Below are 144,179 nucleotides of genomic sequence, written 5' to 3'. Positions count from 1 at the left end.
TGGGTTGCGGGTACAGATGTGAAAATTACCAGCATAGGGATAGATGGTGGCTGAGAAGCAGCAGGTAGAGAGAGAGGAAGAAGCCTTGATGCCAGGGCCATGGGCTGTTGGGAAGTAAGGGCAACTAAAATCGGAGATACGCCCTATTATAGTTCAGTAACCAGAGCTGACTGGTGACCTCCAAGGCGGCAATTTCAGAGAGGTGGTGGGAGCAAAGGCTAGATATACAACAGAGCCTGCTGGATACTCAGCAAACCCAGTTCCTCCTCCTCTGAGCACTTGGCTAAATCTCATTTCCTAACTTCCCTTATAGCTGGGTGAAGCCACATGACTGTGTTCTGGCCAATGGCCTGTGGGGGAAATGATGCACTGTCACCTCCAGAACACGGCTTCTCACCCCAAGCCCCTGGACCCTCTCCTCCCCAGCCTCCCAGCCAGAGTTGAAGGCCTAGGGGACTGCAAGGCCTTGAGGGCACAGAGCAAATGGGAGCCAGGGGACTAACTGAGGACAATGATGTGGAGCCAGGGGACTATATGCTGTCAAGCTGGACAAGGCTCAAGGAAAATCAGCCATGGGCCCTAAGGTTAGCAGCAGGACAGGGGAACAGCTAATATAACAGCAGTGACTGCAAGGGTCAGAACAAGTCATCAGAAAGTCAAGGCAACTAGAAGTACCCACAAGCCTGGAGAACATGGAAGTCCTGCAGGATCAAGTTGAGACCCATCACTCCCTCTAAGGCCAGAAAGCGCTGGAGTTGAAAGTCAGCAGCAGCAAAATGTCTGCTTGTATAAGGCATCGCTCCCAAGGCATCGTGAGAGGCCCTGGAACCCTGGCTCTGAGTCCCCCGGCAGACACTAGCTGCTCACCTGGACTGTGCAGTCGTAGCCAGCCTTTTGAGCTGCTCACAGAAGGACACGCCACACTAGACACCAGCAAGCAGGACCCAACTTATCTCTTTGTTGCCTGGCTTCAGCCTCAGAGGATCAGGATGAGCCCATTTGAGGTGTCAGTCTGGTTCTCCTGCTCACCCCTGGGTAACCTTGAGCAAGTCCTCCCCGCTACACCTGAGCCCCTCATTTGCAAAGAAGAGGGGTCAGAATGGATGATTCCAATGTCTCTTAAAAATCTTAAGATTAAAACTTGCTTCATTTCCCTGAAAGAACAACATTCAGGCAGCTTTTTGCCCCTGAGCTCCCAGCAGGCAGGAGCCCCATTCTCTAACAATAGCCTCGCAATGCCTCTGACCAGAAAAATTTTGCAGCCTGTTGCCTGTGAGTGGAGGCCTGCCTGAGAGGACCAAGCAGACCTCCAATAGGAAGGGAAATTCTTCTCAGGAAAGGGCAGGCTTTCAGGGAGTAGCTGGTATTAATATTTGTATGGAGTCAGCAAGTCCTTCACCCTTGGAGGGGCCGCATCTATTATATTTTTCTTCTTTCTTTTCTAACCATCTACATTTACAAAACACTTTCCTTTCTGTTCTCACTTCTTGTTCCCTTTACCATGGGATGGCTCCACCCTCCGGAACCACCTCTCTTCCAGGGAAAAAGAGAATTGGAGGAGAATGTCTCCCCAATTTGCTTTCCTTGGTAGGACCAACTTCAACTTGGCTTGGTCCTGTTTTTCTTGAAAGAATTGAATTAGACAGATAGGACTTTTAAAGGGAAATTCCTCCTCTTCTCACCTACCCAAATATTTGTTTGTTTAAATTAAGTAAGGGTCAGATCTTCCCCACTCGATTGATTCAGCTTAATATGTAAAGTTTTTCTCCGATGTGCCTACTTATGGATGGGGAGGTGACCTGGGAGTGTACAGATCGGTTGAGAAAACCAAGCATGGGTGTGAAAGCTGATTGAGATGGAGGGCTATGTAAAGCATTAAACAAACACAAGTCACACCCAGCATGAACCTCAGTGACTTCTGAAAGCCTAAGAGTTGCAGGAAGTCACATTGGCCAGTGCTCTGCCACATCGCCTATCAGTATCTCTCTCATCTGCAATAGATGAAGCTGTGAGTGAGGCACCAGGCCAGGAGGCAAGACCCATGAGTCACAACACAAGGACGGACAGGAGATGACCTTTCCAGGAAGAGGAAATACATTATGCCTCTAAATTCCAAGAACTTGGAGAAAGGGGATAAAATAATCATCTTTATTATCTAAATTCTAGAGGACATGATTCTGCACGACAGCAGAACCTACTAGCAGACAGAGGGGATGAAAAGTCACTCCTGAGGGAAGCTTTCCTGTACAAGCGCTCTGAGAGTTGGGCACTGTGGGTGTCGTGCTGTGTCCAGTCTGCAGGAACACAGCTGGCCCCAGCGCTCCCAGGAGGAGGCCCAGCCTCAGGTCCCCTGTACACAACAGAATTAGATCAGCCATGGCTCCTTGCTGGACAGAGGAGTATCCTTGGGCTTCATCGGGGCAGGCAGCTCGCCACGGGGTCCGGCCGAGGAGGTACAGGCACAAAGTTCATGGGACAGAGCAGCAGCGGGCATATCTTCTCATGCTCCCTCAGTGCCTCGGTCAGGTACTTCAGCTCCTCCGTCAGCTTCCCAATCTCTCTCCGCAGCACGGTGTTTTCTTGCTCCAGGCACTCATACTCCTGGGGCAGACAGAGAATGGGCAAAATCGGTTCTGAAATTGTATCCCTCTCTCGGTCCTCCCGGAAGCTCCAACCTGCCCTGCGATGTTCCGCTCTTGCTTAGTAAGCCGTGTCATTAGGCATGTCCCCTCCACTACTTGGACTTGTTTATTTGCTTAATGTCTCTCTCCTCTCACTAGGATAAAAGAATCATCAGGGCAGGGCCTTGTTTTATGAATCAATTTTATTGAGGTAGAATTTACATAAAATAAAATGCATCAATTTTAAGTGCGTAATTCAATGAGTTTTGACAGACGTGGACCTATGCTGATCAATATACAGAACATTTCCATCACTGCAAAAGTTCCCTCATGCCCCTTTTCAGTCAGTCCCCTCAACTGCTAATCTGCTTCCTGAAGGTGTTGACTGGGTTCACAGCTATATCCCCAGCACCTAGGACTGTACTTGGAATGCAACAAATGTTTGTCGCTTGCACAAATAAATGAATGAAAATATCCCTTGCGTTGGTTTTGCTCCAGTACTCATCTGTTAAATTTCCACTATATCAGTGTTTACAGCAGCTTAGAATTGGGGGGAGGAGGGGTCAGAGAGACCCAAACCACACAATGTAGAAACCTTCCCCATATAATTCTAACTCAGATGTCCGACTTGTGCTGGGCACTCCCTCTTTTTAAGGACAGTCCTTGTCATTTCTGAGCTACTGTTAGAAAACTCCTCTTTGGCTCAGTGCCATAGCTCAGCGGCTAGGGCACCAGCCACATACACCAGAGCTGGAGGGTTAAAACCTGGTCCAGGGCCTGCCAGACAACAATGACAACTACAAGAAAAAAATAGCCATTCATAGGAGGCGGGCGCCTGTAGTCCCAGCTACGGGGAGGCTGAAGCAAGAGGATCGTTTAAGCCTAAGAGTTTGAAGTTGCTGTGAGCTGTGACACCATGGCACTCTACCGAGGAGGACATAATGAGATTCTGTGAAAGAAAGAAAGAAAGAGAGGGAGAGGGAGAGGGAGAGGGGGAGGGGGAGAGAGAGAGAGAGAGAGAAAGAGAGGAAGGAAGGAAGGAAGGAAGGAAGGAAGGAAGGAAGGAAGGAAGGAAGGAAGGAAGGAAAGAAGGAAAGAAGGAAGGAAGGAAGAAAGAAAAGAAAGAAAGAAAGAAAGAAAGAAAGAAAGAAAGAGAGAGAGAGAGAGAGAGAGAGAGAGAGAGAGAGAGAAAGAAAGAAAGAAAGAAAGAAAGAAAGAAAGAAAGAAAGAAAGAAAGAAAGAAAGAAAGAAAGAAAGAAAGAAAGAAAGAAAGAAAGAAGAAAGAGAAAGAAAGAAAGAAAGAAAGAAAGAAAGAAAGCTCCTCGTTGTACTAATCTAAAATCTCCCTATCCTTCAAACCTACCTATGGGCTTGGTTGTATCTACTGGAACCACAAAGAGTAAATCCAATACTTTTTGCAACACCACAGTTCTTGAAATGTTAGGAGACAGCCCTGTACCACTTCCCCTTAGGTGTTCTCTAAGCCCAGTTCTCTCAGGTCTTCTGAGTTCCCTACGTCAGAATTTGCAGCCCCTCTGCCCTCCTGGAGGTCATCCCTGACACAATCTAATTTTCCATAATCTCTGAGAAAATGCCACTCCCCAAATGCAATGCATGATTCTGGGGACCTTGCAGAGGGGAAACGCAGGGCGGTGGTCTCCCATGTGGCCTCCCACTGAATTTCACTCTGTTCATCTGGACATCTTTGAGCCTAGCAAAATGTTTCTGAATCTTGATTGTGTCACCTCATGGATGTGTGGTCCCACACAATTTCAAGCCACCTACTAACTTGATGGACTTCCTTTTCTTCATCCAAGTTATAAATAAGTTATACAAAACACAGCCAATAGCAGACCCTCTGTAGAATGACCATCTTATTTAAATCTTGCTGAAATGTTGTTTTCCTTCATTTCTAGCTTCCCAGATAGGCCCATGCACACCATGCATTTTCTGAGCTAGGGATATAATCTTAATACCCATCACACTTTCTCTCTTATTAGTAATTTTTAAGAAATATCCCTAAAGAAGTCCATCTTTTTATAGCCCCTGCAGACACATGCAAATTCTCAACCCTGCTTCTTTGCTCATGCCGTTCTCAACTGGACTGCCTTCTTTCTTTTCTGTGTGGGCCCAATGCAAGCCCCACTCAGGAAGGTTTCCCTGATCACAGCACCTATAGGAAGCACATGTTTTACTACGTGTTCTGTTCGTCTTGTATCATGATCAATCTCACTCACATTAAATAATGTCTCTCTCCAATGATCATAAATGTATAGCACCCAGCAGCTTCTGCTACCCTCTGTGGTCCCCTTGTCTGATGGCCTAGAACCATCCTCTATCTGCTCAGTGGCACCTCTGCCTTCATCCTTTGATTTCCTTTTCTACCTTTTCTTCCCCTCCCTCCTCCTCCGGCACCTTCCTGCCTGTCAGAACTGAGGGATCCAGAGGGCTACAACATGCAGAGTCCATGTGAGCCACTCCTCAGGCAGGTCTGGAACACTCCCCAGGGCAGAAGGCCTGTTCACACCTTCTCCCTGCAGGCTGCCCTGGGTCTGTCTGGCTTCACTGGGGCATGGGCCCCATTCTGCCTTCAGACCTCCTCCCTGCCTCCTCAGGCTCTCCTCTGGCCTCTGACAAATTCTAGTCCTGGAGTTGGAATTCGGTGTACAAACCCAGCAACAAGCTCTCCATGGGCAAGGTGTGGGTCTGAATGGGAGGATGGGGAAGGAGGCTGAGGTATCGAGGAAGCCTGCAGGCCGCAGAAGGGAGGGGCCCCAGTGCACACACAGGTGCACAGGACATATACACTCCACCCTGCTACTGGAAAGGTCCTTTGCTTTCAAATGAAATAGAGTGGATTTGAATGCTTCCGGCAAGCTAAACTTGTAACTAGATTCCAAGGAATAGAAAGCTCCCTTCCTTTGGGAGAATAGGCCAAACTGCCTTTCCACAATTACTGACACTGTGAGCTTCTGAGCTTTGTGTCTGGAAGCTGCCATGAAGAGCCCTGAGGCCTGATGCCTTCCTGATACCACTGCTTTCTCTATACCCCAGCTCAAGGCGTCTTCAGAGCTGCCATCACAGGCCACCAAGCAGGACAGGGACTTGATTCCTTGGATTTAAGTTTTGCTCAGAAATCTGCTGAGGGACTTTGAGCTGAGAGAATAAAAAGAAGAGGCAAAGTTAAATCTTCTGGTAAGACCAGCACTCTAAAACTAAAAAGAAGAGTAGAGAGAAAGAAAACGAGGCCAGAGAGCACAAATGGGAACAAAGGGGAAAGAAGGAAACCCACTCGACGCTGAGAAGAAATCACTGGATTTAACACAAACAATAAATAAGAACAGACTGTTAAACCCTTTGTTCTTTCCAGAGAGATGATTAGTCTAGTTCAAAACCTGCTAAGTTTCGACTCCCTTGCTGCAGGTTACTACTCTGCCTTCTGTGGGTATTTAAAAGTAGAAATTTTAAACAAGACTTGCACGGTGGTTACTGCGCTGCCTTCTGTGGGTATTGTGCGGGACAGTTTTAGAGCAGAGATCTAAAAATTGGAGGTGGTGAAATCACTGCAAATCCCAGTTCTGCCTCAGAAATTACACTGCCTGAGGCAGTGGTTCTCAACTAGGGCAGTTTTGACAGTTTCCAGGGGACATTTGTCAGCATCTGGAGATGATTTTGGTTGTCACGTTTGGAGGTGGACGGGGTGCTACTGCATCCAGTGGGTAGAGACAGGGAGCTGCTCAATGTCCTGCAGAGCACAGGACAGCCCCACCCCCAGCCTCCAAATGTTAACAGTGCTGAGGCTGAGAAACCCTGTTTTGGGCATCTGAGAGTGATGCCCATCGATCTGTCCAGGGATCGATTAAGAGGCTGTCTTGGGAGGTACTCGGGATCCTGGGTGGCTCTGAGGTAGCAGACAGGGTCAAGGACTGGTAAAGAAGTTGATGTGGGTACCCCAGACCAGAGATGGCAAATCAGGAGGGAAGGAAAGACGGGGTAGGCAAAGACATCACAACAGTACACAGCCACTCCCAGACCCCAGTTAACCAGTTAGAAAACTGAAGCTCTGAAAGGTACAGAGACTTTTCCAAGGTCACACAGCCTTTGGATGTGATCCCTGACTGCAAGGTCAATTGCCATTCTCATGCAACATCAACAATTCTGCTTTCGGATGGTTGTGCCTAAGCCCAAATTTCCCCATGGTGATTACCAGAAGAGGCCATACGAGCTTAGGATTTTACACTATTCCCAAGCCTTAGCTAATACACTTCCCAGCAGAAAACTTTTGTTACCAACAAGGGCAGGACACAGCAGTGTCATAATCAGTCTCTAAATCAAGTGCGTACTGACATAAAGCATTGTCTTGGAACAAACAATACCTGAAAAAAAGTGGCAACACATACTACCACCATATTTCCCAAGTCACTTGTCAGTTTGTGACATTTGGGGCACTTGAGGATGGCATTGCTGCTTTCCTTTTCTGACTCAAAATTCTTTCTCAGTCTTACACCTTTGGGTGCCTGGTCAAACCAGTCTGACCCACTTCCGAGCCACTTTTCAGCTTCTCTTATAGACCTTGACTGTTCACTTGGGCTCTGATTCATAAATGTGGACCCAGGCACGCACCTAACGTTCAGAGACGAATGGAGGTCGAAATCCCCATGAAAGGTGTAAGCAGGCTAAAGAGATGACTTGCCACCCAAAGTGAACACGGAGGTGCACAGACATATCACTGCAGTCTCACGGCTAGCTACATGCCCTGAGCGAGGGGGAGCTCTTCCCTGAAAGGTACCCTCCTTCCCTCCTGGAGGTCCTGCCTTCATGGGCAGTCCTCCAGAGGGGAGAGAGGTGTCACAGAGACTCATAAGAGCTGGAGCTGGAGGAGGTTTTTCAGTGTTGTGGGTGACAGAGGCTCAGGAAGAAGTGGGATGTCTCAGTGAGGTGGAGGGATTGAAAAGTAGAAATTTTAAACAAGACTTGCTCTGAGTCTAAATAGTCCCCCTGATGGTATTCAACAAAGGCAAGTAAAGAGCTTGAGTCACGTGGAGATATTTAGGAATTCTACCCCATGGTGGAGAGCAGAGGAACAAATGAGTAAAGCCCTTTGATGGGCTACTCTCTCCGCAGAGGTGACTGTTTTCTAGGCCCCTTGGTGCCTCCCAGAGAGCTGGCCTCACTCCAGCTTTGCAGACGTTTTCATGAATGGTATGTCGTGGCCTGCGAGCCCCAAGGGTCCCAAGTGTCTATCTGCTGTGTACTTTGTTACCAACAAGGGCAGGACCCACAGCAGTGTGCTAGGCGTTCTGCATGCAACTCACCAGAGCACATTAAATGTGATCTTTACCCATTTTTTTTTTTTTTTGGAGACTCACTGCATCATCCGGGTTAGAGTACAGTGGCATCACAGCTCACAGCAACCTCAAACTCTTGGGCTCAAGCAGTCCTCTTGCCTCAGCCTCCCAAGTAGCTGGGACTACAGGCACCTGACACAATGCCTAGCTGGTTTTTCTTTTTTTTTTTTTTTGAGACAGAGTCTCGAGTTGTCACCCTGGGTAGAGTGCTGCAGCATCACAGCTCACAGCAACCTCAAACTCTTAGGCATAAGCCTCCCAAGTAGCTGGGACTACAGGCGCCCATCACAACATCCAGGTATTTTTTTTGTTGCAATTGTCATTGTTGTTTTAGCTGGCCAGGGCCAGGTTCCAACCCGCCAGCCTCAGTGTATGTGGCCGGCGCCCTACCCATTTAGCTACGTACCAGGGCCGCCTGATTGTTCTATTTTTAGTAAAGATGGGGTCTTGCTCTTGCTCAGGCTGGTCTCAAACTCCCGACCTCAAGTAATCCACACACTTCAGTCTCCCAGAGTGCTAGGATTACAGGCTTGAGCCACTTTGCCAAGCACTTTACCCCATTTTTTAACCAGATACTCCACCTCCAGTATGTAGGGTTAGCCATTCAACGTCTTACCACTAAACTGGGGGTCAACATAGGTCTCCATACCTACGATGTCCTCCTGAAAGGAGGCTGGAAATTAACAGGGAAGAGATTCATGTTGTGCCCTTTGGTTCAGAGATGACATTCCTCTTGTTCTGCAGAAGGCTTGAAATGTACTTCTATTTTCCCAAACTAGTCGCCCGCTCCTTCACACACACTTGTGACCAGTGACACCTGTGTGTGGCTAGTGAGGGTAAGGTGAGAGTTACAGTTTGAAGTCTGCATACAGATGGAGCCACTGTCCTAACCCTGTTTTTCTCAACAAAGCTGGCCTGGCTGCAGAGATCCGCCAGTAGTGAGTAATCCCCATCCATTGCCTTCATCCCACTGAGAGGAGAAGGGTGTGTTCCTCCATGGAGGGAACTGACTTCAGATCGACCCACCCCATTTCTTGAAAGGGCAGCTGGCATCACTATCACGTAGCACAGTCCCTGGGCAGGAAAGTAGGCCAGGAACACTACAGAAGCATTCTCTACCCTATGTGTCTAAGAGGAAGCACACAGGAATAAGTGTGGTACTACCCCTAAGTTCCCAAGCACCTGCTTCACTTGGTTATTAAACCCACAAATGACAGAAGTTGAAAGAGATCTGATACTTCATCCATGTGGCATTTTTGACACTACAGCAAAGTTACACGAGTATTTATGTTATCTTCCGTGGTAGGCAGAATAATGGCCCCTTAAAGATGTCCACATTCTGATCTCTGGAACCTGTGAATATGTTTCCTTACATAGAAAAAGGAACTTTTCCAAGTGTAATTAGGAAGTGTGAAATGGGGAGATCACCCAGGCAGGTCCAAGGTCATCACAAGCATCTTCTAAGTGAAAGATGGGATGGAGTCCGGACAGTACACAGCATGAGAATGACTCCACCAGCCATTTCTGGCTTTGAAGATGGAAGATAACCACAAGCTCAGGAGCATGGAAGCCTCTAGAAACTAGAAAAAGCAAGAAAACACATCTTCTCTGGAGTCTCTAGAAGGAAAACAGCCCTTCCGACATCTCAATTTTAGCCTAGTAAGACCCCATTTCAGATATCTGGCCACCAAAACTATAAGAGAGTAAATCTGTGTTGCTTTAAGCCACCAAATTTGTGAGAAATTGTTGTAGCAGCAGCAGTGGGAAACTAACATACTTGACTTTGAGAATCCCATGCATCTAAGGACAGGAATGAGATCTTCTCCTCTCTCTCTGACCCAATGGTAATGCCATTGTATTTGTGGAATGGACCTACTCCACCTTGCTCCATGAAAAATCCTGTCCAAGACACTTAGTCTAGAAGCTTCTTGAGGGAGAGGGCCCTGGCCATCCATCTGGCACCTGCGGTCTGAATACAGAGCCCCGCACTGTGAGCCACAGGTCTCCTCCAGGGGTTATTTGCTAACATGAAGTTAGAACCACAATTGCTTTGGGAGCAAGGGAGGAAGGCAGAAAGGAGTCAAAGGGCACAGTTCTTCTGTGGACATTTTATAGAACTAATAAAGGCAGGAAGCACCTTCTCTGACCCTAGTCTGGACGCTCCAGTCTCTTTCTAGGGCTCAGCCATCCTATCTCCAGGAAAGAATCTGATAAGCATAATTTATGCCACACTGTGTGAATTTGTATCAGCAGGTCACCTCTGCCTGGGGTATTTACATTCTGAGTTTATCCCCTGTTGTTTATTAAAGAGTTTTCAGAGCTTGGCCTATTTGCCCCCCCATAATACTCAATATAGTCTCTGGGCTGTACTGACACACACTGTACTTCCCAAGACAATGTACGGCAAGAAAGCATGGAGAAAGCAAGAGAGAGCTAAACTTAAATCTTTAGCTATGCACACCAACCCCATGCAAAGAACATGGAACTATCACCAATTTCCTGCATGGATTCTTGGATGCTTCTGAGGCCAGTTCCTGGTGCAGAGCAGTTCCATGTCCTGGCTGTGGAATTATGTGGGTTTATGCATTAAGAGTCAAGGAAAATGGGATGGTTTAGAATAAATCCTAGACTCCTGATTGGACTGACAAGAAAGACGGTTCGCTCCATTAACTACAATTCAAAGACAGTGAGAAGAGAAAGTCTCAGGGTGAACAGATATAATGCTCTGTTACCTGCACTAAACCTATCTGGAGACCTCTAAGCAGGTATTAAAGTTATAGGGTCTGGGATCCAGGACGGGGGGGCCTGCCCACAGTAGGCAGTATTGGGAGCTGGAGCAAGGAGAACAGATTAATAGATTAAGTCTTCTAGAATGAGAAGAGATGAGTGCAGAATCTGAAACCCCAGTCAACAATAACATTTAAGGAAATAGTGGTGGAAAAGCTCACAAAGAAACTGAGGGAAAAAAAAGTAGCGAAGTGTCAGGAAAACTAGGAAATGTGGTCTTCCAGAAGCAAAAGACAGGGAGGTTTCAAGAAGGGATAGGTCAAAGATGCCAGATGTTTCGGCCAGATCAAGGATGATGAGACCAGAAAGAGAGGCCCCAACAGGGCAGGGCCAAGGAACTGCAGCCACCAGGGGCAGCTTTTGCACACACGCTGGCTGTGTGTGCGCATGCGTGCGTTGTGTCTGTGTGCACAGGCACATCACTGGGCGGGGAGGGGGAGCAGAAATGAAATCACAAAGGATTGGAGAATGAGCGGGAACTGAGGTCACAGAGACAGCGGGTGCACGCCATTCTTTTCAAGAAGCAGAGAAGTGAAGGCAGGAAAGGAATGGAGCAAGAACCTAAAACGGAATCAAGATCACGACAAGGCTTTGTTTTGTTTTAGAACAGAAAAAACTTGACTATGAGCAAAGAATCAGAACACTGGGTTGAAATGACCTGGCAGAATTAGATATGAGTGTTGCTGAATTTGTGATAACGAGGACAGTGATGTCATCTCCCCCACACTCCTATAGAGCAGAGGATGGGCCTTCCCGGCAGCTCTGAGGTGGTCTGCCCTAACCACAGCCTCACCTCATGGAGTTTGTCAGCCTTCTGGGTCTGCTTCTTCCGACTTCTCTGAGCAGCAACTCGGTTTTTTTCTCTCCTCCGGACCTTCCTGTCATCGTCCTCGGGGCTCTGGGGGAACACATTTGGGGAGGTATGATGTCGAGGCCCCTTCTCTCTTCACGCAGCGCGGCTCGCTGAGCGGCACCACGTTATGTGCCATTTGCAGCAGTGCTTGCGGCTACCCCAGCCGGCTGACGACAGCCCCTGGTCAAGAAATACTTGCTGCAGCTCTGCTTAGCTGTTCATCCCCGTGACCTCCATTTAAAAGATGAGGAATAAGAAACTCAGGTTAAGGAACTTGCTCCAGGTACCACGGCCAGTAGGAAGTGGAACTCAGGTCTGTTGGTCTCCAAACCAACGTTCCTAAACCTCTACCCCACAGGGCGTATGCCTGGAGGAGTCGTGGTGTCATCACAGTTGTCACATTACATCGCACACACACAGTTGTGGTGTTCATCAGGGACTGGGAAAACCAGGGGACATCTGCTCCATGGAACAGCCCTTACACCATCACGCAAAACAGGTACTTTTGATACTGCGTGCAAATCATGATTACACTTATAACTGCAACCACATAACCACCCACACACAAAATGACCTCCACCCCCCACTGACATTGTAGGTATTTGAACAATGCTAAACTGGCATTTTGTTTCAGAGATCAGAGTGAATCAGAAAGCAAAATTATGATGTATCTTGAAAGTTCTTAGCTACCTATGAGATATTAGCCACATTTAGTCAAATCCTTTAAGAGTGATCACAAAATAGGCTGGCAGAAAAACACATCGCCCAAGGTAAAAACTCTTCATTCAGTTATAGAAAACATAGAAAGGTAGAGAAGTATTTGCTTTCCAGGACCTGGAAGCAAAGACACCAAGGATGAAAAAATACTACCCTTAAAAAGTTTAAGAGCCAACAGGTCAGTGAGGTACAAACCCAGGAAAGCTACACAGTTATTAAGAGTAGCGGAAAGCAAATATTGATAACAAAAAGAGTGAGTATTTTCACTTCTCATTTGATCCGGTCTTGCATCCCAAAACAGAAAGACACAGATCATCTCCCCAAGTTACTGCAGGTAAGAATTTTCAACATGTGCAAGAATTACAAGGGTTTAATTTTTTGTTGTTGTTGTTGTTGCAGTTTTTGGCCGGGGCCAGGTTTGAACCTGCCACCTCCAGTATAGGGGGCCGGCACCCTACCCCTTGAGCCACAGGCACAGCCCAACAAGGGTTTAAAAGGAAAAGAATAACATAAATAACAAACACAAGTGGCCTGGAGACAAAGCTTAAGGGAACAGAGACAGGTGTAAAAATGCAGTCTTCCAGAGGTAGAGAAGTCTTGATAAATATAACCAGAACATGGCGGGAGAAATATGTGATAGCAATGACAGAGCTTTAGCTTTAGACCTAGTTCTGTCTCAAGTGTCAATATGTTCTTGGGTAAATGATTTAAAGTCTCTGAATTTTCAATTCCCTCATTTATTTTAAGTGTGATTCATTCATTCTTTCAGTGTATATTAACTCGGTACCTACCATTTGCCAGTCACAGGGTATACAAGCCCTATACAAAGGGTCAGTGATCTCTGCAGCCTTCATGCTAACAGCCTGATGCTTAGGGTTGGCACAGATTTTGGGAGATTTGTCCCAAAGCTCCCAGCCCACAGTATGCCCTTAAGAAGTTACCTGCCTTTGTTGAGGTTGCTATTTTTTTAATTGAATCCCCATAGTGCTTTTCACCACATCATGCCTCTTTGTTCGCCATAATCAAAAAGGCACAGGGCACAAGAAAGTAGTCTGGACACTGACCTCTGGGAGCTGTTAAGTCCATCTACACTATCCTTATCACCTATCAGGGATGGCCACATCTACCAACCTAGCAGAAACATTTAATCAAGACAAAGAAACAGGCTTGATGCCTGTGGCTCAAATAGCTAAGGTGCCAGCCACATGCACCTGAGCTGGCGGGTTGAATCCAGCCCAGGCCTGCCAAACAACAATGACGGCTGCAACCAAAAAATAGCCGGGCGTTGTGGCAGGTGCCTGTAGTCCCAGCTACTTGGGAGGCGGAGGCAGGAGACTCACTTGAGCCCAGGAGTTGGAGGTTGCCCACGGTGACGGCTTGAGGCTCTGTCTCAAAAAAAAAAAAAAAAAAAAAAAGACAAGAGAAGCACAGATTTTAGGTATTCGTATATTATTAACCATATGTCGTGTAGTCCTCAAAAATCCTGAGAGGTTGATGTTATTATATTCATTTTACAGACAGGGAAACTGAGGCTCTGAGAGGTGTGTGGTAAAGCTGAGGCCCAAATTCAGTTGTGTGTGACACTCCAGCGGTACCCAATGACACTGTGCGCTGGGACCTAACTGGGAAGGGGCGGGGAGGAGAAGGAGCGTAGGGATGGAAAGACTCTGTCTTCTTCCCCAGGCAGCTAGGTGCGAAGTTTCTGAACGGCTGTCCCTGCCAGCGACATGGACGCAATTCTGAGAGCGCAGTTGTAAATGTTGCCAAAGCCAGAGCAGAGGACTGCCCGGACCAGGGCGAGGGGTTTCCACCAGTGCGGGGGGTGGAGCCTGCTCACAGTAGGCCCCCACCTCACACCCACGGGCTGCCCGGACCTCCGTTCCCCAGTCCATCGGCAGCCAGAGGAGGGTGGATGTTGGCAGTGGCTGAGGGCGAGCCGCCCCTTCAGGCTGAATTGTCCCTCTCTGCGCTCTGGTCCCCTCCTGGAGCGGCTGGGAAGGGCCACTGCGCAGGGATGCCGCGGCCCCCGGGGCAGAGCGGTGCCCACGTGCCGGGGAGCCTGGGCCGTGCGCCGGTGCCCTCGGGTTTCTCCGCCCGCAGGAGCGTAGGAGCCACCGCAGGCGCCGCGGACACTGCGCGCGCCGGGGTCCCTGGACCGCCCCGACTCCCACGCCCGCCATCTCGGCTCCCGCAGCGCGCTCCACCCCCGCACCTCCGCGGTCCCTGCCGCGGAACACCAGCGCCCACCTCCTCGTGCCACCCCCCGCCTCGCGGTCCCTTAGCCTGCTACCTGTGGCGTCGCGGCGCTCCTCTGAAGGACGCTGCAGGCGGCCGGGAGCCCTTGCGACATGCCGGGCGCTCCTCCGCCGGCCCGCCCCGCCGCAGCCTCGCCGAGGAGCGGCCGCCGGCCCTCCGCGCCCCGCACGCGGGCTCTGCCTAGCGGCGCTGTCCCAGCACCCGCATCCCCGCGCCCGCACCTGCCGCCGCCGGCCCCGGCCCCGCCCCGCGGCTTCCCGCTCCCCTTCCAGCAGCTCCCGGAGCCGCGTGTTCTCGGGTGTCCCCACCCCCGTCCCAGCCCGCCGTCCTTCCCGTCCCCGGTCCGCCCCGCCCCCTCCCTCTCCCACCCCCGCCTCGTTTCCTCCTTTCCCGCCCTCTTGTCACTCCTGGGGTCCCGAATCCCACCTCTGTCGCGGCTTTCTGCTGGGGCCCGGCGCTTCCTGGAAGTCACGTGGTGGCCCCGAAACTCTCCGGGGTGCGCAAAGCCCACCCACAAGAGGCAGCGCCGGGGCGGGTGGGGGTCAGGGAGCAGCCACGCAGCCTGGGGTCTCGGGAACTCAGGTGGGTGGTGAGGGGCTGGTGGGTTTTTTACCGGTCCCATCACGGCGTCTTGGGGCGCATCAGCCACGCCTTACCACCAGCCCCCTCGCCCCCGGCGCGGGAGTCACAGCCCATGGGGACTTTCTCCGGCTGGGTCAGTCATCGGGGCGCCACTCTCACTCCGGCGCCCTGGAGGCCAGGCCAGGGCCGAGGACAGCTGACTGGGGCACCCGGGAGCCACGGGCGCCTCAGGGCTTTTTGCGGGGAGCACCTACCCTTGGATTTCCCGGTCCCGCCGGCCTGTGGGAGGAAGCGAGGCTGGGCCGCCCCAAGGGTGAATTCCCTGCGTGGAGGGTGGACAGCGGGAGGCTGTCCCTGACAGGAACAGTGACAGGCTTCCCTGAAAGCGAACCTGCCACGCTGGACGTCCCTAATGACAAGTTCAGGGATCTGGTCCAGCCTCGCTAGGTAGGGTTAAATGGACCAGATCCTTTTTCAAGAATAAAGTAGCAGGTGCTCTTCCCAGGGGTTAAGATGTGGGGCGCCTGCCACCCTCACGCTGAACTGGGGAGCGAGTGAAGGTACGGCGTGTTCCTCTACACCTGCCTGTCAGCGAAAAGATGGGAAGTCAAGAGAATTGTAAATGGTCCCAGCAAAGAAAAAGGCCAGTGGTTACAGGTTGTGGTCTGCACGCTGTGAACATCAGCAAAGTAAGACAACCGCAAATCCGGGTGGGCGGGAGGCAACCAGGGCAGAAGGGCAGAGGTGCCATCCGAAAAGTATGGTCACCGAAGGCTTCAGGTTCGCCCCGCAGCGGTGGCATGGGGGACGGGCACTTCTCTCTCAGGACTTAAGACCTATTCTGTCAAAGCTTTGAGGGCAGCTTGAGCGAACTTGGGGGGCTGGCTGGCGACAGAAAAGTAAGTGGAGGTTCTTGCCTGTGTGAGCAGGAGCTTTGGCCAACTGAGAGGAGGGGAGGATGGCAGATGGTGGGCACAGCCCTTTCTCTCAACAAGTCATCTCTCCGCTGCGTTATCTGCGGGGAATGCTCAACTCGGCCCCCTTTTATTTCATCATTCAGCAGATTTCGTGGTTGCCCAGGAGGCTATTACTTTCGCATCCCAACCCACGTACACACAGAACATCTAGCACAGTGCTCCATACACAAGTGCTCAGTAAATGTATTTCAGTAGGTCAGGTGAGAGCCCTCATTCTTGAGAAAGGACTCATCTCTGGGGCAAGTGGTCATAATTTTCAGAAGTGATTCCATGCCCCATTACTGTTTGTGCATGGAAAGGTCAAGGTAAAAATCACCGTGGGGACATGTAGGTGCACTCCCATGCTTCAGTCTGGTTATGTCCACTTTTCTGCTTTCACTGAGCCAAACCACATTCTAAGCCCTTTAGGGCTGCACCTTCCCAGTATCTTCACACGGAGCCTGGAACTGTGTCCCAAGACATAAGAACTCTTCACATGGGCGTATGTTATGCAAGGGTTTCTTTAAAGGAGGAGGCTTGGTTAGCTAATTAGCATTTAGGGAAGAGAACAATTTGACCTATGTATCATAGGTAACTTTCAAGAACCATCAAAGTGAATGGATTAAATAGTCAGATCCAGAAATAAAAACTGGGGATAAAGCATAATTGAATCCTTATTAAGGTCCTGGGGATAAGACAAGGAGAGGATTTTCTAAGACTACATGTGATAGGAAAAATGACATTGGTTAGCTCTGAACTTTATAAAAGTGCCAAATTGTTTTAAATGACAGTATAACCAGAAACTTAAAACAAACAGATTAGGAAAATACAGTACATATGAGAAAGGGTTAAAATCTCTATTATACATGCAGTCATGGAAAAGAAAAGAAAAACTATTGAGACAACCCCTCAAAGGTAAATTGCACAAGTGACATGAACCAGCATTTCCCAACAGAGAAAATAAGGAAAAATAGATATAGGAAAATACGTATTAAAATGAGAATCTTTTAAAAATATTATTAAACAAATTAGCAAAATAAAAGGTAATATCAAATGCTGACAAAAATGTGGTGAAATTAGTACTTGCATATTTCACTGGCTTTATTGTAAATTGGAAAGCAATTTTTTTTTCTTTTTTTTAGAGACAGAGTCTCACTTTGTCACTCTCAGTTGAGTCCTGTAGTGTCACAGCTCACAGCAACCTCCAGCTCTTGGGCTTAGGCATTTCTCTTGCCTCAGCCTCCGGAGTAGCTGGGACTACAGGTGCCTGCCACAACACCCGGGTATTTTTTTGTTGTTGCAGTTTGGCCAGGGCTGGGTTCAAACCTGCCACCCTCAGTATATAGGGCGGGCGTCCTACTCCCTGAGCCACAGAAGCCACCCTGGAAAGCAATTTTATTGTAACTCTCAAGAACCATAAAATAGCCATCAGTTTTGACTCCATTTTCTCACTTCTAGGAATTTATCCTAAGAAGATCGTTAAATATTAGGGAGAAAAATACTATATGCACTAAAAGTTCATCATAACATTTTAAGAGTAAAAACTTGTAAGCAACATAAATACCCTATTATAGATAAATGGCTAAACAAAATAGTTTGTTGCCCCAGGATAGAATATCGTGCATCTTGAAAATTATATGCATGAAGACAAATTTGCCGCACAGATTTATTTGATATGAGATAAAATGAGAAGAAAATCAGGAGATACATATATGGTATGTAAAAATGTATGCATCTGAGAAAAAATTGGAAGAGAACACACCAAGATGGTAGCTTTTCTCTGATGGTGGCACAATTAAAATTTTCTTTTAGGTTCGATGCCTGTAGTTCAGCAGCTAGGGCGCCAGCCACATACACTGGAGCTGGTAGGTTCTAACCCAGCCCGGGCCTGCCAAACAACAATGACAACCACAACCAAAAAGAAAAAAAATAGCCGGGCATTGTGGCAGGCGCCTGTAGTCCCAGCTACTTGGGAGGCTGAGGCAAGAGAATCGCTTAAGCCCAAGAGTTGGAGGTTGCTGTGAGCTGTGACATCACGGCTCTCTACCAAGGACAACATAGTGAGACTCTGTCTCCAAAAAAAAAAAGGAAAAAATTTTTCTTTTAATTGTCTTTTTAAACTTTTTTTTTTTTTTTGGAGAGACAGAGTATCACCGTACTGCCCTCGGGTAGAGTGCCATGACATCACACATATATTGTCATTTTAAAACATTTCATATTTATAAGCAATATAAATGTTTACATTATTTCCTTCCCGCCACTAAGCTCATTTGCCACACCAGAATACCAACACTTCTCTAAGTGGGGTACTCTAATAGCAGCCAGTTTTCTTATTTTTCTGTAGTATTAATATTTTCTGATTCATTTTATTCTCAGGTCAAAGGAAAAAGAAAAAGGAGACGAAGAAAAGATAAATAAAAACAAACGCTTCAAATGTCTTCCTCTTCTTCTTTGTCCTTTTCTTTGTATTTTTTTCCCTTGAATTAGGAAGAGAAATTATATATGATTTGGCAATTTCCTATTAATACCACAATGTCCCTGGATTACATCTTTTGGGACTGGAAGAGGAGGTGCGGGAGGTTTATAGCTCAGTGATCAAGTTTCCCCGGTGATTCACTTTACAAGAAGACTGCTTTTTTATAAAAACAAGTCACTCAAATGCTAGAAAATTCTGTCACTGGTTCACCTTTGCTCTTCTCTTTTGGGGAAATTGGCTTTTCATAGTTGCATTGTCACTGCTGTTTCTCAGAAGGTCATGCTGGAGTCTGATGGTGGAGCTACAGAAAGTTGAAGGCAGAGACCATGGTATAGACAAGAATAAAGCCACTTTGTATCCAGCACTATTGAAGCATTGAGACACAGCAGTGAAAAAAAAAAAATTCACACCTCATGGAGCTTACATTCTAGAGGAGGGATACAGATGATAAACAAAATTTAGTAGTTTTAGGTGGCGGTACATTTTCTGGATAAATATAACACCGTGGGGTGGGCACTGTGGTTCATACCTGTAATCCTAGCACTCTGGGAGGCTGAGACAGGAGAAGGGCTTGAGCTCAGGATTTTGAGAGCAGCCTGAACAAGAGGGGGAGACCCCATCTTTACTAAAAATAGAAAAAAATAGCCAGGCATCATGGAAGGAACCTGTAGTCCCAGCTATTCTGGGGGCTGAGGCAGGAGGATTGCTTGAACCCAGAAGCAATAGTTTATTCAACGAAAAAGATAAATGTCAAATGGAAGCAATGAAGAGGCTTTTGGATTGTTTGATGATCCAAAAATGAGGAACCATAGATGATGTAAACACTTCAGAAAAATACTTAAAATTCTTGCTGCTCTCAGCTGAAATATTGACATCATGCCACTGCAGCAATGACATGGATAACAAATTGGTTAATGAGTGTCATCAATTCTAAGAATATTTAAGATGCATCGCTGGAACATGAAATTTCCTGAAATATCACAACTCATATATAAAAGGATTTTATAGACATTTTTCCAAATCTGACAATTCAAAAAAATTACCTGACATTTCCAGTACATAATGTGTTGTGGAGCTGATTAAAAAAATCATATGAGTGTTTTTCAAAACAAAATTTTCAGCCATTACATGTAAAGACTGAATTCTCTTTCTAGTCTCTCTATAGAAAATGGCATTATGGAATCATTATTTTGTGAACAGGTGAATGAAGAGCATTCAGCTATAAAGTATAGTGTAAGAAAGAAGTATTTGGGAGATATGTCAGGATGTTAATTAGTAAAAATATAGGTTTGTTTGCTTTTTGTTTTTTGAGACAGAATCTCACTCTGTTGCTCTGGATAGAGTGCCATGGTTTCATTATAGCTCACAGAAACCTCAAACTCTTGGGCTCAAGAGATCCTCTTGCTTCAGTCTCCTAAGGAACTGGGACTACAGGTGCCTGCCACAATGCCCACCTAGTTATTCTATTTTTATTTATTTATTTATTTATTTACTTATTTTGCAGTTTTGGCTGGGGCCGGGCTTGAACTTGCCACCCCTGGTATATAGGGCTGGCACCCTACTCCTTGAGCCACAGGCGCCACCCATTTTTCTAATTTTAGTAGAGATGGGGTCTCTCTCTTGCTCAGGATGGTCTCAAACTCATTAGGTCAAGCCATCCACCTGCCTCAGCCTCCTAGAATACTAGGATTACAGGCATGACCCACTACTCCTGCCCTTGATTTTCCTATATTTTTGTTATTTGCCAGCTTTTAAAATTTGTAAATTGTTGTACCTTTTTTTAGAATGAAAAAATTTCTTTTCTAAGTCCAGCCCTATTGTGCAAAAGTCCATGACACTGTGATACAGATGTGCAAGTAGCTAGTACCTAATAATCAGCTAGCTAACTTTATAATCTTCAGTGTTTTATAATAATAATAAAATCTAGCATCAATCAAAAAGTATGTAGAAGAAAAATATTCCCATAATTCAACCATCTACACAGAGTAACTATTAATACTTTGGTATTTATTGCTTGCCCACCTTTTTCTGTGCAAGTGTGTGTATATATATATATATTTATCTGCATGAAATCATACCTGAACCTGCTTTTTCACTTGAGAACATTATAAATATCTTTCTGTGATCATAAATGTACATCCATGTAATTATTTTAAATATGCATTGTTTCCATTGTAGAGTTACACCATCTGATCTAAGTAAGTCCTTATTATTCTGTTGTTTTTAATTTTTCCATATGGTGAGGAAACATTGTTATAAATATCATTGTAGGCTCAGCATCCACAGCTCAGTGGGTAGGGCACTGGCCCCATACACTGGGGCTGGCGGGCTTGAACCCAGCCCAGGCTTGCTAAACAACAATGACAACTACAACAAAAAAATAGCCAGGCGTTGTGGCAGGCGCCTGTAGTCCCACCTACTTGGGAGGCTGAGGCAAGAGATTCACTTAAGCCCAAGAGTTTGAGGTTGCTGTGAACTGTGATGCCACGGCACTCTACCGAGGGCAACATAGTGAGTCTCTGTCTTGAAATAAAATAAAATATAAATAAATAAATATCATTGTTCCTACATGTGTTTGCGCTTGTCAGATTATGGTGTTAGATTTAATTCCTAGGAATAGAATTGCTGAAGATAAGGAATATGTGTATTTTCAAGGTATTTGGCACGCATTGCCAAATGGCCTTAGAATGAATAGTACTACCAACAGTGTGTGCAAATCCTACTAGCTAAGTAGGTAACATTTTTAGGGGGGCTACATTTCAGAGTCAGAAGAACGTCTCAACTTGTTGGATAGAACACAGGAACAGATAAATATAAGAAGGGGGCCTCTCCACCCCCAAAATCGGTTATTTTTAGCAACTTCCCTTCCAAGGACACTTCTCCATTTTCTCCCTAAAGCCCCATTCCTGGAGGTCAGGATTCCCTGAGGAGTGAGTGGGTGACACAGGTTGACTCTCTGGACTCTGTAACCTACTCCAAAATGCATCACCACAAATCCTCCAGCCAGTTCTCTTTGGGGGGACTGTCTTTTGGTTCTCAGATAGGATAGATTAGGAAGAATCAAGTCAGACCCAAGTGTTCATCTCACCTCTACTAAAGGTGCTTGTATTTTAAAAGGAAAAAATACAGACAATACAGAAAAAGAACATACTTTGCTTTTCATCAATAGTCAACACACTCTACATGCTTTTACTTTCTATATTTTGGGCTGCCTATTCTTTGACCACCTCTTCACATACAATGTTTTGGAAAGTTATTTTTATAGAGAGAATAGAAAGATGAGTCAATCTTCTTTTGTGATTGAAATCTTTTTATTTCTTTTTTGTCTTTTCTTTCTTTTTTTTTTTTTTAAACAGAGCTGGTACCCTAACCACTGAGCTATGAGTGCTGAGTCTGAAACATTCTTTTTTTTGTTTTTTTTTTTGGAGATAGAGTCTCACTATGTGACCCTTGGTAGAGTGCGGTGGCATCACAGCTCACAGCAATCTCAAACTCCTGGGCTTTAGCAATTCTCTTGCTTCAGCCTCCCAAGTAGCTGGGACTACAGGCACCTGCCACAATGCCGCCTATTTTTTTTGATGTTGTTGTTACAGTTGTCATTGTTGTTTACCTGGCCTGGGCTGGATTTGAACCCACCAGCCTCAGTGCATGTGGCCGGTGCCGTAACTACTGTGCTACAGGTGCCACAATCCTCCATTTTTATGTGGCCAATCCCAATTATATGGCTAAATAAAAATTAGCCACATAATTGGGATTGGGAAGTTCTGCTACTGACTAGCTCTGACTGTTTATGTTTTAAACCTCCCCTGCCCAGTTATTTCCAGTGCTGGCACTGTAGGACTTATTCATATCCAGTCCTCTCTGGCCCTGTGTTTTTACATCTCCATGCCAGGTGACTTGGCCTTGGTACTGGAAGCTGCGGCTACCCCAGAATCCTAGAAATAACATCGCTACTCTCAAGTGAAACCCAAGCTCAACATATATCAACTTATCTCCCCTTTGCTCTTTCTCAAAAACACCCAGGCCCACCCCCACCCCACCCTCGTACCACCTGACCTGAGAGGAAATACCAGAGGAAAAATCAGAGTGGAAAGGGATAACACTCTTAACTAATTTCGGTTAAAATATCTTTCTTTTGCAAATTTTATTAAAAATATTGACCAAGTGAACATGGTGCTATGACCTCTCCAAGGCCCTTGGAACAAGGAGTTTAAGTGATGGGATAGGCTGAAGCTTAAACTTGGCTATTTTCACAATAACTCCATGTTGACTCCGTCACAGCACCACTGGGATCCCTTCCCCTTTTATCTCCCCTTGACTACTGCGCCCTCTTCCACCTGGACCATAGCAACAGCCCAGTGATCCATTTTCCTTCTCCTATTTCCAAGGGTCTCCAGCCCATCTGACATGTAATTTGTCACGTGATTTGTACAATGCTATTTTCTAGTGCAGCCCTAGATTGTGGCATACCATAGGAATTGCACTGGCGTAGTATTTGAAGGGATTGCTCATCCTTCTCTTTTAAACAATGAGTAAGACATGTCATTTGTGACTTGCTTTTAAAAATAATTTTACTCATTTCCTATAGAATCTACTACCACTTACTACTAACTTGTACTTCCTTAGAGGCATCTCCAACTTCTTGTGCCTGGCATGGAGCTTGGCTCACAATCCTGCTCACCCTTCTGCTAAATGAACGAACTATATACATGACTTCTACTGGCAACAGAGCAGATTTCGTTAGGACTCTAACAACTTTGGAATTCCTCTTAACACTAAAGTTGGGTGCCTGAAATCTCTCTCTCTCTCTTAAGGATAGCTTGTGTTCTTTGCTAGCTTGGAGCAGGTTTTTGTAAGAAAGCAGCCCAAAGTCTGGTTTTGAAAAAGAGCTGAGCCAGTTTATTGTTTTCCTCTAACAGACCTCAAGTGCACAAAGTTGGTTTAATCTTTATCCTTTGTTCCTGATACTCTCTCATTCTTGTTTAATGAATGGACTTCTTTTGTTTATTACTTATTTACTTGTTAATAATCTAACAAATGTCTCTACATCCACCACCCCACCCAAGAACCCGAACACTGTCCCTTTCATTTGCCTCTGTCTTCTTCCCTAGACTCCCCCACTTCTTCCTCACTGCACAGCTCTAAATTTATCATTTTGTTGTTTCTTTTCAATTAAACTCTTTTTATTTTGAATATTTTTAGATTCTGTTGAGGTGAGATCCATTTATTCAGTTTCCCCCGACAGTAAAATCTTGCAAATCTATATTCCGTACAACATGCATGACATCACAACCAGGAAGCACAGTGACATTGATGCAAAGTGTAGAACATTTTCATCACCACGGGAATCTCTCCTGTCACCCTTTAGCATGTCATCACAGCCACTTCTCAACTGTACTTGGGCCATCTCCTCCTTAACCCTGGCAATCACCAATCTGTTCTCCATTTCTGTAATTTTTGTCATTTCAACATGTTATTTAAATGTAACTCAGACTGTCTATACTTATTTGAGTTGGCTTTTTTTCACTCAGCACAATTCTTTGGAAATTTCATCCAGGTCATTGTATCAATAATTAGTTCCTTTTGTTGCTGAGAAGTATCCCATGGCACAGATGTAACACAGTTTTCTTTTTTTTTTAACAATTGTTTTTTGTGGGTTTTTTTTTTGAGACAAGACCACTTTGTTAACTTTGGTAGACAGCCATGGCATCACAGCTCACAACAACCTCAAACACTCAGGCTCAGCTATTTTTTAGAGATGGGGTCTCCCTCTTGCTTAGACCGGCCTCTAACTAATGAGCTTAGGTAATCCACCTGCCTCAGCCTCCCAAAGTGCTGAGATCACAGGTGTGAGCCACCACTCCTGGCCTTGTTTAACCATTGTTAAAGTCATCTGGGCTGTTTCCTAGTTCTTGGCTATTACAAATATAAAATTGCTATAAACATTTGTGTACAGGATTTTTGTAAACGTAAGTCTCCATTTTTCAGGAGTGCAATTGCTGTGTCATGTGGTTGTTGAATATTTAGTTTTTGAAGAAACTGCCAAAGTGTTTTCCATAATGGCTATATATTTTTTATTTCCACCTGCAATATATAAGTGATACAACTTCTCTGCATGTTCTCCAACATTTGCTATTGTCGCTATTTTTTTATTTTAGCCATTCCGATGCACGTGGGATAACATCCCATCGTCCTATATGCATTTTCCGAATAATGATGTTGAATATCTTTTATTTGCCATCCAGATATGCTGTTCCATAAAATATTTCTTTGTGTCTTTTATGCATATTATAATTAGTTACTCTGCAGTTGAGTTTTGAGAGTTCTTGATATATTCAAGATTCTAATCCTTTGTAGGCTATGTGGTTTGTAAATATTTTTCCCACTACATAGCTTGTCTTTTCATCCTTTTAACATAGCAAAGTTTTTAATTTTTATTAAGTCCAATTTGTCGGGTTTTTTTCCTTTTTTTTAAAATTGAGACAGGGTCTTGCTCTGTTGCCCAAGCTGGAGTGTAATGGTGCAATCATTGCAGCCTTGACCTCCTGGGGTCAAGTGATCCTCTCGTCTCAGCCTCCCTAGCAGCTGGGATTGCAGGGGCAATTCACCACTTTCTCACTTTATAAATCATGCTTTTTATGTCAAGTCTAAAAACTCTTTGCTTAGCCCTAGAGCCTGAAGATTTTCTTCTTTTTTTTTTTCAAATACTTTGTAGTTTTCATTTGATATTTAAGTGTGTGATCTAGGTTCATTTCTCTATAAGGTGTGAGATTTAGGTGGATGTTCATTTCTTTCTTTCCCTTATGGATGTTGAGTTGCTCCAGTACTATTTGTTGGAAAGGCTGTTTCTTCCATTGAATGGCTTTGGTACCACTGGCAAAACTCAGTGGGGTATATTTGTGTGATTCTATTTCTGGGTTCACTTCTCTGTTCCACTGATCAGTGTGTCTGTCTCTGCAAATAACCCACAGTCTTCCTTATTATAGCTATATATTAAGTATTATTATTATTATTATTTTTTTTTTTTTGCAGTTTTTGGCTGGGGCCGAGTTTGAACCCACCACCTCCAGCATATGGGGCCAGCGCCCTACCCCTTTGAGCCACAGGCACTGCTCTATAATAAGTCTTAAAATTGGCTAGACTTATTCCTTCCACGTTTTTCTTTTTCAAGAATGTTTTAGCTATTCTAGTTCCTTTCCCTTTCCATATAAATTTTAAAATAATCTTGTTTATAGCTACCAAAAAAACCTTGCTGGAATTTTTATAGAACTTTCATTAAACATGTATATATATGTAGGGAGAAGTGATCAGGTAGAGTCTTCTGATTCATGAACATGGTATGTCTGTTCTTTATTTACATCTTTGGTTTCCTTCCTTGGTGTTTTGTACCTCTCAGCATACAAGTCCTGTACATGTTTTATTAGGTTTACACCTAATTTTTTTTTTGAGTGATTACAAATGATATTTAATTTTTCGTTTGTCCCTGTGTTCATGGCTAGTCTAGAGAGATATAACTGATTTTGGTAGGTTTATCTTATGATAAGATTTTGTGGCTCAGCGCCTGTGGCTCAAGCAGCTAAGGCGCCAGTCACATACACCTGACCTGGCAGGTTCGAATCCAGCCCGGGCCCACCAAACAACAACGGCTGCAACCAAAAAAAAAAAAAAAGCCGGCCGTTGTGGCAGGCACCTGTAATCCCAGCTACTTGGGAGATGGAGGCAAGAGAATCACTTGAGCCCAGGAGGTGGAGGTTGCTGTGAGCTGTGATGCCATAGTACTCTACCCAGGGTGACAGCTTGAGGCTCTGTCTCAAAAAAAAAAAAAAAAAAAAAAAAGATTTCGTAAGTTTATCTTGTGTTTATTTTGTAGGTTTGTCCTGTGAACTTGCTGAACTCATTTATTAGTTCTAGGAGATTTTTGTAGATTCCTTGGGATTTTCTACACAGATAATTGTATCTTCTAAAAATAAATAGTTTCATTTCTTTATTTCTAATCTGCTTACTTTTTCTTTTCTTTTCTTGTTTTGCTCCAATAACACTTGTGAGAGCAGACATTCTTGCCTTGTTTTAGATCTTAGAAGGGAAAACTTTGGTCTTTTACCATTAGGTATAACAATGATAGCTGGAAGTTCCCCTTTATTTCTACCTTTCTGGGAATTTTTTACATGAATCATTGTTGCATTTTGTCAAATGCTTTTTTCTGCATCCCTTGATATGATCATGTGATTTTTCTTAATGGCTGTTAGTGTATTAGATTGATTTTCAAATATTGAACCAGACTTGCATCCCCTGGAATAAGATCTACTTGGTCTTGGTGTATAATTCTTTTAATTTATTGCTGAATTCACTTTTCTAATATTTTGTTGTTTTATTGTCTATATTCATGAGGGATATTGGTCTATATTATTCTTTTTTTATTGATTTTGTCTAGTTTTGTTATTAGAGTATTATTAGATTCATAAAATGAATTGGGAAATGTGTTTCTTCTATTTTCTGGTACAGAGTCTATAAAGTTGGGGTCACTTTTTAAAACATTTGGTACAATTCTCCAATAAAACCATATTGGCCTGGAGATGACTTTTTGGGAGCTTTAAAATTATGCAGGAATTCCCTTTGTATTTATAGGGCTATTAGAATTATCTATTTCAAGGCTGAGTGTGGTGGCTTACACTTGTAATCCTAGCACCTCTGGGAGGCCAAGGCAGGTGAATTGCTTGAGCTCAGGAGTTCAAGACAAGCCTGAGCAATAGCAAGACCCCATCTCTAAAAATATCTAAGCATTGTGGCAGTGTCTATAGTCCCACCTACTCGGGAAGGTGAGGCAAGAGGCTCTCTTGAGCCCAAGAGTTTGAGGTTGCTGTTAGCTATGACGCCATGACACACTACCAAGGATGACAAAGTGAGACTACCACAAAAAAAAAAAAAAGAATCTATTTCATATTGGAAAAGTTGTGATAGTTTGTGTTTTTGTGAGAATTGGTCCATTTTGTTCAAGTCGTCACATCTATATGTGTATAATTATCTGTAGTATCTAGAAGTTCTCTAGTGATAGTCCCTGTTTCGTTAGTGTAATTCACTGTCTTTTTTTTCTTTGTCAGTCTTGCTAGAGGTTCATTAATTTTATTGATCTTTTTGAAGAATAAGCTCTTTGAGCGGTTTTCACTTTTTTTTTTTTTTTTTGAGATAGTCTCATTTTGTCACCCTTGGTAGAGTGGTCTGGCGTCATAGCTCACAGCAACCTCAAACTCTTGGGCTCAAGAGATCTTCTTGCCTCAGCCTCCCGAGTAGGTGGGACTACAGGCGCTGCCACAATGCTTAGATATTTTTAGTGATGGGGTCTTGCTTTTGCTCAGGCTGGTCTTGAACTCCTGAACTCAAGCAATTCACCTGCCTCGGTCTCCCAGAGTGCTGGGATTACAAGTGTGAGCCACCACAGTCAGCTTCTGTATCATTTTTGTTTCAACTTCATTAATTTCTGCTCTTTATTATTTTCTTTTTTTTTTTTTGCTTGTTTTAGACTTATTTTGCTTTTCTTTTGCTAGGTTCTTGAGATAAAAGTTTTGAGATGTTTGTTGCTATCAATTTCTCTGTTGGCACTGCTTTCGCTATGTCACACAAATTTTGATATATTGTGTTTTCATTTCTATTCAGTTCAAGTTTTTAAAACAATTTCCTTCATTTTTCAGGGAGGGGAAAGGAAGGAGGGAGGAGAGGGGAAAAGGGAGAGAGGAAGGGGACAATGGAGGGGGATTATTGTGCTCTCACCTAAAAGGCACAATGTAGAATTCTATGGCACACCTTCTGGGTGAAGGTCTCAACTACAACTTGGACTTGACTAACAAATGCAAACATTGTAACCTAATCATATGTACCCTTAAGTTAATCTGAGATAAAAAAAGTTTTCTTCAAACTTCCTATTTCCTATGGATTATTTAGAAAAGTATTTATTCCAAGTGTTCGGAGATATTCTTTTTACCTTTCTGTTATTGATTTCTAGTTTGATTCCATATGGTCAGAGAATACACTCAATGTGATTCTAATTCTTTTTAATTTCTTGAGGTTTGTTTTTTGGCCCAGGATACAGTCTGTCTTGCTATATTTTCCATGGCACCAGAAACAAATGTATATTGGATAAAGTGTTCTGCAAGTTTCAATTTGATCCTGTTTGTTAGTGGTGCTGTTGAGATCTATGTCCTTGCTGATTTTCTGTCTAGTTGCTCTACAAGTCATTGGGAGATATCTTCATTTTTGCCTATTAGGTGTAAATGTTATCTTCTTGTGGTCTTAATTTGCATTTCCCTGGGTTCTAATGAGATTTATCATAAAAGTAAATGTTTTTCTTCCTCCCTAATTACACTTTTTAAAGCATGTAGTTGACACTTAACAACTTATTCAAATCTGTTGGTTTCTTTTTGCTTATTTCTGTTTTTTCCCTATGTAGTCATGTAGTGACCTCTGTAAATGCATCTTAGGAGAAAAGTCAGGAATGTGTCTCTGGGTAATTCTCCTTGTGTAGCTCCACCTGGTACAGTGCCACAAATAATTAGATATATACTCAAGTCAAAACTCTCCAATTACTCCCCATTTCCTGACAAATATAATCCTAAACTTTAGCCTGTCATTTAAGGCCTATATAGTACACTGCTGATTTACCTAATCCTCCTATCTCAATGCCTCACTATTCTCCAGCTAAGTTGGTCAACCAACTAGCTTGAAACAAAGCTAGTTGGCAATGCCATTCCCTCTCCCTACAACGCCCTTTGTCAACCAAAATTCTATTTATGCTTTAAATGTGGCTCAAATGCTCCCTCTATGGAGACTTTCTTGCTCATTCCCACTGGAAGTGATTGCTTTTTCCTCTCAATTCCTGAAATGTCCACCATAAGGTGACTGCACGGCTTGGGATCATAATGTACACATCTGGGAAACTACAAAGCTTCTCACCTCAGTGATTCACGTCAGAGCTGTCTTGCTTCTGCACATCTATTTTTTGATTATGGGCAAAGTGCCTCTCCTTTATTAGTGTTATAGCTCACGTAATGAGTATTGTTAAAATTCCATCTCAAATGACACCAAAAGTGGGATATTAGGTAAATTACCAATTTGATGAGCAGAAAGAAATATTACCAATATAACAGACTGGAAGGATGAATTACTCTGAATAGTGATAAATTCATGCTATGAAGTGATTTCCATATACTTGTCAGTAACATGTGGGAAATGAACTATCCTCTCAATAGCAAAACAACTGAAAACGTGTACTGTATTTTAAAAATCTGACTTGTTTTATTGTGAAGTGGAAGTGAGCAGCACTCCACTGAGTTTGGACTTTTGTTTCAAGCTAGTTGGTTGACTACAGATTTGATCATTTTAGTAAACTGCAAAATAAAAGACTTGAAACATTAAGTCCGAATAACACCCTTTTGTCATTTTTAAAGTAAAATATTCCAGGCCAGGCACGGATGACTCACTCCTGTATTCCGTGCACTCTGGGAGGTCAAGGTGGGTGGACTGCTTCAGCTGAGAAGTTCATGACCAGCCTGAGCAGGAGGGACACTCATCTCTACTAAAAATAGAAAAACTAGCCAGGCATACTAGCCTATGCCTATAGTCTCAGCTACTTAGAAGTTGAGACAAGAGGATTTCTAAAGCCCAAGAGTTTGAGGTTGCTGTGAGTTATGATACTATGGCATTCTACCCAGGTGACAGAATGAGGCTCTGTGTTAAAAAAAAAAATAAGATATTTCAGCAAGCACTATACAACAAATGTATATAAAAGTAGCCATAATTTTTCAAATCTCACATGGGTGCAATCTCATATATCAATTTATTAAAAATTAAATTACAAATCTTTAAGTCTTAGAAAACTACAAAACATTTTTAAATAAAAATTCTTATGAAATGAAACAGTATAGAAAATTAAAAAATAGAGAAAATAGCAATGATGATAGTTATAGATCATTAGTGATAAAATATTAATAAATTACTAAATAGTTAAAATAATAAAATTGTTGTTACCACCCATTATCCTTTACCCAGAGACAACTGCTGATAACATAGGAGGACCTTGGAGAGATTAGTTTAGATTTTTTTGGTTTGTGTCTAGGCAAGATCATATTTGATAGTTTCTGGGTTTGCTTTTTTTTTTCTTATAGGAAGAGTGGGTGCTGCCTTCAGTGTTTCAGGACTTAACAACCCTAATGGTCAGCAGTTCTTCATGTTTATTTTTGCTTCCGCATCCTTTCCTTCTTTTCTTTCCTTTTTTTTTTTTGAGACAGAGCCTCAAGCTGTTGCCCTGGGTAGAGTGCTGTGACATCACAGCTCACAGCAATCTCCAACTCCTGGGCTCAAGCAATTCTCCTGCCTTAGCCTCCCAAGTAGCTGGGACTACAGGCACCCGCCACAACACCCAGCTATTTTTTGGTTGCAGCCGTCGTTGTCTGGCAGCCCGGGCTGGATTCGAACCCTCCAGCTCAGGCGTACGTGGCTGGCACCTTACCCGCTTGAGCCACAGGTGCCGAGCCGGCATCCTTTTCTTCAAACCCATTTTCTGTTATTCTTTCCTCAGTAGAGGCAGAGCGCTGGGCTCACACCTCTGCCTAACAATCTTTCACAGAACGGAACCGCACCTTAACCTGCTCTTCTTGAGGGTGACTCAGTTAAGTGTCTTTCTCCTTGGCATTTCAGTCCATGCAAGTGGGGTGGTGAATAACTGTTTGCAAAGAATGGAAGGCCAGGCTTGGCATCTATAGCACAGTGGTTACGCACTACTCACATACAATCCAGCCCGGGCCTCCTAAACAATGACATCTGCAACAAAAAAATAGCCAGGCATTGTGGCGAGTGCCTGTAGTCCCAGCTACTTGGGAGGCTGAGGCAAGAGAATCTCTTGAGCCCAAGAGTTTGAGGTTGCTGTGAGCTGTGATACCCAAGCACTCTACCAAGGGTAATATAGTGAGACTCTGTCTCAAAAAAAAAAAAAGAATGGAGGGCCAGTTCGGAAGGTGTTTGACAGAATAGTCCAGGCAACTTCCTGCAAAAGTTTTGGAATGCCTCTGCTCAGGTTGAGTATTGACAAGCCTGAGATTTCAAAAAGGAGATTACTTTGGCACCATCACTCCACTGCTAGTGATAGAAGGTTTCCCCCATTCAGAGCTAGACAAAAAAAAAAACACCCATTTTCCAGGCCTAAACAAACAGACTTTTTCTATCCAAATTGCACTCTCTGAATACAAGTAAAATAGGAAAAAAGCAGCTTTTCCAGCATTTCATGTAAGCTAGGCCCCTTCTGGAGTGCACCTCTAGTCCCTCCCTTCCCCCACCCCCCCAGCTGGAGAAATTGCTTTCGTTTGTTAATACCCTCCTTCAGTTGCTAATCAACATCAAAGTCTGCCAAGTCTTGGCCAAGTGTAATTCCCAAAACAGTATAAAGCCCCTAGACAAAGACTCAAGTGGGAATTTCCCACTTGGGTCTGCCCCGCCTCTGCCAGAGGCTCTGGTGCCTTTCCTTCCTTCTATCACTTTCTATCTAATAAATCTTATCTTATCACTGATCTCTCTGGTCCAAGGGTTCATTCTTCAAATCTCTGAAACCAAGGACCTCTCACAGAAAGAAATTCTGGCAACACTAGGGCTTCCTCCCCGCTGGAGAGGTTCTGTTTGAGGCACAGGGTGAGCCTGGCTGTATCTTATTGGTGCTGGGCACAGCGATGCCAGTTTCGATGCTGCCACATTTAAAAGTGGCTTCCCTGGGAAGAAACAGGTAAACAAGGAAGAACCAACATGGGTGAACTCCAGCTACCTAGAGCTGCCTTCCAAGCTGAGTAAAAAAGCATCTCTATAAAGCCATCTTGAAAGAGAAATCTTGAACTTCCCCTTTGTCATCACAGAACATAATGCTGCAGGAACCCTTGAAGAACGTAGTTGCCAGAACAAGTTCCCTGCCAGGAAACACATTGCCAGACCTCTCGTCTCACACCATTCTTTGTGTGTGACCACCAAATTGGTCCACTGCAATAATCTCAAAAAATTTTAACGGGCACTACCTGTCCAGTACCCTACACAGTGCTTGGCTCATAGTAGGCTCTCAGTAAACATTTGTTGAATGTATACTTTGGAAGCATCTGGCTAATGCTACACATATAAGCAGCACCACTGGAAATATAGATGTTCAGGTTTAAAGCCAAAGTCTGAGCAAACCCCTTGTGAAATAATACCTATAACAGCAGCCTTTTCCATTCAGAGGTATTGGGGTCATTTGCACGTCATGTTATACACTATTCTCCTCAGAAGGCATCACCTATAATTACATCCTTCCCAACAATCTATTCAAAACACACATTAAACTAATAAATAAATTGCAGCATTTATGTTCTGTGATGACAAAGGGGAAGTTCAAGATTTCTCTTTCAAGATGAATGTGGGAAGAAATGACTGGGAAATGGGTAAGAAGCCAGTATTATTTTCCCTGCTTCCTGCCTGATCTTCTACCCCTGAGTAACCATTAAATTCCTGGAACTGCCTTTGCTATTTCTTTGTGGCTCTTATTAGGAACCACATTCTTTAGTCATACAACCAGTAAGCCTCGCTATTTGTGAGATGCAGAATCCCAAGCCAGCACCCAATAGAGGGCACATAAAGTCAGAAAGGAAAAAGCCCCAAAAGTCTAATCCAGCTCCTCTGCTTTTTTTTTTTTTTAAAGACTGAATCTCTCTCTCTTCCCCAGGCTAGAGTGCTATGGCATCAGCCTAGCTCACACAACCTCAAACTCCTGGGTTCAAACGAAACTTCTGCCTCAACCTCCTGAGTAGCTGGGACTACAGGGTCATGCTACAATACTCAGCTAATTTTTCTATATTTAGTAGAGATGGCTTCAAGCTGTTTCCTTCTCTCAAGTACTAGGATTACAGGTGTGAGCCACCATGGCTGGCCTAAACTTCCTGCTTTCAGGAAGGTAAATACCAAATAAATAAGTAAACTAGTTGTTAGAAGAAATATGTTTTACCCTGACTCTTAGAAAGCTCAACGGATGCCTCAAAGTGATTAGGCTCATACCATTTGCCCAGAATACCCCCAATCAACCTCTATGATCTCTCATCCTTCAAAGGGTTCCTGAAACCACCTCTTCCGGGAAGTCTTCCCTGACTAACTAGACCAATGAAACCTCCTGAGCTTCTTCCACACTAATTACTCTCCTCAAAGAACTTCCCCTTTGTCATCACAGAACATAAATGCTGCAATTTATTTATTAGTTTAATGTGTTTTGAATAGATTGTTGAGAAGGATATAATTATAGGTGATGCCTTCTGAGGAGAATGGTGTATAACTTGATGTGCAAATGACCCCACAAGGGTCACAAGGAATTTGCTCAGACTTTGGCTTTAAACCTGAACATCTATATTTCCAGTGGTGCTGCTTATACGCGTAGCATTAGCCAGATGCTTCCAAAGTATACATTCAACAAATGTTTACTGAGAGCCTACTATGAGCCAAGCACTGTGTAGGGTACTGGACAGGTAGTGCCCATTAAAATTTTTTGAGATTATTGTAGTGAACCACTTTGGTGGCCCACTCTGAACTATTTCTTTGTATTCATGCCCTGTGCAGTGTCCTACCCAACTCCTTCTTAAATCTGTGCTGGCCTGTGATCTGCTTTAATTATCAGAATATAGTAGAAGTGATACTTTGCCCATTCCAGTCTTAAGTCCAAGGAGGCCTAGAAGTTTCTGCTTCTGTGGTTTTGAGAGTCCTAAGCTATCATATGTTAAGACTGGCTACTCTGCTAGAGAAATCATATGGAGAGTCCACCTCGAAAGGAACAGATTCTGAGACCACAGGAAAAGGGAGAGAAGCTCAACTGACCCAGTGTTCCAGGAGAGCCCAGCCTCCAGCCAACCCAATTGAATACAGCCACATGAATGACCACTGCCATGACCAGCAGAACAATCTAGCTGAGCCCAGCTCAGATTTCAGAACTATGAGCAAACAAACACTTCATTGTTTCTTCAAGCCATTATTTTTGTTTTGGTTTGTTATATAATGATTGATAATCAAAAATATTCATCATTCCTAAAGGTAGGAGAGGAATCCTCCAAAGCAACTTCGAGATACTTTGATAGACTAAGTGCTTAGAAATTTAAAATCTCAGTGCCTGTAGCACAGTGGTTAAGGTGCCAGCCACATACACCTAAGTTGGCAGGTTTGAACCCAGCCCAGGCCAGCTAATCAACAATGACAACTACAACAAAAAATAGCCGAGTATTGTGGCAGGAGCCTGTAGTCCCAGCTACTTGGGAGGCTGAGGCAAGAGAATCGCTTGAACCCAAGAGTTTGAGGTTGCTGTTAGCTGTGATGCCACAACACTCTACCAAGGGCAACATAGTGAGACTCTGTCTCTTAAAAAAAAAAAGAAATTTAAAATCAAGCAAAGTCATGGGAGCTATAGACTTACAAAAAACTATCTCATACCAAGTTTTTGGATAAGAACTAGCACATCTGGGCTCGGGTCCTATAGCACAGTGGTTACGGTGGCCAACTGCACCAGGCTGGTGGCTTCGAGCCCAGCCCGGACCAGCTAAACAACAATGACAAAGGCAAGTGGAAAATAGCCGGGCATTGTGGGGGGCGCCTATAGTCCCAGGTACTTGGGAGGCTGAGGCAAGAGAATCGCTTAAGCCCATGAGGTTGAGGTTGCTGTGAGTTGTGATGCCACAGCACATCGTCAACCAGGGGCAACATAGTGAGACTCTCTCTCTCTCTCAGAAAAAAAAAAAAGAATTAGCACATGTCTTCCCGGAAATAAACCATAAAGTTAATATAATCCCCTCAAATTACCAACAGGATAATGGCATTTCAGGCAAGCTAATGTTAAAGTTCATGTGGGGGAAATTGATAAGCAAAAGTAGCCAGGAACTTTATGGGAAAATAACAATAAGTGGAAGATTGTCATACTAGAAAATAAATATATGATGATGTCATAAAAATTAAAACAGTAAGATATGGGCATAAAGAAAGGACAGAATAGTAACAGACCCAAATATATATTAGACTTTATTAAATGAAAAATGTGCCTTTTCAAATTAATGGAGGAAAAGAGCTACTATTCAATAAACGGTGTCAGGACAGCTGGTTAGCTCTCTGGAAGAGAAAATGAAAAGATCAGATGTCCACCATAAAGGATTACTCTATTGGTTAGTAGGAGGAAAAAACCCCAAACACTAGCATTAGTCCAGTTCAGAAAATCCAGTTCCATCTAATTATTTAAACAGTTTTAGTGAGGTAACTCTGTTTCTGGTTTGGGGTGACAGTGACAGTATTTTTCAGATTTCCTTGTTCCTCACTAACACGGCAGGGTAGGGGGAAGAAAGAATACTGGAGCCATCTGTGCAGGTCTCATACCTTCGCTGGTCGCTGGTTTCTGTGTACCTGATCTCTGGGCACATGTGTTAATGAAGTCTGTGGCTGGTGTATTTGATATGGTCCAGGCTTGCAGCTGCCCTCCACACAGAGTAGCACTGCAGTACCGCCAAAGATTTCTGACTGTGAGTTCCCTTCGATGTCCAGACCAATGTCTGCAGCCTTCAAATGCAGTATAATTGGGTCACTCTTCCTGATGGCCCCTCCAGAGGTTGCCAACCACCTCAACTGTCAACCTCCTGCAGACTTCCACGTGGCATGTGGAAATCTCCAAATGCCTTCTGTGCCACCATAGAGCTGCAGCAGGTTCTGAGAGCCTCTTTCTGATGAAGGATTTTATCATCCTGTCTTACGTACTGTGGGCGAGGGGCATGGGAACAGTGTGCCTCCTGGCTGTGGCTTCTCAGAGACCCTCCCAGTCTACTACAGCTTCTGAGAGGGGAGATTCAGCTCTGGCTCCACTGGCTTCACCCTCTACTTCTCCTCATAGTTCACCAGGGACCAAGGTTTTCCTGTCCCCCTTCTCTCCTAGACTGTCCCTAGAGCTAATCTTAATCCGTTAAATAGGAGGGGGTGCTAATGGAATTTAGAAAATCCCTTTCTCTGTAAATAATATAAGGCTTTCTAGACTTACTGTGAGACTCAAAGCTGTTCTATAGCCCTTTGTTCCAGGCAGGGACCATGCTCTCATTCTGATCACTGAGGGGCAGTAAACCTCAGCACTCAGCATGTGGAAGGAAGGTTAGCTATGCAGAAATGAATATAAGTCACCTTAATGCTTTCAAAATGTTATCCTTGTGACGCACACTACCTAAATTTGGAAACCTGATACAATTTCAAGTATCACTCAACTAAAATGATTTCTTTTATAATTTAGGTTAATATCAATATGCCACCAGAGAGAAAGAACAATGAATTTTTTTGGAAAGGGGGGACAGAGTATCACTTTGTCACCCTTGGTAGCGTGCCATGGTGTCCTAGCTTACAGCAACCTCGAACTCTTCAGCTCAAGAGACCCTCTTGCGTCACCCTCACAAGTAGCTGGGACTCCAGGTACCTGCCACAATGCCTGGCTATTTTCTTTTTAGAGATGGGTTCTCACTCTAGGTCAAGCTGGGCTCAAACTCATGAGCTCAGGCAATCCACCCGCCTTGGCCTCCCAGAGTGCTGGGATTACAGGCGTGAGCCACCGCGCCCGGCACAAGGACAATGAATTAAAAGTATGGTACATCCTTGTCTTAAAAACTTGATGACTCAGTTGTCCGGATGTTGCTTTAAAACCTATTAATTCCCAGTTCACCAATTCAGAATTTCTGATAATTATAATCCTGAACAGTCTGGACTGTTAGCTTCCCACGATGGCAGAATGATTGGCTATGATGATTTATATTCCCTAAGCAATTAACAGCAAAAATACATATTTAACCTCAGTATGATAATCAATTACTTTAAACACCTCTGGGTACTTTTCTTAACTGCTGTTATTATAGGGAATATTAGCTATTTGTTAACTCCTGGGAAATTTGGAGACCTTCGTTGATACCATATGTTGCTATATGTCATTGAAAAAAAAGAAAAGAACTAACGAGGTAGCTGTGATGCCTCAGTGAAGGCATCTGAACCTCTGGCTGAGGCCTCCCTGGGAGCCCACAAACTCCTGGCCTTGCTCTGCTCTGTATACCTGGGGAGCTGGCCACGTTCTTACCCCCTCTCATCTCCATCTCTTCATCATGAGAACAGGAATAGCAATAGTCCCACCTTCCCTCAGATCTCTTGAGGATTAAGGGAGAGGATGCATGTGAAACTTTCAGGGGGTTCCTCAATAGGTGGAAGTTACTAGTTTTTTATTACTATTATCTTCAGCAAATAAATGGGTGAGATTATACTTAAATATTCACGAGAAAGTATTTTTATCCAATTCTGAATTCTTTATAGGCCTGTTTTAAAAATATACTGCTCTAAACAATTCTGTAACTCACACTATTGATAGCCTTTCACCTGATTTGGGGGCACTGTTAACAGTTGTGGCTTTATTTAATCTCTTCTTTGCTTAATCTTTTTTTTTTTTTTTTTTTTTTGTCGAGACAGAGTCTCACTTTATGGCCCTTGGTAGAGTGCCATGGCCTCACACAGCTCACAGCAACCTCCAACTCCTGGGCTTAAGCGATTCTCTTGCCTCAGCCTCCCCAGTAGCTGGGACTACAGGCGCCTGCCACAACGCCCGACTATTTTTTGGTTGCAGTTTGGTCTGGGCCAGGTTTGAACCCGCCACCTTCGGTATATGGGGCTGGCGCCCTACCGACTGAGCCACAGGCACCGCCCTGCTTAATCTTTTATCTAGAGCTACCAAGAGTCAATAAATTGTGGCCTGATATAACTACAAAAAAATCTGACATCGTGGGTTTATTTAAACAATTTTTTTTCAAATCAGATTTATAGGGAGATATGAAAAGAAAAGGAGTTTTTTGGTAGGAAAAAGAGAAATGGTTTCTGAGAATTCTGAGGTTTGGCTGATGTATTAGCTCAATAGTGAAAGGAACCACAGACTTATCTGTACATCACATATACCATTTGGTGAGCTCTCTGGAGAATGGAAGACTTTCCCAGACAGCATTGGGGTAAACCTGGCCTGGTGCCTTTGTTGCCACATGTCAGCTTGCCCCTTCTGTTTCCTCTCTGCTCAAATCACAGCTCAGCTCCCAGCCCCCATCCCAGGGCAGAGCTAACTCAATCCAGTGTTTCATGGAGGGCAAGCCTGGGAGTGCTGGGAGTAGGCCAAGAGCAGTGCATGTTTATGTGTTTATGAACTTCTGTTCTCTTCTAATATGTAAGACAAAAGAAATGAAGAGCAGGGCGGCACCTGTGGCTCAGTCGGTAAAGTGCCGGCCCCATATACCGAGGGTGGTGGGTTCAAGCACGGCCCCGGCCGAACTGCAACAACAACAAAAAAATACCCGGGCGTTGTGGCGGGCGCCTGTAGTCCCAGCTGCTTGGGAGGCTGAGGTAAGAGAATTGCTTAAGCCCAGGAGTTGGAGGTTGCTGTGAGCTATGTGATGCCACGGCACTCTACCCAGGGCCATAAAGTGAAACTCTGTCTCTACAAAAAAAAAAGAAATGAAGAGTAACGTATTTTTAAAGAAGCAATCATTTGTCAATCTGAAAATCTTTTTAAAAGGAAGATTCACGAGTTGGGGAGTTGGGCTTACAACAAAAAGAAATTGCAGTAAGTACTAAAATTTGCCAGTAAATTACAGGAATATCTCTGTGCCCCATCACAGTTCCTGAAGGCAAACAAAACCATTTCTGACAAGCAGCCAATTCCATAGAAATCTCTAAACCCATGAGTTTCACTCTCATGTTCCCTCTAGGAGCAGAAGCGCCAATTTGCTCAGATTCCTGAGCCTCCCCCTCAGCGACCTCTCTGACCCCTAATACGTCTCATCTGTCACTAACGTCTCTCATAGCTGGTGGCAAATGCCTTGTGGACTGGGTTCAGACCTTGGTTTACAGGTGTATATGCACATACCTGTGGGCACACTATTTAAAGTCACTGAGTATTTGTATAATAAAAGAAGATGTGATTATGAAAAATGGTTTTAAAATATTATTTGGTACCTCATTGGGAAAGCTCACACGCCCCGGTGCCAGGATGCATGAGATCTGGGGCACAGGGTCCTATAGGTTGACCAACTTCTATTCTGCCAGTGTCATCTGCTAATTTCTACACCCTCACAGGCTCAGAGGCAGGCAGACAGGGTATAGACAGAACATGACAAATCAGAGACAATTCACACCCACACGTTTGAACCTTTTCTCTGCCCAATTTTTATCAGGGAAAGAAATAGAGCAAGACACCAAGGTCTCTTCTTTTTCCTACCCCCTGCCAGGGTAGAGATGCTCAGCCATGAAATGGCTCAAAAGAAAAGGAGCTTCAAATGTAGGATCAAAGGAACAAGGGAGCCGTAATATGGAAAAAAGCACCTGAACCAGCTGGTGCTGCAAAGGGCAGAGAAGGGCAGAAACTAAGGGGTGGTTGGAGTGATCCAGGCAGCAAGGACCCTGAGGGGCCGGGCAAGCAGAGGCTGCCTTACGGAGGAACTAATCTTGCAGAAGAGACTGAAGAAACAAGAATGAAACGCTCAAGTCTCAGACATTAGATACTTAGGGACCTATGAGGAGACGCACGGAGGGGTTCTCACTTCTGCCAACGTGGCATCAGGGGCAGAAGTGAACAGAGCACCCCACTGTCATCGTGGCAGAAGGTGTGGCCCACTGGAGTGGGCAGTAAGGGAGGTCTTAAAATCTGCCACTAGGCATGAGCCCAAAGGCATTGGAGCCATTCTCTGAATGAGACTAGTCAAGGTGATGATATAGAAGCCTCATCTTTCCCAGAATCGGGAAGCAGCCGAAGCAGAGGACTCGGAGGGGAGAAGTCAGATTTTATTATCTGCTTATTTCAGGCCACTCAGAAGTCAAGGGAATGTAACAAAAGGAAAAGAGGATCAGGAGGCAAGGATAGCTGCTAATGCCATGAAGTCCATCTGAGGGTGGCCATGCTGTCCTCTGCTCTGATGTCCTGCAGGGATGTGGGGACTAGACGTTAGCTGTAGTAGCCAGGAGATTCTGGAGTCCTAATTCAGGTTAGTTTCCCAGTGATTTGCTCTCCTCAGTTCTTTAAATCTCCTTCCCCTAACTCCCACTCAGTAATAGGAAGCCCATCTTCTAAACTCAATTAATCATGAACATAAATGCCACAAGTCATTAATGGCTGGGACTGTGATCTAGGGAAACTGACAAATTAGAAATTGGCAATATGAAATCATTCATTCATGAACTATTAATATTATCAGTGGAGAACATGTAGAGTAGAAGTAATTTAGAGATACAGGAATGAATCACGGGAGGACTCTTCACCCTTAAAGCTTCAAATGAACTTAATATTAATTTCCCTGCATCCTTTCATATAAAATCCCCAAGAACACTTCAGAGGTTTTCTAGACATTTTCCTCCTCAGTTTTATACACAGAGGCTTGATAATACAACCTATTTGCAAAACAAATGATCAGAGAGGAGGGGGGAAAAAAAAACCCCAAAGTAACCAAAACTAAAACTTTCAGCCCCAAACAGAAAATGCAAGTCTCATCTCAAATATACCATGATAATGCAACTGAAACCCAAAATATCTTCTGGGGAATAATTTGTTACTTAATACTCAATGATACAAAGATTATTCATGTTAACTTGTATTGGTGATAGTTTTAAGATGATCTTAAAATCGAATTTATTTTTACTCACGTACTTTCTGTACACACATAATTTTAAAAAATCAAACCTAATCCTGCAATCCCATTACTGGGCATCTACCCAGAAGGAAAAAAAATCCTTTTATCATAAGGACACTTGTACTAGACTGTTTATTGCAGCTCAATTTACAATCGCCAAAATGTGGAAACAGCCTAAATGCCCACCAACCCAGGAATGGATTAACAAGCTGTGGTATATGTATACCATGGAATACTATTCAGCCATTAAAAAAAATGGAGACTTTACATCCTTCGTATTAACCTGGATGGAAGTGGAAGACATTATTCTTAGTAAAGCATCACAAAAATGGAGAAGCATGAATCCTATGTACTCAATCTTGATATGAGGACAATTAATGACAATTAAGTTTATGGGGGGGAAGCAGAAAGAGGGATGGAGGGAGGAGGGTGGGGCCTTAGTGTGTGTCACACTTTATGGGGGCAAGACATGATTGCAAGAGGGACTTTACCTAAAAAAAATAAATAAATAAATAAATTAAAAAAAAAAAATCAAACCTATAGGCACAGAAATGGAATCCCGCGAATCCTGGAAGTCGAGTTTCTTCAGTTCTTGGGAGGCTTTTTGGCGCGAGTTCTTGTGTACCTCTAAATTTGGGAGTTCAAAGCAGAATGATGCTGGCCCGGGTGAGGTTTGGCGCGGGGGCTTGGGTACCCCTAACTGAACCAGAACCAGATACTTACCTTTGCGGGTGAGGCTGAGGAAGGGGGCTGCGATCGGGGAATTTCTCCTTTGGCCGCCCCTTTGCGATGTCTTGATTTTCTTGGCTTCGCTGTCGAACCCTGGAATAAAGGTCAGTGCACTGACGCTTGCTTTCGAGCGTTCTCTCTTTTACTTCCAAGGACTCTCCTCCATCCCCGGGTAACTGATCCCCTTAGTGCAGCCTGCAGATTTCTAATACTACCTCCAGCTCCTCGAGGGTTGAAATTTATCATGTGTGTAGTTGCTGTATCCCAGTAGTTTACCACGTTGTTTTACATAGTAGGGCCCTCCACACTTCTGTCGAATGGATTAAATGAAACACTGCAAAGAAGTTTCAGAAGTAAATGAGAGTGACTTTTTTTTTTAATTAACTTTTTATGTAAAATAATTTTTAGGTTTACAGAAGAGTTAGAAAGATAGTAGAGTTTCTATTATGTATCTTTCACAGAGTTCTCTTAATATTAATATCTACAATAACTTTTAAAAATTAATTATGTTCCTTTTGGCACACTTTCCTTAGCACCACTAGATTGTACCTTAACTTTTGCTTCACAGTTAGCCAGTACTCATCTGGAGAAGCCCTCCTTTCTCATAATTATGCAGCATATCATAATACGTTTTTGTTACACGTAAGGCATTGTTTCCATTCAAGAAGTAATAATTATCGAAAAAAATTGTTTTATGGTTAAAAAAAGACTGTGCTAATTTTGAAGTTCAATAAATTTGTAATAATATAAAAAAAAAAAAACCCTATAGACACATACCGAAAAATACGGGTCCCTCATCCACTTCCCTTGCCTAAATTCATCTCCAGAGTCAACTCCTTCCACTCTTCCAGCTCTTTATTCTGGTATTTGCTGAACAATACCCATATTGTATGATCTTGGTTCAACTATTTTTCCTTTTCTTTATTATTATTTTGTTTTGTTTTTCTTCGGTTCATCTAATTTAGAGATTACTTGCTTGCAATCGTGGTGGATGAAGATTTCACCCCCCACATTCCATCTCAGGCTCCTCATCAGCAACACTAAGCAGTAAGTTCTTGAGAGCTGACCTTGCCCACCCCTGCAGTTCACCCCTAGCAAGTCTCTTCAGATAAGACCCACAGGCTGACCCGAAAGTCCTCCAGTGCACTACGTTCTCTCACAACAACCTGCCTTGGTAAAGTCTCCTCACACTGTGTCGTGTACCTGAGGTGCCCTAGTGGCAAAGTCGGTGCCACGTCTGCCCAGGCCCCCAAGATCGACCCCTGGGTTTGTCTCCAAAAAAGGTTGGTGATGACATCGCCAAGGCAACTGGTGACTGGAAGGGTCTGAGGATTACGGTGAAACTGACTATCCAGAACGGACAGGACCAGACTGAAGTGGCACCTTCAGCCTCTGCCCTCATCATCAAAGGCCTCAAGGAACCACCGAGAGGCAGAAACAGAGAAACATTAAACACAACAGAAATATCACTTTCTATGAGATTGTCAACATAGCCATGAGATTGTCAACATAGCCAGCCAGATGTGGCATCGATCTCTAGCCAGAGAACTCTCTGGAACCATTAAAGAGATCCTTGGGGACGGCCCAGTCGGTGGGCTGCAATGTTGATGGCCACCACCCTCACAACATCAAAGATGACATCAATAGTGGTGCCATGATGCCCAGCTAGTTAAAAAGTACAAAGGAAAATGTTTCAATAAAGGATCATTTAACACCCAGAAAAATAAAAACAAAAACAAGCAATAATATTAGGTTCACAGAATAACTCACTACATGCCAAGTATTAGTCTAAGGACTTTATATTGTGAACTCATTTACTTCCCATAAGAATCCCAAGGTACGGGGGGCGGGGAGGGAATGGTGCCTACGGCTCCGGCTCCATATACGGAGGGAGGTGAGTTCAAACACGGCCCCTGCCAAACTGCAACAACAAAAAATATAGCTGGGCATTGTGACAGGCGCTTGTAGTCCCAGCTTCTCAGGAGGCTGAGGCAAGAGAATCCACCTAAGCCTAGGAGCTGGAGGTTGCTATGAGCTGTGATGCCATGGCACTCTACCGAGGGCAACAAACTGAAACTCTGTCTCTAAATAAAAAAAAAAAAAAGAATCCCAAGGTCCCAAGGTAGGTATTATCATTATCACCACTTTGCAAGTGAGAAAACAGCAGCACAGAGCGTGAAGTAACTTGCCCAATGCCATTTAATGCCATTTCAACTAATAACAGTAGAGCTGAAATCTGAATCCAAATGATCTGGCTCAGAGGCTATGCTCTAACTCTTGATCTTAACTGATGCCCAACATATATTTGTTGAATAGATGAATAAATGAATGAAGGTGAACAGGGAAAAGCCAAGTCAAATAAACCTAGTCTTAGAACTAAGTACATTTTCTAAGATGAAATTGTACTTTTTAGAAGCAAATTATTGATTTTATTGACTTTGTTCTCTACCTAGCTCAAGCTGTAAAGGCCCAGGGAAAGAGGCCTAGGATAAGATTTCTGTGGGCTTGCGCTCTGGAGTAAATGTTTGCCCAAAGTTCATATATTGACTCTCTAAAATTCTCAGCTTATCCTTGTAAAAACTAAAGCAACTTGTTCTATGAGAACACTAGGGGTATGGCTGAACAACTATTCAAGAAGGAGACTACTATGGATATGAACCACAGATATAATGAGCCATCTTAGCAGAAGGCAGAAACAGATGGGATTATGCCAACAGAAACATGGTCAGCTGGAACCAAAGCAGTAGACACCACCGGTTTGGGCCAAAGGGTACAGGATGGGACCACAGAGCTATTTGGCTGTAAATATGCTTTATGCTTCAAAAAAGGGGAAGATGACCCTGAAGGCAACTCAGAGATTATCAGGGCTATCACTCCCACCACAGGTCCAGGGGGCAAGGCTGCTTTCTCCTCAGTTTCAGCCAGTCAGGCAGCCATAGCAGAGCTGCATGAGTGGGACGGCCCCTCACCCAAGCTGAAGGAACAAGGGCACCCCACAGAAATGTGGGATGGCCCTGCTGCCGCAATGGGCATGGAGGGCAAAGAACTGAACCAAAGAAATTATTCTTGAGCCTTATGATCTAATGGAATTTGCCTTGCTAGGTTTTAGACTTGCTTAGTGCCCATTACCTCTTTCTTAGTTCCAATTTTTACCTTTTGGAATGGGAATGGTGGTGGTGGGGAATCTGTGGCCCCAGGCCTGCATGTGCCCTCTCAGGGGTCCTCAAACTATGGCCTGCAGGCCACATGAGGCAGTGTGATTGTATTTGTTCCCGTTTTTTTTTTTTTTTTAAACTTCAAAGTAAGATATGTGCAGTGTGTATAGGAATTTGTTCATAGTTTTTTTTTTTTTTTTTTAAACTATAGTCTGGCCCTCCAATGGTCTGAGGGACAGTGAACTGGCCCCCTGTTTAAAAAGTTTGAGGACTTCTGACTTGAGTGCAGTCTTTTGACTGAATCAAAATTTTACAGAACAAATCCCTTTATTAAAAGGGGTGCGACTGCCAGGCGTGGTGGCTCATGTCTACAATTCTAGCACTCTGGGAGGCCGAGGCAGGTGGATCTCTTCAACTCAGGAGTTCAAGACCAGCCTGAGCCAAGGCAAGATCCTATCTCTAAAAATAGCTGGGTGTTGTGGTGGGCACCTGTACATCTAGCTACTCAGGAGTCTGAGGCAAGAGGATCGCTTTAACCCAAGAGTTTGAGGTTGCTAGGAGCTATGACACCATGGCCTTCTACAGAGGGCAACAAAATGAGACTATTTCAAAAAAAAAAAGGTGTGTGTATGTGACAAAGAAAGATGAAGCTTTTCTTGTCTCCTTTGGTGTTAAAAAAAGTACTGATCTTGAAATCAGAAGGCCACAGGTTCTCCACCCTTGCCAGATTTCATAGCTGGAGAGGTATTTGCCTTAGAATAACTCCTACCCCGAGTTTCACTCAGATCTCATTTAGATATTTTAGATGAGACTTTGCACTTTAGACATCAGAGTTGCTACTAAAATGAGTTAAGTTAGGGGCTGTCAGGATGAAATAAATGTATTTTGCATGGCAGAATGGCATGACTTTAGAGCCCAGGAGTAGAATGCAATGGCACTGAATGTTTGTGTCCCCTCTGAAATCATACATTTAAGCCCTAACCCCTAGTATAGCTATATTTGGAGATAAACCCTTTAAGGAGGTAATTAAGGTTAAATGAAGTCATGAGAGTATGTTGGAGAGGGGTCCTGATCTGCTAGGATTAGTGTCCTTATAAGAGAGGTCACTAATGAGAAATAAATGTCTGTTTATAAATAAAAATGTCTGTTTATAAAGAAACAAAGCCAACTAGTCTGTGATATTTTATTACAGCAGCCCAAGCTAAGACAGTTCTAATGGCTGAAGTTTGAAAGACACATTATTTTCTTGCACTAATTTCAGAAAACAGTTATCTGACAGTGTTTTCTTTCCTGATACTAGATTTGACCTTCTTGTTTTTTTCCAAAAGAGAATTTTAAGTACCTATCCAGCCTATACTTCTTTTTACCATAGAGATTTGATTTTCATTTTTTTCCTTCAACATTCCCTAAAACTACTCACTTTTAATCCTCTTTGTATACTAGTTCTTGGCTTAGGCAGAAATGCAACTTCTCCTCTTACAATGTATACTTATTCAATATTATTATTGATACCAGTCATGTATATCTTTGTTAATAATGCTAATATATTGTCTTTTCCCATGATATTTCTTTTAAACTCTGCTCTAACTGTAGAGTGAAACTTTGGGTTCTCAAGAGGACTTCAAGTCTGAGCTGTCTGGGGGCTTTAAAATATAATAAAAAAATTTTTTTTCTTTTTTTTTAGAGACAGAGTCTCACTTTATTGCCCTTGGTAGAGACAGCTCACAGCAACCTCCAACTCCTAGGCTCAAGCGATTCTCCTGTCTCCGCCTCCCAAGTAGCTGGGACTACAGGCGCCCACCACAACGCCCAGATATTTTTTGGTTGTAGCTGTCATTGTTGTTTGGCGGGCCCAGGCTGGATTGGAACTCGCCAGCTCAGGTGTATGTGGCTGGCACCTTAGCCACTTGAGCCACAGGTGCCAAGCCTCTATTACATTATGTAAGATGATTACATTTTGATTATATGTAGTATAAGAAAATGCCCCACCCCCTTTTAAAAGCTCTATATTGAGATACATAAAATTAAATGACATGGGTGGTGCCTGTGGATCAAGAGATAGGGTGCCGGCCCCATATACCGGGGGTGGCAGGTTCAAGCCCAGCCCCGGGCCAAAACTACAAAATAAAAATTATATATATTAAAAAAAAAAAAATTAAATGACATGACTTCATGGATTTACTCTGAAATATTTCAGCAAAGAAAAAAGAACAGGAATAGATTAAGCAAATGTGGCAAAAATCTTGATAATGTTGAATTGGTGTGATGGATGCAGTCTTTCTACTTTGTGTCTGAAATTTTCATAATTTAAAAAGAATTTTTTGTGAGTGGCACCTGTGGCTCTGTGAGTAGGGCGCTGGCCCCATATAGCAAGGGTGGTGGGTTTGAACCCGGCCCCAGCCAGACTGCAACAACAACAAAAATAGCCAGGCATTGTGGCGGACGTCTGTGGTCCCAGCTACTAGGGAGGCTGAAGCAAGAGAATTGCCTAAGCCCAGGAGCTGGAGGTTGCTGTGAGCTGTGACGCTATGGCACTCTACCCAGGGTGACAGCCTGAAGTTCTGTCTCAAAAAAAAAAAAGGTTAAAAAAAAAAAAAGTAATAGAATTTAAAATTCTTGTTTGGGACTTCTGAAGTGAAACATGGAATTTTAATATTATTAAAAATTGGGGTCATAGAAGCTAGCTAAGTTATTTGCCTAAGATCATAGGGCTAATAAAAGACGGGAAGAGAATGCTAGGTCTGGCCAGAAACAGATAGTGGGAGATAAACATCGCTTGTCACCAGGCGATTCATTTCTTAAGACTCAGAACTGGCTTGGGTGGAGCAAGATAGCGGTCGAGTAATAGCTTCCCTACAACTGGGCATGGTGAGTCTGGGGAGATAAGACTCCAGGCATCTCTGGCTGGTGGGATCTGACTATAATCATCCCTTTGAGGATAGGGAGACAGCAAGGGACTTCTGGACCCCAAGAGGAGGATAAAAACAGTGGAAAACTGGCAAGTGGTTGCGTGTGTTTGACTGACCTAATCCCGCCGGCAACCGTTAAGTACAAGCAGCAGTGAGACTGCAAACTGGAAAGGCCTTACTTGTGAACTGTTTCAGTGTTTTTAGACTTGGTGCTCAGTTGAACTGCCTTGGGGAGAGCTTGAGCAGGAGTGCAGAGAACTTTGGGCATTGTCTAGGGCCCCAGACTGAGCTGCTGAGCCAGACGGAGCTAATAGTATTCGGCTCTGGGCCGCAGAGAGCCATGGTAAGAGAACTGCCCTGGCAAGCTCCGTGCTCAGGGTCACAAAGCAAGGATCGGGCGGGAGCTAGTAACCTAGTGACTGAGCTGCCTTACAGCCTTAACCCTCAGAGCAGAGTGAGACCAGTTTTGGCACACTGGAGCCTCAGGCTATTGCCCTGGGTAGAGTGCCATGGCATCACAGCTCATAGCAACCTCAAACTCCTGGGCTTGGCACGGCCGGACCTCCATAAGAGCTGTACCCGCCGGGCCTCTGCATGCTCTGAACAAGAACTGTGGGAACTGCACAACCCCACGTCCTACCTCCTATACTCTCCCTGCCTCCACACCAGCCCGCTCGTCTGGCCAGGCACTGTGGTAGCCGTGTGCCCCCCGGAGCCCTCCCTGCCTCTGTGGAGAGCCCTTCTCCTGGCCAGAGACTACTGGAGCCTTGGGCTCTCTGTGCCACACACACTGGGCACTAGGCACTCCCAGAACCGTGAGCACCACCTCCCACACCATTGCTGGATCCGTGTGTGTCACACTCCGGAACTGCTTCCACAACCAGAACTCCCTAGCTGGGGCAGCCGCAGAGGAACTACACAGGGTCACTCCTACAAAGATCCAGCAAGAATAGAGTGATCCCGCTGGGGTCTAATCTTGGAGAGACACCTCCCCAACTCTGAGGACAGCCAGAGGCAACAGTGAAAAACAATCATGAAGCGAAATCAAAAGAAAAACTCTGGCAATATGAATAATCAGAGTAGACCAACTCCCCCAAGGATCAATGGGGCAGACACAGCACAACATCCCTTGCACAAACAAATAGCTGAGATGTCAGAAATCAAATTCAGAATCTGGATAGCAGATAAGATTGAATTAGAATTCCAAGCAGTAACCCAAAAGATATGTCAAGAATTCAACGAATTTAAAGACCAAATGACAAAAGATATTGACACATTGAGACAAGAACTTACAGCCCTCAAAGATCTGAGAAACGCAGTAGAATCCCTCAGCAACAGAATGGAGCAAGCAGACGAAAGGATTTCTGACTTTGAAGACAAAGCTTTTGAAGGCTCCCAAAATCTCAAAGAAGAAGAGAAATGAAGAGCAACAACAGATCACTCTCTCAGAGAGCTCTGGGACAATTCGAAGAAAACCAATATTCATTTTATAGGGATCCCCAAACGCGATGAAGTGACTTCACAAGGCACAAAGTCTCCTCTCCATGAAATTATAAAGGAGAACTTTCCAGACATGCCAAGAGATTCTAAAATTCAGATAGCAGACAATTTCAGAAATCCAGCATGACTCAACCCAAACAAGACATCCCCCAGAAACATCATAATCAATTTCACTGAAGTTAATATGAAGGAGAAAATTCTGAAAGCAGCCAGACAAAAGAAAAGCATCATCTACAAGGGGAAGAATATTAGAATAACTGCAGATCTCTCCGCTAAAACCTTTCAAGCTAGAAGAGGATGGTCATCAACTTTTAATCTCCTAAAACAAAATAACTTTCAACCCAGGATCCTGTACCCAGCTGAACTGAGTTTCATTTATGATGAAGAAATTAAATACTTCAATGACATTCACATGTTGAAGAAATTTGCCATAACTAAACCAGTTCTCCAGGATATTCTCGGACCTATCCTTCATAAAGACCAGCATAATCCTCCACCACAAAAGTAAACCCACCCAGAAAATTCTGATCAAATTCCAACTTCCACAGTCGCAAAAGGATTAAAAATATCCACTGGACTCTCGAAAGGCTTATCAATATTCTCAATTAATGTGAATGGTTTAAATTGTCCTCTAAAGAGGCACAGGTTGGCTGACTGGATACAAAAACTCAAGCCAGATATCTGCTGCATACAAGAATCTCATCTTACATTAAAAGACAAATACAGACTCAAGGTGAAGGGATGGTCATCTATACTCCAGTCAAATGGAAAGCAGAAAAAAGCAGGAGTTGCTATCCTATTTGCAGACACAACAGGCTTTAACCCAACCGAAATAAGGAAGGATAAGAATGGACACTTCATATTTGTTAAAGGTAATACTCAATATGACGAGATCTCAATTATTAATATTTATGCACCCAACCAGAACGCACCTCAATTTATAAGAGAAACTCTAACAGACATGAGTAACTTGATTTCCCCCAGTTACATAGTAGTTGGAGATTTTAACACCTCTTTAGCAGTGCGGGATAGATCCTCCAAAAAGAAGCTAAGCAAAGAAATTTTAGATTTAAACTTAACCATTTAACACCTGGACTTAACAGACATCTACAGAACATTTCATCCCAACAAAACTAAACACACATTCTTCTCATCAGCCCACGGAACATACTCCAAAATCGACCACATCCTAGGCCACAAATCTATCCTCAGCACATTTAAAAAAATAGAAATTATTCCTTGCATCTTCTCAGACCATCATGCAATTAAAAGCTGAACTCAATAATAACAGGAACCTGCATACCCATACAAAAATATGGAAGCTAAACAACCTTATGCTGAAGGATACATGGGTTACAACGAGATTAAGAAGGAAATCACCAAATTTTTGGAACAAAACAACAATCAAGACATGAATTCTCAGAACCTCTGGGATACTGCAAAGGCAGTCCTACGAGGGAAATTTATAGCACTGCAAGCCTTCCTCAAGGAAAACGGAAAGAGAGGAAGTTAATAACTTAATGGGACATCTCAAGCAACTGGAGAAGAAAGAACACTCCAACCCCAAACCCAGCAGAAGAAAAGAAATAACCAAAATCAGAGCAGAATTAAATGAAATTGAAAACAAAAGAATTATACAACAGATCAATAAATCCAAAAGTTGGTTTTTTAAAAAGATCAATAAAATAGATAAACCTTTGGCCAACCTAACCAGGAAAAAAAGAGTAAAATCTCTAATTTCATCAATCAGAAATGGTAACGATGAAATAACAACAGACCCCTCAGAAATTCAAAAAATCCTTAACGAATACAAGAAACTCTATTCTCAGAAATATGAAAATCTGAAAGAAATCGATCAATGCCTGGAAGTACACCACCTACCAGGACTTAGCCAGAACAAAGTGGAAATATTGAACAGGCCTATATCAAGTTCTGAAATAGCATCAACTATACAAAATCTCCCTAAAAAGAAAAGCCCAGGACCAGATGGCTTTACGTCAGAATTCTACCAAACTTTTAAAGAAGAACTAGTACCTATATTCCTAAACCTCTTCCAAAATATAGAAAAAGAAGGAATATTACCCAACACATTCTACGAAGCAAACATCACCTTGATCCCCAAACCATGGAACTTACAAGAAAAGAAAATTATAGACCAATATCATGAATATTGATGCCAAAATTCTCAATAAGATCCTAACAAACAGAATCCAACAACACATCAAAAAAATTATACACCATGACCAAGTGGGATTTATCCCAGGCTCTCAAGGCTGGTCCAATATACGTAAATCTATAAATGTAATTCAGCACATAAACAAACTAAAAAATAAGGACCACATGATTCTTTCAATTGATGCAGAAAAAGCTTTCGATAATATCCAGCATCCCTTCATGATGAAAACACTTAAAGAAAATTGGTATAGAAGGGACATTTCTTAAACTGATAGAGGTCATCTACAGCAAACCCACAGCCAATACTGTATTGAATGGAGTTAAATTGAAATCATTTCCACTTAGATCAGGAACCAGGCAAGGTTGCCCATTGTCTCCATTGCTCTTTAACATTGTAATGGAAGTTTTAGCCATTGCAATTAGGGAAGAAAAGGCGATCAAGGGTATCCACATAGGGTCAGAAGAGATCAAACTTTCACTCTTCGCAGATGATATGATCGTATATCTGGAAAACACTAGGGATTCCACTACAAAACTTTTAGAAGTGATCAAGGAATACAGCAATGTCTCAGGCTACAAAATCAACCCTCATAAATCCGTAGCCTTTATATATACCAACAATAACCAAGCCGAAAAAACCGTCAAAGACTCTATTCCTTTCACAGTAGTGCCAAAGAAGATGAAATATTTGGGAGTATACCTAACAAAGGACGTGAAAGATCTCTACAAAGAGAACTATGAAACCTTAAGAAAAGAAATAGCTGAAGATGTTAACAGATGGAAAAACATACCACGCTTATGGCTGGGAAGAATCAACATTGTTAAAATGTACATACTACCCAAAGCAATATACAATTTTAATGCAATTCCTATTAAAACTCCATTGTCATATTTTAAAGAACTTGACAAAATAATACTTTGTTTAATATGGAATCAGAAAAAACCTCAAATAGCCAAAACATTACTCAGCAATAAAAACAAAGCAGGAGGAATCACACTACCAGACCGGAGACTGTACTATAAATTGATAGTGATCAAAACAGCATGGTACTGGCATAAAAGCAGAGAAGTAGATGTCTGGAACAGAATAGAGAATCAAGAAATGAATCCAGCTACTTACCATTATTTGATCTTTGACATGCCAATTAAAAACATTCAGTGGGGAAAAGATTCTCTATTTAACAAATGGTTCTGGGTAAACTGGCTGGCAACCTGTAGAAGATTGAAACTGGACCCACACTTTTCACCATTAAGTAAGATAGACCCTCACTGGATAAAAGATTTAAACTTAAGACATGAAACTATAAAAATACTTGAAGAAAGTGCAGGGAAAACTCTTGAAGGAATTGGCCTGGGTGAATATTTTATGAGGAGGACCCCCCAGGCAATTGAAGCAGTGTTAAAAATACACTACTGGGACCTGATCAAACTAAAAAGCTTCTGCACAGCCAAGAACATAGTAAGTAAAGCAAGCAGACAACCCTCAGAATGGGAGAAAATATTTGCAGGTCATACCTCCAATAAAGGTCTAATAACAGAATCCACAGAGAACTCAAACGTATTAGCAAGAAAAGAACACGTGATCCCAAAAGGGACATGAAGAGAAACTTCTCTAAAGAAGACAGACGCACAATCTACAAACACATGAAAAAAAGCTCATCATCCTTGATCATCAAAGAAATGCAAATCAAAACTACTTTGAGATACCACCTAACCCCATTAAGAGTAGCCCACATAACAAAATCCCAAAACCAGAGATGTTGGCGTGGATGTGGAAAAAAGGGCACACTTCTACACTGCTGGTGGGAATGTACACTAATACGTTCCTTCTGGAAGGATGTTTGGAGAATACTTAGAGATCTAAAGATAGACCTGCCATTTGATCCTATAATTCCTTTACTAGGTTTATACCCCAAAGACCAAAAGTCACAATATAACAAAGACATCTGTACCAGAATGTTTATTGCAGCCCAATTCATAATTGCTAAGTCATGAAAGAAGCCCAAGTGTCCATCGACCCACGAATGGACTAGCAAATTGTGGTACATGTATACCATGGAATATTATGCAGCCTTAAAGAAAGATGGAGACTTTACCTCTTTCATGTTTACATGGATGGAGCTGGAACATATTCTTCTTAGCAAAGTATCTCAGGAGTGGAAGAAAAAGTATCCTATGTACTCAGCTCTGCTATGAAGCTAAATTATAGCTTTCATATGAAGGCTATAACCCAACTATAGCACAAGACTATGGGGAAAGGGCCAAGGATGGGGAAGGGAGGTGGGAGGTTTTGGTGGAGGGAGGGTAATGGGTGGGGCCACATCTAGGGTGCATCTTAGAATGGGTACAGGCGAAACTTACTAAATGCAGAATACAAATGCCTACATACAGTTACTAAGAAAATGCCATGAAGGCTACGTTGAACAGTTTGATGAGAATATTTCAGATTGTATATGAAACCCGCACATTGTACCCCTGGATTGCACTAATGTACACAGCTATGATTTAACAATAAAAAAAAAGGAGGAAAAAAAAAAAAGAATGCCTAGCACAACTCTGAACAACACACAGGATCAGGATTTCAGTCTTTGTACATTATTTTATTATTTATTATATACAAATATACAGATCTCAAATTGTAACCTAAAAGCAAAAAATGCAAAAAAGTAGTTTTCTGTTTTCTTCACGTAGAAAGAGACAGACCTTCTGTCAAATCCAGATTTTATGATTATTAAGACATAATGAGCAAAAGTACAGATTTTTCATGTATTACTAAATTCATGATTAATAAATTCCTTGGAAAATAGATGGACGTATTATAGTCCTCAAAAAGGCAAACACGTGGTAAGGTAGATGGCCCTACGTACATTGCATAATATGAGTAAGAGACATAACAAGAGCTGTAAGAAACTGTTGTTAAATGTTTAGCAATAAAAGCAATATAGCTTCCTCAGACTCCTACCAATGATTATAGACCTGATATATAAATATCATCAAATGTAAAAGAGTATATAGTATGATTGCATCTGTTTCACAATGACAATTTTCCAATGCATTAATCTGATTTATATTTTGTACTGGAATGATCTATAAAGAAATAAATGAGAAATCCTAAGACAAAACTATTAGCTCCAAGACAACTTATGTTAAAAGGTCTATGAAAAACAAAACTGGAAAGAAAACCTTGGCTATATGATAATTTTTATTTCTAAGAGTAATTCCAAATAATATCTTCTTGTCTTACAAAATGAAACAAAAAATATATAATCTCTCAAATCCAAATTAAACACACAGTAACAAAGTCAAAAGTGCAGTCTTAACATCTGCACATTAGTATTATTATTATTATTTAAGACAAAGTTTCACTATGTCGCCCTCAGTAGAGTGCTGTAGCATCACAGTTCACAGCAAGCTCAAACTCCTGGGCTTAAGTGATTCTCTTGCTTCAGCCTCCCAGGTAGTGCATATTAATTTGATAAATCAAACTGTATCTAAAAAAATACTGCATCTACTGTGGTACAGAACTGATGATGATTTCTTTCTAGTATATAAATGAAGAATCATTACACAGCTCTGTTTTTTTTTTTTTTTTTCTTTTAAAGAAAGATTATATACTAGGGAAGCCCAAAAGAATATGTTATTCATGAAATTCCACAAAAGCTACAAGGAAGCCAAGTGTTTAAGGATGGTAAAAGTTTGCATTTTTAATGCCTATGATGGGCTTTGTGCCACTACTTAAAAAAAAATGTTTTTCATTGATGAAATGATGAGGAAAGAAATACAGTATTATATCATATTCCAGCACAAAGCTACTATATTTGCATAAATCAATAACCAGTAGAAGAGTTATTTATTGAACGGAAGTCTTGTCTAGGTATTAGGCTGTCATCTAAATGTTGATAATGCCTATTCTCAACTTCTAAAATAAACACAAAGAACTTATGTATCAAGATTAATTCTCCTTGGCCGCAATGGATACCGTTTTCTTTCAGGGCAGTCTTTAGTTTGTTTCCTTTTCAATACCACGTTAGAGGTTTTCCTGGGAGTGGTCTCTGTCGGTGTGGTTTCTATTTGTGCTATAAAGCTCTCACGTTTAGCGTCTGGTTTTCTGTAACAACTGGAAAAGACTTCTTGGTGGATCCTCTGGAGCTGGATAATAGGCTGCATCTTTAAAACTTGAGAAAATCCATCTCCTTGTTCAATTAAAGCAGGCAAGGACTTAAAAAAAAAAAAACAAACAGACAATAACGGTCAACATTAATCTCAGGTTGAAACACAAACACACGGATATGGACACAAGAGTCTAGATCCTAAATTTTAATTCTTCAGATCACGTTTTATTCTAGACCTAATATTTTGGGGTCACAGGCTTTTGATTTTACCTTCAAAATACTAGTTTAAGCTGATGAATTTTAATTAAAAGCTAGTATTAACAGCCATATTCTGTTCCTACAATGCCTGGCATTAAAATAAAATTTTGGCAGAACAGGAGAATTTCAGAGCTAAGGATTTGAAGTCTGAAAGTCTATATTTTTAGAATGAATATTTTAGAAATTTTAATAACCATGAGCAAGGATCAGTATATCTTTCCTATAAAGAGCCAGAGGGTAAATATTTTTAGGCTCTGAGCGGTCTTATATTCCCTGTCACAAAAACTCAAGTCTGCTGTTATAATAAATATGAATGAATGTAATGGCTGTGTTCCAGTAAAACTTTACTTACGAACACAAGGTGTGGGCTGAATTTTAGTTTGGCATAGTTTCCAACTCCTGATCAAAAAAACGCTGAGAGAAAAGGACAAGCACCAGAAAACCACAGAATCAATCAAAACCACTAATGAATGTTAACAGAAAATTAACATCATGGGCGGCACCCGTGGCTCAAAGGAATAGGGCGCCAGCCCCATATGCCGGAGGTGGCGGGTTCAAACCCAGCCCTGGCCAAAAACTGCAAAAATAAATAAATAAATAAATAAAATTAACATCAGCATAGGGGAGATTCTGAAAGTTTAAAAATAACTTTCACATACTAGAAATCTGAATGTTTTCCAGTTTGGGTTAAGTAAATGTCAATACTATAAATAATTCAACTATAATAATATTAAAACTCCCAAGGTGGAGATGTAGTATAAGATAGTGGTAAAGAGTATAGATTCTGGAGCCAGACATCCCCAGGTTTAAATCCTGGCTCAGTTACTTACTTGAGCAACCTACTTATTCTCTCTCTGCTTCAGCTTCCTCATCTATACAGTAAGGAAATAATGGTACCTATCCCACAGAATTAGCAGAAGGAGCGAGATAATACATGTGAAGTAGTTAGATGGTGTCCATACTAAGTGCTCAATTAATTTTAGCTGGCATTAGTTGGGCGTAATGGCTCATGCCTATAATCCCCAGAGTCTGGGAGGCCATGGTGGGAGGACTGCTTGAGCTCAGGAGTTTGAGACCAGCCTAAGCAAGATTGAGACCCTCTCTCTACAAAAAAAAAGGAGAAAAACCAGCCAGGTATGGTGGTAGGTACCTGAAGTTCCAGCTACTTGGAAGGCTGAGGCAAGAGGATTTCTAAAGACCAAGAGTTTAAGGTTGCTGTGAGCTATAATGCCACAGCACTATACCCAGGGCAAGTGACAGATTTTGTCTCACAAAATAAAATTAAATTTTAGCTAGTATTGTTATATGAAATTGTTTGATAAACTGCTAACACTCAGAACCCTAAAACATAACCAACCTTTTTTTTTTTGAGACAGAGCCTTAAGCTGTTGCCCTGGTTAGAGTGCCATGGTATCATAGCTCACAGCAACCTCAAACTCCTGGGCTCAAGCGAGTCTCCTGGCTCCGCCTCCCAAGTAGCTGGGACCATAGGTGCCCACCACAACACCCCAGCTATTTTTTGATTGCAGCCATCATTGTTGTTTGGCAGGTCCAGGCTGGATTCAAACCCGCCAGCTCAGGTGTATGTGGCTGGAGCCCTAGCCGCTTGAGCCACAGGCGCTGAGCCAACATAACCAACCTTTAAAGAACCAGGGATAATACTGGCAAATAGGTAACAGATAAATGGTGGTTATTCTAACTCTTACTGCTGCTTAATAAGTTCACGAAAGATCTATTTAAAAGACGGCTGAGAATTCCTGTCACAGCAGACTAAAATACATGAATGTTGAAAGCAAATACCTAGCCATACGTTTTGTTCATTTTATAATTTTTTAGCATGTAGCTCTTACCTTCATGGCTTCACTGATCTCTTTAGCTATTGTTTCACCTCTGCACTTCAAATTTTCCTTATGAAAGGCTGCAAAGAAATCACCACACAGCAAATCATAAAAGGTATGCAGATGCTATCTGGACAACAATCTGCTACAACTGTTCACCTTAGGTTAATCTTTTTTTAGAATATCTTGCAATGTACTAAAATAAATATCCTAAAAAATTTATCTAGATAAATGAAAAGACTGTGAGAACATTATTAACAGTGGAGTAAAACTAGAAGTTATAAGCATAAGATGGTAAACAAGAGTCTATTGAGTAGCCGTAACACTGTGTGCCCCTAAAAGAGAGCCCGATGTTGGCTCGGTGCCCGTAGCTCAGTAAGTAGGGAGCTGGCCATATACACAGAAGCTGGTAGGTTCGAGCCCGGCCCAGGCCTGCTAAACAACAAAGACAACTGCAACAAAAAAATAGCCAGGTGTTGCAGGGGGTGCCTATAGTCCCAGCTAGTCCCAGCCTCCCAGAGACTGAGGCAAGAGACTCGCTTAAGCCCAAGAATTTGAAATTGCTGTAAGCTGTGGTGCCATAGCACTCTACTGAAGGCGACGTAGTGAGACTGTTTCAAAAAAGAAAAAAAGAGAGCCCAATGTTCATTCTATACATTACCTACTACTATGTTAAAGATTTTTGAGCACTATCATCACGTTTTAAAATAAATATAGGTTAATACTTAATTTTTATATTATTCTGAATTTTATAAAAGTAAAACAAATTTGAACTTAGCACATACAATCACATTGCATTAAAGCCATATCTACATGGAATTTCTGGAAAAAATATCTGCAATAGATTGATACTTTTTTGATTCCTAATACATTTTATTTTCTTCCAATCTTTGTTATAAATGTTCATGGCTACTCCATAACAGAACTGCATGAAGATGATACAGAAGGATAAACATCTTACTAAAATTCCAAACAAAACTAGAAATAAGAAAAATCATTCTATTATGAAATAATCTATATATTCAGGGCTTTTTATTTTTTTTTGAGACAGAGTCTCACTATGTTGCCCTGCGTAGAGTACTGTGGCATCACAGCTCACAGCAACCTCAAACTCCTGGGCTTAAGCAATTCTCTTGCCTCAGCCTCCCAAGTAGCTGGGACCACAGGCGTCTGCCACAACGTCTGACTATTTTTTGGTTGTAGTTGTCATTGTTGTCAGGCCCGAGCTGGGTTCAAACCTGCCAGCTTCCGTGTATGTGGCTGGTGCCCTAGCCTCTGAGCTACAGGCACGGAGTCTCAGGTTTTTTAATTTAAAAAATATTTATTAGAGACAAGGTCTCAGTCTTTTGCCCAGGCTGGACCGCAATGGAAGGATCATAGCTCACTATAACTTTGAATCCTGGGCTCAAGTGATCCCAAGTAGCTGAGACTACAAGCATGTGCCAGCATGTCCAGGTAAAAAAAAAACAAAAAGTTTTTTAAATTTTTTGTAAAGACGCAGGTCTCAGTATGTTGCCCAGGCTTGTTTTAAACTCCTGGCCTCAAGTGATCCTCCCACTTAGGCCTCCCAAAGTGTTGGGATTACAGGCATGAGCCACCAGGCCCAGCCCAAATTAGTTTTGAGAAGAGTAGTTCTCAACAGAAATTTCTTTGAGTCAGAGCAAGTATATAACTATATTAAGAGGGCCACAGCTTTACTGACGTCAAGATTGGCCAATAAGCCAGGCAAAGAATTCATTTCATAGCTGCTTTCTTTTCTGACTTTTCTTAGGTTTATCTCAAAAAAATGAGAACTTTCTTTAGACCAAAAGAAAATCAATTCCAAAAACAACCTACTGAGAGAAAGAGGGACTCAAAGAAGGAGTAGGGCAATGGCAACCTGATGACCTCAGAAAAAGGGTTCTTAACGGATTGTTTTTGGCACCAGAAATCTCTTTGGGAATTTGATGAAGCCTTTAAACCTCTTTTCAAAATATTTTTAAATGTATTTTAAAAACTGAAGTGTAATTAATACACAGTGAATTGTATTGATTAGCATTCAAATGTTTTTGACAAATGTATACCAAGACACAAAATATTTCTATTAGCCCAGAAAGTTCTCATGTCTCTTTCTGTCAGTCTTCTCTATAATAAGCAACCATCCGATTTCTATCATTATACATTAGTTTTGCTTATTCTAGAATTTCAGAATAATGTTTTAAAATAAAATTTGAAAATATGATTAGAAAACTGCGATAAGTAATGTATGTGCTTCCTTATTAATAATTTAAACAAAATTGATGACATAATGATTACTATGCTATAAAAACAAGTATAAGCAATAGTGTGGGGTATCTGCAACAACTGAAAATAAAAATATCTGTGGCTTTAGGTAGCAAAAAAAAACTGTTATAGGTACTGAACTTATTATCACCATTACCTACATTCAAAATTGAAAGAAATGCTAAATTTTAGTTTGAGGTTAGTAAAAAGAACAATGTAATCATTCTCCTATACAATCTCACAGTTCCACTATAGTCTAAGGATCCTTGCTTAAGAAAATACTAATTTCTTAAGATTTGAGGAGATTCCCCAAAAGTACTCAAGGGTTATGACAATTACTAAATTTTTTCCTTGATATGGAAAATAAATGACCCATCTTTTGGTCCTCTTATACCAATAAGGTCCCTATTTCTTCTCCCCCTCAAGCTTGCACCCCTGTGTGAGAGTTATCCCTTTATCCAACAAACATTTATTACGTATTTTCCATGGGCTAGGTCTAGCGCTAGGTACTTACAGGAAAAATGGTCTCTGCTCTTCAAGTAACTTTTAGTTTAGAAGACAGATACTCAGAAACAAGTAAGTTACTTTTTCAAAATCGGCTCAAACTTTTCCTTAACCAGCTCAAACTTATCTAAACAGGATAGTATCATGTTACCATAATCTCTATAACACCCCATACTCCCTGCTTGAACTGACTCTACTCTACTACATGCTCCTACTGTGTCCTCAACAGTTCTAGTACAGTGCCTAGAAGATATCATTTCACTAATTGGTTTAGAATGGGACTTCTCAACCCTAGCAGATCCCACCCCACCCTGTACTTAAGAACATATTTTGTAAAGATACCATTACTATTATAAAGAAAAATTCATAGGTAATATTTCTACACACATTAAAAAAATGTTATTTATCATAACAAAACATGCATTTAATGTTTAATATGCTGAGACGCAACCATACCAGAAGACATAATGAAGTACGCTTGATACTTATACCTACTTAAAGGGTACAGGTTTGGATTTAAGAAAATTTACATTTGAAGCTATTCTATACAAAAAAAAGGTCAAGGCATGGGTAGAACTAGAATATAAAGTAGAAATATATAAAAAATAACAGACTAGATTTATTTGAATATAAATAGAAGGAAAAATCTTAACTGAGATAGAGATAACATACCAAGACAAAGCATAGGCTATTGAAATGGTGAAAATTAGGAAGTACATTTCTCCTAATGAGATGGCCTTATTAAAAGTGCGGTGTCCAGGGCCAGGCACAGTGGCTCACATCTGTAATCCTAGCACTCTGGGAGGCCAAGGCAGATGGATCACCTGAGCTCAGGAGTTTGAGAGCAGCCTGAGCAAGAGAGAGACCCCACCCCTAAAACTAGCCAGGCTTTGTGGCAGCAGCCTATAGTCCCAGCTACTCGGAAGGCTGAGGAAAGAGGATCACTTGGGTCCAAGAGTTTGTGGTTGCTGTGAGCTATGATGCCATAGCACTCTACTGAGGGTGAGAAAGTATCTCAAAAAAAAGTGTAGTGTCAAAATAAGTCTCTATTTTATAACATGGGAAGATGTAAGACTGGAGTCCAATAGAAAACATATCTCTTGCTTTGAAATGCCACCATAATTCAGACAACATTCATTATACACATGCACTTAAATGTATAAAGATGAGATTTGTTACAATGACAACATAAAGGGGGAGGGACAGAACTAAATAGAAGCAGAGGCAGAGGTTATGTACATTATTGAAATTAAGTTGGTATTAATTCAAACTACACTGTCAGGAATTTAAGATGCAAATTGTAATCCCCAAGAAACAACTAAAAATATAAATAAAAGTGATACAGAAAAAAATAAAAAGGGTAATTAAACGATAAGGACAGAAGAATGAGGGATAAAAGGTGTGTTCTGACTGCTCTACGGACTGCTCATTCCTCCATCTCTGTCTCCCCTCCAACTCCCTTCAGCCTTCCTAGGCTGGGAAACACAACAATATTGAAATTCAGCCAAGTAATAGCCTTAGAATGGCCTGTAAGTGTTGAAGCGAAAGGAACAGTCATGGTCTGCACAGAACATCAAACCAACCACAACATTCCCTTAAGCCAAAACCTTATCCAGAGCAAGGCCCTAACTCTCTTCAATTTTATGAAGGCTGAGTGTTAAGGAAACTGCAAAAGAAAAGTTTGAAGACAGAGAAGTTGGTTCATGAGGTTTAAGGAAAGAAGCCGTCTCCATAACATAAAAGTGCAAAGTGAAGCAGCAAGAGCTGATGGAGAAGCTACAGCAAGTTATTCAGAAGATCTACCTAAGATCGTTGATAAAGTCAGCTACACTAAACAAATTTTCAAAAGGCAGACAAACAGCCTTTTATTGGAAGAAGATGCCATCGAGGACTTTCATAGCTAGAAAGGAGAAGTCAATGCCTGGCTTCAAAGCTTGAAAGTACAGCCCGACTCTCTTGTTAGGGGTTAATAAGTTGATGGTAAGTTGAAGCCAATGCTCATTTACTCTTCTAAAATCCTAAGAACCTTAAGAATTATGCTAAATACACCCTGCCTGTGTTCTAGAAATAGAAGCCTGGATGACAGCACATTTGTCTATAGCATAGTTTACTATTTTAATCCCATTGATTAGACCACCTGTAAAGAAAAAAAGATTCCTTTCAAAATTATTACTACTCACGGACAATGCACATGGTCGCTGAAGCTCTAATGATGATATACAAGGAGCTGAACGTTGTTTCCATGCCTGCTAACACAACATCCATTCTGCAGCTCAAAGATCAAGGAATAATTTCAACTTTCAAATCTTACTATTTGGAAATACATTTTGTAAGCCCATAACTGCCACAGATAGCGATTCCTCTGAAGGATCTGGGCAAAATAAATTGAAAACTTTCTGGGAAAGATTCACCATCCAAGATGCCTTTAAGAACATTCATGATTCATGCATGAGTGGGGGTCAAAATATCAACATTAAGAGGAGTGTGAAAGAAGTGAATTCCAATCCTCATGGATGACTTTCAGAGGTTCAAAACTTCAGGGGAGGAAGTTAACCACAGATTTGGTAGGAACAGTAAGAGAACTAGAATTAGAAGTGGAGCATGAAGATGTGACTGAGTTGCTCCAATCTCATGATAAAAGTAGTTGTTGCATCTTATGGATGAACAAAAAACGTGGTTTCTTAAGATGGAATCTACTCTTGGTAAAGATGCCTTGAACATTGTTGAAATGCCAGCAAAGGATTTAGACTACTACGTTAACTTAGTCGATAAGGTAGTAGCAGTGTTTTAGAAGACTGATTCCAATTTTGAACAAAGGTCTACTGTGGGTAAAATGCTACCAAATGGCATTGTGTGCTACAGAGAAATCTTTTGTGAAAGGAAGAGTCAACTGACATGACAAACTTTGTTGTCGTCTTGTTTTAAGAAACTGCCTAGGCTGGCGTAGTGGCTCACACCTGTAATCCTAGTACTCTGGGAGGGTGAGGCGAGAGGACTGCTTGAGCAAGGACTGCTTGAGCTCATGAGTTCAAGACCAGCCTGAGCAACAGAGAGAACTTGTCTCTACTAAAAATACAAAAAAAAAAAAAAAAAAAAAAATGAAGCAAGAGGATCACTTGAGCCCAGGAGTTGGAGGCTGCGGTGAGCTATGATGATGCCATGGCACTCTACCCACGGCAATAGCTTGAGATTCTGTCTCAAAAAAAAAAGAAAGAAACTGCCTAGATAGGGTTCACAACTTTATGAATGTACTACCAGTGAATTATGCACTTTAAAATGGTTTAAATGTATTTTACCATTACCTCAACAAAAAAATATTATCTATATGTGGAGTAGCCAGCCTCCAAGATGGCCACCCATGAGCATAGCCTTGTGCGGTCCTCTCCTACACTTGGCCTAAATGACCAGTAACTTACATATCACTTCCAGGTTAGGTTATAAAAAAAGACTACAACTCTACCTTGGGTATTCATTTTATTTTCTTTCTCAGATCATTCACACTGGGAGAAGTAAGCTGACTTATTGTAAGAGATTCATGTTGCGAGGAACTAAGGCCTCTAACACCCTAACAACAACTATGTGCGTGAGCTTAGAAGATTTCCTGGACCAGTGGCTCACGCCTATAATCCTAGCACTCTGGGAGGCCGAGGCAGATGGATCACCTGAACTCAGGAGTTTGAGACCAGACTGAGCAAGAGTGAGACCCTACCTCGCTGGGCATTGTGGTGGGTGCCTATAGTCCCAGCTACTTGGGAGGCTGAGGCAAGAGGATCTCTTGAGCCCAAGAGTATGAGGTTATGTGAGTTATGACGACACCATGGCACTCGACCCAGGGCAACAGAGTGAGATTCTCAAAAAAAAAGTGTTTTCTATCTGTTGCACAAGCAATGATGATATAAAAAGTGCCAAGAGAAATTTGAGTTTGTGTGTAAAATGGAGCTAGGTCCTAGGGTTGAATAATTATAAACAGATGTTCACATATGAGAGTCTGGGGGGATAAGCTAAAGTTGTGCTGGACATATGAAACTTTTAATATCCCTGGTCCCTGACTACAAAATGCCAGCTACAATTTCCCATTACTGTAGTAACCAATTAACTAACTTACAGTTTTTCAAAGGGCCACTAGGGGGCAGAACTAACCCCAGTGAGAACCCTGGCATTCTTATTTTCCAGAACTTTCTTGGGAACAGGAACCACTTTCTCTTCACCTTAGAATCCACATGTTGAGCACAGTGCCTCACGTGCAGAGTAGGTACAGTTACGACGGACAGGAAAGGCTATGAGAGAGGGTGCCATCGAGGCACAAAGGAGAGTAGGGGCAATCCAGCCAGGGAATTAAAGGGAAAAGAAACACTTCACAGGCATTGTAAGAGTTGCCTTAGAAGAGGACTTGGTGCTAGATGAGCTAGTGAGTGAGGGGCAAGGAGGTGGGTAGTAGAGGATGTGCTATACCAAAACAAGAGAATAAATCAAGAAAGAGAAGAAAACAGGAACCAGGAAACATGGCTCAAAACAAAAGAGAAGTAAAGGAAATTCCCAAGATGATGATGAAAGGAACAGATGGGATGAAAGCTTTGCAGCAATCCTAGAGAGCAGCTAGTTCAGAGTGGAATACGAAGGACAGGTCGCAGAGGAGCAGCTCCAAGAAAAAGAAAAAGAATTTAAAAATGGATTTGATCCTTAACCTGAAGAGCTCACCATATTGACAGGATCTTTACAGTTCTGTTAGACACAATGGAAAACAAAGCAACAGAAAAATAAAGCAATTATCATTCCAAAAAAGGCGGGAAGCTGTTCAAGAAAAAAATATAGTAATAATTACTTGACTCAAAATGAAGAACATTTATATAGTTATAACAACAGACACATTAAATAGTATTTTTTGTTAAAATAATGGCTGAGATTAAAAGTAAAGCTATTAGGTATGGATCATTATATTGAGAAAATTGGCTTCAAAAAGAAAAAGTTCAGGAAAGAAAAACACAATGGCATGAAAACTTTCCCTACTCATTCCACTGTCAATCCATTCCCATAGTAGCACAGGCTAACATACATTCCCAATCAATCTCATGTAATTTTAACAACATTGTGAGGCAAGTAGGTTTCCTCAGCTTCCTTTTACAGATAAAGAAACAAACAGAAAAATGTTTCTAGACTTGAATAGAACTCATATCTCCTACAATCCAAAGTACCCCACTCTTCTATGTTCTATATGTAACTTTCTAAAATATCACTTTGCCAGTAATTATAATCCTGTTAATAATTATACCTCATGGCCCAGCATGGTAGCTCACGCCTGTAATCGCAGTACTCTGGAAGGCCAAGTTGGGTGTATTGTCTGAACTCACGAGTTTAAGACCAGCCTGAGCCACAGGGAGACCCTGTCTCTAAAAATAGCCAGGTATTGTGGCAGGTACCTGTAGTACCAGCTCCTTGGGAGGCTGAGGCAAGAGAACTGCTTAAGCCCAAGAGTTTGAGGTTGGTGTGAGCTGTGACACCACGGTACTGTACCAAGGGTGACATAGTGAGACTCTGTCTCAAAAAAATAAAAAAATAAAAATTATACCGTCATAATAATTATACTTGTTAACAAATGGTCAAGAATTAGCTCCAACATAATGAAAACCTCTTGAAATAAAAATAATTATGCCTGGTAAAGAATTAAAAATAGAATGACTCTAGAATTAAATGTTTTAACTATTAATTTTGCAGTACCTTTTTTTCAATTAAGTGAATTAAGCCCTTTCATTTAAAACTAAGTAGCATCAATAGTTTTCGTAATAAAAGCAAAGAAAGTCTTTTTTTAAAGACAAATTAGCTAGGTATGATGACACCCACCTATAAGCCAATAGTCCCAACTACTCCAAAGACTGAGGCAAGAGGATTTCTTAAGCTCAGGAGTTCAATCAATTATACTCCAGTACGGACAACAGTGAGACCCTATCTCCACTGGAAAAAACAAAAAGGAAAGAAAAAAAAAGTAGAGAAAAACAATAAAAATGATCACCAAATATGTGAATATGATATTTATAATTGCCATCAAAAAGGCACTTTCCAACAATACCATCTGTTTAGGAAATTTAAAAATATATAAACTTTTCACTCCCTCAAGATTATTCTAAATGATTTTTTCAAATTTTCTAACTAGTAAGAGCATTACAGAAACTTCTGATACACAAATATCTGACTTAAGAATGTCTGACAGGCAGATGACTGGCCCATGCCACACTGAGGGATGGGCTTTCTCCAGAAGCACTCTCGGTGCCTCCTCTGAGAGCCTCAGGGCACTACTATTTACTCTCCCACCACAAACAATGGCATTGAAGAATACAAGTTATTCTCTGTAAAATCCTACTTAAACGTCACGTAGTGGAACTAATAATGTATCTGAAATACAATTTTCCATTACAAACACGTAGTATTTCAGCTATACTGTAGGTTAAATAGGCCTTCAAAAGGTAGCCTAGAAACTTACTGATTTTTAGTACTATTTATACATTTTTTTTCCACTGGGAAATGCATTTCAAATTCCAAAGCTCAGACTTTAATAGGATTTTTAAAACTTAACCATCTGTGAGTGGCTACCTGTTCATGGGTGTCCAACCATTTTTCTTTTCTGCCACACATTGGAAGAGTAAGAGTTGTGGGCCACACATTAAATACACGAACACTAATAAAGGGGGATGAGCAAAAGAAAAGGTCCATGCATGTTTTTCACAATGTCTGACACTACAGATAAAATAATCCTCAAATAATCTGCACATGGCCCATGGGCTGCAGGTTGAACAGCCCTGCTATATACCATGGCAGTGGTGTAAACAAGTTAGCATTATTAGGAAAGAAGAGGAACTGCCTCAGAGTTCTTTGCTTGTAGAGTCAGCAAAAAAACTGGAAGTTTCATTGAGTTTACTGTAAAGAAACTTAAAATAGCTCCTTGCCATCACTACATGTTTAGTGAAGGACAGGGTGAAAAGGGAGTCTCTTCAATTAATTTCAAAGGACTTTAAAAAAAAAAGTCAATATGGAAGCAATTATTAGTTATGCTAATAGGATTATAAAAGGTTATAACTGGCAAATGAGAAGCATATCTTATTGGTAGGGAGCTAATCAGTATATCTGTTGCAAGGATATTTAAACAAAAAAAAAGTTTGCCCCTAAAAATGTGGAAGTTAAGCACCCTTAAGAACAATGCCTTCCCTAGGCACTTGCTTCTAAAACATAGGGAAACAAAAAAGTGGAAATGAAAGATTGAGTAATCAACTTAGTTTTGCTTTCAGGTCACTGCATTGACTAAACTAGGAAACATGAACTCGAACTTCCAAAAGGCTACCCAGATTCAGAAATTCAGCAAACAACAACAAACCATTAAATGAGTGCTTCCTTTCCATTTCCCATGTATTTTACAAGTATGAGCAAGCAAGCACGCACAGCACAGATGTGTGGCTTGTACTGGTTTCTAAAGAAGTAATTAAAGCCATGAATTAGAAGCATGAATTGGAAAGCAGCATCCCTGGCAAAAACAAAACCAAAACTAAGCAGTGATTTATGATTTTCTGAAAGATAACCCTTTGCTAGGACTTTGCTAGAAACCTGTTGAACCCATCTGCTTGGTAGGCATAATCATTTGCACCCACTCCCTCCTTCAGTACCATGCTGTATCTCTCTTAAGGCACACTTTCAGACTACTGACTCTAGCTCATATTATCTGGCTTCAGCCAAGTCTCTGATCTGATCCTGCAGTGCTCTTTACTTCTATTCACTCCACTAGAGCCCCTTGGGCTTTTATTTCATGAACACTCAAGCTCATTCTTAAGAACTTTGTTCTACCTCTTCGACTGCTTGGAAAGTTCTTCCTTCTGATCATCATCACCCAATAAAGTCCTTCCTGTTCTACACCAGAAAGTTGTTTCCCATCACCCAAACACATCACCCTAGCACTATTACTAATTTATTTTTATATTTATTACTTTTCTCCTCCCACTAGAACGTAAGCTTCATAGAGCAAGGACTTTGGGTGCTTCATTAATTACAGTCTCGACACTGACAACTGTCATATAGTAGACATTCAGTATACATGACTAAATGGGTAATAGTCACAAACAAAAATTATTATAATAAATACTATTAAGGAAATAAACAGGTGTCTATATGATAAAGAATTAGGGACAGTCTACTTTAGGGAAATTAGGGAAGATCTTAGCATTTAAATGAGAAAGAAAAACTGGGAAGATGTAAACCTTAGAAGGGAGTGGAAGAAACATGTATGAAAGTGAGGCAGTTTCAGAGAACTGAAAGATGGATGATGGGGGTCTACAGCACAAAGGAAAGTGTCTGAAATGAATTTGGAGAGGTAGGTAGGAGCTAGATCATGTGAGGGAATACTAAGAAGTTTAAAATTTATGATATTAAAAAACTGGAAGATTTTAGGATTTTAAGAATAAAAATGTATTTATGTTTTTAAAAGTATCCTAGACTTTTAGTCAAATTGGTCTTAGAAGTTCACAAAACTTCTAAGCATCAACGAATACATTTAGAAAATTAAAATGACAAAAGTATAAGAGAAAAAAATATAAGTTAGGCTGGTAGGCAGAAGTAGCTAAGAATTTGCCTCCAGAGTATCTTTGCCTCCAAAGGTACCCCAAAGGAACAGGAAATGGAGAGTCAGCTTCACTGTTTCAAACCAAGGGCCGAGATGGAGTTTTTCTACTTTGAAAAGGAGGCAGAAAAAAACTGCCATTAACCACTACTAGGAATTGGAGCTTACTTAAAAGTACACCAAAAATGACGGGAAGCAGATAATGCCTCAAAGCGTGGCCTGGACCAAGCTATCTGCTGACTTTGTAGCTAGATCCACAATCTCAAATATTACAGTGGGATAGGGGTCCTCTGCTGCCAATTTAAGATAAGCTTCTGTTCTGGGATTGTTTGAGGCCTGGGTGGAAGGCAGCCACAAAACTACTAAAGTGGAAGAGTAAAAGCAGCATAGGAAAATAAGCACATGAAAAAAATCTAGTCAAGAAGCACTTACGAGCAGAAGGTAAAACGCATTAAGAAATGAAAATCAAAAAAAAAAAAAGAAATGAAAATCATGGTCTGGCATGGTGGCTCACGCCAGTAATCCTGGCACTCTGGGAGAATGAGGTGGGTAGATTGCCTGAGAGTTCACAGGTAAGAGCGAGACCCTGTCTCTAAAAATAGCCTAGCATTCGGGAGACTGAGGCAAGAGAATCACTTGAGTCCAAGAGTTTTAGGCTGCTGTGAACTGTGATGCCAGGGCACTCTACCGAGGGTGACAAACAAGAATGTCTCAAAAAAAAAAAAAAAGAAAAGAAAAAGAAATGAAAATCATGAAAGACAGCCAATATGTTACGGACAGGAACTTATATACAGATGAAATTAAATCAGAACAATCTGAAAATAACTTTAAAATGTTTGAGAACTTCCAATAGCTAAAGAAAATCATAACAGATATTACCAAAAAAAGTTATAAAATAAAAATAGGAATAATATGAAAACAGAAGAAATAATAAAGAAGCAAAATTGAAGGATTAGGTTAAAGATTTGCTAGATGGGCACCCTCAGATTAAATATATATATGCAAATGATAAAATATGGGAGAAGAGGAAGCAAGCAAAACAAACAAGCCCCATAAAAATCCTATTTAACAAAGCTACTGCGGGAAGAGCAGCCCAGCTGGCCATCCGAGTCTCCAATCCCAATGCCAGGCTGCGCAGCGAAGGAAATGAATAGACAGCTCATGGGCACATTCTATTTGTGTTTAAATAAAACCATAAAAACTGTCTTCTGGCAAATAAATAAATATATAAACTCCCAAAAAAAAAAAAAAAATCCTATTTAAATAAAATTGCTTCTCCATGTGCAGATAAGCATAAAAAAATTACCAATGGAAACTGTGAAGGTGAACTATATGTTACATTGTTGAGTGGGGAAAAAAGGTGACAGAATAAAGTGTATTGTGTAATATTTATATAAGTAAACAACTCAAACTCTCTGTTCCTACCTACTTGCATACAAATAAATAGATAAAGCTAGATTCCTCAAAATGAATGACAAAAAGGACATAAGCTATCAACATCTATGGCAATGGTTCTCAACCTTCCTAATGCCGCGACCCTTTAATACGGTTCCTCATGTTGTGGTGACCCTCAAACATAAAATTATTTTCATTGCTACTTCATAACTGTAATTTTGCTATGTTATGAATCGTAATGCAAATATCTGATGTGCAGGAAGTATTTTCATTGTTACAAAGGGGTCATGACCCACAGATTGAGAACCACTGATCTGTGGGATACAGCAAAAAGCAGTGCTAAGGAGAAAATTCATATATAGCCTTAAATACCTATGACAAAAAGATAGAAAGACTACAAATTGGCTCAGCACCTGTAGCACATTACGGTGCCAGCCACATGCATTGAACATGGCGGGCTTGAACCCAGTCCAGGCCAGCTAAAGAACAACAAGTGCAACAAGAGAATAGCCAGGCATTATGGCAGGCACCTGTAGACCCAGCTACTTGGGAGGCTGAGGCAAGAGAATCGCTTAAGCCCAAGAGTTTGAGGTTGCTGTGAGCTGTGACACCACGGCATTCTACCGAGTGACCTAATAAGACTCTGTCTCAAAAAAAAAAAAAGACTACAAATTAAGAATGCAATGACATGTCTCAAAGAGCTAGAAAAGAGAAAAACCAAGCCCAAAGCCAGCAGAAGAAAAGAAATAACTAAGCTCAGAGTAGAACTAAACAAAAAAACAAGAAAATTATATCTAAGATCAACAAAAAGAAAGTTAGTTCTTCAAAAAGATAAAATTAATAGACCTCTTGCAAGATTAATGAAGAACAGAAGAGAAAGTACTCAAATAATTAGAAATGAAAAAGGAGACATGACAACTGATACCACAGACATACAAAATACCATCTGTGAATACTATGAAAATCTTTATGCACATAAACTTGAAAACACAGAAGAAATGGACAAATTTCTGGAAATACACAACCTCCCAAGACTCAGTCAGGAAAAAAATAGAACTTCTGAACAGACAAGTAATAACATCGAAGTAGCAATTAAAAAAAAATCTTCCAGGTACCGCATGTAGCTCAGTGGGTAGGGCGCCAGTCACATAACACCCAGGCTGGCAGGTTTGAACATGGCCTGGGCCTGCTAAACAACAACAACTGCAACAAGAGAATAGCCAGGCATTGTGGCGGGCGCCTGTAGACCCAGCTACTTGGGAGGCTGAGGCAAGAGAATCATGTAAGCCCAAAAGTTTGAGGTTGCTGTGAGCTCTGACGCCACAACACTTATGGAGGGTGACATAGTGAGAGTCTGTTTAAAAAAAAAAAAAAAATCTTCCAACAAAAAAAGCCCTGGACAAGATGGATTCACAGCCAAATTTTATCAGGCCTACAAAGGAAAATTAGTACCCCTTCTGCAGAAATTATTCCATAACATCAAGAAGCATGGAATCCTCCCCAATTCATTTTATAAAGCTAGTATCACCTTGATACCAAAGCCTAGAAAGACCACAAGAACAACAACAACAACAACAAAAAACTACAGACCAATATCCCTTATGATTATAGACGCAAAAATCCTCAATAAGATACTAATGAATAATTCAATAGTATATCAAAAAAATATCCACCATGACCAAGTGGGTTTTATCTTAGGGATACAAGGATGTGTTAAACATACTAAATCAATAAATGTGATCCATCACATAAACAGAAGAAAAAGACCAGATAACCATCTCAATAGATACAGAAAAAGCATTCAACAAATACAGCACCTTTTTATAATAAAAACTCTCAACAAACGAGGCACAGAAGGAACATATCTCAAAATTATAAAAACCATAAACAAACCCACAGCCAGTGTCATGATGAATGGGAAAAAGTTGAAATCATTCTAAGAACTAGAAGACAAGGATATACACTGTTGCCTCTCTATTCAATGTAGTGCTAGTTCTAGCCAGAGAAATTAGGCAAGAAAATGCAAATTAAGGGTATCCAAATAGGGAAGGAAGATGTCAAAACCTTTTTGCAGATGATATGATCTTATACTAGAAAAGCTCAAAGATTCCTGGAACTGATAAATTCAACAAAATCTCAGGTTATAAAATCAATGCACACAAATCAGTAATGTTCTTATACACCAGTAATGGTCAAGCTGAGCTGCAAATCAAAGCCTCAATGCCACGCACAATTGCTACAAAAAAAAAAAAAAAAATACAAAAACCTAGGACTATACTTAACTGAGGCGAAAGATCTCTACAAAGAGAACTACAAAACACTGAGGAAGGAAATAGTGTACAAGCAAGTAGAAAAACATACCATGTTCATGGATTGGTAGAATCAACGTTGTTAAAATGTCCATTCTACTCAAAGTGATTTACAGATCGATGCAATCTCTATCAAAATACCAATATCATATTTCACAGATCTACAGAAAATAATTCTACACTTCATGTGGAAACAGGAAAGAGCCCAAATTCCCAAAGCACTCTTAAGCAAAAGGAACAAATTGGCTTCAAACAGTACAAGGCTATAGTAACTAAATCAGCATGGGATTGGAATAAAAATAGAGACACGGACTAATGGAGCAAAACAGAAAACCTGGATATAAAACCATGCACAGGCTCAGCACCTATAGCTCAGCAGCTAGAGCGCCAGCTACATACACCAGAGCTGGAGGGTTTGAACCCAGCCTGGGCCTGCCAAACAACAATAACAACTACAACCCCCAAATAGCCGGGCATTGTGGTGAGCGCCTGTAGTCCTAGCTCCTTGGGAGGCTGAGGCAAGAGAATTGCTTAAGCCCAAGAGTTTGAGGTTGCTGTGAGTTGTGACACTACAGCACTCTACTGAGGGCAACAAAATGAGACTCTGTCTCAAAACAAACAAAAAAAAATCCACATTTTTGACAAAACAGACAACAATATACACTGGGGAAAATGATCCCTATTTAGTAAATGCTACTGGGAAAATTGGATAGTTACATGCAGAAGAATGAAAGAATATCCATATCTTTCACTATTTACAAAATTTAATTCAAGATGGATAAAGGACTTAAATGTAAGGCATAAAACCATAAGAATTCTGGAAGAGAATGTTGGAAAAATTCTTCCAGATATCAGCCTAGGCAAAGAATTTATGAAGAGTTCCCACTGGCAACCACAGGAACAGCAAAGAAAATAAAAAATAAAAATAAATAAATAAATAAAAGAACTTGATTAAAGTAAAAAGCTGCCGCATAGCCAAAAAAGTAAATTAACAGAGCAAATAGACAACCTACACAATGGAAAAAAATATTCATAAGCTATACATCTGATAAAGGTCTAATAACTAGACTCTACAAAGAACTCTGGCAAATTTGCAAGAAAAAAATCAAAAAACTTCATTAGAAAGTAGGGAAAAGACATGAACAGAAGCTTTTCAAAAGAAGATATACAGATGGCATGGCCAATAAACAGATGAAAAAATGCTCAATGTCACTAATCATCAGGGAAATGTAAATTAAAACCACATTGAGGTATCACCTTACTTGGTCAGACTGACCTTTATTAAAAGTCCAAAAACAATACAGGCTGGTGTGGATGCAAAGAGAAAGGAACACTCATACAGTTGGTGGGAATGCAAATTAGTACAACCTCTATGGAAAACAGTATGAGAAATCCTCACAAAACTAAAAATTGACTTACAATTTGATCCAGCAATCTCACTACTGAGTACATATATATACCCAAATGAACTCTCTTTATCAAAAAGACACTTGCACTCTAATATTAATTGCAGCACAATTCACAATTGCAAAAATAGGGACTCAACCTAAATGCCCATCAATTCATGAGTGGATTAACAAAATATGGATCAAAGTCCTAAATGTAAGACCCGAAACTATAATAACTCTTAGGAGAAAGTGTAAGCATAGATCTTTATACTTCATATTAGATAATGGTTTCTAAGACATGACTGTAAAACCACAAGCAACTGAAGGAAAAACATAGACAAAGTGATCTTTGTCAAATTTTAAACTTCTGTGTTTCATTTCAACAAACACCATTAAGATAGCGAGAATGGGAAGAGGGCTTCAAGATGGCTGACTAAAGGCACCCAGCACTTGCCTCCTCCATAAAGAAGAACTAAAACAGTGAATAGATAATTACGTATCAAATATAGCGTCTAAGAAAGAGCACTCGAATTCAGAAGGGCAGTGACAAGGAATATCTGGGGGATAGTAGAAAAGGGAAGTGAGTCAGCTGGCCTGGCTGGGTCAGTTGGGAGCCAGGAGAGGCTCCCTGGTGCAGGAAAAAGGTAATAAAGAGATCCCTACCAGTTCATATCCCCACAGCAGACTCCTGCAATCCTAGCCATTGGAGGTACTATAATGATAGTTCCAGAAAGGTAATTCATGCTAGGTCCCACACACCGTGCCCACCCCACCGCCAAGAACCAAGAAGCTGCAGCATGGTGTTATTTTGAGAGTTCAACCCCCATTAGATTGTGTCCTGCCCTGTGGCCCAACAGCCCCTGCATCTCCACATTCCTGGAGCCCCAGTAACATCCCCCCACATCCACCTGTAGGGCTGCAGTGGCATGGTACCAGTTAAATCCGGTGGTGTGATCAAGTCCCCAGATCTCTAACCCACACAGTGTCCTATATCCAGGTGGTATAGTGTACTGGAGAGGCTTCCCCCAAGACAGAGGAAGCCAAAGCATGTGCTCCCCAAAGCCTGAGAGCCACCTGCCTAGGCCTGCTGCCACTAACATCAACCCTACGCCCACCCAGTAGCAGGGCCACCACTCATGGCACACATCTTCAGTGTGCCTGGGACTGGCCTGCCCAGATTACTGTCCCAGGGACCTGATAATCACCCTACCCTATCTGTTGCAATAGGTAGCATATACCATCAGGAGGCCTGACAAAAGATCTATACCGTCCATCACCAGCACCTAGTCACGCTATGGGCCTGAAGATCAACCTACCCTACCAGCTACCTTCTAGTAGATGCACACACCATCAGGGGCCCAATAACAGGTCCAGCCCACCTTCCACTGGTGCTCAAACATGCTGTCTGAGGGCCTGGAAATAGCCTTGCCCTGCCCACCACAGACAATGTACACTAATAAGGGGGCCTGAGGAAAAGCCTACCTTGCCTGATATCACCCCAGTCCCCTACACTAAATCAGCCCAAATGTGCTGTCTAGGGGCCTGGAAATCCAGTCATATAGTCTGTAACTGTGGATATATGCACACAACCATCAGGATGCCTGCTGATAGGTCCAGCCCTCCCACAGGCAGTACCTGAGCACACCATCCAGGGACTGAAGGATCTCATCCCTTGTCTACCACCATTGCCAACATTCATGCACTCCTTCCCAAGGCCTAAGGATGGGCCTGTCCAGCCTGCCAATGCCACCACTGCCAGGACTCACCTGCATATGCTACGTGGGAGCCAGGGCACTAACCAGTCCAGCCCACTGCTGCCACAGCTGGCATGGTGCATTCTGCCTGGCAGCCTGAGGGCTGACCTATCACTGCTACTGCCATCGCTGACACCATACATACTGCCAAGGGACGGAAGGGCCCACCCACCCAGACCAATTCCGTCACTGCCAGCACCTGAGCAAGCCATCTAGAGATTCAAGAATTGGTGTGCCTGGGCGCACCAAGGAAGAGTGCAGTCAGTCTGGCACCACCACTAATGGAGCCCAGAAACTGGCCTGCATGTAGTCCCTGACCCCAGCAAAGTGTCACTACTGCCACCAATAATCACAAAATCATTGACACCTCTGACACTGATTCTAGCCAAAGAAATCATATGTTACTGTATGAACCCAGAATAAAATCTAAAGTGCCCTACCCAACCAACACTACAGATACATCTACAGGAAAAAGTCTTTCCCAATAAAAGCAAATCAAAAAGATTAGAACAAACAACTGTTTCACCAAATACACAGATTATCAACATAAAAACACAAGAAACATGAAAAAGCAAGGAAGTATGACACCTAGAAAAGAACACAGTAATTTTCCAGCAAGTTTCCAATAAAAAAGAAAACTATGAAATACCTGAGAAAAATTAATTTTTTGATAAATTTGATAAAAAATTAAAATAATTTTATTAAAGATCAATGAGATACAAGAGAAGACATATAAACACCACAAAGAAATCTGAAAAAGAATCATGATCTGCTGGGCACAGTGGCTCATAACTATAATCCCGGCACTTGGGAGGCTGAGGTGGGTGGATTGTCTGAGCTCATGGGTTTGAGACGCCCCACCCCCCGAGCCAAAGTGAGACCCCATCTCTAAAAAAATAGCTGGGTGTTGTGGTTGGCACCTGTAATCCCAGCTACTTGGGTGGCTGAGGCAAGAGGATCACTTGAACCCAAGAGTTTGAAGTTGCTGTGATCTAAGAAGCCAGGGCACTCTACCAAGGATGACCAAGTGAGACTCTGTCTCAAAAAAAAAAAAAAACAACCCCATGATCTGAATGAGACATTTGATACAGGTATCATTAAAATGAACTAGACAGGGCGGCGCCTGTGGCTCAGTGAGTAGGGCGCCGGCCCCATATGCCGAGGGTGGCGGGTTCAAACCCAGCCCCGGCCAAACTGCAACAAAAAAATAGCCGGGCGTTGTGGCGGGCGCCTGTAGTCCCAGCTGCTCGGGAGGCTGAGGCAAGAGAATCGCGTAAGCCCAAGAGTTAGAGGTTGCTGTGAGCCGTGTGACGCCACGGCACTCTACCCGAGGGCGGTACAGTGAGACTCTGTCTCTACAAAAAAAAAAAATAAATAATAAAATAAAATAAAATAAAATAAAATGAACTAGACAGGAGAGACGGAGCATGATGGCAGATGAGACATGTTTAGCTCAGCTTTCCCAGAACAACAGGTGAGAGCGAGTGAGCTAAATCATTCCCAGCATGGAATATTGGTATGGAGTGGCAGTTCGGGGTGTACAGCAAAGTGGCGGATTACTGGACTTGGAGTGTAATCCAGAGATGCAGAGACTACCAGGAAAGTTTCTGTGCTGTGGCTGTAGCAGCAGCAACCAGCTCCCCTCATGGAGGATTACAATTCCCAGTTTGTGGGGAAACTAGGTGTTGTGTAGAAAGATTGGTGAAGTGTGGACTGCCAACCAGAGTGGGGTGCCGTCTTGAGCAGCACCACCACAGTTTGGCTGCTGGAGAGACACTTAGACACGAAAGATCCCAGATAGGAAGTGGACATTGTTTTAAAATTTGGGAGATGGTGGTTGTCACAGGCACCTTTCTGTGCGGGACAGGTGTGGCCAATTTGAGTCTCACCTACAGGCAGTCATCATGCACTCGAAACAGGCCCAGACATCCCGCGCTTCACGGAAACTGTTGCAGGGATAATTTGTGAAACTTGCCTGTGAAGGTATTTTTGACATCCGTGAAATCAACAGTTAGGCAGAGTCTAAATTCCAAGCAGATAGCCAGGCAACCACCAAGAAAAATGTAAGCTGGGAATCAGGTATAAGGCTAGGAACCACTCATGGCACCACCTGGTGTCCAGACGGTATATTGCAACATAAATATATTCCTACTTAAGTTGATCCCTACCGCATATATGTTTATACATATATTTATATCTATATATGAATATTTTTGTTGATGGTGCCTTTTGTTCTTTTTTCTTTGCTTCTTCCTTTTGCTTTTTTGCGTTTTTTCCTTTTTTCTTTCTTGTAGGCGTTGGTTAAAATTTCTTAAAAATTATTAATTTTTTTTTCTCTTCTTCCCTTCTTACGGTTGCTGACAGTACTTACATCAGGATATTTAAGTTTTTCTTTTGGGGGTGGGGATTTTTGTTCTTTTGTTTGTTTTTGATTGTGCATCTGTTTGTGTGTCTGGTTGCTTTTTTATTTGTGCGTTTTGTTTCAAAGTATCTTGTGTTTTGCTAAATCCTCGGGTTGGCTATTTTCTCTAACTCCAATTTTTACATTCAACAAGAATGACGGGGAGTGGGGGATGATGACTGACTGGAGCCAGCTTTCAACAGAAGCTCCAGTCCAGAGGGAGAGATAACGGCCAGAAAGAACCCAACAAAGCTGAAGGGTGGGAGCCAAGCTGAGAGAAGAGAGATAATTACACGTCTTCTCTGCTGAGGCAAGCTGCAACTCCAAGGAAACAAATTTCAGGTACAGAACTCATCCCAAAGAGGACACATGTCTGTTCCCTCCCCCAAGACAGTTGCTTGCCTCCCGTGGGATCTCTACTAGTGAGTGGTGAACTGAGGTTCTCTTCTCTAACCCCACTGGAGCAAGTTCTGGAAGCTGGGACTCCTCCAGAGATTCCTTACTATGAGCCTGGAATTCTCTTGTCCGGCAGAAAGGTTGGACAAATATTTTCCCTGCCACTTTGAACTTCCAGTCCACCCTTCCCCCCTTGCCTGAAAGTCTAAAAGTCCAACCCCTGCAGAGACCAGAATGTCTGTAGTTGTTTGAACTGGGCATTGCACGGACAGTGAGAACGCAGCTATGCTGTATCTGTGAATCCAGTAACAGTACAGAAAGGCACAGGGGGAAGGAAGGTGTCTGGCCTGGCTCTTAGATAGTGCAACTCAGCAGTGGGTGGAGACTCGGGGAACTGCTGAGGCACGGGAACCCAAGTGGAACCTCCCACCCAGCATCAGTGTTAATAGAGCTATCCCACTGGGGTCTAATTTTGGAGAGACACCTCCCCAACTCTGAGGACTACCAGAAGGAGCCAGACCTTGCCCTATAGGGATACCACAGCTGTACAGCGGTGGGAGCAAAGGTGCGGTGGCGGGGGAGAAAAACATTTGTTGTCTTGTTATCCTCAGGTTTGGACTGAGCTCAGGTGGAATGCTCCCCAGTTGCCGTTGAATACCTGAGGCAGGCAGGCTTCAGCTCCCCCTGTTGACTGGTGGCAGAGGGTAGTGGCCAGGCCGAGGAGGCACTGACTTTCCTTTGCCTCTGGCAGGCGCAAAGCCCTGGCACATTTGCTTATTGGACAGAAGTGGGCCACAGAGACTGGGCAGGGGGCTACCAGAGACTGGGGTTACCAGAGACTGGTGGTGAAGGAGGTGCAAGGTGGGGAAATCAGCCCCCTTGGTCCAACTCTTCTACTGGGAGGGCCTTTCTGACTCCACGGAGCAGTGGAGAGAGCCACACTTGAGCTGCCAGTAGACCCCTGCTATCTAGTTGCTGGAGACCTTTTGAACTCTCCCACTAGAGAGCTGGTGCTGACTGGGACAATGGGTTTGGAATTCTTGAACTGGGCAAATCACTCGAGGACCCTCCAAGGTGGTACACTGGTTCTATTGTAGTGGGAAGGTTTGATTTTCCTCTTCCAGTTGTTACCTGTGGGGGCGGCGGGATGTCTTAGTTGCTTGTATTTCTCCACTGCTGAGACTTCAACCCAAAGTCACTGATTCACTAGGATTGTACAGAGATCAGCTGAATACAAGACAGAGCCACCTAGTCCCACCACACCATACAGGTCCCCAGAGTCTCATGCTGTAGTACTGTACCAGTCCTTTGCAAAGCTGTAGGGAAAAAGCTGAAGTCACCAGTCCCAGCTATTTGGCAAAGGGCTGTTTAACCACAATCCCAGGAGACCACAGTGTAATTTCACCTTATCTGCTCACCAAGACAGATGGTGAAAAACAATCATGGGGTGGAATCAGTGGAAAAACTCTGGCAACATGAATAATCAGAGTAGATCAACTCCCCCATGGAACAACAAAGCAACCACACCGGAAGAGCCCATCCATACACAAATGGCTGAGAAGTCAGAAATCGAGTTTAGAATTTGGATGGCAAATAAGATTAACAGAATGGAAGTAAAGTTGGAATTAGAAATTCTAGGAACAATCCAAAAGTTGTCTCAAGAATTCAATGAATTTAAAGACAAAATCACCAAAGAGTTTGATGCATTGAGACAAGAATGCAGCCCTCAGAGATCTGAGAAATACAGTACAAAGAGTTTGATGCATTGAGACAAGAATTGCAGCCCTCACAGATCTGAGATATACAGTAGAATCCCTCAGTAACAGAATGGAGCAGGCAGAAGAAAGAATTTCTGACATTGAAGACAAAGCTTTTGAACACTCCCAAATACTCAAAGAGGAAGAGAAGTGGAGAGCAAAAATGGATCATTCTCTCAGAGAGCTGTGGGATAATTCAAAACAAGCAAACATTCACCTTATAGGAATTCCTAAAGGTGATGAGGTTGCTTCGAAAGGTCCAGATGCTCTACTCCAAGAGATAATCGAGAACTTCCCAAACATGGCAAGAGAGTCTGAAATTCAGATAGCAGACAGTTTCAGAACCCCAGCACGACTCAATCCAAATAAAGCATCTCCCAAACACATTATAATTAACTTTGCCAAAGTTAATATGAAGGAGAAAATACTGCAAGCAGTCAGACGTAAGAAAACCATAACCTACAAGGGAAAGAATATTACAATGACTGCCAATCTCTCTGCTGAAACTTTTCAAGCCAGAAAAGGTTGGTCATCTACCTTAAACCTCCTAAAACAAAACAATTTTCAACCCAGGATCCTGTATCCAGCTAAACTGAGTTTCATTTGTGATGGAGAACTTAAATACTTTAATGACATTCACATGTTTAAGAAATTTGCCATAACTAAACCAGTTCTCCAGGATATTCTCAGACCCATCCTCCACAATGACCAGCACAATGCTCTACCACCAAAGTAAACTCACTCAAAAACTTTTGATCAAATCTCAACTTCCACAGGGGCGAAAGGATTAAAAATGTCCACCTGACTTTTGAAAAACTCAACACCCCAAATACTACCAGGCTTATCAATAGTCTCAATTAATGTGAATGGCTTAAATTGTCCTCTACAGAGGCACAGGTTGACTGATTAGATACAAAAACTCAGGCCAGATATCTGCTGCATACAAGAATCTGATCTGACCTTTAAAGATAAATATAGATTAAGGGTGAAGGGATGGTCATCTATAATTCAGGCAAATGGAAATCAGAAAAAAGCAGGTGTCACAGTTTTATTTGCAGACACAATAGGCTTTAAAACAACAAAAGGAAAGATAAGGATGGTCACTTCATATTTGTTAAAGAAAACACTCAACATGGTGAGATTTGAGGTTGCTGTGAGCTGTGATGTCACAGCACTCTACTCAGGGCGACAGCTTGAGGTTCTGTCTCAAAAAATAAAAAATAAATATATAAAAAATCAAAATCATATGAAGTATCTTCTCAGACCATAACAGAATAAAGCGAAAAATCAATAACAATAAAAACTTTGGAACCTGTGCAAATACAAGGAAATTAAACAATATGCTCCTGAACAACCACTGCATCAGTACGAAATTAAGAAGGAAATTAAAATATTTCTTTTGCTTTTTTTGTTTGTTTGGAGACAGAGTCTCACTTTGCTCACTTTGTCACCCTGGGTAGAGTGCCATAGGGTCACAGTTCACAGCAACCTCATACTCTTGGGCTCAAGAGATCCTCTGTCTCAGTTTTTAATTTTTAGTAAAGACAGGGTCTTGCTCTTGCTCAGGTTGGTCTCAAACTCATGAGTTTAAGCAATCCACCCACCTTGGCCTCCCAGAGTGCTAGGATTACAGGTGTGAGCCACTACGCAAGGCCTAAAATATTTCTTGAAATAGTGAACATAGAAACACAACATACCAAAACGTACAGGTTATAGCAAAAGCAGAATTAAAAGGCAAGTTTATAGCAATAAACACCTACATCAAAAAGTAGAAAAACTTGGAGGGAGGGGGGTGGGGCCTTGGTGTGTGTCATGCTTTATGGGGGTAAGACATGATTGCAAGAGGGACTTTACCTAACAATTGCAATCAGTGTAACCTGGCTTATTGTACCCTCAATGAATCCCCAACAATAAAAAAAAAAAAAAAGTAGAAAAACTTTAAAGAAAAAAATCAAATAATGCACCTCAAGGAACTAGAAAACCAAGAATGAACCAAACCCAAAATTAATAGAAGAGAAATAATAAAGATCCAACTAGAACTAAATGAAATAGAACTAAGAAAGCAATACAGGCCAGGTACAGTGGCTCATGCCTGTAATCCTAGCACTCTGGGAGGCCAAGGCAGGTGGATTGCCTGAGTTCATGAATTTGAAACCAGCCTGAGCAAGAGTAAGACCCTGTCACTAAAAATAGCCGAGCGTTGTGGTGGGGGCCTGTAGTTTTAGGTACTCAGGAGGCTGAGGTTAGGGAATCACTTGGGCCCAAGAGTCTGAGGTTGCTGTGAGCTATGACAGGACAGCACTCTATTGAGGGCAACAAAGTGAGACCCTGTATCCAAAAAAAAAAACAATACAAAGGATGAACCAAACAAAAAGTTGGTTTTTAGAAAAGATAAACAAAGGGGTGGGGAAAGGAACCGAAAGCAAGATGGGGAGCTGGACCAGATGACAACGCATGGCTGTGCCCCAGGCTTTCCTACCGGTGGCCCTCCATGAACTACTAGTGTCTCAATGCCTCGATGGAGCCCTCAGCCTGCCCTTGAAGCTTGGCTGAGGGCTTCTCGCAGGAGCAGCTACGGCTCAATGCTGAACTGAGCCCTGTAGTTTTCAGAGCCAGTGGGCATCATCTACAATCCTGTGGAGTATGTGTGGGAGCCACATCGCAGCTATGTGACTCGTTACTGCCAGGGCCCCAAGCAAGTGCTCTTTCTGAGGATGAACCCGGGACCTTTTGGCATGGCCCGGGGTGCCCTTTGGGGAAGTGAGCATGGTCTGGGACTGGTTGGGCATTTGGGGTCCTGTGCTGACCCTTCCCAAGAGCACCCTAAACAACCAGTGCTAGGACTGGAGAGCCCACAGTCAGAAATGAGCGGTGCCCAATTCTGGGGCTTTTTCCAGAACCCCTGTGGACAGCCCAAGGTCTTCTTCTGTCACTGCTTTGTCTACAATCTGTGTCTTCTGCTATTCCTGACTCCCAGTGGGCGCAACCTCACCCCTGCCAAGCTGCCTGCCAAGAAGCGAGAACAGTTTCTTGGGATCTGTGATGTGGCCCTTTGCCGGCAGGTGCAGCTGCTGGGGGTGCGGCTGGTGGTGGGAGTGGGGCGACTGGCGGAGCAGCGGGCACGGCGGGCTCTCTTAGGGCTAATGCCAGAGGTCCAGGAGTAGGGGCTGCTACACCCCTCTCCTCGTAACCCACAGGCCAACAAGGGCTGGGAGGCAGTGGCCAAGGAGAGACTGAATGAGTTGGGTTTGCTGTCCCTGCTATCAAAATGAGAACCCCTGGGGCCAGGCATAGGACATGTTCAAGGTCTCCAGGTCATTCTTGGGCAAGCAGAAGACAAAACACCTCCTGGACTAGAGCCAAAAGGTCTTCTTGGGCTCCCTGGTGGCTGGGAAACATGCTCTCTCATCTGTTGACTGTCTACCAACCTGCCGTGGCAGTTTTGACACTACTCCAGTTCACCCTCCTGATCCCTGCTTTTTTTCACCACTCTTTGAGCATTGCCCCTTTGTGGCATCTCACTTCACAGAGAATCAGAAGGGGGGCTTTGTGGCACTTGCAGACTGCTCTACCTCATCATTTCCTTGGGAAACTATTCAGTGGAGAGTGACCCGAACAGTGACTTCTAAGATCATATTTGCTGTTTCAGAGGAAACACCATGCCAAGATCCTTACCATCCTTACAGAACAGTGTCCTACTGCTGACCCCTTCTCTCAGGGTCAGGACAAAGCACAGGACATGATATTAAGATGGAACTGATTATGGGAAGCTAAGGCTGGACCAGATGGAGAATTCAGTGTTGTAGAATGGGAACGCCTGGATTTTCTTTTTTCTTTTTTCATTTTGAGACAGTCTTGCTTTGTCGCCCGCAGTAGAGTGCTATGACATCATAGCTCACAGCAACCACAAAGGCTTAAGCGATTCTTTTGCCTCAGCCTCCCAAGTAGCTGGGACTACAGACGCCCACCACAACGCCCTGCTATTTTTTTTTTTTAGAGACGGGGTCTCACTCTTGCTCAGGCTGGTCTTGTGAGCTCAGGCAATCCACCCGCCTTGGCCTCCCAAGTGCTGGAATTGCACTGCGCCTGGCCTGATAAGACCTGGATTTTCATCTCAGCTTTGATGGACTTGTGAACTTCCTGATGGACAACTGGTTAGCCTCAGGATTCCTCCTCACAAGTAGGGGATGCCTACTCCTGGGGTAGGTGTGAGGATTAACCAAGATAACACTGGTGAGCGTCTTGCACAGGCCTGGCACACGGCTGCTCATTACATACTCTTCTTGCATTCTTGCCTCTGGTTTGGGAGTTACTGCACAGCACTACAAGGGAAGCCCCTCTGCAATCTAAAGACTTTGCTAGGGAGAGTTAGGGCTTCCACCTGTGGCCATGGTAAAGAACAAATTCTTGCCCTGTCAGAGATGGGACCATGGACCAGTGACTATGAAAACACAGCTTGCAATTTTTTCAGTTTAAGCATTAAAAGCTCCTAAATAAAACTGATACATTCCTAGCTAGACTAACCAAGAAAAAAAAAAGAGAGAAGATCCAAATGAAATCAGAAACAAAAAACAAGACATTACACTTGATACCACAGAAATACAAAAGATCGTCACAGACTATTATAAACACATATAATATCCCAAGAAACTGGAAAACCCAGAGGAAATCAATGAATTCCTGGATACATGCAACTAGCATGACTGAACACCAGGAGAAACCCAGAAAACCTGAATAGACCAGTAACATGTAATGAAACTGAATCAACAATAAAAAGTCTCCCGACAAGGAAAAGCCCAGGACTAGATGGCTTTCCTGTCAAACTGAAGAATTAACACCAATTCTTTTCAAACTATTACAAAAATTTGAAGAGAAAAGAATTTTTCCTCTCATTCTACAAGAACAGCATTACCTTGATACTATAATCAAAGACACTATTAAAAAAACAACCCCCCCCCAAAAAAAAAACTACAGACCAATATCACTGTTTAACTTGGATGAAGAAAACCTCAACAAAATACAAAACCTCAACCAAACCTAACAACACATCAAAGAGATAATATAGCACAATGAAGTGGAATTCATCCTAGAGATGCAAGGATGGCTCAAAATGTATTTACTATATGCAAATCAACAAATGTGGTATATCACATCAACAGAATGAAGAACAAAAATCTTATGATCATCTCTATAGATGCTGAAAAAGCATTTGCTAAAATTCAACATCCTTTCATGATAAAAACTCTCAACAAATTAAGCATAGAAGGAATGTAGTTCAACACAATAAAGGCCATATATAACAAACTCACAGTCACCCCTATTCTCACTACTCCTATTCGGCACAACACTGGAATGCTGGAAGCCCTAACCAGAGTAACCATAGTATAGGAAGTCTAACTAGGCAAGAAAAAGAAATAAAAGGCATCCAAATCAGAAAAAAAAGGAAGTCAAATTGTTCTTCTTTGCAGGCAACATGATTGTATATATAGAAAAACCTAAAAAGTCCATCAAAAAACATAGAACTGATAAACAAATTCAGTAAAGTTGCAGGATACAAAATCAATATACAAAAAACATTAGAATTTCTACACTCCAATAATGAACTAGCCAAAAAAGAAATCAAGAAGACAATCCTGTTTATAATAGCTACAAAAAATAAAAATAAAATACTTAGGAATAGATTTAACCAAGGAAGTGAAAGACCTCTACAAAGAAAACTACAACAACATACAAATGAAAGAAACTGAAGAGGGTAACAAACAAGTAGAAGACTTTTCTTGCTATGGTCTGGAAGAATTAATACTGATAAAATGACAGGACTACTCAAAGAGATCTACAGATACAATTTTACTTCCTATGAATATATTAATGATATTTTTCATTAGTATACTGAAATTTTTAAAAATGCTAAAATTCACATGGAACCACAAAAAACTCTAAATAACAAGAGTAACACCAACCAAAAAGAATAAAACTGAAGGCATTACACTACCTGACTTCAAAATACACTACAAAGCAATATGGCTCAGTGAGTAGGTGCTGGCCCCATATGCTGAGGCTGGCGGGTTCAAACCCAGCCCTGGCCAAACTGCAACAAAAAAATAGCCGGGTGTTGTGGCGGGCGCCTGTAGTCCCAGCTGCGTAGGAGGCTGAGGCAAGAGAATCGCGTAAGCCCAAGAGTTAGAGGTTGCTGTGAGCTGTGTGACGCCACGGCACTCTACCGAGGGCGGTACAGTGAGACTCTGTCTCTACAAAAAAAAAAAAAACCCAGCATGATATTGGTATAAAAACATACACACAGGGCGGCACCTGTGGCTCAAGGAGTAGGGCGCCGGTCCCATATGCTGGAGGTGGTGAGTTCAAACTCAGCCCTGGCCAAAAAAATCACCAAAAAAAAAAATAATAATAAAATAAAGCTGATTTAAAAAAAAAAAAAAAAAAAAAACATACACACAAATCAGTGGAACAGAATAGAGCACCTAGAAATAAATCCATCTATTTACTAATTAGCCAACTAATTTTCAACAAAAGCACCAAGAACATACATTGGAGAAAGGATCTTCTTCAATAAATGTGCTGGGAAAATTGGATATCCATATACACAAGAATGAAACTAGACCCCTATCTCTCATCATATTAAAAAATCAATTCAAGGTGGCATAAAGGACTTAAACATAAGACCCTAAACTATAAAACTACCAGATGGAAATACAGGGGAAACACTCCATGACATTGGTATAGGTCAGTGGTTCTCAACCTTCCTAATGCAGTGATATATTTTCATGGTTACAAAGGGGTTGAGACCCACCGGTTGAGAACCACTAGTCTAGGCAAAGATTTTATGGCTAAAACCTCAAAAGCAGAGGCAACAAGGGCGGCGCCTGTGGCTCAGTGGGTAAGGCGCTGGCCCCATATACCGAGGGTGGCGGGTTCAAACCCAGCCCCAGCCAAACTGCAACCAAAAAACTAGCCGGGCGTTGTGGCGGGCGCTTGTAGTCCCAGCTACTCAGGAGGCTGAGGCAAGAGAATCGCTTAAGGCCAGGAGTTGGAGGTTGCTGTGAGCTGTGTGAGGCCACAGCACTCTACCAAGGGCCATAAAGTGAGACTCTGTCTCTACAAAAAAAAAAAAAAAAGCAGAGGCAACAAAAGCAAAATCAAACAAATAGGTTTACATTAAGCTAAAAAGCTTCTGTACAGCAAAGGAAACAGTTAACAGAGTAAAGAGACAACCTGTTGAATGGAAGAAAATATCTGTAAATTATTTATCTGACAAGGGACTAATATCCAGAATATACAAGAAATTCAAACAATTCAAGAGCAAACAAAAAATCCCATTTAAAAAAAAGGGCAAAAATCTGAACATTTTTAAAAAGACATACAAATAGCCAACAAGTATGTGAGAAAATTCTCAACATCATGAACCATCAGAAAAATGCAAATCAAAGCCACAATGGGCTAAGTGCCCGTAGCACAGTGGTTACTGTGCCAGCCACACACACAGAAGTTGGCAGGTTCGAACCCGGCCCAGACCAGCTAAACAACAATGACAACTGCAATAAAAAATAGCCGGGTGCTGCGGCAGGTGTCTGTAGTCCCAGCTACTTGGGAGGCTGAGGCAAGAGAATTGCTTAAGCCCAAGAGTTTGAGGTTGCTGTGAGCTGTCAACGCTACAGCACTCTACCAAATGTTACAACATAGTAAGACTCTGTCTCAGAAAAAAAAAAAGAAAAAACCACAATGACATATCATCTTATCCTGGTTAGAACAGTTATTATCAAACAGACAAAAAATAGGGCGGCGCCTTTGGCTCAGTGAGTAGGGCACGGGCCCCATATGCCGAGGGTGGCGGGTTCAAACCCAGCCCCAGCCAAACTGCAACAAAAAAATAGCCAGGTGTTGTGGCGGACGCCTGTAGTCCCAGCTGCTCGGGAGACTTAGGCAAGAGAATCGTGTAAGCCCAAGAGTTAGAGGTTGCTGTGAGCTGTGTGACGCCACGGCACTCTACCTGAGGGCGGTACAGTGAGACTCTGTCTCTACAAAAAAAAAAGATTAAAAAAAAAGACAAAAAATAGCAAAGATTGGCCAGGAAGTGAAAAAAAGGGAACTCTTTTGGTGGGAATGTAAATAAGTATAGCTATTATGGAAAACAGTATGAGGTTTCTCAGAAAACTAAAACCAGAATTACCATATAATCCATCAATCTCACTCCTGGGCATTTATCCAAAGGAAAGGAAACCATCATATCAAAGGGACACCTGCACCCCCATGTTTACTGCAGCACTATCCACAACAGGCCTGACATGGAATCAACCTAAGTGTCCATCAATGAATGAATGTATAAAGAAAATACAGTATATATACACAATGGAATCCTATCCAGTCATAAGAAAGAATAAAATCCTGTCATTTGCAGCAACATGGATGGAAGTGGAGATTATCATGTTGAATGAAATAAGCCAGGCACAGAAAGACAAATGTTACATATTCTCATTCATATGTGGGAGCTAAAAAATTTGATTTCATGGAGGAAGAGATGAGAATGTTACCAGCAGCTGAGAAAGATCTGTGTAGGGGGAGGAGATGAAGAGAGGTTAGCTAATGGGCGCAAACATACTTGTACAATTAGATAGTATTCTACTGTTCGACAGCACAGTGGAGTGAAAATATATAATCATATATTGTATGTATTATATACACAATATATAGTATATGGTATACATAACAGTGTATATACTATATATACTATTATATATTATATCTATTATATATACTAAGTATATTTTATACATATGATTTTGTATACACTAAGTGTATATATAATGTATAAAATATGTCATAGTGTATATATAATATATTGTATATTTCAAAATAGCTAGAAAATCTGTAATGTTCTCATCACAAAGAAATGATAAATGCCTGAAGAGATAGCTATCCTAAATACTCTGATTTGATCATCACACATTGCATGCATGTATCAAAAACTCATATGTACCCCATAAATATGTACATTATGGATCAATAAAAAATTTATTTTAAATGAGAATGGAAAAAAATTTGCAAATCATATACCTGATAAGGAACTAGCATCCAAATATAGAAAGAACTATTACAACTCAATGATAAAAAGACAAATACACATACTAAAATAAAAAATAGTCAAAGGAGTTAAATAGATACTTCTTCAAAGAGGATATATAAATGGCCAATAAGCACAAGAAAAGATGTTCAACGTCATTAGTAATTAGACAATGTAGTTCAAAATCACAATGAGACACCACTTCACACCTACTACGATGGCTAAATCAAAATGATTATAACAAGAATTGGTAAGGATGTACAGAATTGGAACCTTATTTATTTATTTATTTTTGCTGCTTTTGGCCCGGGCTGGGTTGAACCCACCACCTCCAGCATATGGGGCCGGCACCCTACTCCTCTGAGTCATAGGCACCATGCAAGAACTGGAACTCTTATGTACTGCTGATGGGAGTATAAATGGTGCGGCTGCTTTAGAAAAGTTTGGCTGTTCCTCAAAAAGCAAAATACAGTTACCATATGATCTGGCAATTCTATTTACAGGTATATATACTCAAGATAAATTGAAAACATATGTCCATACAATAACTTATACATGAATGTTCATAGCAGTATCATTCATAATGCCCCAAAAGTAGAAAGAACTTAATCTTATCCTCTTAAATACCTAAATCATGGTCTAGCCACACAATGGAGTACTTCTGAATAAAAAGAAATGATGTACTGATACATACTATAACATAAATAAACCTTAAAAAACATGCACATTTAAAGAAGCCAATCACCAAGGACCACATACTGAATGATTTACATGATTCTATTTAAATGAAATGTCTAGAATAGTCAAGTCTACAGAGGCAAAGTAGAGTAATATTTGCCTAGGTTAGAGGACAGAGACTAAGGGGCATTAGGTTTCTTTTTGAGAGGACTGAAAATGTTCTAAAATTGATTATGGTAAGGTTGCATCATTCTGAATAAAACTAAAATCTATTGAATTGTACACTTTAAAATGGTGCACTGTATAAGCGAATTGTTTCTCAAAAAGCCATTAAAAAAGTGTCAGAAATAATGGCTTAATATATTCAATATGATGAATGAAAGTTAAACAAAATACAAGGGTAAGGATGAAAGACTATATAAAAGAGTTTAACAGCCAGAGACTTTTACTTAAAGTATCTAAAACACTTGAGCAAGAAAAGTAAACCCAGAAAAAAGGCATGAAGTTCAAGAAACGATAATTACAGAATTTCGAAAACTTGATTAAATTTAATTAATCGTTGATACAAACAAAAGAACTATTAAATTGTGGTTTTTAACAATAGAACTAAAATTCTAGATACAAAAAAGCAGGTAAACTGGCAGAGGCAATGTGCTTATTCAGTGGGTAAAGTATGCTTACTCATGAGAGGACTCAAAATACTGAATAACTCTAAACTTTGTTAATTTTAGAATTATAGTATGTTAAAATTTTATAAGAAACACTAATGGGGGCGGCGCCTGTGGCTCAGTCGGTAAGGCACCGGCCCCATATACCGAGGGTGGCGGGTTCAAACCCGGCCCTGGCCAAACTGCAACCAAAAACTAGCCGGGCGTTGTAGCGGGCGCCTGTAGTCCCAGCTACTCGGGAGGCTGAGGCAAGAGAATCGCTTAAGCCCAGGAGTTGGAGGTTGCTGTGAGCTGTGTGAGGCCACGGCACTCTACCGAGGGCCATAAAGTGAGACTCTGTCTCTACAAAAAAAAAAAAAAAAAAAGAAAAAGAAACACTAATGGAAAAAATAGTATATAGTTTATAAATCGAAAGAGAGAAAAATAAAGTCTACCAACACAATGGAAAGCAATAAAAGAGGGGAAATGGTAAAAACAAACAAACAAACGACCAAATCACAAAACTCTGATGCAATATTTGGAAACTAAAAAATTTTTAGAGCTGAACTATTAAAGTTCTGTGTGTCTAGACTTGTGGTATGTGGCTAAGACTTAGAAATTTGTAGCCTTAAATGCATTTATTAAAAATAAGTCTGAAATAAATGAATTAAGAGTTCAATTCTCGGGCGGTGCCTGTGGCTCAGTCGGTAAGGCGCCGGCCCCATATACCAAGGGTGGCGGGTTCAAACCTGGCCCCGGCTGAACTGCAAACCAAAAAAAAAAAAAAAAATAGCTGGGCATTGTGGCGGGCGCCTGTAGTCCCAGCTACTCAGGAGGCTGAGGCAAGAGAATTGCTTCAGCCCAGGAGTTGGAGGTTGCTGTGAGCTGTGTGATGCCATGGCACTCTACCGAGGGCAATAAAGTGAGACTCTGTCTCTACCAAAAAAAAAAAAAAAAAGAGTTCAATTCTCTTAAAATAAAACAGAAAATTATAACAGAAATAAACCCCACATGCTGTTTTTATGCTAAAAAAAAAAACAAAACAAAAGCAGGAAGATCATACTAAAGATAAGATCAGAAATCAAGGAACTAGAAAACTGGAAAACAAAACAGTAGTAAACTCAACAAAATTAAAAGCTAACTGTTTGAAAGGCTAATAAAAATACCCTAGACCTAAAGTAAGATATCAAGAAAAAAAGAATCTAAGTGTCCCTCAGTAGATGAACAGGTAAATAGTGGTATATTCATACACTGGCATACTGTACCGTAGCTAAATGAATAGAGAGCTATGTGCATATACAAGGTTGAAGCAAGGGGGAATGTACAGAATGGTAAGAGCAGCATTATAAAACTTACATAAAAATTTAAAAACAAATGTTATACATTATATATAGACACATATCTATAAAGTAAAGCATAAGAACATGGATAGGCTTGAGGATCATGGTTATACTTGTGAGCTAACAGGGAACAGAATGAGACAGTGAAGGGACAAAGAAAAGTTTCAACTGTATCTGGTACATTTTAGTTCAGACCTTTTTGGTCTGAAGCAAGTAAAAGACAAAAGCAAACAGTCCTCAAATATGGATGTTAGGAACAAAGATGATGTTTACCCTCTATTCCATATTTTCTATGTTTGAAATATTAAAAAGAATAAAAAATCACTCTGCCTGATGTATGTAGAATGAGATGGAAGACAGCAAGAGTGAACTAGGAAGACCACTATCATAAGGGATACTACCGTAAATGGGATGCAACTTGTAACAGGATTATCATTACGAAGCATCCCCTTATAAACTACCACTTACGCACTGTTCTAGTCACAGTTTATATAGCCCTTTATGGTATCTGGTTTATATTACAACTTTGATAAGTAGGCAGGACATTCTGTAGTAGTGACAGAGCTGGAATTCACACCTAAAGCATTTGGCTCCAAATCTAGAATTTGCCATTTTAGTACTAAAGAAACTGAGGCTTGATGAAATAAAGTGACTTGGCCAAGGATATAAAGTTACTAACTATATATTAATTTTGCTATCTTTAAGGAACTGATGCTATTCTGAACTTAGAAACATTAGGAAAATGAATCTCAACAGGAAAATGACAAAAATCTCAAAATTCATAGAAAAGATCAGTTATTATTTTGCTTACTTTTGAAGTTAGAATCATATGATACACAAGATTCTTCCATTAATTCTACAAAATCAGAATGTTGGGAGTAGAATCATGTAGGAAAGATCATTTAAGTTTTCCCCGAGATAAAAAACTAAGTTTCTTTAGAGAAAAATTAACTGTACTTAAAAAGTAATACTTGAGTATATTATGATACCACAAGTTTCAATAACCATTTTTACGTTATTCAAAACCAAAACAAGTACATTGCAACTACTGCATTTTGGCAACCACCCCTTTTTTGTTGACAATTGATTGTTAAGTCAATCTTTAACGTCAAACATTATGTGATGTGATTTTAACCAACTTCAGTATAGCTTTATGCTTTGAGAATTGAGATTTGAGAAGGTAGAGGCACATATTAAAAAGTAGTTCAGAATTCAACAAAGGTAAGGTACTCAAAGCTGTAAGTATATATATTCCATACAAATAAATAAAGAATTTAACTGTTTTTTCCCCTAATAGTACAGAAATGGCATTTTGAGTACCAAAGGCAAATTCCAAGGGTTCTCTCAGGAACACTATTATAAAGTTTAAAACATGAAAATAGAGCCACTTGAAAATATATATGACCCATGATTTTAGCAATGCCAGTTCTATTGCTACATTTTGAAACTGTGCTCAAAAGTTTATTTAGGAAAGGAGTTTGGAATTCAAAGATGTATCAACTGTATTTCTGTTTTAGGTAGTATATCTAAATGGAAGAGGGACTGAGTTCAAGAGCATAAGGAATGTACTTACCTATTCTTAAATTCAACATTAAATTTTTGTTATTGTATTTTATTCTCTAAACAACAAAAACAAATGAAGGTTACTGTACTGGGAGTCACACTATGAGAAACTGCTTTAATATAACTTTGGCTGTAATACAAAGAATGGCAGGCAGATATAGGAGGTTATTATAATAAAATTAGATGGGTATGTGTTATAATAGTCTGGGTCAGTACCAAGCTTTATAAAAGTTCAGATGAATGCATCCTACCCTAGAGATTGAGTCAACAGTTATAGAGAAAGTTCTCAAAATTCTAAGTGAAAAGCTAAACCCCTTCCTGCAGAATTCACAGGAAGTTAAAGCATCAAAGAAAAGATGCCCTTGAGGCTGGCCCTTTCAGAAGAATATCAGGAACTCATGAAAATTGTAAGCTGATGCTTCTATAAATGAACACCGACTCACCTGGATCAGCATCACATTTTAGGTCCAATGGATGTACAATAGGGTGGTACTGCTTCTAAACAGAATATAAATCAAACAGACTTAATGTAATCACTGAATACCTCATATAAACATTTTCTTCAGCTAATGAAGGCAAATATACTATTGTCAGTAGTACCATTCTTTTGGGAAGAAAGACATTAGATCCTGAAACCTATAGGGAAGGAAAGGGGGGAAAAAGACAAGACCAAACTAAGCCTGAACTATACCTTTTATAGTACTGCCACCTACTGCATATACTCAGAAATAGCATCAAATTAAAAGTACAAAGATTGAAGGCTGTGTTTAAAGTGCAGAGCAGAGGTTCTCAACCTGTAGGTTGCAACCCCTTTGTAACAATGAAAATACATCCTACATATCAGATATTTACATTACGATTCATAACAGTAGCAAAATTATACTTATGAAGTAGCAACGAAAACAATTTTATGGTTGGGGGTCACCACAACATGAAGAACTGTATTAAAGGGTCGCGGCCTTAGGAGGCATTAGGAAGCCTGAGAACGACTGGTACAGAGAGATCTCCCAGTTATGAATTGACTGTGTTTCAAAAATTTATTTAGGACAAGAGATTGGAATTCAAATTTCATATTTCAGCTTGAATAAGGGCGAGACTCCATCCGTACAAAAAATAAAAAAATTAGTCAGGCATGGTAGCATATGCCTATAGTCCTAATGTGGGGGAAAGGGAAGTTTGAGATTGCAGTGAGGAGCTATAATGACACCGCTGCACTCTACCCCAGGTGACAGAGCCAGACCTTGTCTCAAAAAAATATATAAAAAACCCACAGAAACCCTAAAAAGTGGCTAAAAAGTGCTAAAAAGTGGCTAGACAACACCACACTACAGGCTATATATTCTGTGATACACTGGAAATACAATAGCAGAATCACTAGCACAGAATCCACAATTTAGGTAAAAAGAGAGAGGAAAATATTCCTCTTTACTCTTACCCAAAGCCAGCAGAAACCAAAAGGATTTAAAAGAGAAAAGAAAAAAAAAGTCGTTAGTATCCTTACACCATCCATTTTACATTACTTTTGTTGTTGTTGTTGGAGAAAGAGTCTTGCTCTGTCACCTGGGCTAGAGTGCCATGGCCTCAGCCTACCTCACAGTAATCTCCTGGGCTCAAGCGATCCTTCTGCCTCAGCCTCCTAAGTGGCTGGGACTGCAGATGTATTCCACCACACTCGGCTAATTTTTCTATTTTTAGTGGAGATGAGGGTCTCACTCTTGCCCAGACTGGTCTTGAACTCCTGACCTCAAGTGATCCTTCTGCCTTGGCCTTCTGGAGTGTTAGGACCATCATGCCCAGCCCATTTTGCATCACTTTTTAAACTGCCACAGTGGTACCTCCTAGGCCTGCCACTTTCTTCCTTTTATGCAATATTGCTTACTACTAGAGTTGGGGGAGGAGGGGGGAGTAGCAAGGGTGACACCTGAAAACTAAATACACTGTGAATATTTTTCCTGAAGAAACATTAAAGCTGGGGGTTGGGGGTAAGTGCTGAGAGCAGGGAGTTTGTAGTATGGGAAATTTTTTGAGAACTGTTACAGGAAAAAAATTTTTAATTGTTTTCAATCTTTTATTTTTTTCATAGAATGATGACTAAAATGTTTTAGATAAAGCATTAAGCCTGGCCTTTAGTGCCCTGAAATAATTCCTGAAAGGGAGGTAACTAGAAAATTTTTGTTAAAGCATACTTATTTCAAAAACTACAGGCAAACAGTATGGTATAATCTAAAAGTAACATATAGTAACATTGCCCTCCCTGGAAGGGCAATGCCATCCCCAGCAAACCTCCTCCCTGCACCCAAACAAGGGAAGAGTTAGGTCTTGTGGCCTCCACTTTTTAAATTATTTATTTATTTTCAGTTTTTTCTGACCAGGGCCAGGTTTGAACCCACCACCTCTGGTATATGGGGCCAGCGCCCTACTCCTCTGAGCCACAGGCACCGCCTACCATTTTATTTTTAATCTATTCCAGTTCTAAAAAACCTGAAAAGATGGGCATGTGATATGGTTGGTTATCCATATCTATATAACTATAAAGGAGGAAGCAAGTTTATGGCTCTGTCTATCTAAAAGCTCAGGCTGAAGAAGCTGACTTCCTAGTCCGTGCCCCACATGTCACGACTTTTATAACAAAACAAATTACATGCAAAAAAGCAAATTTCAATATTATAAATGGGTATTCAAATAATCTTCATCATTAATTTAACTAAAGATATAACAAAACATACTAACAGAGATAAAAAATAAAAAGGGTTAAAAGATAAATTTCCTTTTCTATCCTGTCAGTAATTGTCAGTTTTCCATCTCTAATTTCAATTTTAATATCAGCTATATTCAAAACCTAGTATGACTAAAATGGGAAAAAGTCTTACAGGAGACAAACAGTACTAATTAAGGCAAGAAAGAAAAAGATAACGAAATGTCATATATCTTCATGTGGATCTTATACTTTAATTTTATTATTGTGGTAAAATATGCATAACATTTTAAAGACAAATTTTCTTACCAGAATTTCTTGTTTGGCTTTTATGGTTTTGATAACACATTCCAGGATCTTTCTGGGATACTGCTTACGTTTTGTGGCTATATCTAATATGATTTCATCAAACTGATCTTCAAGTACTTTGATGTCAGAATCTATTTCAGGGAAGAAAAAAATATATCTAAAAAGTTTCTTAAAACTCATTGCTTCTATCCTGTATGAAAATGTGACATACACTAAATTTAGAAAACACTAATTAAGGAAACAAAATTAACAAGTTAATGGATGCCTTCACTTTGTGATTAATTAATTTACTTATTGAACAATCAATTACTGAGCATCTATGGGAGACCAGACTTGGACCAGAGAAATATAAACATGAGCACAACATAATCTCCACTCTTTAAGTGTTCATAGTTCACCAGAAGAAAAAGATAACTGCAAGGCAACCTGATAAATGCAATAGAGGAATGAACACAACGTTATCAGGACACAGAACAATGAAACACTTTGCCTGAGAACACTTCCAAAAACAATGAAGAATATCTGAACCCGAATATAAGTGTAACTCCAATAGATACAAAATGGTAGGAAAGAAAATAATAGGGAGAAGCAGTTTAGGCAGAAGAAACAATATGTGGAATCATGAAATCTTTGAGGAACAGAGAAAAGTTCTAAATGGCAGCAGAATAAGGTAAAGAAAAGAAGATAAGCAGATATTAATATAAAAACTAGGTTTTTCTTTTTTTTTTTTTTGAGACAGAGCCTCAAGCTGTTGCCCTGGGTAGAGGGCCATGGCATCACAGCTCACAGCAACCTCAAACTCTTGGGCTAAAGCGATTCTCTTGCCTCTGCCTCCCGAGTAGCTGGGACTACAGGTGCCCGCCACAACGCCCAGCTATTTTTTGGTTGCAGCCATCATTGTTGTTTGGCTGGCCCAGGCTGGATTCGAACCCGCCAGCTCAGGTGTATGTGGCTGGCGGCCTTAGCCACTTGAGCCACAGGCGCCGAGCCAAAACTAGGTTTTTCTTTTTGAGACAAAGTCTCACTTTGTCGCCCTTGGTAGAGTGCCTTGGTATCCTAGCTCACAGCAACCACAACTATTGGGCTCAAGTGATCCTCTTGCCTCAGCCTCCTAAGTAGCTGGGACTGCAGGCAACTGCCACAACACTGGGCTATATTTTTAGAGATGAGGTTTCACTCTCGCTCATGCTGCCTTGAACTCCTGAGCTCAGGCAGTCCACCCACCTTGGCCTCCCAGAGGACTAGGATTTCAGGCGTGAACCAACACACCTGGCCAGAACTTGACTTTTTTTATTCCAGACACTGTCACCTGGGATAGAGTGTAGAGGTGTTATCATTGCTCAATGCAATGTCAAACTTCCGGGCTCAAGCAATCTTCCTGCCTCAGTCTCCCAAACAGCTGAGAATACAGAAGCATACCACCATGTCTAGGTAATTTTTCTATTATTTCTAGAAGACAAGGTCTTACTCTTGCACAGGCTAGTCTCAAACTACTGGCCTCAAGCTATCCTCCTTCCTTGGCCTCCTAAAGTGCTAGGATCATAGGCATGAGCTACAATACCTAGCTGGGTATTTAATATCAGGGATGCTAACAAGTTTTTATTTTATTAGGTGCTAAACCAAAGCAGTGACAGTAGCAGTGAGTGGAGTAGCTAGATCTGAAATAGGACTCAACGGGATAGATGGCAAAAACAAAACAAAAGATAGGCTGCCTTCAGGATTTCTTTCACTTAGCTAAATCTATTTTAGATTTAGGATTTCCTAAATCCTTGGCTTGACTACTCTACATCGTATGTATTCTACTATATGGAAGTCTATGATAGAAATGGATCTATTTATTTTATTAGCAGAAACTTTGTATGAAGTATACACATTATACATACACATATTTTATAAGTGCAGTAGCATGATCAGAGCTCCTTAAGCTGTTTTTATAAGTGCAGCAACATGATCACAGTAACCTTAAATTCCTAGACTCAAGTGATCCTCCTGCCTCAGCCTACCAACTAGCTGGAACTACAGATGTGTGCCACCACATCTGGCTAATTTCTAGTGTTTTTGTAGAGGTGGGGAGGGGTCTATTTTGCCTGGGCTAATCCTCCTGGCCTCAAGCAATCCTCCCACCTCCCAAAGTGCTGTGATTAAAGGCATATTGTAACTGGTGATATTTTAAAAACATTTGAGAAACTGCTGATACATATCAGCATATACACACATATCAAGTAAAGATTAATGAAGTATATTCAGGAGGTATGGTACTTCATTCATGTAACAAATATTCAACGAATCCAAGTAAATTGCTTCTTTGAGCATACTACATATAATTAATAAGAGACATTTTTTACTTTGAATACTCATTTAAATAAGCAACACCCTATAAATTCTTTTTTTTTTAAGAGACGCCTGGCTATTTTTTTGTTGCAGTTTGGCCAGGGCCAGGTTTGAACCTGCCACCCTCAGTATATGGGGCCAGCGCCCTACACACTGAGCCACAGGCACTGCCCAACACCCTATAAATTTTACTTTATCCATTAAAAGTTAAATAAGTAGCCTCAAAAGAATAATATACTATTTCACAACCAGTTGAAAAAAACTCTCCTAACTGATCATTTTTTTTTGGTAGGGAGAAAAATGATTCCTCAGCGCCATTTAATGATAAAGTCACAAAATTGCAATATATACAAAAATTTGAATAGGAATGAATTACTCATAAATTTAACCAATATTTCACAGGTGCCAACAATGTGACAAGCTAAGAGTTGAGAACACGGTGATGAGAAAAACAGATATAGCACCTTCTCTCAAGAAACTCACACTTAGGCAGCGCCTGTGGCTCAGTGAGTAGGGCGCTGGCCCCATATACTGAGGGTGGCAGGTTCAAACCTGGCCCTGGCCAAACTGCAACAAAAAATAGCCAGGCATTATGGCAGGCACCTGTAGTCCCAGCTACTTGAGAGGCTGAGGGAAGAGAATCGCCTAAGCCCAAAAGCTGGAGGTTGCTGTGAGCTGTGATGGCATAGCACTCTACCAAGGGCAACAAAGTGATACTCTGTCTCTAAAAAAAAAAAAAAAAGAAAGAAAAGAAAAGAAACTTACACTTTAAATCTTACATTTGCCTCCTGGAGTCAAGTTCTTTCAGGGTAGTCACAGGGCAGAAGAGGACGAGGTTTGTCTCACTTTTATATGCATTCATTCATTGTCTCGTTGGCTCACTCATTTACACAATGACTTCACATACCAGGCCCTTGAAAATCTCAGTTAACAAAACACAAAAACCTTTGCCCTTGTGAAGCTTACTTATTGGTTCTATGTATTAGATCAGAAATAAATCCTGGCTCGGCGCCCGTAGCTCAGTGGTTAGGGCGCCAGCCACATACACCAGGGCTGGTGGGTTCAAATCCTGTGTGGGCCTACTAAACAACATTGACAACTACAACAAAAAAATAGCCAGGCGTTGTGGCAGGCACCTGTAGTCTCAGCTCCTCAGGAGGCTGAGGCAAGACAATCACTTAAGTCCAAGAGTGTGAGGTTGCTGTGAGCTGAGATGACACAGCACTCTACCAAGTGCAACAGCCTAAGACTCTGTCTCAAAAAAAAAAAAAAAACTCTTCACTGGTTTCCCATTTCCTACAGGATATTCTTCAAGGTTGTTCACAATCTGGTCTCAACTTAGCTTTCTGACTGCATCTACCGTTAGTTCTCACAATTCACTTTTGATATCATTCCTTTGTGCCTTTGCACATGCTGCTTTGTTTCAAATCTCCTTCCTAACTCCTGTTTAGCATACTTTCATTTATTAAATGCATTTAGTTTTAGTCTTCTCCCACCTTCCAAAGAGTACCTGTCTTTGCCCATTTCCTTCCCATGAACAATGAGTTCTTAAATGGTAAAGACCAGGTCTTTTCATCTTTTTCCCAGCATTTGGCATAGGGCCTGGCATTTAATAGTACCCATGGAAGAAGACAAACGTATAGTACTTTCTACTACCTCCCCCCATCATAAGCAAAAAGGGACAAAGGACATTTTCCCCAGAATATTAATCTATTAAATAATACATTTCTTAATTCATAAATTGATCAGTCATAGGTATAGACAGCCCATGACCAACAGCAATTCCGTCAGATAAAGACAGTAAAAAGCTGTACAGCTGAAAGTACTCCTAGGTGATGCTGATATACTCCTCCCCTACTAATTGGCAATTACTCTGCTGACATTTGACAAACCTGATGTTATTGCTTTAATATGTAAACTAATGAGAATTTTGATGACGTCAGAAAGACAACTACAATAATCCCAAGGACTGGACAGTGAAGTATTTGGGGCAAAATATTATTTAATGTTGAGAATAAAAATTATAACCAGAGAGTTTGTTGGAATCAACTCAAAGATATAACTGGAAAATCTGAAACTTCAAGCAGTGACATCAAGCTATACTGGTCAGATCCAAGTAACATCACCAGGGTAACAGACAAGCTATCTGGCCCTCCTGTCACAGTAACCCTTCTCTGGACATTGCTGAATGTGAATAGGGGAATTCTGCTTTCCTTCCCACAATGACCATTTCCTTTCCACAAAAGTTTACCATTTCTATTCTGACTATTCCCTTTCTAATAAAACCCTGATTTCTTTATATGTCAACACCATTAGTTAGGGCACAATTAAATCTGCTTTGGACAAAGAAAATGTTCTTGTCTTTTTAAGGTAGCTTCTACAAATTTGTAACTTCATCCTTTACGTAGTACAAATTAACTTCACACTTAATTTTTTTTTTTTTTGAGACAGAGTCTCACTTTGTCACCCTCGGTAGAATGCCATGGTGTCATAGCTCACAGCAATCTCAAACTCTTGTACTCAAGTGATCCTCTTGCCTCAGCCTCCCAAGTAGTTGGGACTACAGGCCCCAGCCACAACACCCAGCTATTTTTAGAGACAGCATCTTGCTCTTGCTCTGACTGGTCTCTTAACTCCTGAGCTTAGACAATCAACATGCCTTGGCCTCTCAGAGTACTAGGATTACAGGTGTGAGCCACCACATGGGGCCTTAATATATTTCATTTACATTAAACATAGTATAGTTTAACCTCACGTTTCTTTTTTTTTTTGCAGTTTTTGGCCAGGGCCAGGTTTGAACGAGCCACCTCCAGTATATGGGGTCAGCGCCCTACTCCTTTGAGCCACAGATGCCGCCCTAACCTCACACTTCTAAAGGTATTTCACTCTCCACTCTAAAGACTTACAAAAATACAGCACTCTACCCAGGGCAACAGCTTGAGGCTCTGTCCCAAAAAAGAAAAAAAAAATTCCGGATAGCATATATGACGGATTAAAGTACCTAATGTTTTGCCTCAGAGTAAGACTTCAACAGTCCTCTATAATAGTTTCCACTTTTTATTCCTCTAGAAAAAAAAAAATCTTTTTAAAAGTAGACACTGAACACAAGGATTAAAAAAAAGCATTCAAAACAAACATTAGCTGCAAAAACCCCAGAAATTAATGGACATAAGGAAAAGTCACATACCCATAAAACAATTATCTGAAGCTTCCTGCCATGCTTTCCCGCTAATGCTGACATTTTCTTGCACAGCTGATTCAAAAGTCTGCAATAAAGTCACAGTACTCAAGTCACTAAAAATAATTTTAAAAGAAATTCAAACATTTTGGCAAAACAACAATTTCAAATTTGTTGCAGAAGATAAAAGTAGCAGACTAGCTCGTTATTTATTCTTTTTTTTTTTTGAGACAGCGTCTCATTATGTTGACCTTGGTAGAGTGCCATTAAGTCACAGCTCACAGCAACCTCAAACTCTTGGGCTTACGTGATTCTCTTGCCTCAGTCTCCCAAGTAGCTGGAACACAATGGGCAGCTAATTTTTTTTTTTTTTTTGTAGAGACAGAGTCTCACTGTACCGCCCTCGGGTAGAGTGCCGTGGCGTCACACGGCTCACAGCAACCTCTTAACTCTTGGGCTTACGCGATTCTCTTGCCTCAGCCTCCCGAGCAGCTGGGACTACAGGCGCCCGCCACAACGCCCGGCTATTTTTTGGTTGCAGTTTGGCCGGGGCTGGGTTTGAACCCGCCACCCTCGGCATATGGGGCTGGCGCCCTACTCGCTGAGCCACAGGCGCCGCCCATGGGCAGCTAATTTTTTGTTGAAGTTATTGTTTAGGAAGCCCTGACTGGGCTCAAACCCGCCAGCCTCGGTGTATGTGACCGGTGCCATAACCACTGTGCTATGGGCACCGAGCCTTCTTCCTTTTTTTGAGACAAGAGTCCCATTTTGAAACTCTCAGTAGAGTGCTGTAGCATCAGAGCTCACAGCAACCTCAAACTCTTAGGCTCAAGTGATTCTCTTGCATCAGCCTGCCAAGTAACTGGGACTACAGGCATCCACCACAATGCCTGGCTATTTTTTTTTAGAGACGGGGGGTCTCTTGCTCAGGCTGGTCTTGAACTCCTGAGCTCAGGCAATCTACTTGCTTCAGTCTCCCAGAGTGTTAGCATTATACACACACACACACACACATACATATATATATATATATTCCCCCCAACACACCCACAAAAAAGGTCTCTGTCTGTCGCCAGGGCTAGAGTGTAGTTGGATTGTCTTAGCTCACAATAAGTTCAAACTCCTGGGCTCAAGCAATCCTCCTGCCTCAGCCTTCCTAGAGGCTGGAACTGCAGGAGTGTGCCATCATGCTCAGCTGACTTTTTTTTCCGGAGACAGTGTTATATTCTTGCTCAACCTGTTCACAAACTCTTAACCTCAAGCAATTCTCCCACCTAAGCTTCCCAAAATGTTACGATCATGGCAGTGAGCCATGGCACCAGCTGTATTTATTCCTTTCAATGATTCCTGTTTCACTGATTCTACCTACATTTTAGTTCTCATAGCCATTACACTACTCATGAGAAAATCTATGTAATAGATGCAAAATTTTAGAATATTCTTATAAACCAAAAAAAAGTACTTCTTCAATGAATGAAAAGATAAAACCAACAAATTTAGTGTTAGTTGAATCTCAGGGGTATAAGTACTGTACATGATGCTGAATATTAACAAGAGGGAAAATATACATGTTTAAAAGAAAGTAAAACTAATTTCTATTTTGTATAAGATTATATTTTTGAGAGATGTACAATGACATAGGGATGAAATGACATGAGATCTGAGATTTGCTTTAAAATAGCAAGTATTACAAAATTTTGACAACTGTTGAATTTGATGATGGTATACTACACGTGTATACTGTAATAATCTATTTTTTGTAAGGTTGGAAATGTTTGTAATATATTTTACAAAATTAAGGATTGCTTCAGCACCTGTGGCTCAAGTGGCTAAGGTGCCAGCCACACACACCTGAGCTGGTGGGTTAGAATCCAGCCCGGGCCCGCCAAACAACAATGACAGCTGCAACCAAAAAATAGCCGGGTGTTGTGGCGGGCGCCTGTAGTCCCAGCTACTTGGGAGGTGGAGGCAGGAAAATCGCTTGAGCCCAGGAATTGGAGGTTGCTGTGAGCTATGATGCCACAGCACTCTACCCAAGGTGACAGCTTAAGACTCTGTCTCAAAAAAAAAAAAAAAAAAATTAAGGATTATGGCTGAGCACCTGTAGCTCAGTGAGTAAGGCACCAGCCACATACATCGAGGCTGGCAGGTTTGAGCCCAGCCCAGGCCTAGTAAACAATAATGACAACTCCAACCAAAAAACAGCCAGGCATTGTGGAGGTCACCTGTAGTCCCAGATACTTGGGAGGCTGAAGCAAGAGAATCCACTTAAGCCCAAAGAGTTTGAGGTTGCTGTGAGCTGTAATGCCATGGCACTCTCCCAAGGGCAACATAGTGAGACTCTATCTCAAAAAAGAAAGAAAAACTTAAGGATTAAAAAAATTTAGCAGTGGGCAGCACCTGTGGCTCAAAGGCAGGGCGCCAGTCCCATATGCCAGAGGTGGCGGGTTCAAACCCAGCCCTGGACAAAAACCGCAAAAAAAAAAAAAAAAAAAAAAATTTAGCCGTGTCTCAGTGCCTATAGCTTAAGTGGCTATGGCGCCAGCCACAGACACCAAAACTGGTGGGTTCGAATCTGACCTGGGCCTGCCAAACAATGACAACTACAACCAAAAAATAGCCAGGCGTTGTGGCAGGTATCTGCAGTCCCAGCTATTCGGGTGGCTGAGGCAAGAGAATCACTTTAGCCCAGGAGTTGGAGGTTGCTGTGAGCTGTGATGCTACAGCACTCTACCCAGGGCGATAGCTTGAGGCTCTGTCGCAAAAAAAAAAAAAAAAAAATTTGGCAGTACCATTAAATTTTTATTTTTTCATTTTATTGTTTTGTTGTTGTTGTCGTCATTGTTATTTCACACGTCCACACCAGGTCCCAACTCCACCCCCACTCCCCATGTATGTAGCTGGCGCTCTTACCACTGAGCTACGGGCACGGAGCCAGTACCATTAAATTTTTAAATATACACCCCTTATTACCCAACAATTTCACATACATAATAGCAATGTATCCTAAAGGACAATTCTCATAAAAATATAAAGAGAACATACTAGGAATGTTCATTTCAACCCTGTTTGAAATAATCGAAATCCTAAATTCAAAATTAGGAGAACCGTTAAATAAACAATATGCTCATTCCACTCATTACTTAAAAAGAATAAAGATTATCTCTACATAACACTGACACGTAATAGGCAAAAATATATGAAGGGAGGAAGGAAAGAAGGTAGGAGATCAAGGGATAGGGGAAGAAGAATTCAAAGAAGACTTATGCTTTATACTCGTTTGAATTTTTTAAAATGAGCATATTATTTTGTAACATTTGTATAATTTAAAATAAGCATAAGCCAAATGACAGATAAGTACATAGTCTATACTTTAAAGATTTTATAAAGTGAATTGTTTACCTAATGTATGGACTTTCAAGGCTTATCTGAGAACACAAATTGTCTTTGTAATATTCATTGCAGAGTTGTACCAATACTATTTTTAAAGAATATATGTCACTATTACCATGCAGTTTTAAAGAGATACATCCACATAAAGCATCTGCCTTACTTAAAATACACAAGTGAATTTCCTTGGTAGTTTAAATCCTCAAACCTTTACCTTTTCATTTACTTTATTGTCCCATTAAATAGGATACAGTAGGTTAAGCCAAACTCCTTTTTCTATATGGTAACTAAGTGTTTAAGTACCTTAGCATTCTGTACAATCAGACAAATTCTAAGATCATTATAGCAACAAAAGTCTCCCCAAAAAACACCTAAAAATTTCCTGAGATATGTCTCTATTCTTGCCTTGCTTGCAAGGAGGAAATGACATAAAAGCTACTGTATAGAAAACCAGAATGTATATCCTGTCATTCATAAAGAGAAGGGGAAAAAAACTAGAATACAAAATCACAGCCCATGGAGTGTTTCTTCCTTCTTCTTCTACTTAACCTTTATTTCTAGTGTTTGCACTGTGGGTCATTTATGCTCACAAATGTGCTGCATTATAAGCTTTTAAATTACTCTTTCTACATATAAATAATGTGCTTCCTTATAACAGGCACCAATCCCTCTATTTCCTGTGCTCCCCCCAAATTACCATCTTCAGGCCTTTGCAAAATATTATAGAAAGGAAGGGGAAATGTGTTAGAAAGGCCACTGTGTGATCTTAATAGTGAAGTTTAGAGCCAACAATGCTTTCTTTTATCTATTTAGACTTGTAAGGAAAAAAATGTTAATTTTTTTAATGTTATTTTCAAGATGTCCTAAAACAGGCAAAAGGAAAGACCAAAAGTTGGTTAGATGAAGGACTGATTTCAGGATTACCTTTCTGGAAAATTCTTCATACAGTCTAGGCCTGCACTGTGTTATACATAGGGAACCACTTTGGTCATCGAGTACTTAAGGTGTGGCTAGTTTGAAAGATGGAGATACAAGACAACGGATTTTAAAAGCTAAGTATGGGGATGGCGCCTGTGGCTCAGTCGGTAAGGCGCCGGCCCCATATACCGAGGGTGGCAGGTTCAAACCCGGCCCCGGCCAAATAGCCGGCCGTTGTGGCAGGCGCCTGTGGTCCCAGTTACTCGGGAGGCTGAGGCAAGAGAATCGCTTAAGCCCAGGAGTTGGAGGTTGCTGTGAGCTGTGTGAGGCCACGGCACTCTACCCAGGGCCATAAAGTGAGACTCTGTCTCTACAAAAAAAAAGCTAAGTATGAACAAAAGAATGTAAAAGCTAAGTATGAACAAAAGAATGTAAAATATTCGTGTGTGTTGGGTGGCGCCTGTGGCTCAGTCGGTAAGGCGCCGGCCCCATATACCAAGGGTGGCGGGTTCAAACCTGGCCCCGGCTGAACTGCAACCAAAAAAATAGCCGGGCGTTGTGGCGGGTGCCTATAGTCCCAGCTGCTCGGGAGACCGAAGCAAGAGAATCGCTTAAGCCCAGGAGTTGGAGGTTGCTGTGAGCTGTGTGATGCCACGGCATTCTACCCAGGGCCATAAAGTGAGACTCTATCTCTACGAGAAGAAAAAAAAAAAAAAAAAATATTCGTGTGTGTTATATGTCAAAATATTTCGGATTGAGTTAAATATTTCAATTAATTTCACCTGTTTCTTACTTTTAATTTGAAATTCCATAAATTATGTAAGGTAACTTAAATTTTAAACTTGCCTCATATTTTCACTGGACAGCGCTGGTCTAAGTAACTAATAAAACCCAGCCGACAAGCAATATCTACTTTGTTCTCCCCTCGCGTCTTTCTTAACTCTGCCAAAGACTCTGGCGTAGGGTCTTTTTGACTCGAGTAGGGCAAGAAGGTAATAAATTAAAAAGTGGCTAAATGGGCTCGTACCCACTGGGCATCTCGCACCGCCAGCTCCCGAATCTCCTCCGGCAGAGCGTCCCCAAGCTTTTGCACAAAGCAGCTACACAGTTGCAGCATTTCCGTCACAGCTCGCTTCGAGGTGCAGCGCACACGAAAGTCCTCTCGGGGGGTGGAAGAGACGAGGGCCTGGCTGTCTGTCCCGACTACTGCCTCTTTGTCACAAGGTGGGTCCAGAACCACAAACTCAGGAGCCCCCGCCATTTTTCCACTTTGAACTGTGCGCAGGGGACTCTGGGAGCGGAAAAGCAGGCTCCCACTGGTGTAAGACGCACATGTCCGGCCGGAAACTCAGACCACGCAGCTGCAACGTTCCGACTCTGGCTCGACTGGCGCTTGTAGAGTGAAGGCGATGGGCACCGTGGGCGCAGGGCTGGTGGACTGTCATTGTCACCTCTCCGAACCGGCCTTTGACCACGTATGTGAGGACAGTGCGGGGTGTGGGACCGGGGGAAAGCGTCCTTTCCCCTCACGTTATCGTAGCTGCCCTTCCTTATAACGAAGCCCCATATCCTCTTTAGGACCTTGTCTGTGGTCATGTGACCTGCTCCTGATTTCCTATTTAACCTCAGGTATACCGATTTTTTTTCCAGATTCAAGAGCAGTGCTTCTTTATCTCCACAAGGCTTTTGTTTGCAGTTCTTGGTTTCTGGAATCCTTCTCCCTACCTCCCCTTGCCCGGGCTATTTTTCCCACCGGCCTCTCATCTTCTAGCTACTGGCAGGCCATTTTTCCCAAAGAAGTGGTATGCAAAAGGCGTTCTAGTGGGAAGGCGGCGCCTGTGGCTCAGTGAATAGGGCGCCGGCCCCATATACCGAGGGTGGCGTGTTCAAAGCCGGCCCCGGCCAAACTACAACAAAATAGCCGGGCGGGGTGGTGCCTGTGGCTCAAAAGGAGTAGAGTACTAGCCCCATATGCCGGAGGTGGTGGGTTCAAACCCAGCCCCGGCCAAAAAGTGCAAAAAAAAAAAAAAGCCAGGCGTTGTGCAGGCGCCTGTAGTCCCAGCTACTCGGGAGGCTGAGGCAAGAGAATCGCCTAAGCCCAAGAGCTGGAGGCAAGAGAATCGCCTAAGCCCAATGAGCTGTGATGGTACAGCACTCTACCGAGGGCGACAAAGTGAGACTGTCTCTAAAACACACATACACACACACACAATCAGTTAAAAAGTGTTTTATACTCTACGTTAGAAACTAGAGTCTGAAAATAGAGAAGGAAAGGTGGGAGTCTATTTCCGAGGGACAAACCTCTCAGGAGGTGACACTAAGTCTGAGAAGACAAGGAGCCGCCCAAGCAAAAAAGAGGGTGAGTGTTTAGTGGTAAGGAAAGCAGACAGGTTGCAGGTCCACCCTACAGGATGAAATTTGCCAAAAAAGCTAGATGGTGCCTGATGAGCTAGAAAGAGAGGCATGAAATAAGACTGGGGATAGATGTAGGTCAATAAGGAGTTTGGATTACATTGGAAGCACAATGGGAATCCATTTTTATTTTATTTATTTTTATTTTTTTGAGATAGAGCCTCAAGCTGTCGCCCTAGGTAGAGTGCTGTGGCATCACAGCTCACAGCAACCTCGAATTCCTGGGCTCAAGCGATTCTGGTGCCTCCACCTCCCAAGTAGCTGGGACCACAGGTGCCCGCCACAACGCTGGCTATTTTTTGGTTGCAGCCATCATTATTGATTGGCGGCCCGGGCTGGATTTGAACCCGCCAGTTCAGGTGTATGTGGCTGGTGCCCTAGCCACTTGAGCCACAGGCCCCGAGCCTATTTTTATTTTTTTTTTAAAGACAGAGTGACAGGCTCGGCACCTGTAGCTCAGCGGCTAGGGTTAGGACTATAGCTACATTTACTGGAGCTGGTGGGTTCGAATCCAGCCTAGGCCTGCCAAACAACAATGACAACTTATAACCAAAAAATAGCCGGGCATTGTGGCGGGCGCCTGTAGGCCCAGCTACTTGGGAGGCCGGGGGAAGAGAATTGCTTAAGCCCAAGAGTTTGAGGTTGCTTGTGAGCTGTGACGCCACGGCATTCCACCGAGGGCGACAGCTTGAGACTCTTGTCAATAAATAAATAAAGAGTGACAAAATCCTATAGCCATTTTAAGACCATTTTGCTGCCATGTGGCAAATGAAATGCAGCAGAAGCTAAAAGACCAATTAGGAGTCTTTGGTTGGTTGTTGGTACTATGATGGTAGCGGGGAAGTTTGAGAGATGCAGATGGATTCGAGGTATATTTTAGAGATAGAATTCCCAGTACATGCTGAAAAATTGGATGCAGAGAACAAGGGAAGGGAAGATACAGAGGATGGCTCAGATTATTAGCTTGTGCTGTAGGGAAGACTGTAGTGGTGTTTACTGAGACAGGAGAAGACCAAGTTTGCAGAATGGGAGGTAGACAGAAGGAATAAATGTGTGGGGAACAAAGATTTATGTTGGGATATATGGGGAAGTCTAATCTTATCCAAGTGGAAATGTCACATAGTGTTTTACATGTGAATCATGGCTTCCAGGAGAGACTTATAAACTGGAGATAAAAAATTGGGAACCAGCAGTATTTAAAACTGTGAAAGCAGATGAGGTCACTTAAGGCAAGTAAAGAAAGAGTACAGCATCCTGAAGTCAGAAAAAGAAGAGAAAGCCAGTCAAGGATACTCAAAAGTAGCTGCCAGTGAGGTTGGTGATGCAGAAGCCAAGAGGGGAAAATATTTCAAGGGAAGAGTAGACAAATGAGGGGTTACGAATACTACTGAAGAGCAGAATAAGAGAAGGATGGAGAAATGTCCTTTATATTTGACAATTGAGGTGTCTGTTTTAGTAGAGTGGGAGGAGAAGCTAGACTTCCCCGAGAGTAAGAGTAAACAGGAGATAGATCAGTGTAGGTTCTTTGCTTTCCACCACCCTGTTCCTTGCTATCATTATCATTCTTTATGGTGCCTCAACTGCATGGATGTACACATCCAAAGGCATTACTTATTTATCTAAAATAATTTGTGCTTATTTTAGGATCTGGATGATGTGTTGGAGAAAGCCAAGAAGGTAAGTCAATATCGATATTTGTTACTAGTATACTGGTCTTTAAGAACAACGAGGGAAGAAAAGAAAATATGTCATGCCCTTTTATTTTTCCTACTAAATTTTAAGCTAAAACATCTTGAAATGTAGATATACTGTGTTGATGTCATTTCAGTCATTAATAGAAGCATTTGATAAGTTTTTAGTATGTGCCAGTCACTAAGCTGAGCTCTTTTTGAACTTTATCTCATTTAATATTTCACAACCTTGTGAGGAAGTTATTATTTTATAGCCAACCATTTCCCATTTTATAGATGAAGAAAGTAAGGCCTAGAGATGAGTAAGTAGTCCAAAGACACATGGTAGTAAAATGATAGAAACAAGTTTGTCTGAATTCAAAACATATTCCCACAGCCATCATGCTTCCAGCACTGTGGAACAGATCAGTCTATCTTTCAGTTTTTTAATTTATATTATTTGGGAGATCAGGATTTCTTATAAAAGTTTTCTGAAAATTTTGATTTGTTTGGGGAAAGATTATTATTTGGGGAAATATTTATGAAATTCATTATAACTAGCATTTTGTGGTCCACAAAGTGATAGAACCAGAAGTGGTTGCCAGTACATTTTTATATACAGCCAATTTAACTGTGGCAACTTAATTCGGAGCATGTGCTTTGGAGTAAATAACCCTGGGCAAGTTATTTCACTCCATCCAAAACTCTGTCTCCTGATTTACACAGTGGATTGCAGCAATGTCTATCTCACAGGTTTGTGTAGATTAAATGAAGAAACATTTATAGTCAAAGAACATAGGGCCTGAAAGGCAGTAAAGTTCACAATGGTAGCTATTATGATTATATTGAGGGAGCTTGAGTGAACAAGCATAACTAGAATGCACAGAAAACTTTAATTTTATGTGATTTATATTAAATATGTGTATCGTTTGGGACTCTAACTATTCTATTCTTTTTTTTTTTTTTCAGGCCAATGTTGTGGCCCTCCTGGCAGTTGCTGAACATTCAGGAGAATTTGAAAAGATTATGCAACTTTCAGAGAGGTGCTACTTCTAATTAAGATTTTTAAAAGTTATTAATAAGGGCATAGTTAATGATACTCAATTTATAATATCAAAGATGTATTTTTAAAGGGAATGAGTAGGAAAAGCATTTTACCATAGCCCTTCAAAGAGGTTTTTTCCTACTTGTTTTTTAAAGTAACATTGTAGTCTTCTACTCTGCTATTCCTATTTTTATAATTATTTCTACATTTTCAGGTATAGAGGGTTTGTCCTGCCGTGCCTGGGTGTTCACCCAGTTCAAGAACTTTCATCAGGAGACCAAAGAAGTGTCACATTAAAGGTAATAGTTATATAAAACAAGAGCCATAAAAAATAATGTCTTTTATTTTTATTTTTTGAGACAGAATATTACTTTGTCACTGTTGATAGAGTGCCATGGTGTCACAGTTCACAGCAACTCTTGGGGCTCAAGTGATTCTCTTGCCTCAGCCTCCTGAATAGCTGGGATTACAGGTGCCTGCCACAACACCCAGCTATTTTTAGAGACAATGTCTGTCTCTTGTTCATGCTGGTGTCAAACTCCTGAGCTCAAGCAAACCACCTTGGTCTCCCAGAGTGCTAGGATTATAGGCATGAGCCAAATAATGGCCTTTCTCTAATTTATATTCTAAAGAAATAGTTCAAAAGAAGTAAACACAACTTTCTTTTAGGAAGATGTTTGTTACAATATCTTTTATAGAAAAAGTGGAAGTAGCCTAGAGGTTCAGAAATAAAAGACTCATTAGTTAACTTACAGAGTGTTAAAAATAATGCATTTGTGGAAAAAGTTTGTGTAGCACATGGAAAATGCATATGGTATAACGGAGAAAAGCAGCTTACTAAATGGTTTATTCACTACAAGTGACAGCTACATAAAAAAATATTCTTCAAGGAAAAAACTGGAGAGAAAAACACATAAGTGATAGAAATTGTGATGGTGTAGTAGAATTATGAGTAACTATTTTTTTATATTTTTTTGTCCTGTGTTCATACTGCTTTTGCAAAAAAAGTGATAGAATATTCAGAAAAGAAAGATACAAACTCACAGGTGCCATACTGTAAGGAAACAGATGAATTCAAGTAATATCTTCTGTGAAAACAGAACCATTACTACAGGAATGCTCTCAGTCTGTCAATTGTATTGATTTTATACTTTCTCCTAAAACATACCCAGAAGATCTCACTGACTCACAATAGTCAATATGTCCTACATTTTATACTTGTCTCCTGACTCAGCATCAGGAGGAATACAGTTTCTTGAATGCTTTATTACATAATGGGTTGATAACACCATTCTGAAGAGATAATGAGTTGTTACCTATGAATAAATTAAGATATGGGCATCACTTCTTATATATAATGATGTATCTCTATTCACATACTAAGATACCCCAAGTAGCTCTGCTTACTTCAAAATAAAATTACTTTTAATTCACATCAGATAAAAAGACTTGTAGTTGGGATGTTGAGTACAATCAAGTTAGCTTAATTGCCAGAGTTACAGTTCCCAAACTGTTGAGAATCATAGCAGGGCAACTCTTCTCCCTTTTACGTAGAGATTTATACTAATAGGCATCTATTTAGTTAGTCAGCTAGTGTTTACTGAACACCTACCATGGGCCAGGCACTGCTCTCAACACTATAGGTCCAACAGTGAGTGAGATCCCTCAGCGAGATTCTAGATTGGGCAATCACAAAATCAAGACAACTTTAGATAGCAATAAATGCTTTGAAGACAATATAAAACAAGATTATATGATAGTTATTATTGCTGGTTTTTAGAGTGCGTCATCAGGGAAGACCTCTGTGAGATGATGACATTCGAACAGCAACCTGAATACTACAAAGGTATTGGCCATGCAAAGAGAGGGTCAGAGTATTGTAGGCAAAAGAAACAACAAAGAACAAAAGTCCTAAGATAGGAATAAGCTCTATGTGGTTAAAAAAAAAAAAAAAAAAAAAAACAGGTGGCTGATGTAGCTAGAAGGAAAAAGGCAAAGGAAGTAATAGTGCTGGGGTCAGAGGAACAGGCAGAGGTCTTATATGGGGCCTTGTTAGATTTTATTTTACATGCACTGTAAGAACTGAAGTAAGAAGTAACAAGATGTGATTTATATTTTAAAAACATCCCCCTGAAGTATGGTGTAAAAAATGAATTCTGAAGAGGGCAAAACAGGGAGAAAAAAGGCTACTGCTGTAGTCCACGTAAGAAATGATGGTGGACTGGACCAGAGTGATAGCAGTGGGGGTAAAGAGAAGTGGGTGGATTTTTCATGTACATTTATTGGGCATTAATATACAACTGATAGGGCTATTTGACTCAAAAAAGTAATTAGCATACCAGCAATAGATAGGTAATTCTTGATTTCTTTTTTCTTTCTTTCTTTTTGAGAGAGTTTTACTTTTTTACCCTTGATAGAGTGCCGTGGCGTCACAGCGCACAGCAACCTCCAGCTCTAGGGCTTAGGTGATTCTCCTGCCTCAGCCTCCCGAGTAGCTGGGACTACAGGAGCCCACCACAATGCCCCAGCTATTTTGTTGTTGCAGTTTAGCCAGGGCTGGGTTTGAACCCGCCACCCTTATTATATGGGGCCAGCACTCTACTCACTGAGCCACAGGGGCTGCCCAGTAATTCTTAATTTCAAAGCAAATACAAATTCATCAAATTCTGGAAGGAAACCCTCACAAATTCTCTTAAGCAGAAAGAGAACTAATGGTACATGGCTACTTCAGTAGTTAACAAACAAGCATGTATGTGATATTTATTGTTTATGTTGTTGAACCTTTAGGACAGATAGGCCCAGCAGGACTATGAAAATAAATCAATGAAGCCAGACTTATCAAGGCACACCTGTTGTCCCAGCTACTTGGAAAGCTAAGGCAAGAGGATCGCTTGAGTCAGGAGTTTGGGCAACATAGTAAAACCTTATAAAAAAAAAAAAAAAGTAAGTAAAAAAAGAAGTCAGTGAAACAGTACAAAGGAAGTATAGCATCATCTAATTCTTTTAAACTCATCAATCAGTAGTGCTCTGAAGAGGAAAACTTAACAATGCAATCCCAGGCTCAGTGCTCATAGGTCAGTGATTAGGGCACCAGCCCCATACACCAGGGATGGCAGGTTCAAGCCCTGGCCGGGCCTGCTAAACAACAATGACAACTACAATTTAAAAAAAAAATAGTTGGATGTTGTGGTGGGCACCGGTAGTCCCAGCTACTCAGGAGACTGAAGCAAGAAAATCGCTTAAGCCCAAGAGTTTGAGGTTGCTGTGAGCTGTGACGCCATGGCACTCTATGCAGGGTGACATAGTGAGACTCTGTCTCAAAAACAAGCAAACAAACAAACAAAAAAAACCTCTGAGGCAGGAGAATCGCCTAAGCCCAGGAGTTGGAGGTTGCTGTGAGCTGTGTGATGCCACGGCACTCTACCGAGGACAATAAAGTGAAACTCTGTCTCTACAAAAAAAAAAAAAAAATATGCAATCCCCAAAACTCACTTGTAAAAGTGACCACCTGGGGCGGCGCCTGTGGCCCAAAGGAGTAGGGTGCCGGTCCCATATGCCGGAGGTGGCGGGTTCAAACCCAGCCCCGGCCAAAAACCACGAGAAAAAAAAAAAAAGTGACCACCTGGTAGCTTGCTTCTCTCTTCTCTGGTATTTCAGGAAATCCACATGCCTCCTAAATGCCAGGAAAAGCCTCCTAAACAGAAGTGGGCATCTATAAAAGGGCATATTCTTACAACCTGAATGGATAGGAATATGTTTCTACTCAAATTTACAGGTAGAGGTACTCACCACTATGGAAGGATTACTATTCCTAGTTCTTTGGTCAAATGGATCACATATATGTATGTAAAGCACCAGGATTGCATAGTGTCTGGCACATGGTAAGTACTTGTGAAATACTAGTTCTCTTCTCTTTCCATTTTAACAATTATACTTTCTTCTTCCCAGGATTTGGATATAGCTTTGCCCATTATTGAGAAATACAAAGATCAGCTGTTGGCAATTGGCGAGGTAAATTCCCATTACCTGGGCAACTTCTAATCCAGACTTCCTTAAGATATGTGACAATAATATTTAATTCAGTATTGATGATTATAACTGACTTGGATAATTATATTCACCTCATTCAGCTGAATAATAATTTGTTGCTACTTCCTCAATAAGCAAGAGAGCTGGCAAGAGAGCTGGGCAGCGCCTGTGGCTCAAAGGAGTAGGGCGCTGGCCCCGTATGTGGGAGATGGCCGGTTCAAACCCAGCCCCAGCCAAAAACCACACAAAAAAGATGTTAATAAGCAAGAGAGCTTGGGGATGACACAATAGAAAGCCTTATTATAGGCTTGTCTTAATGGGAGTAAACAAATAGCATTTCTTTTTTTTTTTTTTTTTGTAAGACAGAGCCTCAAGCTGTTGCCCTGGATAGGGTGCTACAGCGTTACAGCTCGCAGCAACCTCCAACTCCTAGGCTTAAGCGATTCTCTTGCTTCAGCCTCCCAAGTAGCTGGGACTACAGGCACCTACCACAATGCTCAGCTATTTTTTGGTTGTAGTTGTCATTGGCAGGCCTGGGCTGGATTCGAACCCGCCAGCTCTGGTGTATGTGGCTAGCACCTTAGCCACTTGAGCTATAGACGCTGAGCCCAAATAGCATTTCTAAGTACTTTTTTTTCTTTTTGCTTAAATATGAGTCTTTCCTCTAGTGAGTTAAAATAATACATATAACTCCTCATAAGTAACTTAGAAATATGCTTTACACAGGCTAGAGTTTATAATTAAAGGACATTTTGCTTAAAATGATTTATAATTATAAAATATGTGTATTACTTGGTAATAAATTCCAAGATAAGAGATAAGAATGACACTTAAATTCATAATATAGATTATAGAATGTTTGCCAAAATACTGTCAAGGGAAGCAGTCATCTGTAATCTGTGCTGTCCAGTGACGTGGAAACATGCAGCTGTTAAACACTTGGAATGTGATAGCTCTGAATTGAGATGTGCTGTAACTGTAAAATACACTGTGGATTTAAAAAAAAAAAAAGCAAAATAACTTTATATTGATTACTTGTTCAAATACTAATATATTGGATATACTGGGTTAAATAAGGTTAAATAAATTATATTAATAAAATTAATTCCACCTGTTTTTCTTAACATTTTATTGTGACTACTAGAATCAGTTATTAAGGTTTTTATGTGGCTCACATATTTTCGTTGGACAGCACTGATTCATATTATCTTTTGGGGGGTTCATTAAACCATGAGTAGGTAATATCTTTTATTTTTCTGTTATAGGTTGGACTGGATTTCTCCCCTAGATTTGCTGGCACTGATGAACAGAAGGAAGAGCAAAGACAAGTCCTAATCAGACAGGTCCAATTAGCCAAAAGACTAAATTTGCCTTTGTAGGTTAATTATCTTTTTATGTTGGTAGCTATAGAGTAAATTAAATAATAATCAGAATCCTCCTTAAATTGAGGATTCTGTATTTCATCTGAATTACTTTAAAAGAACAAAAACAATACTTTCACCTTGGTACTTACAAGGAAATTTGTTGTTCTTAAACAGAAATGTGCATTCACGCTCTGCTGGAAGACCTACTATCAACCTCTTACGTGAGCAAGGTACTTAGGGTCCTGAGAGAAATGTGCCTGCTGTTTACATTGACAATTGTAGTCCATCTTCTCATAGAGCAAGCCATGTTTTAATCTGATTTCTTAAATGGAAAGGCAAGGGCAAAAGTGGAAGTGGAAATCATGTAAGGTAATTTTGCAAGGGAAAGCTATCATTTGCAAGGTTTTCAGTGCAAAAATTATGTTTCTCAAGCAAGGATAAAGTGAATGAAAAATTGAATTAGAGAATTTATATTTCTTTATCAGCCCAGTCAACTGATTAATGAAGTAATGGAAAAACAAGACAAAGAAGGACAATTACACAGCAGTCACAATGGGTCACCATTTTGTATATTTTCTGGCTGCTGCTTCAGAAGATGGTATGATACAGATTATGACCATCGTACATAAAGTGCACTGTCATTTACACCATTTCCTAAAGTAAAAATATATCTTATAGCATTATTTTTAAAGTGCCCAGGCACAGTCAGAAATATACTTTTAGACGTGTATACACACAAAGAAAACTAACAGTTTTGACCAGCAGTCCCCATGTATGGGTATGTGTATGTAAGTATGTATAAAAGCGCATATACACAGATGTATGTATAAATGCACATTGATTGGTTGTGACCTATTGATTTCATAATGCATTTATGGTTATAACATGCTAATGATCACAGCCACCATTTGAAAAAATACTGTCAAATAATGAAGTAAATCTAACTGCCTGCAGCTAGAAAAATAGATTTCTCATGTGATGAATACTAAACCCCTCTGCAATCAATGAAGGCATGATTTTTATGTAGGCTGAGTAGCTATCCTTTAAGGACTGGAGGTAGTTTTTGTGAAGCCAACTCTGACTGCTGAATTTGTGAATCATTTGGTTCTCCATTTTTTCTTTCACTAGCATTTTTGTTAGAAAAATCGATTTGCCTGTTTAAAAGCCTGTTTGGAACAATAATTTGACATCTCATAAAATTTGGGAAAGGGTCTGATGATGCAGGAAATTTAAATAATTGTTTTTTACATTGTATTTCAATTTTATTTAATAATTTTATTCTGAAGAAAAGAATTTACTATATTTTTATCCTACTCTTTGAACAGTGTAACATTTATCTATCCTTTAGAAGTCATAGAACTTCATTTTTACATCATAGTGACAAACATTTACTTAAAATTTCAGATCTCCGTTGTTTAATTTGATGGAAAAACCTCTTGTTCAGAAAATACAATGTAACTCTGATTTATCTTGTTATCTTTGATAGGGGCTGACAAGGTACTGCTGCATGCATTTGATGGCCGGCCATCTGTAGCAATGGAAGGAGTAAGAGATGGGTACTTTTTCTCAATTCCCCCTTCTATCATAAGAAGTAAACAGGTAAAGTCTTTCATTAAAACTCATCTATACACTGTGAAATACAATTTAAAATTTTCATTACATACTGTGATACTATCCTAGTTAAATTACAAAAATTAATTTAGGTCTCTACCTCACACATATATAAAATTTAGGGCGGCACCTGTGGTCAAGTGGGTAGGGCGCCGGCCCCATATGCTGGAGGTGGCAGGTTCAAACCCAGCCCTGGCCAAAAAAAAAAAAAACTTAACTCAGAAAATGGATCAAAGACCTGAATATAAAAACTAAAATAGAACTCTTAGAAGAAAATAGGTTTTAATCTTTCTGACCTTTAATTAGGCAATAGCTTCAGAGATATGAAATCAAAAGCACAAACAACGAAGAAAAAATAGACAAGTTGGACTTTATTAAAATTTGAAATACCATAACAAAAAGTAAGACTTTTGAACTTCAAAGCATTCTCTCAAGAAAGTGAAAATATAACCCACAGAAAGAGAAAAAAAAATGAAAACACAACAGAAAACAAAGCTCAAATTTCAAGTCAGCCTAACTCCTGCTACTCAGTGAGAACTATTAACATTGATTCAGACAAAATAAATAGATATGCTACTCTTTTTGTTTTATCTTGACTTAGCTTCACGAATATATATTTGTGTCTATAACACAGACCTACATGCATCGTATTTCACAGTGTAGATGTACCATAATTTATTTATAGATTGCCTTAAATAAAAGTTAGGTTTTTTCCAGTTTTTCACTATTATAAAGTATTTTCATGGATACCTTTGTACATCTATAAATTGATAGGCACATTTGTCCAGCTGTCTCCTATAAATGAAATCACTGAGTACAAGGTTATGCATTTTTTTTTTTTCTTTTTTTTTTTTGTAGAGACAGTCTCACTGTACCGCCCTCGGGTAGAGTGCCGTGGCGTCACACGGCTCACAGCAACCTCTAACTCCTGGGCTTACGCGATTCTCTTGCCTCAGCCTCCCGAGCAGCTGGGACTAGAGGCGCCCGGGTTATGCATTTTTTTAATTTTGGCATAAGTTGTCACATTTCCTCCAAGGAATTTTATACTAGTTTAAACTTTATCTGCCAACAATACATGAAAATGCCCATTTCTGTGTTTTTGAAATTCATCTTAAATAATTAATTTTAATGGGTTCCACTGTGCAATATTTGTGCCCCTTTCCCATTTTTAAATTTTAAGCATAGTGGCAATAAAAGAATTGTGTTCTTGACATAAAGCTTACTAAGTTGAAGGCACCCGTAGCTCCCTGGTCAGGGTGCCAGCCACATGCTGTGGGGCTGGTGGGTTTGAACTCAGCCCTGGCCTGCTAAACAAAAAAAAATAGCTGGGCATTGTGGTGGGTGCCTATAGTCCTAGCTACTAGGGAGGCTGAGGCAAGAGAATCGCTTGAGCCCAAGAGTTTGACGTTACTGTGAGCTACGACACACGGCACTCTACACTCTACTGAGAGTGACAAAGTGAGACTCTGTCTCAATTAAAAAAAAACTTACTGAGTTAATTGCAATTCTTATAATCCATACACAGAAAATCATAAACAAGAAAAAAAAATCATCTGCCTCCCAATCTAATTTAGGTGTGTATGAAAACATACCTTTTTTGTTTATAAACAAAAAGCTTTGAGTGCCTTACAGTGAAGGGTAGAAATTGCCAGGTTTGGTGGCTCATGCCTGTAATCCTAGCACTCTGGGAGGCCAAGGTTCAAGCCCAGCCTGAGCGAGAGCGAGACCCCCGTCTCTACTAAAAATAGAAAAACTAAGGCAAGAGGATCACTTGAGCCCAAAAAAGTTGAAGATTGCTGTGAGTTCTGATGATGCCATGGCACTCTTACATGGAGTGACAGCTTGAGATTCTATCTCAAAAAAAAAAAAAAGATAAATAAAAAGAGGGTAGAAAGAAACCCTAAATGTGGTAATGGTGAAGAAACAACAGAAGTCACTTCTTTGGACCTTTCTGTGGCCAGGTAATATCAGATGTTTGGATTTCTTGCTGGGTATACATCATTGTTGCTATGGTTACTATTCTTTGGTTTACTGGAAAGCTTTGGATAATTTTTGGCATGAGGGTTTATATTTTAACATAACTGCTACTAGTGGAATGATGAGAACATAGTAGGCATCTAGGTAGCCTTTATCAATTGAACATTGAAGCTTAAACGTTAAGTTCTTCTAGAATAAGATGTGTTAAAATGTAGATTTGATGCTCCTTGTTTTATCTTTATTTCTTACATTTCAAACTTACCAGCTTTTTCTTTTCTTTAAGAAGCAGAAACTTGTGAGACAGTTGCCTTTAACTTCTATATGCTTGGAAACAGATTCACCTGCACTAGGACCAGAAAAACAGGTAAGTGATTTTGTAATTTCTACATTATTTAGAATACTTTCAGTTGAGCTATTTTCATTTCAGTATGTTATTTGTTACAGTGTAAATACAGTGGAATCCTATTTTAATGCTAGGTTGAGGGGTTATATTAAGTTTATTTCAAATTTTTTCTAAATATAGCTGTTGTGCTTCAGTGAGTATTACTTGATAAGGAGTATGTCCTAATTTATGTAATAGTGAGAGTGAGATCATTGTAATACAGTCAGAAAGACATTCAAATCCCATCTACTATATACTAGCTGCCTTTGGGCAAGCTACTTAATCTTTCTGAAACTGTTTGCGTATTTATAACGTAGGTAAAATAATAAATTCTTTAAAGGCTTATGGTAAGGATTACATGAGTTAATGTATGTAAAAATGCCTAGCAGTGTATGGTATACACTAGGTGCTCAATAAACATTCTTTTTTCTTTTTTAAATTATATTATTATTATCATGTTATAACGAAGTTCTGTTTCTTTCACTATAAGTATTGATGTAGCATTGAATTATTTATGTGATCTTTGCTATAATATCTCATTATATCATAGGCCACAAAGAATCATTTTAAATTTCATGCTCTTTCATATCACTACTCTTGTAAATTATAATGTTCTGAAAGGCAACTAAGTGTCTGCTTTATTTGCTTTAGACAGTGCCTCTTACAATGACCTCCCAATGTGCAATTTAATAAGTGCCTCTGACTGCTCATCACATCTGTGTCTCCATGCCTACCAAATTTGGAAAGCTAGCACTCACAATTCAGAAGTCTGGGAGCAGTAGTGGTTATTATATGATTATTAATAAACTATGATCGTGTATGATTACAATACGTATTTTGATAATTGATATCCAAATAATTCTTTTTTTGGAAAGAAGGAGGTGAAATTATAATTATAAACAGATTATTTTGCTTTTATCTCCCCAGAACCAAAAATAACCACAATTAGTAAAATAATTCAGTACGTGAAATTAACCAAAAAATTAACAGCGTCTATACACTAATAGAATTAGAAAGTATAAAGACTGAAAATCTCCATTTTTTTTGCAGTTTTTGGCCAGGGCTGGGTTTGAACCCACCACCTCCGGTATATGGGGCCAGCACCCTACTCCTTTGAGCCACAGGTGCTGCCCGAAAATCACCCTTTATGACAGCAATAAATATAATAAAATATTTAGGCATATAATCAGTAAGAATTAAGCAAGTTTTGGGTGGCGCCTGTGGCTCAGTGAGCAGGGCGCCAGCCCCATATACCAAGGGGGGCGGGTTCAAACCCAACCCTGGCCAAACTGCAACAAAAAAATAGCTGGGCGTTGTGGCGGGCACCTGTAGTCCCAGCTGCTCGGGAGGCTGAGGCAGGAAAATCGCCTAAGCCCAGGAGTTGGGGGTTGCTGTGAGCTGTGTGACACCACGGCACTCTACCGAGGGCAATAAAGTGAAACTCTATCTCTACAAAAAAAAAAAAAAGAATTAAGTTTTATATGTAGGAAAAAACTTTCCTATGCTACTGGTAAGACTAGAGCAAATGGCAGCACCATAGTTTAACATGAGAAGAGTCATCATTATAATGACTTCAAATCTCTTTAAGTTAACCTAGATGTTTCATAAGATCTAAATACAGACAAGATTATTATTAGGAATCAGAACAAGTGATTCTAAATTTTCTGTGGAAAAATAAGCAAGCAATAGTTGCCAAGAATTCTCTCCAAATGAAAAGCAATGAGAGATGTCTCATCATTCTAGACAAATGGGGACTTTGTGCAAATGAAAGGTAAAGGGCAAAGTCACTGGAGGATTTTTTTTTCAAAAGTTTCAAAAAATAGACAACTAATATTTATAAATAAAAATAGAAGATAATTTCAAAAAACAGATTATGCCGAATCTTATAGATAATTGAAAAAGAAGAAATACTTAAAATTCATTCTACTTCATCTGAATATAACTGACATTAAAATTGGAAAAAATATATTATTATAAAGGGAAATTACAAACATATTTCATTTATAAATGAGGATGCAGTATCCTAAACAACATATTAACAAGTTGAATTAAAAATTATTGTTCAAATAATGTACTTTGGTCAAAATTAAATCCAGTTTATGTGAGAATTAGTCACTATTTTTTATTCTTTTTTTTTCTTTTCTTTTCCCCCACCCCCTCTCTCCTTCTCTGTCTGCTCTCCCCTTCCCCCACCGTGTCAATAATTGTCATTAATTGAGCTCATATCAAAGTTGAATACATAGGATTCATGCTTCTCCATTCCTGTGATGCTTCACTAAGAATAATGTGTTCCACCTTAATCCAGGTTAATACAAATGCTGCAAAATCTCCATTTTTATAATGGCTGAATAGTATTCCATGGTATACATATACCACAGCTTGCCAATCCATTCCTGGGTTGAGGGGCATTTAGGCTGTTTCCACATTTTAGCGATTGTAAATTGAGCTACAATAGTCTAGTACAAGTGTCTTTATAATAAAAGGGATTTTTTTCTTCTGAATAGATCCCCAGTAATGGTATTGCAGGATCAAACAGGAGGTCTAGGTTGAGTTCTTTGAGGTTTCTCCAAATTTCCTTCCCAAAAGGTTGTATTAGTTTGCAGTCCCACCAGCAGTGTAAAAGTGTTTCTTTCTCTCCACATTCACGCCAGCATCTGCAGTTTTGAGAGTTTGTGATATGGGCCATTCTCACGGGGGTTAGATGATATCTCAGGGTGGTTTTAATTAATTTGCACTTCTCTAATAATTAGGGGTGATGAGCATTTTTTCGTATGTTTGCTAGCCATTCATCTGTCTTCTTTAGAGAAGATTTTATTCATCTCTCTTCCCCATTGATATATGGGATTGTTGGCTTTTTTCATGTGGATTAATTTGAGCTCTCTATAGATCCTAGTTATTAAGCTTTTATCTGATTCAAAATATGAAAATATCCTTTTCCATTGCATAGGTTGTCTATTTGCTGTGGTTGTTGTCACCTTAGCTGTACAGAAGCTTTTCAGTTTCATTAAATCCCATTTGTTTATTTTTGTAATTGTTGCTATTGCCATGGCAGTCTTCTTCATAAAGTCTTTCTCCAGGCCGATATCTTCCAGTGTTTTTCCTATGCTTTCTTTGACGATTTTTATCATTTCATGCCTTAAATTTAAGTCCTTTATCCATCTTGAATCAATTTTTGTTGAGTGGAGAAAGGTGTGGGTCCAGTTTCAGTCTTTTACATGTGGATATCCAGTTCTCCCAGCACCATTTATTGAATAGGGAGTCTTTCCCCCAAGGTATGTTCTTGTTTGGTTTATCGAAGATTAGGTGGTTGTAAGATGTTGGTTTCATTTTCTGGTTTTCTATTCGATCCCAAATGTCTATGTCTCTGTTTTTGTGCCAGTACCATGCTGTCTTGACCACTATGGCCATGTAGTACAGCCTAAAATCTGGTATGGTGATGCTCCGGGCTTTGTTCTCATTACTAAGAACTGCCTTAGCTATACAGGGTTTTTTCCGGTTCCATACAAAAGGCAGAATCATTTTTTTCCAAGTCTTGAAAATAGGATGTTGGTATTTTATAGGGATGGCATTGAATCAGTAGATTGCTCTGGGAAGTATAGACATTTTAACAATGTTGATTCTTCCCAGCCATGAGCATGGTATGTTCTTCCATTTGTTAAAGTCCTCTACTATTTCCTTTCTTAGGGTTTCATAATTTTCTTTATAGAGGTCCTTCACCTCTTTTGTTAGGTATATTCCTAGGTATTTCATTTTCTTTGGGGCTATGGTGAAGGGAGTTGTGTCCTTAATTAGCCTCTTACCTTGGCTGTTATTGGCGTATCAAAGGCTACTGACTTGTGGACATTGATTTTATATCCTGAGACATTACTGTAATTTTTGATGACTTCCAAGAGTCTTGTGGTTGAGTCTTTGGGGTTTTCTAAGTATAAGATCATATCGTCAGCAAAGAGGGAGAGTTTGATCTCCTCTGCTCCCATTTGGATGTACTTTATTTTCTTGTCTTGCCTAATTATATTGGCTAGAACTTCCAGCACTATGTTGAATAGTAATGGTGACAGAGGACAACCTTATCTGGATCCAGTTCTAACTGGAGAAGCTTTCAGTTTAACTCCATTCAGTAAAAGTTAGCTGTGTTTTTGTCATAGATAGCTTCAATCAGTTTAAGAAATGTGCCACCTATGTCTAAATTCTTCAGTGTTCTAATTAGAAAAGGATGCAGGATTTTATCAAATGCTTTTTCTGCATCTATTGAGATGGGCTTTGTTTTAGCTTCTGTTGATACGGTGAATAACGTTTACATATATTAAATTAGCCTTGCATCCCTGGGATGAAACCTACTTGATCATGATGTATGACTTTTTTGATGGTAAGCTGTAATCTGCTGGCTAGGGATTTTGTTGAGAATTCTTGCATCTATATTCATTCCTGAAATTGGTTTGAAGTTCTCCTTTTTAGTTGGGTCTTTTCCTGGTTTTGATTTCAGGGTGATGTTTACTTCATAGAACATGTTGGGGAAGATTTCTTTCTCCTCAATTTTTTGGAATAATTTCTGCAATATAGGAATAAGCTCTTCTTTGAAGGTTTGATAGAATTCTGGTGTGAATCCATCTGGATCAGGGCATTTTGGGGGGGGGGATTTTTGTTGTTTCTTTGATCGCAGTGCCTGAAATTGATCTGTTCAGGAGATCTATTTCAACTGGGCTAAGTCTAGGGAGAGGGTGTGTTATTTCCGGCCCAGAATTCTATATCCCGCTAAGCTAAGCTTTAAAATTGACGGAGAAATCAAATCTTTCACCAATATGCAAAATGAAGGAAATTTGCCACAACAAGACCAGCTTTAGGCTCGGCGCCTGTAACTCAAGTGGCTAAGGCACCAGCCACATACACCTGAGCTGGTGGGTTCAAATCCAGCCCGGGCCTGCCAAGCAACAATGATGGCTGTAACCAAAAAATAGCTGGGCGTTGTGGAGGGCACTTGTAGTCCCAGCTACTTGGGAGGCGGAGGCAGGAGAATCGCTTGAGCCCAGGAGTTGGAGGTTGCTGTGAGCTGTAATGCCACGGTACTCTACCCAGGGTGACAGCTTGAGGCTCTGTCTCAAAAAAAAAGAAAGAAAGAAAAAAGAAATTTTACCTTGCATCTTCTCAGAACACAAGGCACTAAAAGTGGAACTCAACTCTAACAAAAACGTTCAACCTCACACAAAGGCCTGGAAGTTAAACAACCTTATGCTAAATGACAGTTGGGTGCAGAAAGAAATAAAAAAGGAAATCATGAACTTCCTTGAGCATAACAACAATGAAGACACAAGCTACCAAAACCTGTGGGATCCAGCAAAAGCAGTCCTGAGAGGAAAATTTATTGCTTTAGAAGTCTACATTTGAAAAACAGAAAGCGAGTGCATCAGCAAACTCACAAGCCATCTTACAGAATTGGAAAAAGAAGAACAATCTAAGCCTAAACCCAGCAGAAAAAAGGAAATATCCAAAATTAAATCAGAGATTAATGAAATTGAAAACAAAATAATCATTCAGAAAATTAATGAAACAAGGAGTTGGTTTTTTGAAAAAATAAATAAAATAGATAAACCTTTGGCCAGACTAACTAGAAATAAAAAAGTAAAACCTTTAGTAACCTCAATCAGAAACGATAAAGGGGAAATAACAACTGATCCCACAGAGATACAAGAGATCATCTCTGAATACTACCAGAAACTGTATGCCCAGAAATTTAACAATGTGAAGGAAATGGACCAAGTAATTAATTTTTATAAGTAAGTTCGTATAAAAACGTGAAAGACAGAGGAATGAGAAAGTAGAGGAAACAACTCTAGTTTTTTCTATTTGGACATAGGACAGAATGGTACAGAATTGCCTTTTTAATTAATGTAAAATGGAAAGAAAAGGACATAGCATTTTTCTCCCTAAATAGGAATAAGTATTAAATGCTGTTGTAACGCATTTATTTATTTATTATTTATTTCTTTTTTTGAGAGAGAGTCTCACTATGTTGCCCTTGGTGGAGTGCCATGGCGTCACAGCTCACAACAACCTCAAACTCTTGGGCTTCAGCGATTCTCTTGCCTCAGCCTCCCAAGTAGCTGGGACTATAGGCACCTACTACAACACTTGGCCAGTTTTTGTTGCAGTTGTTGTTTAGCTGGCCCAGGTCGGGTTCGAACCTGGCAGCCTGGGTGTATGTGGCCAGTGCCCTACCCACTGAGCTAGAGGTGCCGCCAGTTTTATATTTATATTTAGTTGATTTCACAAAAATTGTGAGTTTCTGATACAGTGCCTTGTGGAAAGTAGGTATAGGTAGCACAGCTCTCCAAAAATATGAATTTTTTTATTTTGAGACAGCATCTCACTTGTTGCCCCAGGCTAGAATGCCATTTCATTAGCCTAGCTCACAGCAACCTCAAACTCCTGGGCTTAAGTGATGCTCCTGCCTCAGCCTCATGAGTAGGTGGGACTGCAGGGACCCACCACAACACCTGGCTAAATTTTCTAGTTTTGGTAGGGACAGGGTCTCACTCTTGCTCAGGCTGGTCTTAAACTCCTGAGCTCAAGGGATCCTCCTGCCTCAGCCTCCCAGAGTGCTAGAATTACAGGCATGAGCCACACTGCACCCAGCATAAAATCTGAAATTTGAAACGCCCCCAAATTGGAAACCTTTTGAGCATCAATGTGATGCACAAATGGAGAATTCCACACATAAGTACTTAATACAAACTTTGTTTCATGCAACAAATTTATTAAAAATATTTTATAAAGGGTGGCGCCTGTGGCTCAGTGAGTAGGGCGCCGGCCTCATATACTGAGGGTGGTGGGTTCAAACCCAGCCCCGGCTGAACTGCAACCAAAAAATAGCCGGACATTGTGGCGGGCGCCTGTAGTCCCAGCTGCTCAGGAGGCTGAGGCAGGAGAATCGCGGAAGCCCAAGAGCTAGAGGTTGCTGTAAGTCCTGTGACATCATGGCACTCTACCGAAGGCGGTAAAGTGAGACTCTGTCTCTACAAAAAAAAAAAATATATATATATATATTTTATAAAATTGGCAGCACCTGTGGCTCAAAGGAGTAAGGCGCCAGCCCCATATGCTGGAGGTGGTGGGTTCAAACCCAGACCCGGCCAAAAAACTGCAAAAATATATATATATTTTTTATAAAATTATCTGCAAGCTATGTGTAGAAAAGTGTATATGAAACAAACATATTTTATGTTTGGACTTGGATCTCATCCCCAAGATATGTCATTATATATGTGCAAACATTAAAAAAATCCAAAATCGAAAATACTTCTAGTTCTAAGCATTTTAGATAAGGGATAAACAGGTTGTATTCAATAAATATTTATTTAAGAAATGAATTTTTTAGCCAGATATGCTATATTTGCTCTGGAAAGTAAGAAAACACAAAATCAGAAACACGAAAATAAGTCATCTACCTCCATAGTAGCTGAGAGCATAAACTCTGTATCAGATTGCTTGGGTGTAAACTTCAGCTGGGCTTACTAGCTCTTTAGGATCCCTTCTTATCTATAAAAAAGGGAATGCTAATAATAATAGTATTTAAGTTATCATACTCACTCTAGGACTGAAAGGATTAAATGAGAAATTCTTCCACTAAAATCTTAGAACAGGGCGGCGCCTGTGGTTCAGTGAGTAGGGCGTCGGCCCCATATGCCGAGGGTGGCGGGTTCAAACCCAGCCCCGGCCAAACTGCAACAAAAAAAAAAATAGCCGGGTGCTATGGCGGGCACCTGTAGTCCCAGCTACTCGGGAGGCTGAGGTAAGAGAATCGCTTAAGCCCAGGAGCTGGAGGTTGCTATGAGCTATGTGATGCCACGGCACTCTACCAAGGGCCATAAAGTGAGACTCTGTCTCTAAAAAAAAAAAAAAAAAATCTTAGAACAATGCCTCACCCACAAAAAGCACCAAGTAAACATACTGCACGTCCTTCTAGACTTTTTGTGTATTTATATATGTATGTACATATATATTTCATAAAAATAGGATTAGCTTGGAATACTGTTTCATAACTGGCTTTTACTCATGTGGTAAACCTCTGTATATGTTAATAAATATACTTTTCTTAATTGTGTTTAGTAACTACATAATATTCCAGTGCGTGAGTGTACCTTAATATATTTAGGTTAATATTGTTCATCTAGCTTATAAGCAAAATGAAGAATATTCATGAACATAAATCTTTGTGCATTTTTTTTGTTATTTTGTTAGGCTACATTACCAAGAATTTTTTTTTCCTTAAAGGTAATCTTTTTCCTCTAAACATTATCATCCTAAGTAGATACTTATTAATAATAATTCATTTCAGGCTTGGCACCCGTACCTCAGTGAGTAGGGCACCAGCCATATACACCGAGGCTGTCAGGTTCGACCCCAGCCCGGGCCTGCTAAAACAGCAATGACAACTGCAACCAAAAAATAGCTGGGTGCTGTGGCGGGCACCTATAGTCCCAGCTACTTGGAAGGCTGAGGCAAGAGAATCGCTTAAGCCCAGGAGTTTGAGGTTGCTGCGAGCTGTGATTTCACAGTATTCTACTGAGGGCAACGTAGTGAGACTCTGTCTCAAAAAAATAATAATAATAATAATTCATCTAATCTAAATGCTACTGATTGTAGATGACACCATTGTTTATCATAGTTTATGACCATTAAGATAAAAAAACTGCCATTTATATACAATATATCCCACTGAATATAAGTAAAATATGCTATATCAATTTCAGAGATGTTAAAATTTTGCCTGGAACCCTGGTTCACTTCTATAATACTAGTGCCTTGAGAGGCTGAGGCTTGAAGCCAGGAGTTCAAGACCAGCCAGAGCAAGAACAAGACCCTCTCTCTACAAAAAATAGAAAAAATTAGCTGGGAGTGGTGGCACACACCTGTAGTCCCAAGTACTTGGGAGGCTGTGGCAAGAAGATCGCCACAGGAGTTTCAGGATGCTCTGAACTATGATGATACAACTGTACTCTAGCCTGGAAAACAGAGTAAGACTCTTTATCAAAAAAAGAAAAATATATAGTAGAACCTCCATAGTTGACCACCACCTTACATCGACCACCTCCTTAAGTTGACTTCTTTTTAAAGACCAGACATGTACCACATATACTTAATAGAAGTTCTTTACTAAGAATAATGTCTTCCACTTCCATCCAGGTTAATACGAAGGATGTAAAGTCTCCGTTTTTTTTAATGACTGAATAGTATTCTATGGTATACATATACCACAGCTTGTTAATCCATTCCTGGGTTGGTGGGCATTTAGGCTGTTTCCACATTTTGGCGATTGTAAATTGAGCTGCAATAAACAGTCTAGTACAAGTGTCCTTATGATAAAAGGATTTTTTTCCTTCTGGGTAGATGCCCAGTAATGGGATTGCAGGATCAAATGGGAGGTCTAGCTTGAGTGCTTTGAGGTTTCTCCATACTTCCTTCCAGAAAGGTTGTACTAGTTTGCAGTCCCACCAGCAGTGTAAAAGTGTTCCCTTCTGTCCACATCCACGCCAGCATCTGCAGTTTTGAGATTTTGTGATGTGGGCCATTCTCACTGGGGTTAGATGAAATCTCAGGGTTATTTTGATTTGCATTTCTCTAATATATAGAGATGATGAACATTTTTTCATGTGTTTGTTAGCCATTCGTCTGTCATCTTTAGAGAAAGTTCTATTCATGTCTCTTGCCCATTGATATATGGGATTGTTGGCTTTTTTCATGTGGATTAATTTGAGTTCTCTATAGATCCTAGTTATCAAGCTTTTGTCTGACTGAAAATATGCAAATATCCTTTCCCATTGTGTAGGTTGTCTCTTTGCTTTGGTTATTGTCTCCTTAGCTGTACAGAAGCTTTTCGGTTTAATGAAGTCCCATTTGTTTATTTTTGTTGTTGTTGCAATTGCCATGGCAGTCTTCTTCATGAAGTCTTTCCCCAGGCCAATATCTTCCAGTGTTTTTCCTATGCTTTCTTGGAGGATTTTTATTGTTTCATGCCTTAAATTTAAGTCCTTTATCCATCTTGAATCAATTTTTGTGAGTGGGGAAAGGTGTGGGTCCGGTTTCAGTCTCTTACATGTAGACATCCAGTTCTCCCAACACCATTTATTGAATAGGGAGTCTTTCCCCCAAGGTATGTTCTTGTTTGGTTTATCAAAGATTAGGTGGTTGTAAGATGTTAGTTTCATTTCTTGGTTTTCAATTCGATTCCAAGTGTCTATGTCTCTGTTTTTGTGCCAGTACCATGCTGTCTTGACCACTGTGGCTTTGTAGTACAGACTAAAATCTGGTATGCTGATGCCCCCAGCTTTATTTTTATTACTAAGAACTGCCTTAGCTATACGGGGTTTTTTCTGGTTAATGGAAGTTCTTTATGTTGACCACTTCCGTATGTTGACCAGTTGCATCTTAAAATCTGTGAAATAGGCTTGGCGTCTGTAGCACAGTGGTTATGGCACCAGCCACATATTTCAAGGCTGGCAGTTTCGAACCCTGCCCAGACCAGCTAAACGAACAATGACAACTGCAACAATAACAACAAAAATAGCCGGGTGTTGTGGTGAGCCCTTATAATCCCAGCTACTTGAGAGGCTGAAGCAGGAGAATAACTTAAGCACAAGAGTTTGAGGTTGCTGTGAGCTGTGACGCCACAGCAGTCTACCAAGGGTGACAGGGTGAGACTCTGTCTCAAAAAAAATAAAATAAAAAATCTGTGAAATAGCAGTACATAACAAGTTAGCCTTTCTAAAATATGGTGGCATTTTTTTTTTAATCAAATTGTCGTGTAGCCTATGAGGTAAGGGGCCAAGCAGCAGAACAGTAACCTTTACAAGCATTCACTTAAAAACAAACAAAAGCACAATTAATCCTTCAGTCAGGCAGATCCCCACGTATTCACTATTTGTACTCACTGTTTTCATGTGCTAGGAGCTAGGGACCTCAATTGTTAATACTCTGAGGTTCTTTTTAAGAGCAACACAGACTTATAACCACCATTGCAGCATGTCTCCCCACTACTTTTGTCCTCCCCTAAAAAGGAGGGATTAATAAGTTATTTTCTCCAACTCATTTTTTGCTGTTTTATCTATAGTTCCAAGGATCAGCTTCCTTTGAGTGTCATGTTTGACTCAGTATCTGCTTTGTTCTGTTTCAGGTACGGAATGAGCCCTGGAACATTTCCATTTCAGCAGAATATATTGCCCAGGTGAAAGGGATCTCAGTGAAAGAAGTCATAGAAGTGACAACGCAGAATGCCTTAAAACTGTTTCCCAAGCTTCAACCCCTGCTCCAGAAATAGCTTCAAAACCATCAATTGCAAACCAAATCAACTGCAGAGGCCACCATTTGAAAAAAAAGAAATCTTCTGATTAAGAACCTGAACTGAGAAAGCTATTTTATGGGGCTATAGAAGACTGTAATTTTAGAGCAATATTTTAGAGAAAAGATCTTAGATCTTGAAACCCTGGGTTCTGATTCTAGCCTTGTATTGCATTTCAATTAGCTGAGTCCTGGCAGGAAATTGGGAAAATACTGCTACTTCTTAAATTGTGGCATTACATAGAACTACCATCTGAACTGAAACCACTGCTTCTAGGAAGCATTTCCCCACCACCACCACCCCAGGTAAGACATAAGTACTGCTGTGATGAGGATAGGGTAGGCTAAAGTTTGATCTTTCACTACCTGTTTTATTTCCCATAGGATTTAACCAGCAAATGGAGACTATCTGGTTTCTTATACTATCAGAAATATTCTATTGTCTAGGTTTGTAAAATTAAACATTTAGTACTTCTAATTATTTCTCTTTAAGGAAAAAAATGCATATAAAGTTTTCATACTGATCTTAGTTTGTGACTTATGAGGCTAGTGGTTTGAACAACCACTATTAAATACCAAGCCCAAAAGTTATTCATTTTAAGTTCTAGTCTGATTTTTTTCAAATATTTAAAGTGTAAATGTCTTTATTAAAAACGTATCTTGCCTGAGCTCACAGGTTCAAGACCAGCCTGAGCCAGAGCAAGACCTCATCTCTGAAAATAGCTGGGCATAGTGGCAGGTACCTGTCATTCCAGCTACTTGGGAGGCCGAGGCAAGAGAATCACTTAAGCCCAAGAGTTTGAGGTTGCTGTGAGCTGTGATGCCATGGCACTCTATCGAGGGCTAGAAAGCAACACTCTGTTGCCAAAGGGGAAAAAAAAAAGTCTCTGACTTTCTTGTGTGCAGTATTTTTAAGTTTAAAGATCTTAGGCACAGTGGCAGGCACCTGTTAGTTCCAGCTACTTGAGAGGCTGAGGCAAGAGGATCACTTGAGCTCAAGAGTTCAATCTAGGAGGTTGGGAATGGTGGCTCACGCCTATAATCCTAGCACTCTGAGAGGCCGAGGCTGGTGGATTGCCTTAGGTCACAGGTTTGAGACCAGCCTGAGCCACAGCAAGACCCTCTCTCTAAAAAAATTGCTGGGCGTTGTGGTGGGCATCTGTAGTCCCAGCTACCTGGGAGGCTGAGGCAAGAGAATTGCTTATGCCCAAGAGCAAGCATCCTCAAACTTTTTTTTTTTGTTTTGTTTTTTGGCATCCTCAAACTTTTTAAACAGGGGCCAATTCACTGTCTCTCAGACTATTGGAGGGCCGGACTATAGTTTAAAAAAAAAAAACTATGACCAAATTCCCATGCACACTACACATAACTTATTTTGAAGTAAAAAAACAAAACGGGAACAAATACAATCACACCGCTTCATGTGGCTCGCGGGCCACAGTTTGAGGACCCCTGCCCAAGAGTTTGAGGTTGCTATGAGCTATAACAGCACAGCACTCTACCAAGGGTGACAAAGTGAGACTCTGTCTCCAAAAAAAAAAAAAAAAAGAGTTCAAGTCTAGGGTAGGCAACATAGGTGATATGCAAGACCTCATCTCTAAAGAAATAAATAGGCTGGGTACAGTGGCTCATACCTGTAATCCTAGCACTTTGGAAAGTGAAAGCAGGAGGATCACTTGAGGCCAGGATTTGGAGACCAGCCTGAGCAACATAGCAAGACCCCTTCTCTTCAAAAAATACAAAAATTAGCTAGGCATGATGGCGTATCCCTGTAATCCAACCTGGTCAGGAGACTGAGGCAGAAGAACTGTTTCAACCCTGGAGTTTGAGGTTGTAGTGAGCTATGTTGACACCACTGCACTCTAGCTCAGGTAACAGAGAGAGATACTGTCTCAAAAATAAATGAATAAAAACATAAATAAAATCTTAGATGTATAAAAATTAATGAATCGTATGGAAAGATGGTGGTAAACAGAACAGTGTAAATGTTTTTTTTTTTTTTTTTTTTAATTTCAGTTTGCTTGTTCATTCTTCTTTGTTTGAAGTACTCCTTTTTTGTTGATTTTCTTCTTCCTTTGGTGGTGCTGGCTGTTTTGATGTTAGTAGAGACGGGGTCTAACTCTGGCTAACTGCTGCTCATACTGGTCTTGAAGCTCTGAGCTCAGACAGTCCACCACTTCGGCCTCCCACAGCGCTGGGACTACAGTCGTGAGCCACCACGCCCGGCCAGTGTAAATGTTCTTAATGCCACTAAACTATACATTTAATAAAGTTGATAAATTTTATTATGTTCACTTTTCCACAATTAAAAAAAAATGTGTAGTTTTGCAGGAATTATAATCACACCAAAACCTGCAGGAATTATAATCACACCAAAACCTTAATTTTGTTATATGAGCACCAAGTCCTGGAAAAAGTATCCATCATAGAAAACATCAACTTCCCAAATCAAAATTATTTTATGTAATAGATTTTCAGTAAATATTTTGAAATGAGTTCACTTATAGAGGAATCCAAACTAGTGCTAGGGCAGATTATTCAATCCAGAGTAGCTACAAAACATAATTGGGTACTTTATGAGGTATTTACCCATCAGTATCATTATAAACAAAATTCAAAATTTAATGGGTAGTTGTATTAAAACTAGACTTATGAGCCCTCTTCAATTTAAGGTTCTACTTAAATTATAATGCTTTACCTTGCCTGATCACCCCATCCAGACATGACCCTGCCCTCTAGATTGTTTAGCCATCTTCTTCATTTGCTCACCCTTGTGTTTGTTTCAGTTATCCCATAAACAGTTACTGAGTTGTCCACTAGTCTGGTTCATAGGTTACAAAAAGGAATTAAGATATGGGCTTTGCCATCAGTTCAGAATTTAATAAAGGAGTTAATCAAGTGGACAAGTAATTTCAAAGCAATGTGAAAAGTGCTATGGCAATGAAGAACAAACCAGTATAAGCCCATCTGAAGATATCAGATATTCCTTTGTTTTTCAGTTTTTGGCTAGGGCCAGGTTTGAACTTGCCACCTCTGATATATGGGGCCAGTGCCCTACTCCTTGAGCCACAGGCATCACCCATCAGATATTCCTTTTTACTATAGCTACCTTGTGAATGGTTTTTAACCTTTAGAGATTGTAAGCCTTTTTTTTTTTGAGACAGAGTCTCACTATGCCACCCTGATTATAGTGCCAGGGCGTCATAGCTCATAGCAACCTCAAACTTCTTAGCTCAAGCAATCCTCACCAACCTTGCCTCACCAACCTGAGTAGCTGGATCTGAGTAACAATAGAAAGGGTTGGGGCGACGCTTGTGGCTCAAGGAGTAGGGCACAGGTCCCATATGCCGGAGGTGGCGGGTTCAAACCCAGCCCCGGCCAAAAACCACAAAAAAAAAAACAAAACAATAGAAAGGGTTTCCAGAGGCTGTTCTGTTTGTTAGAGCTTAGCTTTTCAAGCATAAGAAAATTTCACTGTCCTTTTTCTTTTATTTTATTATTTTTATATTTTATTTATTTATTTTGAGACAGAGTCTTACTATGTCACCCTCAGTAGAGTGCCATGGTGTCACACTCACAACAACCTCAAACTCTTGAGCTTAAGTGATTCTCTTGCCTCAGCCTCCCAAGTAGCTGGGACTTCAGGCACCTGCCACAACGCCTGGCTATTTTTTTGTTGTTGTTGTTGCAGTTGTCGTTGTTTAGCTGGCCCGGGCTGGGTTTAAACCTACCAGGTGCCATAACCACTGTGCTTTTTAAATTAAAACAATGTCTATGCTAATGTGTACAAAGTCATTCAAAAAGATAAAATGGAGAAAGATGAAAATTTAGGGATTACCAGTGCTACAAGTTTAAATGGGGGACTCTAAGCAAAAACATGCTAGTAGGCCCTCCCCAAAGTACTGAAAATCAAGAACTCTGAATGGAGGGACCAGCTTCTGAGTGGATAAGTAGTGCCTGAGGAAAGTGATAAGAGGGAGAACAGGGGATAGGAAGTACCTGAGGGAAGCCATAGGAGGGAGACGGGGTCTTGAGGTTCATACGGACAGACATTCAACAGTCTTTTTTTTCTTTTGCCCATCTCACATATGAACTCCCTTCTTTGGGGACTCCCTCAGCTTACTAACAGAACCTGCTTCTCACTATAAAAGTTAAGACTGCCAGGCAATCACTTTCCAGCCTGTCTGGTAGCCAAGGCCCTCATTGAGAACCAAGAACTGAGCCTACGCCATGCTGACAAGGGTAGGCAGTGTGGCAGGCACGTTGGTGGCAGCATTCCGCGTCCAGCTCAGAGGCTGCAGCTCCAGGGCCTGTGACAGTGGCGTCTTTACCGTTCTGGTTTAGTGGCCTGTGTTTGTTTTAGATATCCCAGAGATTTTTATGGCGTATCCAATATCCTTCAATAAATTCCTTTCTGGCTGGGCGTGGTGGCTCACGCCTGTAATCCTAGCACTTTGGGAAGCCAAGGCAGGAGAACTGCTTAAGCCTAGAAGTTCAAGACAAGCCTGAACAAGAATGAGACTCCCATCTCTACAAAAAAATAAAACTTAGTTGGGCATGTGGTGCAGGCCCATAGCCCCAGCTACTAGGGAGGCTGAAGCAGGAGGATCACTTGAGCACCCCATCACTAAGTCCAAAAGTTACCTTCCTGTTTTACACTCCTATATCTCACTTGTATTTTGAGACTTCTTTCTCTTTTGGCCACCTTGGAGTTCATTTTGGGCCAAATTTCCTGATTTTTTTTTTATTATTAAATCATAGCTGTGTACATTAATGCAATCATGGGGCACCATAGACTGGTATTATAGACCGTTTGACACATTTTCATCACACTGGTTAACATAGCCTTCCTGGCATTTTCTTAGTTATTATGTTAAGACATTTATATTCTACATTTACTAACTTTCACATGTACCCTTGTAAGATGCACTGCAGCTATAATCCCACTAATCACCCTCCCTCCACCCATCCTTCCCTTTCCCTCCACTCCCTCTCCCCCTTCCCCCTATTCTTAGGTTATAACTGGGTTATAGCTTTCATATGAAAGCCATAAATTAGTTTCATAGTAGGGCTGAGTATATTGGATACTTTTTCTTCCAGTCTTGAGATACTTTGCTAAGAAGAATATGTTTCAGCTCCATCCATGTAAACATGAAAGAGGTAAAGTCTCCATCTTTCTTTAAGGCTGCATAATATTCCATGGTGTACATATACCACAATTTATTAATCCATTCGTGGATCGATGGGCACTTGGGCTTTTTTCCATGACTTAGCAATTATGAATTGGGCTGCAATAAACATTCTGGTACAAATATCTTTGTTATAATGTGACTTTTGGTCTTCTGGGTATATACCTAGTAGAGGAATTATAGGATTGGATGGCAGATCTATTTTTAGATCTCTAAGTGTTCTCCAAAGATCTTTCCAAAAGGAATGTATTAATTTGCATTCCCACCAGCAGTGTAGAAGTGTTCCCTTTTCTCCACATCCACGCCAACATCACTGGTCTTGGGATTTTGTGATATGGGCTAATCTTACTGGAGTTAGATGATATCTTAAAGTAGTTTTGATTTGCATTTCTCTGATGATTAAGGATGATGAGCATTTTTTCATATGTCTGTAGGCCGTGCACCTGTCTTCTTCAGAGAAGTTTCTCTTCAAGTCCCTTGCCCAGCCTGCGATGGGATCACTTGTTCTTTTCTTGCTTATATGTTTGAGTTCTTTGTAGATTCTGGTTATTAAACCTTTGTCGGAGACATAACCTGCAAATATCTTCTCCCATTCTGATGGCTGTTTGCTTGTTTACTTACTGTGTTCTTGGCTGTGCAGAAGCTTTTTAGTTTGATCAGGTCCCAGTAGTGTATTTTTGAAGCTACTTCAATTGCCCTGGGGGTCCTCCTCATAAAATACTCACCCAGACCGATTTCTTCAAGGGTTTTCCCTGCATTCTCTTCTAGTATTTTTATAGTTTCATGTCTTAAGTTTAAATCTTTAATCTAGTGAAAGTCTATCTTAGTTAATGGTGAAAGGTGTGGGTCCAGTTTCAGTCTTCTACAGGTTGCCAGCCAGTTCACCCAGCACCATTTGTTAAATAGGGAATCTTTTCCCCACTGAATGTTTTTAATTGGCTTGTCAAAGATCAAATAACAGTAAGTAGCTGGATTCATCTCTTGGTTCTCTATTCTGTTCCATACATCTACCTCTCTGTTTTTGTGCCAGTACCATGCTGTTTTGATCACTATTGATTTATAGTATAGTCTGAGGTCTGGTAGTGCAATTCCTCCTGCATTGTTTTTATTTCTGAGGAATGGCTATTTGAGGTTTTTTCTGATTCCATATAAAATGAAATATTATTTTTTCAAGATCATTAAAGTATGACAGTAGAGCTTTAATAGGGATTGCATTAAAATTGTATATTGCTTTGGGTAGTATGGACATTTTAACAATGTTGATTCTTCCCAGCCATGAGCATGGTATGTTTATCCATTTGTTAACATTTTCAACTATTTCTTTTTTTAGAGTTTCATAATTCTCTTTATAGAGATCTTTCACATCCTTTGTTAGATAAACTCCCAAATATTTCATCTTCTTTGGCACTACTGTGAATGTAATAGAGTCCTTAACTGTTTTTTCAGCTTGACTATTGTTGGTATATATAAAGGCTACCGATTTATGAATGTTGATTTTGTAACCTGAGACACTGCTGTATTCCTTGATCACTTCTAAGAGTTTTGTAGTAGAATCCCTGGTGTTTTCCAGATATACAGTTATATCATCTGCGAAGAGCGAAAGTTTGATCTCTTCTGACCCTATATGGATACCCTTGATTGCCTTTTCTTCCCTAATTGCGATGGCTAAAACTTCCATTACAGTGTTAAAGACCAGTGGAGACAATGGGCTTGTGATCTGAGTGGAAATGATTTCAATTTAAGTCCATTCAATACGATATTGGCTGTGGGTTTGCTGTAGATGGCCTCTATCAGTTTAAGAAATGTCCCTTCTATATCAGTTTTCTTAAGTGTTCTGATCATGAAGGGATGCTGGATATGATCAAAAGCTTTTTCTGCATCAATTGAGAGAATCATATGGTCTTTGTTTTTTAATTTGTTTATGTGCTGAATTATACTTATAGATTTATGGATATTGAACCAGCCTTGAGACCCTCCGATAAAACCGACTTGGTCATGATGTATAATTTGTTTGATATGTTGCTGGATTCTGTTTGTTAGGATCTTGTTGAATATTTTTGCATCTATATTCATTAGTGATATTGGTCTATAATTTTCTTTTCTTGTTGGGTCTTTTCCTGGTTTGGGGATCAGGGCGATGTTTGCTTCATAGAACGTGTTGGGTAGTCTTCCTTCTTTTTCTACATTTTGAAACAGGTTGAGTAATATAGGTACTAGTTCGTCTTTAAAGGTTTGGTAGAATTCTGCCATGAAGCCATCTGGTCCAGGCTTTTCTTTTTAGGGAAATTTCGTATGGTTGATGCTATTTCAGAACTTGATATTGGCCTGTTCAGCATTTCCACATGATTCTGGCTAAGTCTTAGAAGGTGACATGCTTCCAAGTATTGGTCAATTTCCTTCAGATTTTCATATTTCTGAGAATAAAGCTTCTTGTAATATTCATTAAGGATTTTTTTAAAATCTGAGGAGTCTATTGTTATTTCATCTTTATCTTTCTGATTGATGAAATTAGAAATTTTACTTTTTTTCCTGGTTAGGTTAGCCAAAGGTTTATCTATTTTATTGACCTTTATCTGTTGTATAATTCTTTTATTTTCAATTTCATTTAATTCTGCTCTAATTTTGGTTATTTCTTTTCTTCTACTTAGTTTGGGGTTGGAATGTTCTTCCTTTTCCAGTTGCTTGAGATGCCCCATTAAGTTGTTAACTTCCTCTCTTTCTGTTCTCTTGAGGAAGGTTTGCAGTGCTATAAATTTCCCTCTTAGGACTGCCTTTGCAGTATCCCAGAGGTTCTGATAATTCATATCTTCATTGTCATTTTGTTCCACAAATTTGGCAGTTTCCTTCTTAACCTCATCTGTGACCCAGCTCTCATTCAGCATAAGGTTATTTAACTTCCATGTTTTTGTATGAGTATGCAGATTCCTTTTGTTACTGAGTTCAACTTTTATTCCAGTGGTGGTCCAAGATGATGCAAGGAATAATTTCTATTCCTTTAAATTTACTGAGGTTAGATTTGTGACCTAAGATGTGATCGATTTTAGAGTATGTTCCATGGGCTGATGAGAAGTATGTGTATTCAGTTTTGTTCAGATGAAATGTTCTGTAGATGTCTGCTAAATCCAAATGTTGCATGGTTAGGTTTAAATATAAAATTTCTTTGCTCAGCTTCTTATTGGAGGATCTATCCACCACTGCCAAAGGAGTGTTGAAATCTCCGACTGTTATGGAGCTGGAGGAAATAAAGTTGCTCATGTCTGTTAGAGTTTCTCTTATAAATTGAGGCGCATTCTGGTTGGGTGCATAAATATTAATAATTGAAATCTCATCATATTGAGTATTACCCTTAACAAATATGAAGTGACCATTCTTATCCTTCCTTCCTTTGTTGGTTTAAAGCCTATTGTGTCTGCAAATAGAATTGCAACACTTGCTTTTTTCTGATTACCACTTGCCTGAAATGTGGACGATCATCCTTTCACCCTGAGTCTATATTTATCTTTTAAGGTAAGATGTGATTCTTGTATGCAGCAAATATCTGGCCTGAGTTTTTGTATCCAGTCAGCCAACCTGTGCCTCTTTAGAGAACAGTTTAAGCCATTCACATTAATGAAGAATATTGATAAGCCTGGTAAAATTTTGGGTATCGAGTTTTTCGAAAGTGCAGTGGACATTTTTAATCCTTTCGCCACTGTGGAAGTTGGAGTTTGATCAAAAGTTTCTGAGTGAGTTTACTTTTGTGGTAGAGGATTGGGCTGATCATTATGGAGGATAGGTCTGAGAATATCTTGAAGAGCTGGTTTGGTTATGGCAAATTTCTTCAACCTATGAATGTCATTAAAGTATTTAATTTCTGTATCATAAGTAAAACTCAGTTTAGCTGGATACAGGATCCGGGGTTGAAAGTTATTTTGTTTTAGGAGATTAAAAGTTGATGACCACCCTGTTCTGGCTTGAAAAGTTTCAGCAGAGAGATCTGCAGTCATTCTAATATTCTTCCCTTTGTAGGTAATGGATTTCTTACGTCTGGCTGCTTTCAGAATTTTCTCCTTCATATTAACTTTAGTGAAGTTAAGTATGATATGCCTGGGGGATGTCTTATTCGGGTTGAGTTGTGCTGGGGTTCTGAAACTGTCTGCTATCTGAATTTCAGAACTTCTTGGCATGTCTGGAAAATTCTCTTTCATAATTTCATGGAGAAGAGCCTCTGTGCCTTGTGAAGCCACTTCATCACTTTCAGGGATTTCATTGGGGCGGATATTAGCCTTCTTCAAATTATCCCAGAGCTCTCTGAGAGAATGATTCGTTTTTGCTCTCCATTTCTCTTCCTCTCTGAGAGTTTGGAAGCGTTCAAAGCCTCGTCTTCGATGTCAGAAATCCTTTCTTCTGCTTGCTCCACTGTTATTGAGGGATGCTACTATATTTTTTCAGATCTTTGAGGGCTGCAAATTCTTGCTTCAGTGTGTCAAAATCTTTGGTGGTTTTGTGTTTAAATTCATTAAATTCTTGAGACAACTTTTGAATTTCTCCTCGAATTTCTAATTCCGACTTTTGAATTGCTCCTCGAATTTCTAATTCCAAATTTTTCTCCATTCTGTTAATCATGTTTGCAATCCAAATTCTGAATTCGATTTCTGACATCTCGGCCCTCTGTTTATGAATGAGATCTTTAGTTACATCTGCCAAATCTTTCCTTAGGGGGGTTGATCTATTCTGGTTATTCATGTTACCAGAGTTTTTCCGCTGATTCCGCCCCATGATTATTTTACACTGTTTGACTTTTCCCCTGGAGGTTTGTTGAGGACCCGTACAGTGCTAAGGCCTGAGAAACTGGGGACCTGTTTGGTGTGGTGGGGCTAAGTGGTTCTGTCTTGTTTTCAGCTGGTCTCTGTCCGACCCTAGTGAAACAGTTACTCTGGGTTGAAGTCTCAGCTGTGGAGAAATACTAGCAATTAGGTCAACCCGCCCCCAGCAGGTAACAATTGGAAAAGTAAAGTCAAACCTTCCTACAACCATACACCTAGGGCACCACTTGGATAGTCCTCGGACAATTGGCTCAGTTCAAAAGGTCCAAATCATTTGTCTCAGTCAGCACCTGTCTCAGGTGGGAGATTTTAAAAGGTCTCTGGCAACTGGATCGCAGGGGTCTGCTGACAACTCAAATATGACTTGCTCCGGTGCTCTGTGAAGTCAGGAGGACCTACCCAGCAAATAGATTAGTCTGGGAAGGTTGATGCCTCCTTCCCCACCTTGCACCTCTGTCACACCAGTCACTGATAACCCCACAGGTCTGTGACCCAGTTGCCTCCAATGAGTAGATACTTCAGGGATTTGTACCTGCCTGAATCACAAGGAAGTGTATGTCTGCTCAGCCAGGCTGCTGCTCTCTGTCTCTATCCAGCAGAGGGAGGTGGGGCCTGACAACCTCAGGCACTTAATGGAGGCTGTGGGGGTGTTCACGCAGTTCCAGCCCCACCCCTGATTGATGTTACTAACAGAACAGAACAACTTTGTGGGAATTTGTTTCTGTCCCTGCTAAATTCCCCTGCAAAAGAGAAGCTGTTTTGAGTTCCCAGAACCTGTGCCTCAGGCTCTGTCTGTGCTGCTGTACAGTCTCAGCTGTTTGTATTCAGAGCATGGTTACCTATCAGATCCAGCCTCTTCCTGCCCTCGTTTGTTTAAGCTAACGGTCCCCTGGTGGCCGGGTGTGTCTTAGGCTCAGTAAAGTGGTCTTCTGGGTCAGCCCTACCCTGGGAATCTCCCAGCTCTGCGTGTGCGTTTTCTAGTCCCCGCACTCCATCCAGGCCAATACCGCCTCAGGCAAACCCTTTACACACGGGGTCTGCGTTTCTGTCCCAGATCTTTTCCATGGTAGTTACCACCTGAGAAGATGCCCAGCCTCCTCTGGTTGCCCAGAGAGACAGAGGGTGTGACTTCGGAATATCTGGGTGTGAGCCCTATTGTTGCAAAAAACAGCTGCTGCTATGCGCCTCAGGGCACTGCCGCTCTGTCTTGGTTCCCTCTCAGCCACGGTTCCCTCTCAGCCAACCGTCCTCTCCTCACTCCCATGCAGCAGAATCAGCACTGACCAGCTGCAGTACAGGCCATGTCCACACCCCTTGAGATATCACCCAAGAATCTAGACTCCTGGGGGACAGGCCTCCAGACCTCAGACAGAGAGTGGAGGGGAGTGCTAGGAGCTCAGAGTTGCAGGTAGAGAATATATACAGTTTTATACAGTTTTATGCCTGGCAGGAGAACACCATGGCAACCTAGTAGGGGAGGAGGTCCAGATTTTTGAGGGTCTCTCCCG

General features: G+C 40.9%; 4 protein-coding genes across 6 annotated transcripts; 2 read left to right on the top strand and 2 right to left on the bottom strand.

Moving 5' to 3' along the window:
- Nucleotides 1–2,137: 2,137 nt before the first annotated feature.
- BATF3 (basic leucine zipper ATF-like transcription factor 3) lies at nucleotides 2,138–14,860 on the bottom strand. 2 transcript variants are annotated; one of them, XM_053608155.1, is made up of 4 exons: nucleotides 14,617–14,860; nucleotides 13,667–13,711; nucleotides 11,550–11,654; nucleotides 2,138–2,601 (listed from the first exon to the last, which is right to left on the bottom strand). In XM_053608155.1, exons 1-4 carry the CDS (start codon nucleotides 14,674–14,676, stop codon nucleotides 2,413–2,415), a joined length of 399 nt encoding a protein of 132 aa, XP_053464130.1. In that variant the 5' UTR covers nucleotides 14,677–14,860; the 3' UTR covers nucleotides 2,138–2,412. The 2 variants fall into 2 exon arrangements, with proteins under 2 accessions (XP_053464130.1, XP_053464131.1); XM_053608156.1 differs by lacking the exon at nucleotides 13,667–13,711.
- Nucleotides 14,861–54,346: 39,486 nt separating this feature from the next.
- NSL1 (NSL1 component of MIS12 kinetochore complex) lies at nucleotides 54,347–108,147 on the bottom strand. The gene is made up of 6 exons (XM_053607451.1): nucleotides 107,884–108,147; nucleotides 102,558–102,636; nucleotides 97,040–97,170; nucleotides 94,479–94,533; nucleotides 57,982–58,049; nucleotides 54,347–55,979 (listed from the first exon to the last, which is right to left on the bottom strand). Exons 1-6 carry the CDS (start codon nucleotides 108,115–108,117, stop codon nucleotides 55,701–55,703), a joined length of 846 nt encoding a protein of 281 aa, XP_053463426.1. The 5' UTR covers nucleotides 108,118–108,147; the 3' UTR covers nucleotides 54,347–55,700.
- Nucleotides 83,467–83,895, top strand: LOC128597238 (single-strand selective monofunctional uracil DNA glycosylase-like). The gene has a single exon (XM_053607452.1). It carries the CDS (start codon nucleotides 83,467–83,469, stop codon nucleotides 83,893–83,895), a length of 429 nt encoding a protein of 142 aa, XP_053463427.1.
- Nucleotides 108,148–108,226: 79 nt separating the features above from the next.
- Nucleotides 108,227–137,985, top strand: TATDN3 (TatD DNase domain containing 3). Of its 2 annotated transcripts, none has more exons than XM_053607324.1 (10): nucleotides 108,227–108,331; nucleotides 110,913–110,945; nucleotides 111,908–111,981; nucleotides 112,198–112,282; nucleotides 115,932–115,994; nucleotides 117,278–117,387; nucleotides 117,551–117,606; nucleotides 118,863–118,975; nucleotides 121,251–121,328; nucleotides 132,514–137,985. In XM_053607324.1, the coding sequence occupies exons 1-10, from the start codon at nucleotides 108,266–108,268 to the stop codon at nucleotides 132,655–132,657; spliced, it is 822 nt and encodes a 273-aa protein (XP_053463299.1). In that variant the 5' UTR covers nucleotides 108,227–108,265; the 3' UTR covers nucleotides 132,658–137,985. The 2 variants fall into 2 exon arrangements, with proteins under 2 accessions (XP_053463299.1, XP_053463298.1); XM_053607323.1 differs by having other exon boundaries at nucleotides 121,248–121,328.
- The last annotated feature ends 6,194 nt before the right edge of the window (nucleotides 137,986–144,179 follow it).

This window comes from Nycticebus coucang, chromosome 10 (assembly GCF_027406575.1).
Source record: "Nycticebus coucang isolate mNycCou1 chromosome 10, mNycCou1.pri, whole genome shotgun sequence".
Classification (NCBI taxonomy): domain Eukaryota; kingdom Metazoa; phylum Chordata; class Mammalia; order Primates; family Lorisidae; genus Nycticebus; species Nycticebus coucang.
Note: the sequence above shows the minus strand (reverse complement) of the source record. Positions and strands in the feature narration are given on the sequence as shown.

Excerpts from the sequence above, each read along its gene's own strand:
- BATF3 (XM_053608155.1), bottom strand. The coding sequence starts at position 14,676 with ATGTCGCAAGGGCTCCCGGCCGCCTGCAGCGTCCTTCAGAGGAGCGCC. Across the intron at positions 11,655-13,666 it reads CCTCCAACTCCTGGGCTCAA|AGCCCCGAGGACGATGACAG; the intron begins GTGAGTCTCCTG and ends GTGTTCCCCCAG. Across the intron at positions 2,602-11,549 it reads AGGCTGACAAACTCCATGAG|GAGTATGAGTGCCTGGAGCA; the intron begins GTGAGGCTGTGG and ends TGTCTGCCCCAG.
- LOC128597238 (XM_053607452.1), top strand. The coding sequence starts at position 83,467 with ATGGCCCGGGGTGCCCTTTGGGGAAGTGAGCATGGTCTGGGACTGGTT.
- NSL1 (XM_053607451.1), bottom strand. The coding sequence starts at position 108,117 with ATGGCGGGGGCTCCTGAGTTTGTGGTTCTGGACCCACCTTGTGACAAA. Across the intron at positions 58,050-94,478 it reads AAAATGTGATGCTGATCCAG|CCTTTCATAAGGAAAATTTG; the intron begins GTGAGTCGGTGT and ends ATTTCTTTGCAG. Across the intron at positions 55,980-57,981 it reads AGATCAGTGAAGCCATGAAG|TCCTTGCCTGCTTTAATTGA; the intron begins GTAAGAGCTACA and ends TTTTTTTTTAAG.
- TATDN3 (XM_053607323.1), top strand. The coding sequence starts at position 108,266 with ATGGGCACCGTGGGCGCAGGGCTGGTGGACTGTCATTGTCACCTCTCC. Across the intron at positions 115,995-117,277 it reads AGCTGTTGGCAATTGGCGAG|GTTGGACTGGATTTCTCCCC; the intron begins GTAAATTCCCAT and ends TTTCTGTTATAG. Across the intron at positions 117,388-117,550 it reads AAAAGACTAAATTTGCCTTT|AAATGTGCATTCACGCTCTG; the intron begins GTAGGTTAATTA and ends GTTCTTAAACAG.